The following is a 110,959-nucleotide window of genomic DNA, read 5'->3' as shown; positions in this document are numbered from 1 at the left end:
AGTCTTGGAATTGCATGTAAGTGTGGGATCTAAAAATGACCATGCAAGCTGAAACCATTCAAAGTCATCTTAATAGTCAATGGGAACAATTACATTTGTTTTGGAATCTCTCAAAATTGTCAAAATGTTAAAAAAAAAAAAACTCTCTTACTGTCAGTTATAAGTGTACAGGGAAATGAAAAATGGTAGAACTAGTATCTGTTTAGTGCACTGTCATTGAAAATATTAGAAACTTGAGAAAGTGTTTTCTTTGTAAAAAAAATTAATCAAGAATAGTTTGAGCAGCCCTTGCGCTTGCTTTCGTCTCATGGTGTAACTTGTAGAGCAGGTGTCTTTCTTACGCCTTTTACCAAATTGTTCTATTCCTTTCTAAAAGTCTGGATCAACTTCCAGCATTTTATCCTTTGCACTTTCAATTTTGTAAAGTATCTCCCAGAGTTCCCTTAACATGAAGTGTTTTTGCCAGTGGCGCTTCTTCTGGGGCAGCTTTGTACTTTGTGTCACAACCACTTTGCTCACTTGTGTTGCTAAGTTCACCTTTACTAAATTCCTCTTTTGCTCATCAAAAGTCTGTTAAACAGCGTTGCTGTCAGTGTTCTCACAGTCAGCTCTTTCTTCTGTGATTCCATCTAAAGTCAACTCTCACTTTCAGTGTTACCACTTACTGTTTCTTTGCTCCACGTTCATCTTTGTTGGCCAATTCCCTCTTTCAGTTATCTATTTTTGTAAGACGTCGGTGTGGTTTTATCACTAGGAAACTAGTGATCACTAGGAGGTAATTAAAACAAATATGCTCTGCCGTCTGTACAGAGACTGAGTAAGAGCTCTGCAGTGACCAGTCACCAGCAAACTTTGAAAGAGGTGACATGATTGATCACTGATCATGATGTGCATGTGTTATTTATGGAGCGACTGGTGGGCTGAAGAGCTGACTGTGGCTTGCACTTTTATGTAATTATGAGTAATATTCCTTGGTAACTGAAATTAGAACTGTGTTGATGGGGGAGTGATGTTAATTAACTGAACTATCATAACTGAAATTTGTATATCTTGGAACCATGTAAAATTACAACTGCCTGTACTCTAAAATGACAGAAGTTTCAGATGTGAGGGAAGATGGACAGGGAGAACAGAATCCCATTCTACATCAAATAAGGTCTCTGTCTGGGTACCTGTTTGTCTATGTGACTCTGTGTGTCAGCCTCAAACTCAGCATTACAATGATCTCATGCACTTAGTTTAAAAGTACAGTTAAAAGGTATTTATGATATGTGCTTTCTTGGTAAATATATATTACTCATTGATTTGGATTTCTGGTTCAAGATTACTTCCAATAGGTTAGCATATTCATTTACTTCTTTGCTCAGCTGTACACAGCACACAATTGGAGCTCAGTAAAAAACTGTTGAATGAACAAATGCTGACTTCCACTATCCAAAAATGGAAAGTTTGAAAGGAAATAACTTCACAGATTCATTTTGAGAAACACATCTATCTATGTACTCTTAGATCATTTTTAAAAATCCCAAGTTCCGAAGTGTTTCTGAAAATTATCTTGAATATCTTTCTTTCGGACCTAGGGGAGATCAAAGAAGCTTTTATTTTCCCTGAATTCTTTAGCTAAAAAACAATTGTGCAGAATCATTTCAGTTCCCAGAGGTGGGGTTGTGTTTTTTTTTTTAATTTAAAAAATATATTCTTGTATGATTGTCCAGTGTTCTTTTTGAAATATTTTTATTGTTAAATATAACATATTAGAGAAAATTTCATAAACTATGAACACGTAGTTTAATAATTATAAAGTGAGTACCCATTGTAACCACAATAAAGATCAAGAAATAGAACATTGCTGACATCCCACAACCTCCCCTTTTGTCCTTTCTAATCATGCCCTCCTTGCTTTTCAGAGAAAATCACTACACTAATTTTTGTCATCATCATCCCCTTGCTCTTGAAAAATAGTTTTAGCATTATGTACACATCCCTAAACAATATAGTTGCTTCTCTTTAAAATCTATGTAGATAGAATCATACTATATATTTCTTTGTGTCTTGCTGCTTTTATTCAATATTCTATTTCTTAGAGCCATCCACATTGCATGTAACTAGTCATTCATTTTCCTCGCTGTGTGAATACAGAATTTATCCATTCTAATGTTGATTGAAATTTGCATTGTTTGCAGTCTAGGGTAATTGTGAACAAGACTATTAATAAATAGTCTTTTTGCTGCTATGATCTGACTTTGTTCATGCATCCTAATACATGTCATTATTCACAGATTAATGATTGTGAACAAAAAGTCCAAAAGAATCTATAGATAAGTTATTATAACTAATAAGACAGTGTAGCAATGTTGTTAAATACAAAATCATTATATAAAAATCAATTTTATTTCTATGCTTTAGCAACAAAACAAAAAATGAAATGTAAAAAGATGCCATTAAGTATTTAAAAAATAGCAGATCTCTAAAAATAAAATTTAGTGAAAGATAAGGAGAGCCTTGGGGAAAATTATAAAACAATATGTTCTTTTAGATTTTCTATATAAATATCATATCATCTGCACGACAGTTTCATTTCTTCTATTGTAACCCCTTTTGTTTTCTTTTTATTTCTTGCCTTATCGCTAACTGCACTACTGTGTAGATTAGAAGTGACGATAGTGGGCTCTTGTCTTGGATGGAAAACTTTCAGCATCACCATTAAAAATGATATTTGCTCTAGACTTTTGTAAACATATTTGATCAGATTATATCTATCATCTCTTCCTAATATATTAAGATTGTTTCTTTATCAGGCATAAATGTTGAGTTTTTCTCCATTTTTGATCATATGATTTTTTAACGTGATGAATTACAGTGACGGTCTCTAAAGCCATGTCAACCTTATGTTCTTGAGATAAACCCAAGTTGGTCATGATGTGTTATTCTTTTTATAATATTGCTGTTTTTCAATTTGCTTATACTTTCTTTAGGATTTTTACATCTCAATTCATAAATGAGACTGTCCTATAATTTTTTATTGTAATACTTTTATCTGATTTTGGTATCAAAGGTTATGCTAAACTAGTAAAAATTAAATGAGTCTTGTGCCCTCTCCTATTTTCTGAAAGAATTTGTTGAAGATTGAAATTCTTGATCTTTGAGAGTAGCATGAAACTCATCAGTGGAATCACGTAGCCCTACAGATACTTTTGGGGAACATATTTGACTACCAATTAAATGTTTTCAGTGGTTAGAGACTATTTAGGTATTTTAATCTTCTTTTTGATTTAGTATTGGTTAAATATCTTTTTTCTAGCAATTTGTCCATTTTATTAAACTTACTGGTATAAAGCTGTTCATTATGTCCTCTTGTAACCCTTTCCATGTTTGGGCGTCTGTAACGGTGTTCCCGTCTCACTGCTGATGCTTGTTCTGTGTTCCCATTTGTTCTCCTTTCCAAAATCTGAGCCCTGGGGATAAGTGTAAGTAGGCAGTAAACAAAGAAGGCAAGGGTGTCAGAGGTAGAGAAGACAGCATGAGCAAATGCACTGAAATGAATGGTATATTTGGTTTTGTTTCACTGAAAAGCTTGAAGTGAGGAATGGGTCTTGAATGGGTCCTGAAAGGGGAAAATGTGGTTATATTTTCATTTTTAAGAATTACTATGCACCATATATATGTAAATTTAAAAACGTGTGCAGTTATAAAAAAAAGAAATGAGCTATCAAGCCATGAAAGACGTGGAAGAAACTTAAAAGACATATTAGTAAATGAAAGAAGCCAGTCTGAAAAGGCGACAAACTGTACGGTTTCAACCAAATGACATTCTGGGAAGGGGACAGTTACAGAAACAATAAAAAGATCATGGTTTCCAGGGATTTGGGGAGAGGGAGGGAGGGAGGAATAAATAAATGTAGCACAAGGGATTTTTAGGGCAATGAAATTATTCTGCGTGATACTATAGTGGTGGCTATATGTCATTATGCATTTGTCAAATCCATAGAATGTACAACATCAAGAGTGAACCCTAATGTAAATTATGGACTTCGGTTGATAATAATGTGCCCATGTTGGTTCATCGATTGTACCAAATATGCCACACTGATGAGGGATGTTGAGGCTAAGGGAGTATATATGTGTGGGTGGGGAGTGATACGTGGGAACTCTGTATTTTCTGCTCAGTTCTGCTGTGAACCTGAAACTGCTCTAAAAAATAAAGTCTATTAATAATAAAAAAAAAAAAAGAATTACTATGTCCCAAATAAACACTGTGCTAAGCTCTGATAAATACAGTTGACAAGACAGGTCCTCCATCCTTGGGAAGCTCACAGTACAGTGGCAGAGGCAGTCTTAGAAACAAATTACAATACAGTACAATAAATGCTAATAAAGATCAGATTCTATAAAGGCAGATAGCTTTCTTTGAGACTGAAATTTGAGTTTTTGATTAGTTCCATTCAACATCTCTAAGCATTCTCAGCCTTACATTATAGGCAAACATCTAGGTCCCTTGGGAGCTGTTGAGATGGGATAGCCTAGACTAAAAATAGACTTACCATGTGACCCAGTAATCCCGCTCCTGGGCATATATCTGGAAGGAACCCTACTTCAAAATGACACCTGCACCTCAGTATTCATAGCAGCACTATTTACAATAGCCAAGACATGGAAACAGCCTAAATGCCTATCAGCAGATGACCGGATAAAGAAGTTGTGGTATATTTATACAATGGAATACTATTCAGCCATTAAAAATGACAACATAATGCCATTTGCAGCAATATGGATGTCCCTGGAGAATGTCATTCTAAGTGAAGTAAGCCAAATATAGAAAGAAAAATACCATATGAGATCGCTTATATGTGCAACCTGAAAAAACAAAAGAAGACAAATGAACTTAAATATAAAACAGAAACAGACTCATAGATATAGAGACATACAGACTTGTGGTTGCCAGTGGGGAGGCGGGTGGGAAGGAATAGACTGGGAGTTTGAGATTTGTAGATACTGAAAGGTATATATAGAATAGATAAACAAGTTTATGCTGTATAGCATAGGGAAATATATTAAAGATCTTGTAGCTCACGGTGAAAAAGAATATGAAAATGAATATATGTATATTCATGTATGACAAAAATTGTGCTGTCCACCAGAAATTGACACAACATTGTAAACTGACTATAACTCAATAAAAAAAAAGAAAGAAAAGTGGGGGGGGGGATGGAATAGCCTAGAGAAGCTTGCATTAGTACCTAGAGAAGCTTTCTAGACTTAGTCACCTAGACCTGTGTTCATTGTTTCAACAGAGTATATAATGTAATTCAGGTTTATGAAAGCCAGCGATTTCTCTTTTCTACCCTGTAGGTGTAGAGAATATCCAGGTGTGGCTACAATTCCACATCTGGTGGGCTGCCATGTATCATGGGCAAACTACTGGCAAAGGGCCCTCTCATTGCGTGCAGATTTACCAGCAACCTCCAAGGCTTCTCATCGTGCACATCACTCTCCCATCCTGGGCTGACGTCTGTTCCAACCTCTGTGAGGCTCTGCAGAACTTCTTCTCACTGGCCTGCAGCTTGGTAGGCCCCAGCCGCATGTCCCTCTTCAGCTTATACATGGTACAAAATCAGCATGAGTGCATCCTCCCCTTTGTGGTGAGTATATCTGTATTTGTTCATATTCTCCTGAAAGCAGACATGAGGTTTCTGGAGCAGCAGTTTCTTGAGAGATTTCTTACAGCAATAACTGTGCCCGTTCCCCATCTCCAATACCCCACAGGCACCACAATGAGAGCCTGATGTCATCCTATATATTGGGGGGGGATTACTGCAGAAGAGGAACCCCAAAATTACTAATACGGGAGTTTGAATCGGCCACATATTATCCCCTCCACTCCTGAGAGTGGAAGAAACCTTGGCATTTACAGTCTTTTGGAATGTAAGGAACTGACCTCTTCCGTCCCCCTTTGAAATGCAAACACAGGGAAATAAATCTCTTAAATTTCTTCAGAGGTCTCTGGCTATTTAATCACCCTTTAATTTCCAAGACTTGTCCTTTAACCCAGTTTGAGATTTTTTTTTCTCTCAGAAAGCCCTAACTGTGCAGCAACATTAAAATATTTTTTCTACAGTTGCACGCAGGACTCAAGTGAAACTCCTCGTAGGGTTTCAGAAAGCAAAGGCTGGGCCGGGGCCCAATGCTTTTGCAAAGCTCCCTCACATGTAGACAGCTGTTGCTTTTCTTCCTCAAACTAATGTAAATCTTCACTCTCCCCCTTTACCACGTTCAGAGTCACAGAGATGGGAAAGACTTCAGAGGTCCTGGTACATCCTCTTCCTGAAGCAGCCTTGCTGCTGGGATAGTCAGAAAGGACTTACAGAGAGCCAGACCTTTGATTCCTACCTAGTGTGCACGTGACCTCCTCCCTCATAGTGTCCATGGAAGCTGTGCGGAGGCCTGGACTCCCCGCATCCCATCCAACATAACAAGGTATCTCTCACCCCCACCTCCTTTTTAAGGTAATGTCGGAGGAGGCAGAGTGGAGGCCATGTGGGGAGTGGCAGTGAGGTAGGCACCTTTTTACCTCCAAGGCAGGGTGATGTCAGTGAAGTTCTAGTGAAAAGCTAGGACTGTTAGGACTTTTTTCCTACTGGAAATCCTGGTGGTAATAAAGCTTCCCTACTCCCAGGGTGTCAATGGGCCCCATATGAAAAACTTGAACTTCCATCCCCACCCAGAAGTAACAGCATACCCTCCCTCCTGGGATATAATCAGAAGTCAAATAGAGGCACACCCCGACCTGGGCATAATTATGTGGAAACCTTACTTCCCCCTCTGGCACAGTGTTAAACTAGGCCTGCTAAAGCGTAAGATTTAAACAAGATCCAGAGTCTTATAGCATAATACCCAAAATGTCTAGAATACAATTTAAAAAAAAACACTTATGATTATTAAGAACCAGGAAAATCTCAACTTGAATGAAAAGACAACACAGACACAGATGTTAGAATTACCTGAAAAGGATTTTGAAGCAGCCATCATAAAAATGCTCCAGCAAACAGTTATAAACATGCTTAGAACAAATGGAAAAATATAAGGTCTCATCAAAGAAATAGAAGTGTAAAGAAAAACAAAATAGAAATTTTAGAACTGAAAAATTAAAAACAAAAATCTTCCATGGATAGAATCAACTGCACAATGAAATTGACACCTTCTATAGTGGGCAACTTGGTGACAGTATCAAAATTTACACACCCTTTAACCTAGCAAGTCTGCTTTTAGAAATTTATCCTACAGATATGTTTTCATATGTGCAAAAATGATTTAAGGTTATTTGTTTCAGCATTGTTTGCAGTAGCAAAAGATTGGAAGTAACCTGCTATCAATCAAAAGGGAATTGGTTAAATAAACTTACGTTCCATCTCTTCATGGAATACTATGTAGCCATAAAAACCAATGCTTTTTATCTATTGAGTGAAATAATTGCCCAATATACTATGCAAAAAATCAAGAAGAGAGTATCATAATCTCTTCTATTTTGGTAAGAAGAAAGATAAAGTTTACTATTTATGTTTTCTTTCACATAAAGAAATACCTCTGGAAAGATACCTAAGAAACTAGTAATATCGATTGCCTCTAGGAACCTACCAGTTAGCTGAAGAATTAGAATAGAAAGGTGACTTTTTCTACATAACATGTAACCTCTGAATTTTGAATTCTGAATGCTTGCTGAATAAGAGGAGAAAAAATCAGAATGAAAGTTTGAGCAGGGAGGGTATAGCTCAAGTGGTAGAGCACATGCTTAGCATGCACAGGGTCTTGGGTTCAATCCCCAGTACCCCCTCTAAAAATAAGTAAATAAACTGAATTACCTCCCCCCACCAAAAAAATAAATAAAAATAAATTTTTTTTTTAAAAAATGAAATTTTGGAAGCTATAATACAGGTGAAAAGTAATCATTGATTTAACAGTCCCAAGAATGCTAAATCTCAAGTCAATACTGGGGAAACCCAAGGAAGAAAGCAGTTTAAACCACCTGGTTCTCAAAAGGCTTAGGATTGGCAAAATCAACTTGTAGAGGTAAGAATGAAGGACGAGCTAAAAGTAGAATGATGTTGAACTTCTGTTTAAAAAGAAACTTGACCTCTAGATCTCTCTTTTCTACTCCAAAAGCAACAGACTTATTCATCACCTTAGATGGAATATCTGAATATGCCCCATACCAATGGACCCCTAGAAATTTCACTGAAGTAGAAGGCTCCTGAATTTTAGTCCAGTTGGTTTCCTACCCTCTGGCATGCAAATGTCTTGCCAGTAAGTCTAAAGTAGTTGCTAAAGTAGTTTGCCCACTAGGTCCAATCACCATGTCATTAATGTAATAGACCAGTGTGATAGCGTATGGAAGGGAGCGGCAATCAAACTCCCTGTGAACTGAATTATGGAGAACTGGTATGCCCCTGAGGTAGGACAGTGAGGGTGTATTGCTGGCCTTGAAGCTGAAAGCAAACTGCTTCTGTGGGGTGCTATAGACAGGAATGGAGAAGCATTTTCCAGATCCACAACTGCATACCAGGTACTGGGAGATGTGTTAATTTGCTCAAGCAATGAAGCCACATCTGGTACAGCAACTGCAGTTGGAGTCACCACCTAGTGTAATAATCCACTGTCAGTCTCCAAGATCCTTCTGTCTTCTGCACAGGCCAGATAGGTGAGTTAAAGGGGGGTGTGGTAGAAATCACCACACCTGCATCTCTCAAGTCCTTGATGGTGGTACTGATTTCTGCAATTCCTCCAGGAAGGCACTGTTACTTTTATTATTTTCCCAAGTGGAGGCAGTTCTAGGAGCTTCCACTTGGCCTTTCCCACCGTAATTGCCCTCACTCCACGGGTCAGGAAACCAGTGTGGGGATTCTGCTAGCTGTTAGGTATGTCTATTCCAATTTTGCATTCTAAAACTGAGGAAATGGCCACAGGGTGCATTTGGGGAACAACTGGACCTGATCTAAACCTTCGTTGATTAGATCAGGGGTCTAAATCTGACCTCCATTAGCCCCCTACCCTGACTAGTGGGCAATAATGTTTGGGATCTCCTGGAATTAGTGTCAGTTCAGAGCCAGTGTCCCATAGACCCTGCAAGGTCTGATCATTCCCTTTTCCTCGATATATAGTTACCCTGGTAAAAGGCTGTAGGTCCCTTTGGGGAAGGCTGGGAGAAAGACTAACAGCGTAAATTTTTGGTAATGTACTGGGGTCCTTCCCCAAGGGAGCCCCACATCCCCTTCATTCAAGGTTTTCTGGGTCTGTAAGTTGGCTGAAGTCTGGGAACTGATTTAGGTCAACCAGAGCTTTCTAAAATGGGGAACTAATTAAACAAATATTAGATCTCACTTTTTCCTCCGTTTCTCTTAACATGTTTGTTTGTATTTTCTGTATCTTTGGCTCTCTGGGCTGTGTTCTATGGTACTTTTTTAGTTTTATTCCCCAGTTCAATAATTGTCTTTTTAGTGGTGTTTAATCTATCAGTTAACCCATTGAAGTTTTTTTAATTGCTATATTTTAATTTCTAGAAATTCTCTTTGATCATTTTCAAATCTTTCTGGTCCTTTTTTGATAGCTTTTTAATTCTTTGTTCATGGTTTTGATACCCTCTTTTATTTCTTTAAACATCTTAAAGATATATATATATGTAATATACATATGTTATTCAAATAATGTCAGAAATTTTAACTCGACACTTATTCAAAATACATATATGCTTAGGAAATGTAACATTGATCTAGAGTCTAATTAAATCAGATTACTTACTGAAAACAAGTTTTTGTGGAGGAGGGTGAGGAGAACCAGGAGGTTTACATGTTGTTTCCTTGACCTGACTGCAGACTAAGCCAAGCATCTCTTCTTTACTGGAGTGACTGATCCTGAGGTGTAGATTAGGTTGGACCTTATCAGTTCTAAAACGATTAACCATTTCTGGCAAAACATCACTCTTGAATAGAGAAGCTCCCAGTGCCTAGACTGACTAAGAAATGAAGATAATGTTTAAGAGCAATGCTGCTAGGGCTCCAATTTGCCTAAACTACCCCAAAGTAAAATTAAGCAGTCACAACTAAATGGAGTGGGGGAGGGTATAGCTCAGTGGTAGAGTGCATGCCTAACATACGTAAGGCCCTGGGTTCAATCCCCAGTACCTCTATCAAAGATAAATAAATAAGACCTAATTACCCCCCCCAAAAAATACAAAAAAAAATTTTTAATTGTGTTCAAAAAATGTCCCTCTCTAACTTTTGTAATATTCCTTGTTCTTAAGTTTACATTGTCTGATATTAATATAGTGACTCCAGCTTGCTTTTTGTTTGTATTTGCACAGGATATATTTCCCTATTCTTCCACTTTTAACCTGTGTCTTTAAATTAAAAATGAGTTATCCAATTTGAAAAAAACAAAAACTAACAGTCACAACTGAACGTTCCTTTGGGTGAGTAAATATGTAAAACACGTTCTTTCCTTTTTCTAGTAACTCCACATAATCAAAGCCTTTGACTGCAAATTTTCCTTCCTCTGGTCTAGTGCCTAAAACATAATAGGCATTCTGTAGATCTTGGTCAAATAAACAGATTTTCAGGGAGGCAAAAGTACTCCTGAGGAGTAATTGATCATGAAGTTAGACAGTTAATCTGAAACCTAGGTCACTAAAGATTTGCATCTTTGGTTGGTATTTTCTCTGCAGCAAGTGAAAGGGAACTTTGCGAGGCTGCAGGCCTGCATCTCAGAACTCCGCTTATTGCAAAGAGAAGGTTGTTTCAGACCACAAGGCATTTCTCTGCAGCTGGCAGTAGAGGATGGGCTCCAGCAGCTCAAACAGTACAGCAGACACGTGACCACGGGTGCAGCTCTGACCTACACTTCCCTGGAGGTAAGAGATGCTGCCCTCAGGACTCTAAGCCGTCTTCCCATCAGTCCATCTAGATCCTTCATTGTTAGTCATCCTTATCCTGTTCTCTGTTTGATACACATTGAAGGTCATGACAGATACTCCATTGGGTGCATGACTGACTCTGAGTTCTGATAACATCAGGCATCAAACAAATGAGTTTAAAGAATTATGCTTTCATTTGCATCCTTCTTCATCAATTAGAAGTGTCTAAGTACAAAAGAGAATTGCTTATATTTAATACTTGCCTTCCGGAGTTTCGAGTTCAACCTGGATCCTGGTTGAGCAAGGAGAGAAATCTACATGGAGGCACCACCGTGAGAAAACAGCATATAGGATCTCTGATACTTAGTGAGTGGAATTTAAGGACTCTATTTCCTTTGTTTCCTAGTGAAATCAAAGCACTTTAAGCAGGAGAAATACTGCAAGTGATTCATTCAACCCTAAAAATACTAAAATACACTGATGGCCTCTCACTGGTAACTTTCTGGGGTAGGCTCAGCCTGTTTGGAAGGGTCCTGTGATGGTCTGCCCACCAGACCTCTCCCACCAGAATCTGTCAAATGAAATTTGATTTGCAAGTTACGATCAAATCCTCTTCTTTGCCGTAAAGACAATAGCCACTACCACAGATTTCTGCAGGGTTTCTGTCCTTCACTCTGTACATCAGGAAAAGTAGCCATGTGATTCTTTGATTTATTTCCAGATTACTGTTCTGACTTCACAGCCTGGAAAAGAGGTGGTCAAACAATTGGAGGAAGGACTGAAAGATACAGACCTAGTCAGGGTCAGGAGGCTTCAGGTGGTTGAGATCACAAAGGGAGTCCTTGGCTGTATGGACTCAGCATCCCCTGTTGAAGAGCCCAGCAGCGATGGTAAGAATTAAAGGAAAAGGTAAAAAGAATGGCAGAGGTTTTAATGAGCAGTCTTTTACAGGTTAGGAAGATTATTTTCCATGGCATTTTTATGTCATGAAATGAAATGAAGCCAACATACTTCACTGTGGTTCAGACAGGTGTTTCTAGGTGTGAAGTGTTGAATTTTTTAATCATATTTTTAATTTCAGAAACAATGTATGTTCATGTAATATTATAGATATAAAAAAGTAAAAATTCCTTCCTCCTCTAATCACTTTTTTTTATTTAAATATAGTCAGTTGACAATGTTGTGTCAATTTCTGGTGGACAGCACAATGCTTCAGTCATACATGAATACACATGTATTCATTTTCATATTCTTTTTTACCTTAAGCTACTACAAGATATTGAATATAGTTCCCTGTGCTATAGAGTATAAACTTGTTTATCTGTTTAATGTATACCAGTCAGTGTCTGCAAATCTCGAACTCCCAATTTATCCCCTCCCACTCCCTTCTCCCCTGGTAACCATAATTTTGTTTTCTATCTCTGTGAGTCTGTTTGTGTTTTATATATAAGTTCATCTGTGTTTTTTTAATCGCTTTTAAGATATTGGGGTATCCCTCTTAATGTCCCATTAGACACAGAGACATTGAGAGAGCGATAAAGAGATAGAAGTATTTTAACAAGATCATGACATACATAATATTCTATAATCCTCTTTGTATGTTGGACAGCTGTCTGTGTTAGTATCTATAGACCTGTCTCATTTTCTGCTGGCTGCATGATCTTTTTTACTGTGTGGTTGGACCAGTTTCTTTATTTAATTGCTTATTGATGAACAGTTTGGTTTATTACATTTTCTAGTAAAACCAATGCTGTATGAACAGACTTCTCTGTAGGGCTGTCTTCACGGGCTTATGACCAGTGCAGTCACACGGGGCCTTGTATTCAGAAAGGCCCTATACTTAGGATTGAATGCTCTTTGGTTACTTTCTCGGAGTTCTTAATAATTTTATCTTTGAATTTGTGTTTTGTAAGGGAAGTTTGATGGAACAATGGAGCATGTGCCAGAGGATTATAGATTTGGTTTACATGTGCCCCGCCTCCTGTATCTTCCCCACTTCCTCAGAATAGGTTCTCAATCACCAGCTTCCCGGCCCTGAGGTCCCAAGCCTGCCTACCCCCACCCAGTGATCACTGGCACCCAAGTCCCTGCCAATAAATCCTACGTAAGTCATCAATAATCCTACACCTTCTAGAAGAGAAAATACTCAAACTGAGTCTTGAAGAACAAATAGGAACTAACCAACTGGAGGAAGAGGAAAAGGGCACTCAAAAAGGAGACCCAGAGGCATGAGAAAGCCAGATAAATCAACTTTCAGAGACATGCCCATGGTTCCCTATGACAGGAGCCTAGCAGCAAAAGTGAGGCTATAAAGGCAGGCAAGGGTTAGATCAAGAAAGGCCATCTATGCCCTAGTTCTAAGACATTTGGGTTGCATTCTAAAGCAATGGGAATTTATGAAAAGATTTTCATCACGAAGTCAAGTAGACATTCCCAAATTATGGAGTTTTAAAGGTTTCTTATCACTTAGATGTGACATCTAAAAGAAATGATACAAATGAACTTATTTACAAAACAGAAATAGACTCAGACATAGAAAACAAACTTACAGTCACCAATGGAGAAAAGGGAGAGGGGTAAATTTGGAATTTGGGATTAACAGATACACACTACTATATATAAAATAGACAAACTGTATAGCACAGGGAACTATATTCAATGTCTTGTAATAACCTATAATGGAAAAGAATCTGAAAAAGAATACATATGCATAACTGAATCACTTTGCTGCACACCTGAAATGTGAATCAACTATACTTCAATTTTTTTAAACTTTTTAAATAAACTCCTTAAAAATGTAATCAATAAAATAAAGGTTTTAATTTGTCCAACATTCAAGTTACAGATCACTCTCCAGCAGTTCCTTCTGGCCACATTGGCCTTCTCCAAGGTTCTGTACACGTGGAGGTGCCCACTATTCTTATACTATTGAAAACCTCACTCTTCCCTTCACCCCCTAATGATGTCAGGGGTTGGTAACCAACAATGTATTTCCCATCAGATTCTGACATGTGGATTGTTCCAGCATCATGGACCACTGACATTTTTCTGATGGGGGGGGGGGAGGGTCACCAGCCTTGCTGTTTGGTGTATGAGCTCTGTCACCTACTACATACACACTGCTTTCCTCAAATCAGTCTCCTCACTGACTATCCTTTTGTCTCTGTTCCTCCACTTGTACTCTTTTCCCCTGAATTCCCTCTTCTTTCCTTTGAATTCCTTCCGCTATCCTCTTCCAGCCAAACCCTCCCCATCCTTTAAGCCCTAATTCAGGTTTGTGACTACTGTATTGATTTTCCTCTCCTTAGAACAACCACATCGCTTGTGATCTGCGCTGCACAATTTAGTGCTTAATTATATACCATATAGAATTGTTCACCATTGCTTTACTGTGTAATCATTTTGTCTTCTCACCTAAACTGTAAGCTACTTGATATCTTTTCTATCTGCATTGAACATTTGGCACTAAGCCCTGGGATTACGAATTTGTCTTACTCACTTCTGTGTCCCACTGTATCCTAGATTTTCAATAGATATTTGTTGAATGAATTGATGACAGTGATACCTGTAGAGTCTGTTCCTGATCTGTCCAGCATCCCCTTTCTCTAGTAACACCTCTACTTTCCTGGTCCCAGCATGGTCCATAACCCAGGTGAAGCAGTCATAGCTCTCCAGGCCACCAATCAGAGTCCTTCCCAGTGGGTTCTCAAACTGAATCTGTGAGAGAGAGGCTCTTTTTATTTCTCTTTGGCCATGGATAAATCTGGCTGGACTATGTCCTTTTCTCCCTTCAGTGACTGTACCCAGAAAGTACTGTATCTTTAATGGCACAGAGCTCAGAGTACTTTGAGGGTACCTGCTGTCTTTATTTAAAATACTCAGAGGCTAGCACTGTTTATTATTGTATTATTTATTTTTATCTTGGTGGGGGGTTGTAATTAGATTTATTTATTTTTAGAGGAGGTACTGGGGATTGAACCCAGGACCTCGTGTATGCATGTGCTCTACCACTAGAGCTATACCCTTCCCCTCTGAGGCTAGCACTGTTTAGAAGAGCTTTACAATGCAGGAAACCAGCTTTCTATCTTGTGTCCCTGCTAATGATTCTTCCAGGAACTTCCTGTTTGCTTATAAATAATACATTATCCCATAAGTTGCTTGTAGTTCCTCTTTGTGGGTAAAGTGTGTGTATGGTTCATAGTTTGAAATCTTCCCAATTTGCCTCTGCTTTCCTCATGGTTAATTCCTTTATTCCATTAATGTTTTACTTTATCTGGTGTCCTTATCAAGAGATTAGCAAGAGCAACTTTTCTCATTCTCAGAAGGTTGAGGGCTCTGGAAGTTGGTTGCCTGAGCCTAAATCCCATTTCTATTACTTCCTACCTATGTCATTTCAGAGAAGGTACTTAGCCTGTCTAAGCCGTCTAAGCCTTAGTGATTAATTCCTGCCCCATGCAGTAGTTGTGGGGATTAAATGAGATCATGTATGTTAATTACTTAGTGTATAATAAATGCTTAGTGAAAGTTAGCTATCCTTAGTATTGATTTTTTTTTAATTTTTGTGTATGGATGGCTTAATATTTCTGAGATTTGTCATTAATGGCCAGGCCCCAAGTGGACTGTGAGTCACCTGAGGATAAGACTTTTACATCTTTGTGTCACCAGGATATATCATTCTGCTTGGCACATAGTAGATTCTTGAAAGAGTAAATAAATGAATGATTGGAAAAAATCAAATGATTTGTGAGAGATGGTGGTCACTCTCTCTAACATCAACTCAGATAGTTAGGGACATATCTCAAACACCTATAGCTTCCCTTCGTAGCCCATGGATATCATGAATTGATTCAAACACTTCTTGAATCTATTTTTAACTTTTTAACTATGGTGAGATGATCATCAATTAAATAAAAATTGTCTACATGCCACTTTTCAAAGAAGGAAACAGATTACAAGGAAATGTTGATATTACAGATCAGTTTAAAAAGGAATTATGAGAATATGTCCAGCTGGTCTAAATTCTGCCTTCTTTCGTTCAGCCCTGCACAGTGAGAACTAGTTATAAAGATGACTCGGAGACTGCCAGATCCAGAATTGCTGAAGAAAAAGTGAACTTAAAAATTAAGAAGGTAGACTTATCTTTTAGAAAGTTCTTGAACAAGGTCTAAAATGAAAGGATTAACTTTGTTTTTCAATTTTTTAATTGAAGTATAGTCAGTTACAGTGTGTCAATTTCTAGTGTACAGCGTAACATCCCAGTCATACACATATATACATACATTTGTTTTCATATTCTTTTTTCATTAAAGGTTATTACAAGATATTGAATATAGTTCCCTGTGCTCTACAGAAGAAATTTGTTTTTTTATCTATTTTTATATATAGTGGCTAACATTTGCAAATCTCAAACTCCCAAGTTTATCCCTTCCCACCCTCTTTCCCCCAGTAGCAAAAAGGTTGTTTACTAAGTCTGCCAAGTCTGTTTCTGTTCTGTAGATGAGTTCATTAGTGTCCTCTTTTTTTCTTTTTCTTTTTTTTTAGATTCCACACATGAATATCATATGATATTTTTCTTTCTCTTTCTGGCTTACTTCACATAGAATGATGATCTCCAGGTCCATCCATGTTGCTGCAAATGGCATTATTTTATTCTTTTTTATCTCTGAGTAGTACTCCATTGTGTAAATATACCGCAACTTCTTTATCCGATCAATCCTAGATGGTTTTACAGTCAAATTCTGTCAAACTTTCAAGGAACAGATCATGCCAGTCTTATACAAACTCTTCTAGACGTTAAAAAAGAAAAAAAAAGAAAAAGAAAACAACCCCCTCAAGTCATGGTAGAAAACCAGGCAAAAACAATGTAAGGAAAGAAAATGGCAGGCCTGTCCACTCATGAAAATAGATAAAACAATCTAAAATAATCTAGTCATATATAAAAAGAGAATACAGAATTGACCAAATTGGATTTACCTCAGGAATGCGAGGTGATTTTTGCATTAGAAATATATAAACTTAACCATGGAGGTGAAAAAAAAGCCCATACTCTGAAAACTATGAGAAAATATGAGGGAAATTAAGGATGATACAAATAAATGGAAAGATACCCTGTGTTCATGGATTGGAAGAATTAATATTGTTAAAATGTCCCTACTATCCAAAGCAATCTACAGATTTAATGCAACCCCTAAAAGTACCCATGACATTTTTCACAGAACTAGAACAAATAATTTTAAAATTTGTATGGAACTACAAAGACCCTAAATGGCCAAGGCAATCTTGAGAAAAAAGAAAAAAGCTTCAGGTATCTTGCTCCCTAACTTCGGACTATATTATGAAGGTACAGTAATTTAAAAAAAAAAAGTATGGTACTGGCACAAAAACAGATACATAAATCAGTGGAACAGAATAGAGAACCCAGAAATAAACCTATGCACTTAAAGTCAATTAATCTATGATAAAGGAAACAAAAATACACAATGGAGAAAAGACAGTCTCTTCAATAGTGGTGTTGGGAAAACAGCACAGCCATGTATAAAAGAATGAAATTAAAACATTTTTCTCACACTGTATACAAAAATAAACTCAAAATGGATTAACAACTTAATTGTAAGACCAAAAGCCATAAAACTCCTGGAAGAAAATACAGGCAGAACACCTTTTGACATAAATCATAGCAACATTTTTTTTAGATCTGTCTCCTAAGGCAATGAAAACAAAAGCAAAAATAAACAAACAAGACTTAATTAAACTTAAAAGCTATTGCACAGTGAAAGAAATCATCAGCAAAACAAAAAGACAACCTACTGAATGGGAGAAGATATTTGCAAATGATATGTCTAATAAGGGATCATTATCCAAAATATATAAAGGGCTCACACAACTCAATATCAAAAAAACAAATAATTCTATTAAAAAAGTGGACAGACGACCTGAGTAGACATTTTCCCAAAGAAGACATACAGATGGCCAACAGGCACATAAAAAGATGTTTAACATCACTAATCATCAGGGAAATGCAAATCAAAACCACAGTGAGATTGCACCTCACACCTGTCAGAATGGCTATCATCAAAAAGACAACAAGTAATAAATGTCGGTGAGGATGTGGAGAAAAGGAAACTCTAGTACACTGTTGGTGGGAATATAAATTGGTTCAGCCATTATGGAAACAGGATGGAAGTTCCTAAAAAAATTGAAAATAGACCTACCATATGATCCAGTAGTTCCACTCCTGAGTATATATCTGAAGAAAACGAAGACACTATAATTTGAAAAGATAGTGCACCCCAATGTTAGTAACAGCATTATTTACAACAGCCAAGATATGGAAGCAACTTAAGTGTCCATCAATAGATGAGTAGATAAAGGCGATGTAGTGTATGAAAATACAATGGAATATTACTCAGCCATAAAAAAGAATGAAATTTTGCCATTTGCACATAAGGCATGGACCTGAAGGGTATTATGCTTAGTGGAGTAAGTCAGACAAAGACAAATCCTGTATGTTATCATTTATGAGGAGAATCTAAAAAATAAAATGAATGAATATAATAAAACAGAAATAGACTCACAGATGCAAAGAACAAACTAGTGGTTATCAGTGGGTAGAGGGCTTGGGGGAGGGGCAAGATAGGGGAAAGGAAAGTTTGTAAAAGTTACAAACGACTATGTATAAAATAAATAAGATAAGCACAGGGAATATAACCAATATTTTATAATAAAGTTAAATGGCATATAATCTATAAAAATACTGAATCACTATATTGTGCACCTGAAACTAATGTAACATCATAAATCAACTATAATAAAAAAAAGAGATGTATAACTTACCACATCATCAGATCAAAAGATAAAAATCATATTACCTTAATAAATACAGAAAAACACGATAAAATGAACATCCATTCATATTTAAAAGAAAAATCTTAGTAAGCTAGGAATAGAAAATAACTTCCATAACTTGGCAAAATGTTTCAACCAAAAATCTACAATACGATTTTTACTGGTGGAATGTTAGAAAGATTGCCTTCAAAAGTCAGGAATAAGACACGTATATCCCATCACCACTTTGGTTCAACATAGTTGTTCTAGTCTAATAGTTAAGAAAAATACTTAAGGGTATGAAGATTGGAAAGAAAGAAGCAAGACTGTCTTTATTTGAAACATATTTGATTGGCTACATTAATAACCAAAAGAGTCTATGGAAAAATGATTTCAATTAGTAAGAATTTAACAAGGTGGCTGGATATAAGATCAAGATACAAAAGTCAATAGCATTTCTATAATTAGAAAGAAACTCTTAGAAAATTCAATTTTTAAAGAAATACCTTTTACATACCCTCCTCCAAAAAAAAAAAAAAAGAAAAACATTTAGGGAGGGAGGGTATAGCTCAGCTATAGGGTGTGTGCTTAACATGCACGAGGTCCTGGGTTCAATTCCCCAGTACCTCCATTTAAATAAATAAGCCTAATTACCACCCCCCCAAAAAACCAAAGAAATACCTTTTATAATAACAAAAAGTAGAGCATTTAGAAATAAATCTTAACAAAAGATGCATAGAATAGTTATTGGGAAAAGTTTAAAATTTTACTGATGTACTTTAAAGAAGATATAATTAAATGGAGCATGTTAATGGAGAGAAACATTCAAAATCAGAAAGAGTCCATTCTTCCCAAAATGATCTATCAAATGCAATTTCAATCAAAATGCTATCAGAGTTTTTTTGATGAACTTGACAAGCTGATCCTAATGTATATAATAGAGGCTAAGATATATATTAAGGCTAAGGTTTGCCCTATCAGATATTAAGGTGATTATAAGGCTATTCTAATTAAGATAGTATTATATTGACACAGAGGTAGATTGTCCAGTCTAGGACAGCTGAGAGAGACCAGGGACAAACAGACATGTTACATGAAAACTTGATGTGCGGCTGAGCCAACATGGCAGAGCAGTGGGAAAGGATGGATCTAGTCAGTAACTCATACTGGAACTACCAGTATTCCACGTGAGAAAAATGATATTTGATCCCTGCTGCATGCCATTTACAAAAATACATTTTAAATGGTTTAAGGACTTAAATATAAAAGCTAAAACTTTAAAACTTTTACAAGAAAATATAGGAGAAAATTTTTATCACCAAAGGTAGAGAGGAGAAGGAATAAAGTTTGCTAAGCATAAAACAAAAGATTGATAAGTATGAATACTTTAAAATTAAGAATTTCTGGGGCAGTCTACCCAAGCAATAGAAATAAAAGCAAGAATAAACAAATGGGACCTAATTAAACTTACAAGCTTCCTCACAGCAAAGGAAACCATAAGTAAAACAAAACAACAACCTACGGAATGGGAGAAAATTTTTGCAAATGAAACTGACAAAGGCTTGATCTCCAGAATATATAAGCAGCTCATACAACTTAATAAAAAGAAAACAAACAACCCAATCCCAAAATGGGCAGAAGACCTAAACAAGCAATTCTCCAAGGAAAAAATACAAATGATCGATAGGCACATGAAAAAAATGCTCAATATCACTAATTATCAGAGAAATGCAAATCAAAACTACAATGAGGTATCACCTCACACCAGTCAGAATGGCCACCATTCAAAAGTCCACAAATGACAAATTCTGGAGAGGCTGTGGAGAAAAGGGAACCCTCCTTCACTGCTGGTGGGAATGCAGTTTGGTGCAGCCACTGTGGAAAACAGTATGGAGATTCCTCAAAAGACTATGAATAGACTTACTATATGACCCAGAAGGAATACTACTTCAAAAAGATACCTGCACCCCAATTTTCATAGCAGCACTATTTACAATAGCCAAGACATGGAAACAGCCTAAATGTCCATCAACAGATGACTGGATAAAGAAGTTTTGGTATATTTATACAATGGAATACTATTCAGCCATAAAAAAGACAACATAACCCCATTTGCAGCAACTTGGATGTCCCTGGAGAATGTCATTCTAAGTGAAGTAAGCCAGAAAGAGAAAGAAAAATACCATATGAGATCGCTCATATAAGGAATCTAAAAAACAAAACAAAACATAAATACAAAACAAACAGACTCATAGACATAGAATACAAACTTGTGGTTGTCAAGGGGGAGGGGAGTGGGAAGGGATAGAGTTCAAAATTTGTCGATACTGACAGGCATATGTAGAATAGATAAACAAGATTATACTGTATAGCACAGGGAAATATATACGAGATCTTGTGGTAGATCACAGCGAAAAAAAATGGGACAATGGATATATGTATGTTCATGTATAACTGAAAAATTGTGCTCTACACTAGAATTTGACACAACAGTGTAAATTGACTGTAACTCAATAAAAAATGTTTTAAAAAAAGAATTTCTGTTCATCAAAAGACACCATAAAGAAAGTGATAAGACAAATCATAACTGTATTTACAACTTGTATGACCAATAAAAAGAATGAGTTGGTGTCCAGAATAAGGAATATAGGAATGCCTGAAACTCAGTTTTTTTTAAAAAGACGACCTAATTTTGAAATCAATGAAAGATCTGAACAGGCATTTCACAGAAGAGGAACTCTTATGGCAAATAAACAGAAGAAAAATTCTCATTCTTATTAATAATCAGGGAAATGCAAATTAAAACAGTGATAGCCCATTTTTATGCCCACTAGTTTGCAAAAAATTAAGAAGTCTCACTATAGTGTTGGCAGTAGCAGAGCATGGAAATTCTTATACAGTGTCAGAAAGAATGTAAATTGGTTCACAACTTATCATTTTGTTGTAAAGTAACATTCACAATACAGTACAATTCAGCAATTCCATTCCTAGGAGAATGTCGCCAGAAAAATTTTTCAAATGTGCACCTGGAGACATACAAGAATTTGAATATTGACATGATTCAAAAAGCCAAAAATTAGATGGAGAGCTCAAATATCCATTGAATGACATATGAATAAATATTATAAGTTATATTCACAAAGTGGAATATCATAGTTATAAAAATGAATGAACCAGAGCTATATATACAATGTAGATGAATCTTCAGTAATAAGAAAAAAGCAGATAACAAGGATATTCACAAGATACCTCTTTATAAAGCTCAAGCAAAACTAAAATAGTAAAGTGTTTGTTTAAAATAATAAAACTGCTTTTAAAAGGAATGATTTCTAAAAATTTAGTGTGGCAAGATTTCCCTTAGAGAAGGTCAGGGCAGAGCATACACATATCTTAGTAGCATTGATGATCTGTTTCTTAAGTTGAGTAAAGGATTCATGAGAGTTCATTCTGCTCTTAAGCTTCATGGCTTACATATATGTTGCATGTAATTTATTTGCATATAATAAAAATTTTATAATAGCATTCCAAAGAATGGCTAAGTAATAAATATGCCAAAACTAAAACGGCCACTGTGATCAATGCACTTTGGCTTCCAGAGGACATATGTCCAGGTTGACAGCAGGCTGCACTCACTGGGTATGTAAGTCTTTCAACCAGTTACAAATCATCCTAATGATGCTGTCAACCAGGCTCCATTTCTCAGCCTTGTACACAGGGATATCAGGTTCCCTTTCTAAGTGCTCACAAACCATCTGTTTAATATTTCCTCCTAGTCATTGTCAGGGATCGATGTCAAGCTCTTTTGGAAAGGTATTTTATCCATATGTGTTCTCAGGAAACACCAAATGTTAACAACTCAAACACAGAAGATAAAGATTCATTGTCTCCCAAAGGATTCCAGGAAAAGAAGAAAAAAGAAAAAAAAAACAAAAAACAAAACAACCTTTTCTATGATTCATGCTTGTCAGACTCCACATATTGATTTTTCCCCTTTCAGTGTCTTCGAAAGTGACCAGGAAATGCAGCTATTCATTGAGTTTGTCTTTGAAAACTGCATTAAAGTCCTACCCCTGTGGCATTAAGACTAAATTAGAACCCCTACTGTATTTACTATCTAAAGACTTTTAACACAGAGAGACATTTGTTTAGTTCATTAACAGAAGCCATGGTCTCAGAAAAATGACAACTCTTCCCTTTTTAAAAATTGAACTAAAGAATTTTTTTAGACTATAGTAGAAAATCGATTTGAAAATCAGATTTAAAAATTTTTTTCCTCACCAACTCTTTTGAGGAATAATTTGCCTATTGTAAGTTGCATCCAAAGTGTACAATTCAATGAGTTTTGACAGTTGTGTATGCCCACAAATCATCACCACAGTCGAGATACACAACCCTTCCACCAACCCTAAAAGATTCCTCTAGCCCCTTCACACCCCACGCCTCCCTCCGTCCTTGGTATATGCCACCTATCTGCTTTGCCCGTAGATTAGTTAGCATTTTATATAAAAGGGATCGTATAAATTGTATGTACTTCTTTTGTATCTGACTTTCTTCATTCAAATTTAAGATTCATCCATGTTGTTTATATCAGTAAATAATTGTTAGTTTCTTTTTATGCCATATATTATTTGACCATTCTCCTGTTAATGGACATTTCAGTTGTTCCCAGTGTTTGACTGTTGTGACTAAAGCTGTACAAACATCTGTACACAAATCTTTGTATGGACATATGTTTTTATTTCTCATGGGTCTTACTGTGTTTATCATTAATCCTTTCCCATTTACTTTCAACCTATTTGTGTCTTTATGCTTAAAGTGTATCTCTTACAGACAGCATGTAATTGGGTCTTGCTTTTTATCCATTCGGTTCATCTCTGCCCCTTATGGAGCATTAACATTTATCAGAAGTATTGCTGTGGTTGGATTTAGGTCATTCTGTTTTTTGTTTGTGCTCATCTTTTCCCTGCTTGCCTGATTTCTTTTAGATTATTAAACATTTTCTGAATTCTATTTCAATTTATCAATTGTCATTTAGCTACATTTCTTTGCATTGTTTTTTAGTGGCTTCTCTAGGGATTACATTAACCAGTCTTAACTTACATTTAGAGTCAATATAGTACACTTCACATAAAATGTAGAAACCTCAGGACTACAGTTCTTTACATAAAATATAGAAATCTTGAAGGGATTAAAATATATTTTTAAACTTTGTTGCAGCCTACTTAGAATTAGTATAGAACCATGTCATGTAAAATACAGAAACTTTGCACTAGGTCCATTTATCCCCCACCCCACCACACACAACATTGTCTTTTTTTTTGTAGTTGTCATGTGTATTACATCTTAACAAGACAGTGTTATAAATTTTTGCTTTAAACAATCATGTGTATGTTTTAAAAACTAAGAGAAAAATAGACTTTTATATTTATTATTTCCAGTGTTCTTCGTTCATTCCTAAAGATCCAGCCAACTTTCCTTTGGGTATCATTTCCTTCAGCTCAGAGAATTTAGTACTTCTTGTAGCATGGTTCTTGTAATGACAAATGCTCTTAGCCATTATTTATCTGAAAATGTATATTTCACTTTCACTCTTGAAGGATGTTTTTCTTGTATGTAGATGTATGGGTTGACAGGATTCTTTCTTCTTTCAGCACATGAAATGTGTTGCTCCACTGTCTTCCAGCCTTCCATGGTTGCTCAATAAAAGTCACAGTCCTTAAATCACTTTCCCCTTTATGTAAAGGATCATTTTTCTGGATGCTTTCAAGAATTTTCTCTTTATGTTTGTTTTTCAGCAGTTTTACAATAATGTGACTAAGCACAGATTTCTTGTTTGGGCTTCACTGAGCTTCTTTAATCTGTACATTTATATCCATAACCCAGTTTGGGAAATTTGCTGCCATTATATCCTCAAATATTTTTTTCTGTCTTTTCACTCTCTGGGACTCCAATTACCTACATGTTAAACTTTTTTAAATAGTTCCACAGTTCCCCAAGGCTCTGTGGTTTTCTGCTTGTTTGTTTGGTTTTGTCCAAACTTTTTTCTTTTTATTCTTCAGATTAGATGATCTCTGTTGATCTACCTTTAAATTCACTGACTCTCACCTCTCATCTCCATTATGCTTTTAAGCTCATGTGGTGAATTTTTTGTTCAGATGTTGTATTTTTCAGTTCTAAAATTTCCATTTGGTACTTTTTTATATTTTCTATTTCTCTGTTGATATTTCTTATCTTTTCATTTATTGTGAACATATTTTCCATTCCTTATTGAGCATAATTTTAATTATGCTGCTTTGAAGTCCTTGTCTGGTGACTCTAACATCTATCTTTGTTATCTTAGGGTCTTTGCATCTATTGATCATATTTTCGTTTGAAACTGAGTCATATTTTCTGACTCTTTGTATGCCAAAAGCTTTTGCATTGTATTTTGTGAATATTATGTTGTATAGACCCTGGATTCTATTATATTGCTCTGTAAAGTGTTTTGTTTTAGCAGACAATTAACTTTGTTAGACTCAACCTGCAACATTGTGTAGGCCCCTCACTCAAATCTCAATTCCATTCTTGAAGCCTAAACTATGAGCTGCTTTCAGTTTGTCCCACCCAGGGTCAGCTAGGTGCCTGGACTGTTTAAACACATAATTTAAGGCTCTCTGGCTTTGGCTTTTTCCAGGGGCTCTGGTTGCCCTAGGCTTCTTCCCCTGGTAATGCCAGTGAAAGACAGAGGCCTGACTGTTGAAATTGTAGCTGTCCCTGCACTCCTGTGATGGAGGCCACCCTCAAAGCCAAGGTGCAAAAAATGGGGAACTTATTCCTTGCTGGTGACTAACTTCAAATTTTAGCTTTTCTCGCAAATCTTTGTTCAGTCTCCAGAGCCCTTGGGTAGTTGTTTTGTTTTGTTTTTTACTACTATCCTGAGTTTCTAGCTATGATTTACAGGAAGATCAGTCTGTTAGGCAGTGGGACCTAACCAGATTGGAAGGCCCTTATTTACTCTTGATCAGTTTACTGCTTTCTTTTTGCCTCCTCTTCCGTCTTCTGTTCAGGTCAATAGGCTCAAGTTCTTCATCATTTCCCTCTGTGTCTTTAGGAGATTATGACTTAAAAGTTCTTCTTATTAAATCTCAATTTTTCTTTCCTCCTCTTCTGTCCCCCTCATCTACTGTTCTTGGGTCTTGCACAGTTGTTTCTGAGCAAGCTTTGTCTGCTCTGACTATTTGGGCTAGTTGTTAACATCCTGTATTCACAGGCCTAATAGTACTGATTGTAGACTGGCCCAGGGAGGCTAAGATACGATTTCATAGTTTCCATAGTGGTTCTTGACATTTTGAGAATCTGATAAAAACTAAGGGCCTATCCCCTCCCCCCCACACACACACCAAAATATGCCTATACACACACAGATGAAATTATATACAATTTCAGGGGTTCCCAGAACCCCTGAAGCCCATCCATGACACCCAAAGACAGGTGACATGATGGTCATTTGGAAAGAAATAGGTCTGGACTATAGGTGAAGACTGTGGAACTGGGGAGGATGTGCAGGACCGGCCAGGAGCACCATCTTCCTGGGCCTCTCCTTTAGACAATATATGTCAAGAGAGAAATACAGCCATTGTATATGTGTGTGTGAGAGTCAAATTCTCCCATATTAAGTACACTTCAATTTTGTAGCCATGTTTTAGGGTTGACCTCTGAGACGGGCTGCTTTAGGCATGACCTTATTTTCAATCATTTGGCTTTCTTAGTCTTTTCCATTATTGTGGCCCTTCCAGAAAAGCTTAAAAAGAGCTCGGTGAAGGGTATCACTGCTTGTGGCCACAGGGGGGCAGGGTAGGCCTGAAGTCTGAATGTGATTGCTGGCAGCCAGCTAGACTGCAACAGACTAGGCCTTCCTCACTTGTCACGAACGCTCAGATACTCAGAGCCAGCTGCACCTCCACGCCAGTAGCCAGTAACCTTTCTAGTTGGTACCCTCAGGGTAACCAGTCTCACTGACTGCCCTGCTCACCAGTCAGTGTGCGAGCTGTTCTTCAAACACTGGAAAAGTGAGAAGTCCCCGCCCCTCCCCCCTAGTTTAGCACATTCCGTTGTATTTGTGAGGAACACAGTACTAGGTGTTGGTGCTCTTATATATGTTGATGGCGAGGGAGGAAGTCACCAAGATAAGTAATCGGAAGAAAATGAGTTCCAAAAAAGGAAAGCACATTCTTTTCCTTTAAGAGCAAATCGTTTTGTTGATGACAGAAACGGAAGAAAATGCCATTTGTTGGACAACATGCCATTCATAGCGAATTAGCTCACGTCTTATGCTTCCTACAACTATGAAATAGGTTGTACCATCTCCACTCTGCCCCAAGTCACATAGCTAACAACTTTCAAGCCGCAATTCAATCCCTGGTCTTTCCACTTCATTCCACCACCCTTCATAAACTCACGACAAGATAAGAAAGCCCTTCAGAAGAAACAAAGTAACAAGTGTCATTTGAATTGCCCACATAGAGGGCACAGATACCCAGGGGGTGCTGATTAAAGCCAAAGAAGGGGGTAGGGATGTAATTAAGCATAACTTCTTGGACAGAGTCAGTTCTGAGTTGAATTCTGGAGGAGCTGAGGCCGTGGATTGACAAGGGTAATAAAAGCACTGAGGAAGGAAGGAAGTCACATGGCAAGGAGGCTAACTTGGTTGAAGCAGAAGAGTTACAGGAAAAAGTAATGAGAGCTGAGGAGCAGGGAGCAGCTGTTTAACTCAACAGGCATTTGCTGAGCTTCAGCACTGCTGAGCTGGGGGCCTGGGGTGGGAGCATAGGCTCTCAGCAGGTGGAGATGGGGGGAAAGGTCTGAGCCACCACGGAACGAGGGGAAATGGGGGGTTTTGAGGAATAAGGAGTAGCAAGTGGTACAGGATGAGTGAAGGGAAGAAAGAAGATGACAGTAGGAAGGCGGTGTGTGCACTTTAGCAAAGGAAGGATCTGACAAAGCCATGTTTCAGAGAAACTGACTGGTAAGAAGGATCGGAGGGGAAGAAATGGCATTTGATGGAATAGCCAAGAGGCCACTGCCATAACTCAGGCACAAGGAAATGAAGGCCTGGACCAGGGACAAAGAAAACACAAAAGAAGTTCTCTGTCAAGAGTGTTTTGGCTTACACATTAGTCCTTAGCTTGTATACTGTGACTGTCCCTGAGAAGGTCCCTGCAAAAGTGAGGACTCAAATCTGAAGCACCTGCATGGCAATTCCCTGAGAATTTTTTCAAAGGAAGAAGCTCTGTTCTGTGGCTCTTCCAAGAACCTGTAGGTTAAGAAGTTGGAAAGAACTCCACACCATATACAAAAATAAACTCAAAATGGATTAAAGACTTAAATGCAAGACATGAAACTGTAAACCTTCTAGAAGAAAGCATAGGCAGTAAGCTCTTTGATACCAGTCTTGGCAATATTTTTTTGGATATGTCGCCTCAGGCAAGGGAAAGAGATGCAAAACTAAATGGGACTACATCTGAAAAGCTTTTGCACGGTGAAGGGAACTACCAACAAAATGAAAAGGCCACCACACCCTGAATGGGAGAAGATACCTGCAAATGACATATCTGATAAGCAGTTAAATCCAAAATATACCAAGAACCTATAAAAACTCATCATCAAAAACCAAACAACCTGAGTTTAAAAACAGGGCCTAAGTGGACATTTTTCTAAAGAAGACACACAGAGGGTCAACAGGCACATGAAAAGATGCTCAGCCTCACTAATCATCAAGGAGATGCAAATCAAAACCACAGTCAACTCACACCTGTCTGGACAGTCAGCTCACACCTGTCGGGACAGCTATTATCAAAAAGGCAGTCGCAAGTATTGGCAAGGACGTGGAGAAAAAGGAACCCATGGGAATGTAAATAGGTGCAGCCACTCTGGAAAACAGTATAGAGGGTCCTCCAAAAATTAAAACAGAGCTACCATATGATCCAGCAATTCCACTCCTGGGCGTTTATCTGAAGAAAACAAAAACACTAATGTGAAAAGATACATGAACCCTTATGTTCATTGTAGCATTATTTACAGTAGCCAGGATATGGAAGCAAGTGCCCATCAATAGATGAGTGGATAAAGAAGATGTGGTGTATATATATATACAACAGAATACTACACTGCCATAGAAAAAAAGAATGAAATCTTGCCCTTTGCAGCAACATGGATGGATCTAGAAGTTTTAGTCTAAGTGAAATAAGTCAGACAGAGAAAGACAAGTAATGTTAGATTTCACTTATATGTGGAATCTAAAAAAAACAAAACACACAAACTAACTGAACAGAAACAGAGTCACAGAGAACAAACAGGTGGTTGCCACAGAGGAGGAAAGTAGGGCGAGGAGAGACGTAGGTGAGGTAAAGCAAGAGGTACAAGCTTTCAGTTACAAAATAAATGGGCCACAGGTATGAAATGTACAGTGTGGGGAAACTAGTCAATAATCATGTAGTATCTTTGGTGCCGGATGATAACTAGTCTTATCATGATGTTCATTTTGAGAGGTATAGAAATATTAAATCACTGCAGCGTGTGCCAGGAACTAACATTTAGTTATACTGCACTAAATAGCAACAGGTCATTACACTTCAAAAGCAAATTCACAGAAAAGAGATCAGATTTGTGGTTACCAGAAGTGGGGGCGTGAGGGGGAATTGAAGGAAGGTAGTCCAAAGGTACAAACTTCCAGTTATACGATAAATAACTACTAGTAAATATATTAGTAATATATAGTAAACGTATATAGTCCATAACTATTTACTGTAAGATAAATAACTACATACTAATGCACAGCATGATAAATATAATTAACACTGCTGTACATTACATATAAAAGTTGTTATAGAGTAAATCCTGAGTTCTTACCACAAAGAAAAATTGTCTTCTATTTCTTTAACTTTGTGTCTATATGAGATGATGGATGTTCACTAACTTATTGTGGTAATCATTTCATGCTGTATGTAAGTCATATCATTATGCTGTACATCTTAAACTTATGTGCTATATGTTAACTATATCTCAATAAAACTGAAAGGAAAAAAAGAAGTTGACAAGAACTTTAGCAACAGTGGTGGAGTGTCTGCGGGAAAGATTGGCAGTTTCCTTCACAGAGGCACTGTGTTTCAGGCTTGGTTCTTCAGCTTTGCAGGATGAAAAAGCTGATTTTGTAAGCATCACCTTCTCAAGCTCAAGACTGAAGCATAAGCCAGAATATTTTAGAAGGAGAACCATACATAGCCACTGTCATCACCAAGAAGACCAGAAACCTGACAAACACACCCTGCCGTGGGGACGCATGGAGCCAGCACGCCCTCCCCTCTGAGCCCCTCTTGGATGGCACTGCCAGCGTGTGCTGCTGTGGCTCCCTTCCTCTGGGCTCCATTTCTGGCCAATCCTCCTCCCTTCTAATGCTCACATTCATTCTTTGGATAAGCCAGGACCATCCACAGGCTCCAGCCAAATCTTGCTCTGGTCAGTAAGCCATCCTCCTTTCTTACTGTGACTGTGTTTCATTGGCCTTATCACTCTGTATTAATTTTATCATTTGACCATCTGAGGAAAACCCTCTTTTTCTCATTTCCAGATTCTTAATGGGAGATAACTTTGCTATTGTCCTCATATAATGCCTATGGTAGGAGTCTCTAATTGTCTACCCTTTCCCTGGGGAGAAAAAAAGAAACAATTATTTCTCTTCAAAATTCTGCTTGGACTCAAAGCAGTATTAACCTCTCTGCGTTTTGAGATCCTTTGCTCAGTTTCATTTCTTTAGTTCTGTGTCTGCGTCCTTATGCTTTAATGACTATCTTGCCTCCCTGAGAAGCAGCTGTCCAGTCAGTCCCATACTTGTTACTCAGGGTTGAACTCCAGGCTCAGAAAAATTACTTCTTGTTTTGCCTGTGACAAAAGATGATTCACACTATTAAGAAGAACATTTCTCTCCACTTACGAGGAATGTTCCTTTGACAATGACCTCATGTTTATCACTGTAGTGCTTGAAAACTTGGTGGGGCAGATGAAAGTTTAAGGAGGAATGGTCAAGAAAAACGTTGCTTGGGGGAGGGTATAGCTCAAGTAGTAGAGCACATGCTTAGCATGCACAGGGTCTTGGGTTCAATCCTCAGGACTGCCTAAAAATAAATAAATAGATAAACCCAATACCCCCCAAAAAATTTTTTTTAAATAATAATGTTGTTTTATAAACTCTGTAAGTGCAAAGAGTATCATATATTTTTGTACAGTATTTCATCTTCTGTGTGATACATAATTACTATTAGTCCGTGTTGGAATAAGTGAAATGACTAGTTACCTAATAAATTCTTGTGACTATTCACAAAAGATGGTAGAGTTTTAGTAATACTAGTCGAAGAGAAAGGCATTTGGTGCCCCTTATCAGCCACAGAATAAGTCGTGAAATGTGACATGAAGTCATCTAAGTCTCGCCACACCTCCCCTGTGTGGGTGCCAACACTTTGGACTGAAGCCCTTTGTCCCTTGTGGAGAGCATGCCACCTCTGCAGACTTGTCCTCAGGAATGTCGTTCTAGAAATAAACCAGCTTTCTCCCCAGGATCCGTGAGTCATACATAGAAGTTAATTCATTGGAGCAACTGACTTTTCTTAGGCCCTTTGTAGAAGTATTTCAGAGAGTCCCTCATGGTGAGGCAAAAAAAAAGTCGGGTTCCTCCTCGGTTTCCTTCCAGATCTTGTCTCATTTCCTGTCTCTCACCTTATATTTGGCTTTTACTGACAAACTTTACCTTCACACCCAGACTCCAATTCCTGAGCTAGTGTTGCCCGAGGAAGGAAGTAGGCTAGCAAAGGCTACCTACCTACCTAGTTTCATTCATTCAGGTTTGGAGTCAAATCGCACTCCACCAGGCCACCCCTGTCTTCTTGGCTGCTGACCACACTTGTGCAATTTAGTAAGTCAGCGGCAAACTTGTATCGTCTGTATCAGAAGGTGGAGCTCGGGAATTCATCTTTTTCTTTTTCTATGAGTCTTTTTAAAATTTAATTTTTATAACAGCAGTAATAGTTGAATACATTTTCACTGTGAAACAACAACATAAAACTGAAGGCCCCCTTGTTAATTGTCTTTAATTTGCATTGCTATATTATTTGGGGGCTGTTTTTGTACTCTAAAGTGGGTTTTTTTGCTAATATTTTTTAAATTTATTGAGCTATATAGTCAGTTTACAATTTTGCATCAATTTCTGGTGTACAGCACAATTCTTCAGTCATACATGAACACACATATATTCATTTTCATATTCTTTTTCACCATGAGCTACTACAAGATATTGAATATATTTCTGTGTGCTATACAGTATAAACTTATCTATTTTATATATACCAGTCAGTATCTACAAATCTCAAACTCCCAGTTTATCCCTTCCCAGCCTCCTCTCCACTGGCAACCACAAGTCTGTATTCTATGTCTGAGTCTGTTTCTGTAAAATGTTTTTTACATGTTTTCTGTAGAATGTCTTACTCCTGTCCGCTATTAACACTTTGATGGTAGCCTTCCAGAGCTTTGTAAAAGGCATTTCCATACATATGTATGTACTCAGGCCAATAGTTTTATTTTTCTATAAATAGGCTCATACTATACATCTTGTTCTAGAACTTTCTTTATTCACATACTATCTCCTGACTCTCCACGTCAGTACATTTAGCTTTACTTTGTTTGTTAACGATAGCTTAATACTCCATCATTTGTGCCATAATTTATTTCAACATTCCCCTAATGATGGGCATTTGATTTGCTTCCTGTTTGGAGTTTTGATTATCTGTTATTATTACAATGCTGTACCGGACGCCTTCGCATGAGTCTGTGTGTGTGCTATCCAAGAATGTCTCTAGGCTGGATATCTAGAGGTGAAAGTTGATGGGTACAAAAGATGGGTGCATTTAAATTTTTATATTTTTCAAAATTTACAATTAAACAATCAAACACTTTAACCACTGTGTCCCTTTCTTCTGCAGAGAATTCTGTCTTGGGAACTGACATTGACCTTCAGACTGTAGACAATGATGTTGTCAGCATGGAGATGTTCTTCAAAGCCTGGCTACATAACAGTGGAACAGACCAAGAACACGTCCACCTTCTTCTTCCTTCACGGTGTCTCAGCAACATTTCCAGAGCCAGAGATAATCCAAGTACACACCCCCACAAAAGACGTATTACATAGATTATGGTTATCCCGGTCTACAATTAGGGCTCTAGATTGGTAGATCCCCAGAATACAGAGTAGTTGAAGTTTAGGGGTTGGAGGAGGATTGGATGAGGCTGTCCAGTGTCGGCATTGAGGAGTAAGAAGAGTATTTCTAAAAAGTGACCACAGTTACAAGACTGAACTTAATTAAGCCCAGACAGCAAGGGCTAGTTAGTTTCAGCGTAAAGACTGAAATACCCCAATAACAGGGCATCAGCTACACTGCATGAGCATGCAATGAGTCCTATATTTTCTCAGTCTTTCACTTTTGATGCAGCAGACATTATCGACATTATAATTAGAGGTAAGGTGGTACCTCGGCAATATCAACAGGGCCCGTGAGGAGAGGAAAAGAACCAAAGGTAAATGGAGATTAAATCGAGGACTTTTCAACAGGGAGACACCAAACTGAGGGGAACCGAAGCACCTGCAGAGGCAAAGCCCGAGGCCAGCGAGGTCCTGGCTGTTGCTCTGGCTGGCAGTGATGCTTAGTTCAGGTCCCACTAGACCATAGGACAAAGCCATTTCTAGAGTTCACCCCCTTTCGTGGTCGGCTTAGGACCTGAGTGTCCAGGCCTGCAAATGGGCCCATCAGTATAGTCAGCCACACTGAGCCTGGAAAAGTTGATGCCTTAGGGCCCAAGCTCCAAAGAGAAGACTTAAATTGTGTCTTCCCCTTTAGGAGGGGGCGCTCAATGAGAAAAAGGGGTATAGACTTCCACCCCCAAAGGAAAGACATATCTTGGTGCTTGCTTTCTGGGGATAGCCTTCTGGCTCTTTCTCTCCCTCCCTCCCCACCCCCACCCTTCACCCCACCCCACCGTTGCCCCACTTTCAATCTAGGGCCCCGGATGCATTTAGCAACTTAACCTTGATTTTACTGTCTTCAAGGCCAATAGTACCAATTGCTCCTAGTCGCATCCTCTGGAATTCACTTATCTATTTTCTTCCAGCCACTGTGTTAATTCCTTTCCCTGCATTATCCCATTTAAGCTTCATAACAACATGAGACAGGTACTGTAATCATATGTCATTGAATCTAAGATGCTATTAAGTAAAAGATACACCATTATTTTATGTACCACTAAGAAAGAAAAACACTGCCAATTAAATGTGACACAGTGCTTTTTTATCACTTATAAATACATTTTATCCTTACTGAGTGAGTAGAGTAGTAAGGTAAAGATTATCTGCCCGGTCAATGGTGATTAAGAGACACATACAGAGATGTTAGTTAGAAAAAGGAAGTCTTAAAAACCAATAAATGTAATATTACCCCAGTTTTACAGAGAAAATTGAAACTTAGAGAAATTAAACATTTCCCCCAGGGCTGCACAGAAAATTAATAGCCAAGCCAGAATTCAAAGCCAGTCAACTCCAGAACCCATTCTTAACCCCTAGGACTAGAAATCTATATTTTGTGCATTTGACTACTCTTCAGTCCAGAGGACATTCATCAAACTCAGGTCGGTCACCTCCAGAGCCTGGGTCCTTACCAGCTACACAGCCTGCCTCGTGCTGGACAATTTTGAACCAAGAGTCTGCCTCCTGCTGGGCACTTATCTCATTAGGAGAGCTGGGGCCATCAACAGCCAGGAACTCCTGCAGCTAGCCACCTTCCACTGTTGCATGGCATTTGCCCATGGTACTGTTGAGAATTTCTTTGCTTTGCCCTCTCTTTTTCCATGGCTTTCAGCACCAGCCAGAGCCAGAATGTTTATCTGCAGTCATTTTTCAGAAATCCACAGGTCTTCAGGGTGGGTGGTAGAACTTAGATCTGGACTTTTCTGCCCAGGAGGTCTTCACTGGAATCCAGATGCTCAGGCACAGGTGGAATGAGGTCCAGGGAAGCAGGCCTCCTCTGGGGTGCGTGGACCCACCCGTGAGTTTATACGAGCACAATAAAGACCATACTATAGCCATCCATTGTTCAAAAAAACTGATGCACAATGGATTTCTAGAAATGTGACTCCCCACAGGAAAAACATAACAAAATACAACAAAAACCCTGGAGTCTCCTACTTTAGAATCTTTTGAGGACTGCTCCTCAGATGTTCACTTTGACTTCTCCTTACAAGGGTCTCCATCCAACACTACCTGCTTCTGTAGCTGCCTCAGGCCCTTCACCTGCTCTCTAGGGACTTCCCTCAGAGGCCTCTTTCTGACAGAGTGCACAGTCTGCCCCACATGAGCGTCTTGTGTTACCTCTTTGAGTTTGGGACCTGCCACCTCTGCACATGGGTTCTGGGTGGTGAGAAGCATACATGGTTCTAGACTCATGCCCTGCCTGCTAAAACATCTTTCCCAGCTTTGGGGACACTGCTGAGATTAGAGTTCCAGGAGTTCTCAGCCCTAGCTGCAGGAAGAATCACATGAGGAACTTCTAAAAACACCAAAATCAGCTCCAGCCCCAGAGATCCCTGTTTCGTTGTTGTGAGTAGGGCCCAGACCTCAGTACCTTTGACAAGCCCACTAGGTGATTCTTACTGCAAGCAGAGTTGAGAACCTCAGCCAGATGAACACAGCTGTCTGGTTCTAAAGCCCAGGGACCCAACAACCGAGAAGTCAGGCACAGAGGAAATGAGGGGCAGCTGGAGTCCTAGGCAGAGCCCCTCCTGCTGACTGCCACACCAAGAGCCAAGAGCTGTCTCACCCCGAATTCATGTCTAGGTCTGATTGCTGCTCCCAGGAGGGCCAGCAAGAGCTGACATCTATTCTGACATCCTATTTTTTCCCCTACATTATTTCTACTTCTGTTTTTACTTCATGTTGCACTTACTACAGTCATTTCATAAATCACTGACATCAACCTCTAGCCTTCTCGCAAGTACTCAACTTTCATACATTCCTAGTTTGTTAATAGTATTCAAACCTGATACATATTTTATTAAAGACCTTCGTAGTATCAAGGATTCAAGCCTAGCACAACAGACCATCATACACAGTGATGTGAGTACACCTGTTGGAGCTGAAGCTTAATACAAGAGTATAAATCCTCCGTGAATAACCCACACATAGTTGAAGCCCCCCCAGAACTACTTACTGTCTGTTGCCACGGTGATGCTCCAAGGCCTAGAAGTTTCCATTCATTTGGGGAATTAAACCTAAGCTATTTCAGGAACTTAACCCTCCCTTCCCCCTCCCTCCGAATGTCCCTAGAAGTGCTCACGCAGAAACAGTAGCTATCAGCTGACCGCCTGACTTCTGCTTCTCTGCTCTTCCTTCGTCTAACCTGAAGTCTTGCCAAAGCTGAGCCACAGGGAAGCAGCAGAGGCAAAATTTCCTTCTGTGATTACCAGAAGGCCCTGCCAGTTGCAGTGTTAGCTGCCTCTACCGCGGAGGACACGTGTTCCTCCCAGACTCCATCACAAGCCAGATCTTTCACCATGAGCTGCTCAGCCAGCCCAGAAGTAAAACACATAAGAATCATGTCGGACCCAGAAAATAAGTCTCCTATTGTGTAGAGCAATACTGTTCCAGACCTGCTCTGCCTTCCCAAACCAGTTGTACTTTCCTCTCTCCCCTCCCAGTCGCTACTTGCCTGGTGAGGGCAGAATGTGTGGCAGGTGTTCTCTCTTAACCGTATATATAGCCTGAGGTTACCTGGGACAGTCTCTCCCCCAGTACTGCTTTTCATTGCAGTGTGCCTGAAATGTGATCTCCAAGAGCGACTTCTCAGCCCGTCCCTGCTCCCTGGCACAGCTGGCGGCTCCCTGCGAATGGATGACCCAAAAGGAGACTTCAGCACACTCTACCAGATGGCTTCCCAGTCATCAGCGTCTCGTTACAAGCTCCAGGTGATCAAGTATGTTCCAGTCCGTGCAAATGCTTATTCTTATGGGTTCCAGAGCTAGGAAGTCCAGAGATAGAGGGCATCCCCAGGTGGCGGGCAACAGGAAGTCAGTTCCGAAGCAGCAACAGCGGGTATGGGTATGAAGGAGCAAGGTCAGTCTGCTCAGTGTGTGGAGTTGAATGAGGAGATGGTGGGAGATGTGCCTCAGTAGGACATTCTGAGGTCTGGATGAGGACTGAAAATCCAGAAAGTCTCTGAATGCAGAGAAAAACAAGATCAGCAGAAAGATGTTTATCCATTGAGTAAGTGCTATTGAGCACCTGCTTTGTTTGGACATCAGGACAGAGGTCTGACCCTCAAGGAGCAAGTGGTACATGAGAGCTACCCCACCTTCCCATTTCTTTAAGGACTAGAATTCCTGCTTCCAAGAGAATAAATGCCAGGGCGGAATTAGCAAGGATGGCAAAGACCGCTTTCACTGTTTCCTAGATCCTATCACATGCCCATGTACAGGTATCTGAGTAAGCCTGACCATGAATGCTGCTGGGGAACCTTCTTAAATGCATCCTTTTCTGACATGCATCTTCTGTCAGCATTTTGCCACAAAAGAGCCAGGTCTGGGACGCAGATGGTTAACATACTGCTGTGTAATACGGTTGCTGCAGCAGGAGTGAATGGAACAGAATGAGCTCAGGAGAGGCAGCACCCGTCAGAGCCACCTCATGATGGCTGCGCCATTTAACAGGCTCAGAGACCCTGCTGTGGGCCAGAGACCTTGCCAGGTGCTGTCCATACTAAGCTGAGTAATTCACAGGCCCCAACCTAAAGGACTTCACAATAGGGTCTTAGACTTAAGCTGAATTTAAGTGGATCTGGGTCAAGGTTCTGGATATCACTGAGGAGACTTTCACTGCCATTGTCTTTTCCCAGGGCTCTGAAATCCAGTGGGGTCTGCGAATCACTGACATACGGACTCCCATTCATCCTCAGACCCACCAGCTGTTGGCAGCTGGACTGGGATGAGCTGGAGACAAACCAGCAGCATTTCCATGCTCTGTGTCACAGCCTGCTGGTGAGTACCCATGTCACCAGGTGAGGAAGAGGGCGAGTGTTAAAGCACCACAGAAAAGCAGCTAACTCAAGCCTGCCCTGATCCCAAACCTGCCCCAGTCCACAAGAGGACAGGAAAACTGGACGTCCTCTGAAACGTGGACTAAATATGAGTTGCCTTTGTTGGTTTCACGCTACCGTGAATAATTCCTGAATTCAGTTATATGACACTAAACTTGAAAATCCCTAATTTTGTATATTTAAATGGCAACCAAAAATTTTCCATGAGTAACTATATTTTAAACCCTATTTTCTTCCTATCATCGTGCTGGACATTATGGTTTATTTCAGTGACGGGCACTTGGGCCAGACGTTGTGCCAAGCCCTAGATAGTCAGTCTCTTACGATACACATTATCTACGGTCTCAAGAAATTTACTCTCTAATGGGAGAGGTGGGATTAAACATGTATATTCTTAATCGTGAGAAGTTTATGAAGGAAAAGAAGAGGCTGCTATAAAAAAGTGAAGGTGACATTGAAACTGAGATCTGCCAGGTGAAATGGGAATTAGAAAGGTGAAGGGTGGCAAGAAGAGCATCCCAGATGCCGAGAAGGGCATGTGCAAAGACCCCGAGTCTGGAAAGAGCTGGTCCTCGAATCTAGAATGGGGAGGGCTGCTTGACGCTCGTGTCTGACTTCGGCCCTGGATGGTAGAGTTTCTTGCTGATCTTGACCTTGTATCCGAGTCAGCTCTTCCCTCGGTACATGTTTAATACCCTGTGCTTATCTTTGACTTAAACCCCTGTTTACATGTGGCTCTCACTTGTAGCGTCTGAGGTGAGAACAAGTTTGTGAAAGAGAAATCCGTTGGCTTGATGCGAATCCGGGAGACCCCGAGTCTCTAGATCTGTGCAGGGTATTAACATGTAAGAGCCGCCGATTCCAGGATTTCTCTAGAAGCTGCAGGAGTCCTGAAACATTGTCATTTCTGTCTCGCCGGCCTGACGGGCTTGGGAAGGTCCGAGCCTTACGACCCACTTTCCTTTCTTACCCGATGTTTTCCCGCCAGGACGCTGAGGGTTGTTACTTGCCTTGAGTTGGAAAACAGTTTACATTCACACATGTAAATTTATTCATCCTGTTAATTTATGTAAGGTTTTTGTATGCAATTCTCAATTCTTTAAGAGATGACAAACAGATTTTGGTTTTCTATTGTCATGTGAGAACATGAGGCCTCAGCAACATGTCATTATGAGGAAATAAGAGTGCTGCAGTAAATAGATCGGGGAAAAAAAAAGAATGGGGAGGATTCTGGGGAGGGTATGGCTCAAGTGACAGAGCACACGCTTAACATGCATGACATTCTGTATTCGATCCCCAGTACTTCCCCTAAGAATAAATAAATAAATAAGTGAACCTAATTACCTCCCCCCACCAAAAAAAAATTTCTAAAAAAAATAATAAAAAATTAAAAAAGAACGGAAGGACCATTGTGACTGAAACAAAAAAAAAGCCAGGAAAGAGAGCCAAAGATGGGGAGCCAAAAGTGAGCAGGGGTCGAATCACACAAAGCTTTGTAGGCCACGTTAAGGACTATTGGACATTAAGTACAGAAAGAAATCGTTAGAAAGGACATCATCCATTTAAGTTTTGAAGCTAGTAATTGTGCCAGTATTTGGAAACGAACTTTCAGACGCAAGAATGAAAACAAGAAAAATGAGGTAGGAGGGCACTTACAGGAGTCTAGGCAAGAGATGGTTGTGGCTTGGACTTGGATGTGGGAAGTCAAGATGAGAAAAGTAAAACACACATTTTAGAGAAAGAACTTGATGAAGGATTGGATGGTAGGGAGTGAGGAAGAGGAACGTATCAAATAATGGCCTGATTTCTGATTTAGCATTTCCTGAAATGGAAAAACTAAAAAAGCTTATACATGAAACAGAAAATTTACACTCCATCTAGCAGTGTATTAAAACACAAATGTTTATTAAAAATTTTTTTAATTAAAAAATATAAAAATTAAAAATAAAAAATAAATAAAGCACAAATGTTTAAATGCAAAATAAAACACCTGCAAATACAGTCCAAAGACTGTATGAGTGCTAACTGGGTGTGGAATAACAGTTTGACCCGGTAGGATATGGGAGATCAGGACAGCACGGTAATGCATCTCTTTCACTATCAGAAACAGACTTCTTTTTTCCTGTTTCAAAGCCCACACTCCCTTTTAGCCCACAGTCCGCCCACTGAGTTCCTGTTTCCTATCTGAAGAACACGCATCTGTCTTTGCAGAGCAGAGACCATAGATACCTCCTCACTGCTAAAGCCCAGCAGCTCCATTTCCTATGCCCAATTCTGCCTAATTCCTCAGGGTCTTGGGGAGCCCCTCGGGAGAAATTTCTCTCAGGGGACTTCAGTACATTTTTAATTTATTTTTTCATTGAAGTATAGTCAGTTTGCAATGTTGTGTCAAAAAATATGGAACGCTTCACGAATCTGCCTGTCATCCTTGCTCAGGGGCCATGCTAATCTTCTCTGTGTCATTTCCATTTTAGTGCACGCACTGCTGAAGTAAGCACCAGTACATTCTTATAGTACGTGATATTTTAAACACATGCATTTTAATACACTGCTAGATGGAGTGTAAATTTTCTGGAAAATGGCACCCTTCAACACTTCAATTCCAATGTTGGGAATATAACAGCCCAAGAAAACCATCAGAAACGGGAGCAAAGGTCTATGTACCAGCATGCTTATCTCAGTGTTATTTACAATGGTAAAAAAAAAAAAAAAAATTGGAGGGTATGGTTAAATAGAGAAGTGGTGAAATTGAAATAGGGGAAAGGTAAAGGGAACAATAATTCAGCCAAACAATGAATACTGTGTAGCCATAATAGTTCACACTAAGGATGGGCAAGAGTATTCTCTTCCGTCTGGCTTATGTTAGGTAAGATCAGAGTCTCTCTGCCTCTGAACTCGGGGTCTGAGAATCTAGTTATTTATTCAACAAGTATTTACTGAGCACTGTGTGCCAGGTACTGTGCTAGGGGCCAGAGAGACCTCTTCTTGATCACTCCTCTCGTGTGGAAACTCACAAGCTGTAGCTGAGCCATCACTAATAGATAACCCATTTTTTGTAGCACTTACTAAGCGCTAGTCACTCAACCAAGCTCTTTGAGTACTTTACCTCATTTAATCCTCAAGATAATTATGTGAGATAGAGATGGTTGTCCCCATTTTTACAGATGAAGAAGACTGAAGTCTGGAGAAATCAAGTAACTTACAAAAGGTTACACAGCCACTGAAGTGGGCAAGTCAGAATTTGAGTGCAATTCAGTTGACTGTATTAATTCGTGCTTTGAACTCCTTGGCTAAATGCCCTTCTCCAGGTGTAGCCAGGTAAACACAGGCCACCACAGTGAGGGTCATTCTCCCTCCACGTACCACCCCATGCGTCTGTACTTCCCTGGGCTCGAATTCACTTAAACTGATACTAGGTACTTGCTTCTTACCCATCTTGTGCTACTGTCCTCTCTACTCTGTGTTTGTTCCACCTCATTCAGATCCAAGACCAACACTCCTTTTCTGGGAAAGGGAGAAGCAAAATGGTGTTTGAATGGCTCTTCCTTCTTGCTTCTCGCATGACATCTCCAAGCACCAACATTATGGAGGGAAGCATTCTTCACAAGCTTCTGCTCATTCATTCAACAACAAATATTTTTGGAGTCCTTACTATGGGACAAGACTTATTTAGAGACCTTCTTGGTCCTGTTACTACAAGTTTTCAGCACTTCCTTAACTCCCTCCTTGGTTTTGTACTCTTTCCTACACCTTTGTCATATGTCATCAGCTCCCCGCTTGAATCTCTTGACTTCTGTTCCTCTTCATGATGGTGTGATGTTCCCCTGCAGCTAAGTTCTCATTCTGACTTCTGTCTTTCTGTTAATAGCAGCACCGCCATTGTCTGCTCACCCAGGCTTGAAACCTCAGTGACTTTCAGCCTCCTTGGCCTTTACACCCACTTCATCACTAAGTCATATCAGTTTGTTTCTTATGATGTGAGTTGTAACTGTCCTTTCCTTCCCATCCCCACTGCTTGTTCTCACCAAGACTTCTTCAGTAAACTCCTAACTGGCTTCCCTATCTCTGATCGCTCCCTCTTCTGACTTGCACTGCGCATTAGACCAGATTAACCCTGCTGGAGCATCCCCCATCACATACTGTTCTGTGACGCCAGAACTCCATGACTCAAGGCTTGCCTGCTCTAACCCCATAGCATCTATTGTGTATGTTTTGCCCTCTTCATTTTTATTATCACTCTCCTAGTTCAAGCCCCTTTTTACCTCTTTCCTTTAATACTGCGATAATCTCGTAATTTGTCTTAGTCTCTTTAGTGTTTCCCCTTCCCAATCCACTTTCCATACTGCCACCGGACTAATCCTCTTGAAACACAGCACTGAACCTGCCACTCTTCAGCTTAAACCTATTTTGTGACTTACTATTAATTATACTTTGAAGTCTATATTCCTTACTCAGGTATTCAAACTCCAGCCTTATCTCCCATTATTTCCCTCCCTGTAACATACAGTCCATCCAAATTAACATACAAACTTTAAATCGCCCTGTCTTTGAACTTACATTCAACTTGGCCTTTGTCCTATCTCCATCTGTTCAAATCCCACCCTGTTCTGAAAGACTCAGCTCAGATGGGGCTTCTGCAATGAGGCCTTCCTGGATGCCTATATTTATCATTAGACCTTTGTATGTTCTATTTCTTTTGAGAGAAAAGCATATTTTAATTAGTTTTTTAAATATGTATCCTATGATTTGAGTTAAAGTCTATGATATGAATTTGACTACCCAGATTCCGGGATAACCTGGTTGCCTTTTCCTAGAGTTTCTACCATGTCTCCATTTTACCAGCTAATTCCTCCACCTTAGTCAAATTTAGGTTTAGAGTAGAAATTCTCCCTTTGTTATCTCTCTTTTTGGGGAGTCAAGGCAAGGCAGTTTTCTAATCTGTCTTGATAAAGTATAATTTGTATTGTTCATGAAAAGCATCAGCTTCAGGCTTAGATGGCCCTAGGTCCTGACAGCTTCACTATTTCCCAATTGTGTGAACTTTAGGCAACATACCTAACCTCTCTAAGCATCAGTGTATTTATCTATTTGTAACCCTAACAAATCTAGTGGCTCCATGTGGTTTAGTCTCTGCATAAATAATGTATACAGAAGCACTACCTAAATGACAAAAAGTAATTTTTAGCACATGAAAAAATGCTCAATATCACTAATTATCAGAGAAATGCAAATCAAAACTACAATGAGGTATCATCTCACACCAGTCAGAATGGCCATCATTCAAAAGTCCACAAGTGACAAATGCTGGAGAGGCTGTGGAGAAAAGGGAGCCCTCCTACACTGCTGGTGGGAATGCAGGTTGGTGCAGCCACTGTGGAAAACAGCTTGGAGATTCCTCAAAAGACTAGGAATAGACTTACCGTGTGACCTAGGAATCCCGCTCCTGGGCATATATCCAGAAGGAACCCTACTTCAGAATGACACCTGCACCCCAGTGTTCATAGCAGCACTATTTACAATAGCCAAGACATGGAAACAGCCTAAATGTCCATCGACAGATGACTGGATAAAGAAAATGTGGTATATTTATACAATGGAATACTACTCAGCCATAAAAACCGACAACATAACGCTGTCTGCAGCAACATGGATGCTCCTGGAGAATGTCATTCTAAGTGAAGTAAGCCAGAAAGAGAAAGAAAAATACCATATGAGATCGCTCATATGTGGAATCTAAAACAAAACAAAACAAAACAAAACATAAATATAAAACAGAAACAGACTCATAGACATAGAATACAAACTTGTGGTTGCCAAGGGGGCGGGGGTGGGAAGGGACAGACTGGGATTTCAAAACATAGAATAGATAAACAAGATTATACTGCATAGCACAGGGAAATATACACAAGATCTTGTGGTAGCTCACAGAGAAAAAAATGTGACAATGAATACATGTATGTTCATGTATAACTGAAAAATTGTGCTCTATGCTGGAATTTGACACAACATTGTAAAATGACTATAAAAAATATTTTTTAAAAAGTAATTTTTAAATTAACTTATTTGTGCTTTCAAAGAACACCAAAGAGGAAGTGGTCTTCACCCACAATGATAGATCTCAAATTTTCTTTCTCCCCTCCTCAATTATATCTAACCTGAGATGTTCCAAGAGCCTTTCGCACACACACGCACACAGAAACTAAAACTCTTTCTACATCCCCACTCCAGGGACACCTCTGTCCTCTTCTCTCTCATAGACTGACTGAGCCTCTCTGACACAGTCCCCTCCCTCTGAAGTCCTGTCTCTCTCTGCCTGTATAAAGTATCCAAGAACAGAACCACAAAGCTTCTCCTTTCATGAGTAGACGTGGAGTGGGAGGGAAAGCAAAAAGGGAGATGTGTGACACACACGTATTAGTGACCCTTGTCCCTCTCACGTGTGAAATAGAGACGGTAAAATATACCTCGTGTGGTTTTTAAAATGATTAAGTACTATTGCGTGCGTAAAGCACCTAGCGTATGTCTGGCATGTGATTTGGACATAGTGGTTGGTTAGTAGGTCTGCAAATTCCATCTGTTGCTTTTTTATGGGTTCTAATTCTCTGGAGAAATTCTCCATATTTTCATCTATTTTCTTGAACAAATTAATCATAGTTATTTTAAGGTACTTACCTGCTAACCGCAACACCTGGATCGCCTGTGGCCTTGTGTCTATTCTTTTTCTTCATTTGGTTTTCAGACATGTTGGTCCTGTCTTTTGGTGCACCTGGTAATATTTTAATGAAAGATGCTGATTGTGCCTAAATGAATTGTAGAGGCTCCAGTTGGTGTTGGCTTCCTCTGGAGAGGGTTCATCCTGCCCTGCATGAAGCAGATAGAATGTTGGCAGATCACCCTTTTCCACCCAGGAGCTGTGCTGAGCCAAGACTGGACTGCAGTCCTGCTAAGGCTCAGTCTGCCCCTGGGTTGCTCCTGGCCCTGTGCATTGTGAGCGTCCCCTTCCCTTGAACGATCCCAACTCTAACCACTCTGTCCCAAGTCTGCTAGAACACTCCACTCCCAGAGGCTTTCTCTTTGGGTGTTTTTGTCCCCCTGCTCGATGCAGCCCCAGTATTTGGCAAATGTGCTGAGTGAGAAATCGGCCTGAGCACCCACCCCAGCCCTGCCAAGTCTCCACCAAAAGATTTGCTAGTTTTTTCTGTCCCCTTGCAAGTGCCTTAGCAGGTGCAAATCCTAGATTCTCAGTTCCCACCCCGACTCCCTCCAACTCAGAATCCACATACGCCCTCAGGACAAAAGAGGTTTCATTAACTCTCTCATCTCTCTGAGACTCAGCTACCTCTCCTTTTCATCGTCTCAGCACCTGCTCCCTGCATTCAGACAAATGGTGTCTATATTATTCAGTGTTTCTGGTTGTTCTAGGCAGGAGAACCAGTCTTCCTCTGGCCATTCCAACCCACTCAGATGTAGAAGTAGATGCTCGTTAAATGTTCATTTATTTATTCCCCCTTTGCATCCTTTATCTGACCAGACAGCCTATAGTACATTTTCTGGTTCACCCTCAGTTAGTTGGCTTGGCTCCACCACGTTCTCATTTTCAGGTTCCTGCATCTCCCTACAAGTATAAGCATAGCTCAGCTCATTCAGTGCTATCTCTTCCTCCACCCTCCTTTCAGAGCGGTTCTTCTGAACAGAGTGCACACTGCCGTAATTAAATTCAAAGCGACAGCCCCACCAGACCTCATCAGCTCTAAATGTCTTGTGCCCTCTCAAAATGCACTTTAAGAAACTGCAGCCTTAAATGTCATTCCATTCTCTGGTTTTTCACTTGAAAATTGAAAGTTGGATTTTTATGTCCTCCTCACAGATTATTTTGTTTTATATAAGTATTTTATATTTCAATTCCCTTTCCTCAGAAGAGTATCACTTTATCAGATAGGCAAGGCTCTTGATAATCCCATTTTCCTAGTCTTTTCCTGAAAAATATGTGGTATCTACCCATTTCTATAAATTTCACTTTTAGTTCAATCCAGATCACAAGAGAGCCATGTATTTTAACTGCATTCTTCAAATTTTCATAGACATTTATGTAAGAATAATTAAATGATTTCAAATTTAACAAACATTATCTAATAATTATTAAATTTTAAAAGTTAACACTTCATGGTGCTTACTGTGTGCCTGGAACAGTTCTAAACACTTCATGAACGTTAATTTATATTATCTCCATAACCATCCTATAAGGTAGGAATTATCTCTATTTTACAGATGAGGTGGTTGAGGCCCAGAGAGGTTAAGTACTTTCCCAAGATCACACAGCTAGTAATGGTAGAGCCAGGATTTAACCCAGAAAGATTGGCTGTAGGACCCAACTCTTAACTACTCTATAGCCATAAGAAATTCATGATCGTATTGACTGCAGGAGCTCTCTGAGATACATTCACTGCTCAGTAAGGACCCACAAGATAGCTTTTTCCAGACTTTATGTCTGGAAAAGCGGTGGGACTCCCTTCCAGGAAAAGTGGGTGGCTTACATTTTTATGATCTTGTCTAATCTTGGCTCTATTATTGCCCTACCCTTATTTTTCCTTTGCCTGGATCACCTAAGCCCCCTAATTATTTTATATTTTTTTGTTGTTGCATTTTTCTAAACTTGGATAACTACTTTCTGGAATGTGGTAAGGAATTATATGTATATGTAATTTTTCCAAGTATGTATTAGATGAATTTATTCATCACCAGGAAAACATCATTTCAATTACCAAATCATCCTGCATGGTCTCAGTTATGTAGCGAGTGACTCACTTTCCACATCCTCATTTCTCCTACAAAGTCATGTCTGTGTGAACTAGAAAAAGAAATGAAAATACCACCTAGGTCTTTCAATTTCCTACTTAAAATGTCAGAGTCTCTGGACACACATTCCAGAGATTTACGGGCCATGTCTGCCCTAATTGGCCACAGAACTGACAGAATTCAAGCCAAGATGTGTCCAGCAGGAGTCTGAGTATACAGGCAATGACCTGGTTGGGCTGTAAATGGGTGGGGAAATGGAAAGTCCTTGGTTATATTAGGCAAATATTCAAGAGCAAGAATCCAAGCTGAGAGTGGGGTGATGGCAGGTCAGGAGACTTTAAAAAAATGATCAGAATGAAGTTAGAATGTACAGCCTGCAGGGCATATAGACAGTGGTTAGGAAAGCAGGAGGGCAGCGGGCTTCCTGTAAGCTAGCCTTGTCTGTTTCCCTTGCTGCATCTCTCACCACGCCCCTTCCATCCTCCACTCCAGCCACACTAATAAATTAGTAAATGTTTCCCAAATATGTTAAACTGTTTCATACTTCCACACTTTGTTTCATGCTGTTCTCTTCGCCTTCCCTCTATCCACCTGACTAATTTCCAGTTTTTCCAGATTCTGCTTAAATACCTTCACTATGAAGTTTTTCCTGCTTCCATCACAGCCTGCCTGCCCCTACTCATCATTTTTGACCCTTCCCCACCCATGTACCTATTGCCGTATTTATTTTGACCTTCACAGAACTGATAAGCGGTATGAGTATGCACCTAGCTCTGTAAGAAATGTCACATCGTTATATTTTTCTAAACCAAATTTTTAAAATATTAGTCCCCAAGCACTAGGATGGTGAAACACTCAGTATCTTTATGAGTGCCTCTCTAGGGTCATACTCAGAATCCTAGTGGGGCTAACAGTCCAAAAAATGTGGCAAATGGCCCTTTGGTCTTCAGTACACCTCCAGTCCATCACTGAGTAGAAGTAACAGGGGCAGACATCTTTGTCTTGCTCCTAATCTTAGGGAGAAATCACCCAGTCTTTGACCACTACCTGTAGGCTTTTTTAGAGGCCTTTGTTAGGTTCGGGAAGTTCCACTCTAATCCTAGTTTTTTGTAACGTTTTTAACCATGAATTTTATCAAATGCTTTTTCTGCATCTATTGAGATGATTATATAGTTTTGTCCTTTATTCTATTAATGCAGTGTATCACATTGCTCGATTTTTGGATATTAAACCAACCTTGTATTCCTAGGATAAATCCCACTTGTAGTGTGTAATTCTTTTTATACATTGCTGGATTTGGTTGGCTGGTATGTTGCTGAGAATTTTTACATCTATATTCATAAGGGGTATTGGTCTGTAATTTTCTTTTCTTGTGATGTCTTTGTCTGGTTTAATATCAGGGTAATACTGGCCTCATAGATGAGTTGCAAAGTTTTCCTTCATCTTCTATTTTTTGGGAAGAATTTGTTAAAGATTAATGTTATTTTTTTTTAAAGGTTTGATAGAATTCTACAGTGAAACTATCTGGGCCTTGACTTTTTTGGTGGAAAATTTTCTGATTGCTAATTCTATATCTTTACTTGTGCAAAAAAAAGTTAATATAGCAACCCTGAGATTCCTTTCCTTAGAAATTCCTGCTTGCAAGATGGACCCTTGGCTGGCATCTGGAAATTTGGATTTAGGGAGTGTTCCCCACCATTCCCTAAATAATGAGTGCCTAAACTGTGCAAAAATATGTGCTGACAACTGCTTTTCTTCTAGGAGTCTAGAATTTTGGTATGTACTAGTTACAGGGTGCCTACATGACCAGCCCTCCCAAAATGTTGGGCACTGAGTCTGTAATGACTTCTCCTGGGAGGCAGCATTTTACAGATGCTGTCACAATTCAATGCTAGAGGAATTAAGTACATTCTGTGTGACTCATAGGTAGAGGACTCTTAGAAGCTCGCACCTTGTTTCCTATGCTGATTTTCCCTTGTACCCTTTTGCTGTAATTAGTCATATTTACGAGTATGACTATATGTTGAGTCCTGCTATTCCTCTCAGTGAATCACTGAACCTGGGAGTGGTTGTGGGGACCCCTGACACAGAATTATCCAGACTTTCTATTTTCTTTTGAATCAGTCTCAGCAGTTTGTGCCTTTCTAGGAATATGTCCATTTCATCTAAGTTACCTAATTTGTTATCACATAATTGTTTATAATATTCCCTTATAATCCTTTTAATTTCTGTTAGGTGAGTAGTGATGCCCCCTCTTTTATTTTGATTTTAGTAACTTGGGTATTTTCTCTTTTTGCTTTGATCAGTCTAGCTAAAAGTTTGTTGATTTAATTGATCTTTTCAAAGAATCAACTTTTGGTTCCACTGATTTTCTCTATTATCTTTCTATTGTATATTTCACTTCTTTCTAATCCAGTATTTATTTTTTAATGGTGGTACTGGGGATTGAACCCAGGACCTTGTGCATGCTAAGCACTCACTCTACCACTGAGCTATACCCTCCCTCCTGATCCAGTATTTTTTTTTTTCTTTCTTCTGTTTGCTTTAGGTTTAGTTTGGTCTTCTTTTTCTAGCTTCTTAAGATGGAAGGTTAACTTATTGATTTGAGATCTTTCTTCTTTTTATTTTAACAGAGGCACTATCAGCTATAAATTTCCCTCTGAGCACTGCTTTAGTTGTATTTCATAAGTTTTGGTATATTGTGTTTTTACTTACCCTCATCTCAAATTATTTTCTTATTTTCCTGGTGATGTCTTCTTTGATCTCTTGATTATTTAGGAATTTATTATTTAATTTTCACATACTTATTAATTTCCCAAACGTCCTTTCCTTCTTGATTTCTAATTTCATTCCACTATGGTCAGAGAAGATACTTTGGAAGATTTTAATCTTTCTAAATGTATTGTAGCTTGTCTTATGGCCTATCACATGGTCTATTCTGGAGACCGTCCATGTTCACTTGGGAAGAATGTAATATAATCTGATGTTTTGGAGTTTGAAATCTCTTTTACCACCTCCCCTTTGTCTCCTTCATGGAAGCCGGTGTGAGAGTAGTGGAGAAGAGGATATTGCTGCTGCTTTTTCTTGCCCTGCCTTCTGGAGTGAGAGTATGAGCAAATAGTGCCAAGTTAACCTGATTTATTCCTGATGCCCTTCCAGTTTCCAAGACCCTCAGATACGCTTGGCTTTTCCATAACTAGCTGTGATTTCTCTTCCTAGATGCTTATGGCAATGAAATGTGTTTCTTCCCACAAGCGAAGCAAAGTGAGAGCTCTTGCTCTTCCCTACTCTGAGTGGTCCCCTCAGGAGCACTCCCACTTAGGAGCCGGTCAGAGCTTCTTTAATGGCTGAATTTGGTCCCAAGCCATCATACTGATGACAACCCAAAGGAGTGCTGGTTTGGTGAGATTAGAGCTTCTACCTGCTATAATAAATTCCCACTTGCCTTTCTGGCAAGGCCTACACCAACATCATTAAAGTTGTCCTTTCTACTCCTGTTTCCCCATATACCCGGAAGTGAGTTACCACATCCTCTTCCTTCTTTTTGAAATCTGTAAAGGATTCATTTGGCTGCAGCTAACAGAAAGCCATCCCAACCGTACATTGAGTAATTAAGAGTTTATGTTCCTCATGTAGCAAAGACTGTGGGGACAGACAGTTCTGGGGCTGGTGCAGTTGATCACTGATCCGCCCCAGGACCCAGGCTCTTTGTATTTTCCCACTGCAGCATCCATAGCAAGTGTATTTCATTCTTACGCCTGCAGCCACATGGTCACAAGGTGGCTGCAGCACCTTAAGACCAAGTCTTGAACTAGGGAGAAATGGTAGGGAGCAGAGCCAAGCTAGCATATTACAAAGTTTTTCCAGAAGCCCCACCCAGCAACTTCCACTGATGTCTCATTATTTAAGCTTACATCACATATCACCCCAGGCCAACCACTGAAAGACTGAGAAAAGGGTAGAAAAAAGGGAGAAATGTAGGGGAGAGAGGGAGCAGTGGCCAGTCAACCAGCAGTGTTAAAGTGGTAAGTGGTAAAGCCTTAAAAATTAGAAGTAAGGGCAGGGGTAGGGGAGGATGACTTTAGTCAGACTGAGCTTGAAGTATGGCATGCCATTCAATTCTGTCCCTGTCACACCTGTTCTAGTAAGAGTCAACCCCTGCCTTCTAAAATCTAACCTCCCTGGCACCTTCTGTACCAAAGTCACTAGCCACAATGTAAGTATAGACACCTTTCCACCTGCCTTCTGCTGAATTCAGCATCCAACTCATGCTCCTTTCTTTAGAATTAGCAGAAGCATATTCTAAAGTACTTAGCTGTCATCTCCAGTCATTAAACACTGTTCAATTTGAGGACCCCAAAGGTTAGTCTTCTGAGACATCCCCATGCCACTGCCTTTTCTCAGCCTCAGATACCTGCTTTGTCATTTACCCATTTCCATTGAGTACATTTTCCTCTCTTCCTTCCAGAGCCTTCTGCCAACCTCTCTGTAAATCAGCCCAGAAGTTTTAAAGCATTCTGTAAAAGCCTTTCAACTCAGTCTCATCCTAGCCCTCTGACAGGTCCCACATCAGGAGTTACCTTTGAGAGACCACACCCCTTTCTGCGTACCTGTTCTCTAACAGAATCTTAGCTATTTTCTCAAAATCAATAGACTCAAACTCCAGGGAATCATAATTTTTCTGTGTGTCACATTCAGAGTTTCTTAGTAATCCCAGGATGTAGCAGTTGTGAATTTGTCCCAAAACTCTGAAGTACAGGAAATGTCACATTGCCATAGTCTCAGCCCCCAGGGAGTTGCCACAGTGGCAAGATCCTCTGTTCTCTACTTTGTCTTAGGAAAGTGACCAACCGCCCCCGTTCGCCCAGGACTGAGGGGTTTTGGGGGATGCAGGACTTTCAGTGCTAAAAGTGGGCAAATTGGAACCACTGGTCATCCTAAGTCTTGGACAAACATTAGTTTACAAGCCTTCTGCTTATTATATAGTATAAGCTCTAAGAGGGCAAGGAACATGTCTAATGAATTTCTTTACATTCATGCCTAGTGTTTGGGACATAATAGGCATTCAATCAATTTTTAATAAATAAACAATTTACAAACAAATGCATGAACCAGGATAAAAGTAGAAGATTAAAATAATAATAAAAATCCAAAGCCTGTGCCACATCAGAAGTTACCTGTGTCAACTGAAATGGAGGGAGCTGCAACTTCCTAATACCTCTTCCAGAGGCTTAAAGAGGCCACGTCCTTAGAGCAGGGGCAAATTCTCCCCACGCACACATACCCCAAGACTTCTCTATCATTTATTTCCGGTTTGATGTGTTTGAGAAGCATCAGGTAGCTCTCTCATACGTTTTGGATCTGTTCTTCGGAAATCAGCGAATCTCCAAATATAAGCCACAATGTTAAGAAAGCATGAATTTCTGAAAGTATCTACCCCCTGCCTGGCTTACCAGACCTTCTCAGAGTTCTGTGCAGCCCAGAATGATGACACTGCTCTAATTAAAGTATCCAGACTCTTCCCCACCACCACCACCCCAGCACATGCGCTCTGGGGTATAATTCTGATGCCACAGCAGGTTTTTTCTGCTTCACTGTGTCGCTTTCCACTTGTCTTCCGCAAGACACTGATACTTACTCTATCCCCTGAAGATTTCTTTCTCCTTTTTGCCTTTCCTCCTGTGTTATTTCTTCCAACTTTTCACGTAAGTCAGAGTGGGCAGAGCGAGTGTGCTTTCTTTCACCTTATGTAGCAAAGACGCTGTTACGTACCAGCTGTAACTGATGACCACCTCAAGCAAAAGGTCACAATTTAAAGATCATTGTAACAGTTCTGACCCGATAGCTCCTGGAGTTTTGAGATGTTCCTTGAAAAACTACCACAGAAAATTGCCTCATTCCTATGCCTGGCTTAAAAGGGGTGCAAAGTGTCACCCCTCTGTTCTGCAGCACCCTTCACCCAGAGTCGCTACCCCCCCCCCGAATTCTAACCCCTTTTTTCCTTCATCCTGTGACTGGCTGAGTTGATCTCAAGGGCCCTGTCCGTATCCACCTCCCTGTTGTACCAAAGCTTTCCTCTCCCTTCTGTCTCCTCCTGTCTTCACAGGTGACTTTGACCACCTTCTTCATAAGCCCTCTCTGGGCATTCCAGGGACATTCAGCAGTCAGCCCACTCTAACCCCAGCTGTGCAACACAACCGGCCTTCATCACCAGCAAAATAAGACCTGAATTTTCACAACACTCCACAAAATTCTCTGTTACAAGACTCTGCTTTTAAGAATTACAGTTCTTAAAACTCTGTATTTACCATTGAGTAATGCCTTAGTGCCCTCTGGAGTGAACACCTGCTTCATTTCATCCCTGCATTGTTAACCCTTTTGTGTATATCCCTGGGAGTTAAGAGCTGGACCTCGGGGCACTGATGATTCAGAGACAAAGTCCCCCCCCCACCAACCCGGGCCAGGGGGAAATGGGCCAGCCCTTCCCACCGCCCCTAGAGGGACTCTGGGAGCCTTGACTGGGGCTGATCTTCACACGTGCCAAAGACCAAAGATGAACCTGAGTTTACGTACGTCTGTTTCAGAAAAGAGAGTGGCTGCTGTTGGCCAAAGGGGAGCCCCCGAGCCGAGGCCACAGCCTGAGGGAGGCCGCCAGCACCTTCTACGTGATCCTGCCGTCCTGCTCTGCCACTCTGCTGGTGAGGGCGGTGGCCACCCGGGAGCTGCTGCTGCCCAGCCCTTTCCCCTTGCTGCCTGAGGACCTGCCCGCTGACAGCCTCAGGACTGTGGAGGCAAGTGGGCCCAGATCTCATGGCTTAGAGGGGGAGAGAAGAGACAGGAGTTTGAGAAACAGATGAGGGAGAGGAGTGAGCCAGTGAGGGAAAGCACAGGGGAGCAGAGAGAAAAGTGGTTCCCCAGGGGAAGAGGGGCAGAGAAGAAAGCAAGGGTAGGAACTGAGGCCAGATGGAGGGAGGCAAGTGTGTTCTCATGGGTCTTTCTCTGCAATACGTGTACACGTGTGTGAGTGCCTTTGTTTGTGTGCATCTATTTCTGTTTTGTAAAGAGGAAAAGGCAGCCAGTGCAGGTGCCAAGAATAGGAAGGGCTTTAAAATGAGACTCCGATGTAAAGGAGGGAACAGCTCTGAAGGCCATTTTCTCCTCCTCCTCTTTCATATTGGATCTGGATTCTGGATTTCCTCTGCCAGACTCCCCAGGCTGAGGATGGGTCGGGGGGTGCTCTGGGCAGGAAGAACTGGAACCAGGTCGTCGCTTCTGGGCTGCTGGCTTACGGGCAGAGAGGACAGAGCCTGGGATTGTGCTGTTGGCTTGGCGGCCGCAGGATGCAGAGAGAGGTGGGCACGAGTAGCTATGGCTCACTCGGCGTCTCACTTCAGGGCCAGTGGTTCCTGGCACAGGATGTTGTGGCCGGAAAACCTGACGGCTCAGGAATGCTGTGCTCGCGTGTCCTCCAGTTACGCTCACCTCGCAGGCCGAGGACTCCGTGTACTTGCTCTGCAGATGTGAGCACCGGCACACCCTCCCTCACAGCCTTGCACACTGGTCCCTCGTAGGGTCCCGTGACACAGTTCCTGGGGCCAGAGTGTTCAGTGCGCCTAGCCACCTGGAGTTGCTCCTGTTTCTTGTACCCTGCCTGACACTTACCGCACAAGCACTCAGACCTGGGGGCCAGAACACCCAGCAGGACACGCATCTATTTTATAACCTTCAGTGAAGCCCTGGGTCATCACACCTCCCCTGGCTTCCCACACTCAGGGGTCTCCGCCGGGCATCTTGTTTTCTGTGACCTCAAGTTCCCCAGTGAGGCTCCTCCTCTCTCTTCCTCAGAGCGTGCTGGACGACCTGGAGCTAGAACCCACCTACAACCCCTTGCAGGTTTGGAGCCACCTCTACCCACACCTGAGCAGCACGTTTGCCAAGCCTCAGGGCCAGCTCCACCCAAGCTGGGAGAGCCGGGGCCTGAGAAAGGTACTTCCCTCTCCCCTCTTTATGCCCAGAATCCCAGAGAGTCCTCCTCCCCTGTCTCCAAACCCTCCCTCCCCATCCCAGGGAGCATCTCCCTGGATCTCCTCCTGCAGAGGGGAGAAGAACGAGGCCTGCAGGGAGGAGGAAAGAGCAGCGCTCTAACCTAGGCAAAGAAATTTACACCCCCACCTGGTAAAGGGGCTTCCTCTTGCTTGGATATTTACATATGGTAATGTTTAGGTGTCTTAATTGCAGTGTTTATGATATCTCATTAGTCATTCAACAGACCATCCATTGTTCCACTAAGCAAACTGGCTGCACTGGAACTAAAACCACAGGTCTCTGCTGAAAGAAGAGTGTAGGGAAGGTGGGGAAAGAAATGCCTGAGGAAAAGGAAATTAGCATTTGCTGAGCCCAGTCATTTGCCAGGTTTTATGGCATGTGCCCTCACATGTATTTTTCTCATTTAATCCTCACAGCATCCCTGCAAGGTAAGTGTTATGATCATTTTATCGATGAGGAAAGAGAAGCTGCCCAAGGTTCGTAGCTTGGAGATAGGGCTCTACTGACAAGGGATGAAGAGAGAGAAATGGAAGGAGGAATTTATTTTCCTGAAATCCGTGTTCTAAAATGTTTGGGCTTCCTTCTGCACCCTTATTAATCTTTTCCTTGTTTCTCAGTAACAGAGCCTATAGAAAAACTCCCGCTTTGTCTTAGCTGAAGTTACAAGAGAAAAATGTCTCCAAACTGCAGTCGATTTAGCAATGGGAACAGAGCTTACCACAAGTTAGCTGGTGGGCAAGCAAAGAGAGGGGGACACTCAGCCCGGAGACAGGCACTGGAGAGGCTGGAGCCCAGGGGACTCCACTGCCCTGGGCCTTTAAGCTGTCACTCTGGGGATGGGACACATGAAGGAGTTAGGAAAGGAGGCCCGGCAGGGAGGGGGACGGGAGGTCAGAAACTCTGTCTGGTCCGCAGACAAAGCTCTGCTTGCTTTCTCTGCAGGCTGGGCAGTTGCAGATAAATCGAGTTCGAGCCAGAGTCGCCCCCCTGCCTATGACTCCAGCCCCTGGCAGAGCCCCCAAGATGCCAGCAGCCAGCAAAGCTTCCTCAGGAGTCTTCTTCCCGCCTTCCACGGAGGAGGAGGAGGAAATGGAGGAGGAGGAGTGTCCCTCAGGGCCCTAAGCCACCAGCAATAGAGCCCAGCTGCTCTGCTCAACCATATCCATGCCAAGGCTCACATAATGGCTTTCTGCGGCTTCTTACCCACCTGGGCCTGTGAGCTCCAGGTGACTGGGAAACAGAGCGTTCCTCTCCTCTGTCCTCAGTGCCGCCGCCACCCCGCTCCTCAGACCAGGAAGCTCCCCCCCACCATGAGCTTTTTCTTTCTCCAAGCAAGGATTCATTTTCTTTTGGATCATTTGATACCATTAACAACAAACGAAGATTAAATACCCTGTAAGCCTCCACCATTGTTAGGAGCGTTCCCGGCCCGAATTTCTCCTTGTATTCTGTGTGAGCAGGTGGATAAAATCAGGTCACCTTTAGGAAGCTGGAGCTCAGGAGACAAGGATAACGTTTTCAGAGCTCATGAAAAAGTAAGATTGAAAGCAAAGCTTCATTCCAAAGTCCATGCCCCTCCCAGTATACCCACCACGCTGCAGTTCCCTTCAGCCTCCAAACAAAAGGCGCTAGTCTTCGATCCCTACAGGCCAAGTCTGTGTGTGTGGTCAGGTGCTGAGGGGAGTGGGGGACATCCTATAGCTGAGAACAGGGGAGAGGATGGTGTGAAAAAGACCTCTCCCCTTCCAAGCCCCCTCTGCTCACACCTGCCCAGTAGCGCTTCTCCATCCACAGAATAACTATCACTTATTTATAAAAAGCATACTCTGCACTTCAAATTGCATTAAGTACTCGAGAAATTTAATTCCTCTCATACAAACAACCCTGTGAGGTAAAACCAGTAATTAAATGTTCCCATTTTACAGAGGGGCAGTGGGGGAAACTGAGGGTTACGGATGTTACTCCCAGGGTCGCAGAGACAGGGTGGGCCTGACTGGACCACCCACGCTCTGACAGATCACACTGCTTGGCTCCCCTCCCAAGGGGCCCTTTCTTTCTTCAATGGCCCCCAACGCATTCCTGGTTCTCCTCCTGATCCCCTCCACAGCCACTCAGCATATCCTGCCACTCTGTTCCCTCTGTGACTATTCACACACGTAGACCTCTTAAGCCCAAACTGACTTTAATGAGAATAAAACTTTTTAAAAAATATGTATCTGGCAAAGAACAGTGCAGGGGGAAGGATCCAGTCACAGCCCAGTGTCTCCCTATAGCCTCTATTCAGGCCCTTTAAACTGCACCTTTTCTGACCAAACACCTCTTTCCATAGGCTGGCCCAGCAGCTATCCCTTCCTTCGGCGGGGATGACTTAGGGGTGCTGGCCTCCCCCAGATCTCATCACTGAGCCTCTGCCAACTGTGCCCCTTCCGTAACTTCTTGGACAGATCACCCTTCCCTTGACTCCCCTTGTTTCCTGGTCTCACGCAGGCCCTTCCGGTTACTGCTGGTTCTAATAGGTTTCTTTGTCCCCCAGTGCCACCTCCCCATGGTCCTCCAGTCAGCAACCCCAGTCTTGCCCCTACGTCTCATGTGGAGCCCTCGGACTTGACCCCAGTCCTGTCAGTCGCTGCTCTAGAGAGCCCAGAGTCTCAGCTCCCTGAGGCCCCACTCTTCTGGACCTGGCTGTACAGGGCAGTGTCTGAGCTATCTTTGCTGCCATTGCCAGCTGCAGCACCAGATTCAGAGAAGGCCGGGCCCTGGGGCTTGGGGGCTGGGAAGGGCTTTGTGCTCCGAGGGGGTGGCACAGCATAGTCATCAGTGGCAGGGTTGTAGGGGAGCTCGTAGCCTTCCTCCTTCACCCGAGCCTGGCGCCACCATGCATCCTTGGGCTCCTGAGGCAGATCATAAAGGCCCCTGAGAGCAGCCGAGGCCAGACCCTCAGGTTCATCATAGATGGGGTCTTCTTTGGGGTCTGTTAGCTTGGCTTTCAGCAACTGCTGCTGCACATGCTCATACAAGTCCCAATAGAGCGGTTTCTTTAACTGTACCCCGTCCTCTGCCTGAGCAGCAGTGCTGTCCAGGGGGTCTGAGTACAGGGAATCCTGGGAAGGGCCCGGAGGAACACGCAGGGAGTCTAAGGGTTCAGCATACAGCACTGGAGGGTTGCCTGGGAGCTCCTGGGGGCCAGGGTGGGAAGCCACCTTCCCCTCTGCCACTTCTTCATGGGAATCAGTTCTGAGAACACCCTGCCCCTGGCCAGCCTTTCCTTGGGCCTTCTGCCGGTGGATAGCAGTCTCAACCGCCTGAAAGATGTCATTTCCCTGTGCTGTCTGGAAGGTGAAGGTTCCAGGGCCGGAGGGGCAGCGGCGGCCAGCCTCAAAAGAGAACATGACCTAAAGAGGGTGTGGAGGGAAACACATTTACCAGGAGCCACCAGAGGTGAGTCACGGGGCCTCAACCAGTTAGGGGGATCTACAAAGACAAGACCACCTGGGGAGGGAGGTTGGGGTCATGGGCTGGCAAGAAAGGGTTATCCAGAGGGCAGATCTTCCTACCTTCCTGTCCTGCCCAACCCATCCCACAGCTGCCCAACCAAGGGAGCCTGCCCTCCCTGACAACACCGCACCTTGTCACGGCCATAGCGTCGCAACAGAGTGTAGGGCCAGGAAAGGAGCGGCTCCAGTATCTGACTCTGGGCCCCCACAGTCAGGAGAGTCAGCCTCTCAGCCTCCACTCTCAGCACAAAGGAGCCATGCAAGCCACAGCGCTCGGCGGCTTCAGTCCTCTGCACGGTCACCCAGAACTGGGATCCTGGAAGGAATACACTATCAGACTGGCACCTAGCCTGGTCTGGGGTGGGGAAAGGGAGCAGGTTGTCCGAGCACACGCTTGAAAGCCAGTGCTCAGGAACTTCCTACTTCCCCTTGTAGCTATCACCGCCTTCCCGAGGACACCGTTCCCTACCCCCCTCCCTGCTGGGGCTTCTCGGGCATCTACCTTCCCACGTGGGGCTATACAGCGAGTTCTCCAGCATCTCCAGGGCGGAAAGATTGGGTGGGTTCTCGGCGGGCGCCAGAGCCCAGCTGCCTTTCTGGTGTAAAGAGAGAGAGTATGGAGGAGACTGTCATTCCCTCAACGCTGTTCCCGGGGTCTGAGCCATCCCAGTTCCTCTGCTGCTGTAACAGCTCCCACCCCACACATCTCCTCTTGGGCCCAGTGCGGCACGCCCCAGCCCCTCGCCAGCAGTCCCGGGCCCCCTCACCGGAAAGGCGTTTCTGCACAGCGTTTGCACCCAGGCGGCGCTGGACGGCGCGTCGGCCGCCAGCAGGTGGGAGCGCTGGGCGGTGTCCAGGCGGAAGGCTGCGGCGCCAGGCTCCGGGGGACTCTCCACCGACACGGGGGCCACGCTCACGCACTCCGCCAGGCGGATCACCTTACAATCCAGGCGGCGCGAGCCCCCTCGACCCCCTCCGGGGCTCGACCCCTTGTGGTCAAAGAACTCCAGCCGCGCGACGCCGTGGGGGCTGGCCGGGTAGAGCACCGCCCAGGTCTTCCTCCACCGCTGAGGAGAGAGAGCGAAGAGACTCGGGAGGGAGCGGGCAATCACCGGCGGCCCGGGCCCCGACGGGGAAGGAGAGACCGGCGCGGGCCGATTTCAGGTTGAGGCCTCCCAACATTGGGCGAAGTTTCCCAAGGCGGATGCCGCTCAGCTTCCCTGGACCAGAAAGGGAGCACCCGGAGGCCGGCAGACGCTTCTCCGGAGTGTGAGCGAACGAGCTCGGCGGGAACGTCACGGGGCGCTCCAGCCCCGGGCGACGCGCTCCAACCCGCTGCCCGCCCCCTCCCTCCTTCTGGGCTCTACCGCCCACCCGTAGCTCTGATGGGGTTCGGCAACCCCTGCCCAGAGTACCTTGGTACCGAAACGGTGACTCTGTAAGAAGAGCGGCCCTTCCATCACGGCCCCGTCCATGGCCCCCGGCGGTTCCTTCCGCGCTTCCTGGCCCGGCGGGCCCGAGGCGGGGCGGGGCCGGGAGGAGGCGTTCCGGTCCCTCCCCGACCCCCACCCCTCCAACCCCGACCGCGAAAAGAGTGGAAAGAGAGTAGTGAGAAGGAAGAGGGGGGCGGTACCCAGATAAGCTGGGTGGTGCACCACCTTCAGGCCCCCACGCCCAGCCCTGTGGCTCCACCAAGAGAAATCTCGTGGTTTCAGTCAGAGAACTCAGGCTCCCGGGCTTGGGGCTGCGTGCGACATCAGATGCTCAACGTGACTTCAGAGTGAAGGCCGTGACGTCACCTCAAAAATGCTGATGGGCACCCTCGGGCCCCGGAGGGACCACGTGGCCCTCGTGGCCTCAGTTCCCCTGACCAGACCCGCCCCCAGCCGGGCCTGAGTTGGGCTGTTTACGATCCGCGGAGCCGGGGACGAGGGGGAAGGGCTGGGGGCTGGGGACTGGAAGCCTTCCCGGGGCCCAGAGTCTAGCTGCCACACGGGCCTCAGCCCGGTACGGTGTGCGGCCCCGGGGCCTCTTGCGTGCTGGGCTCTTTGGCCGCAGCTGCCCGGCATCCAAGCCGCGGGAAAAGAAAGCTTTATTAAGCAGGCTGGGAGGGGCGGGGAGAGGGGTGGGAGGAAGGTGGAGCGGCGGCCGCGGCCAGCTCCGAGCAGGAGGGGAGGAGAAAAGGAGGGAACTGGCCTGGGAGGGATCGAGGGAGAAGGCGGAATGTGGGAGGGCTCAAAGGGACGTGGGAGGAACGAAAGGAGAGGGGGGAGGGAGGTGGGGGTCCAGTCTCTGTTGGCCGAGCACTTTTTTTGGAAGTCCTAGGACTGATCTCCAGGACCAGAACTCTTCTCCCAGCCCCTAGGGCCCCACTCAGCCAAAGGTAGGGAGGGGGGTGGGGCGGTGGTCACGCTGCCGGGAGCGAGAGGAAGGGGAGTTATGGATGGAGAGGATGGTGGAGGGACCAGGGAAAAGGGATGATGTGGGATAGGGTCAAAGGGAAGCCAACCTACTGAGGGTTTTATTATTGTCAAAGAAGAGTGAGACATGAGAACGGTAGAGAAAGGAAGCAGATATTGGGGGTTGGGGGCTGCAGGGTATTACAAATCGGGCAGCTGAGAAGGCCCTGAGGCTGAGGGCTCCTCTGTGAGGCCGTACCCCTGGGTCCCCAAGCCAAAATGTTCCCAGAACAAAGCTGTTCTGTTGGTTTGTTTGTCTGAGTTGGGGGAAGCATGTTGGGGGTGGGGTAGCTCACTGTAGAGGGGCTGTTCTCCGCCCCAGACAGTGGGAAGGCCTAGGCTGAGGAGCTGATTGGTGCCCTGGCCTCCGGTAGCTCCGTGACAGTGATGGCGGTGTCGGCAGGAGGCTTGGACAGCCCCCCTTCCCCACTTGAAGCCCGGCCCTCCTGGGCCCCTTGACCCTACAGGGCATGTAGGCTGTGCAGCGAGCTCCCCAGTGCATTCCAGTCTCTACCTTCTTTGCCTGGAATCTACCCACAAAGGACTCTTGGCTTAGCTCCCATTAAGAAGAACCAAGATCCGAGGGTCTCCCTAAGTCCCTCCTTGCCTGCTTCTCTCCACAATCAGTAGCTATCTTTCCCCTTACTGGCTGAATGGGGTCATCTGGGTCCCTCCTGCCTCTGCCCCCTGGCTCCTGTCAGCCCCTCTCCTCCTCACCTATTGCCTGCCTGTCTCAGTTGCTCCCCAATTCTGTGTGCAGGCTCTCTCCTGATCCCTTTCTATCCATCTTCAAATTGTCTCTCTCTCCACTGTCTCTGTGTGGTCCCTTTCATTCCCACAGTTTCCCTTCCTCTCACATCCTGTCTGTCTGGGTCTTCCTCTCCTTACCTCTTGCTCAGTCTCTATCTCTTTATCTTAACCATTGTCTGACTCTTGGTCTCTAATCCCTGTCTTTTGATCACTGGGTCTCCTAGACTGGTGAGTAGGGGTTTGGTGGGGATGATGGCAGAACTAGGGGAGGACACTGTGAGGCATAACAGCTAATAATCTGAGTTTTATTCTTGGCAAAAGGGAGGGAGAGCCTCTCTATCTCTGTCTCTGTCTCCTCTTCCCCCCTCCCTAATCTGGGTCTCTCAGGCTGTGCCTCTTTGATTCTGTATTTCTGCTCTTATTTAGTGTGTGTTTCTTTCTCACTGTGTCTCTTAGTCCCTGGGTCCCTCTCTTTTTCCTCTGGTCTTAACCACTGTCCTTTTTCCTCTTGTGACCTCTCTCTCTCTCTCTCAGACCTGGGCCTGGCTCGATTTCAGCATCCCTCACATACTCTCTCTCTCTGGGGCACCCAGCCCGTCCCTGCCATGCGGCCTGTCAGTGTCTGGCAGTGGAGCCCGTGGGGGCTGCTGCTCTTCCTGCTGTACAGCTTTTGTGTGGGATCTCCATCCCCATCCACGGCCCCCGAGAAGAAGGACGGGAGCCAGGGGCTGCGGTTCCGGCTGGCCGGCTTCCCCAGGAAGCCCTTCGAGGGCCGCGTGGAGATACAGCGAGCTGGCGAATGGGGCACCATCTGCGATGATGACTTCACGCTACAGGCTGCCCATGTCCTGTGCCGGGAGCTGGGCTTCACCGAGGCCACAGGCTGGACCCACAGCGCCAAATATGGCCCTGGAACAGGTGAGCGATGCTCCAGGCACAGCCTAGGTATTGCCGAATCGTAGCGAGAGGGGACACCAGGATAGCACAGCCACAGGGACACAGAACGCCAAGATCAGCCAGTGTCAAGTACACCCACGGAGGACAAGCCAACCAGCAGTCACTTCTCAGAGCGGTATGAACTGAGGCTGTTCGGTGCCTTCTTCTGGACCTCAGATGCCCCACGTAGAAAATGACTAGATGATCTCTAAGTTCCTTTCTGCTGCAACAGCATGGCTCCATAAAGTCACATGTAAGGACAGCCCTGACCCAGGTGAACCCTGTATGATTAAAGTACAGCTGGTTTCATGGGCAGCTGAAAGGGGGTAAATGATGTCTGGATGTCCCAAAGCCAGAACGGATCACAGACACTGCAACCAACAAAAATCAGATTACAAGCCAGGGCTGCAACCTCAGGCTGGAACTTATGAAAGGCAAGTACAAACTCTAGAACAAATATGAATGTCAGAGAAGGAAAGGTGTAGCTCAGTGGTAGAGTGCATGCCTAGCATGCACAAGGTCCTGGGTTCAGTCCCCAGTACTTCTGTTTAAATAAATAAACCTAATTACCTGCCACCCTCCCCAAAAAAAACAAATATGAATGTCAGTAGCAGGGGCATGGGGCAATTCTAACTGAGATTTCAGGGTGCTTGCACTATATGAGCTCACAGTGGGACTGAAGGACAGAAGCTGGTGCAGTATGCAGATGATCCTCCAAACCCACTGTCTAGGCCACTTCTACAATGAAGTTTAGATGCCAGATTTTAAAAGAGACAGTAGAAAATGGAAAAACACTTTCAGAAGAGAGCTGCCCAGATGTGAAAGGTTGGAAACCAAGTTTCAGGGAGGAATAGCTGGAAAAACCTGGGATATTTGGCATGAAAAGAAAAAGCTCTGGATAACAAGTACATGTTAGTTGTCTTCAAATGTGAGGACAGTCATTCGACTGAGGGATTTTTCTGCATGGCATCAAAAGACTGAATCAGACCTGGTGGGGGAAAGTCATAGAGTCACAAGGACTTTGCAATGGTTCCAGCAGCCTGGTGGGGCAGGAGTAGGTGTCCCAGCAGATGCTGGATAAGTTCTGTCAGGATGTGCATGAAGGGTCCCTGCACGTTGGCTGGGACCAGCATTTGAGGGGCAACGTGGTGGCACAGACAGGGCAGGCACATGGGAGAATGTGAGGCTGAGGTGAAAGGATCTTAGATTTCCAAATCTCACAAATGGCTCAAACCCCTAAGACCCCATGTATTGGCTGTGTGGTCTTAGGCAAGTTACTTAACTTCTCTGAACCCCAATTTCTTTATACAAAATGGTGATAATACCTTCTGACAGTTCTGTTCTAAGGATGATCATGTATGGGTAGACGCTGGCAGAGCACCTAACACACAATAGGTACTCAATTAATTGCAGCTATCATTTAATGGGTATGGACTGATCATAACTTCAGTGTTGACTCTTGGCTTTTTATTCACCCTATCAAATTCTTGAGTATCCCCCAATCACTACCAACCCTCCCTCAATCCTTATGCTCCCTTTCCTATTCCTTTCTAGGGTCCCCTGTCCCTTCTCCACCCATTATCTTACCAGAAAAAAATGGGATCATCATGGCCAGGTGTGAGGCCTCGGTACTCACGGTCACCAACATCCATATGACTTCCCTCATGCTACCTCCCCAAGCCTCTATCCCCTCATCTGCCCCCTCCACAGGCCGCATCTGGCTGGACAACCTGAGCTGCAGTGGGACTGAGCGGAGTGTGACTGAATGTGCCTCCCGGGGCTGGGGGAACAGTGACTGTACCCACGATGAGGACGCCGGGGTCATTTGCAAGGACGAGCGCCTCCCCGGCTTCTCGGATTCCAATGTCATTGAGGTCTGTAACTCACAAACACACACGCCACCCAGGGTGGTGAGACAGAGAGGGCTGTGGGGTGGTTATATGTGGTATGTGGTTAGATGAGATAGTAGAAGGTAGGGGGTCATCACATACGCCCAGTGGGGTCATTTGAGTCGATGGGATGCTTGCAGGGGCAAAATGATGGAGCTCCAAGACACCGTAAAGCTCAGTTCTGTTTCAGCATTAGTGTTCAAGCTGCAAGGCCTGGCATAGGCCTCTGCAACTTCATCTCTGGTCTCCAGGGCATCCTGTGCCCTCCCTCACCTCAGATGTTCCTGCTCTCCTGGAACATCTCCCTTCTTACTTTTCCCCCTGCCTTCAATGCCACTTCCTCTGTGAAGTGCTCCCTCAGGCTCCCAGGCAGAATTAGATGCTCCTTGCTCAGCTTCTTCAGGACCCTTAGTTATTTCTCAGAGCACAGCATGTCCTTCCACTCTCCTGACTGCAGGAGAGTTCACACACCCACACACCCCAGTCAATACCTCTTAGAGGGCAGGCATGCCTCTCAGCCCCCTCTCAGCCGGGACCGCTGGCTTTACAGCAAGCATACTCAATCAGGGTTCTTTAAGGGTGGCAGGGTATATGAAAGGTGCTACTGGGGATTCCTTCCTTTGCTTGTGGTCCCATCCCCAGGTAGAGCATCACCTGCAAGTGGAGGAGGTGCGACTTCGACCAGCGGTAGGGCGGGGCAGACGGCCCCTGCCCGTGACTGAGGGACTGGTCGAAGTCAGGCTTCCAGACGGCTGGTCGCAAGTGTGTGACAAAGGCTGGAGTGCCCACAACAGCCACGTGGTCTGCGGGATGCTGGGCTTCCCTAACGAAAAGAGAGTCAACGTGGCCTTCTACAGGTGAAGGACACGGGCGCTGAGTGGAGCGGACTGGGGTTGAAGGGTGCTTATTAAGGAATGGGGTTGAGAGACCTCCGAGAGGATTTGGGGCACTGGGAGAACCCGGGGCTGTGGAATAATGGGAAGATACGGAGGCCTCTGCGAAACTGGAAAGTTGAGAAACCTTGTAGGACCATGAAGAGGTCCCCGAGGCAGGTCTAACACGGGACCAGTAAAGCTCTTGTGGCCGGAGCCAGGGCGGGGCGAGCGGCGGCTGGTGGCGCGCCAGTGTCCTAGACGCCAACGATCGGCAGGCGGCGTCTCGGGCGAGCGCGGGTCCTTGCCAGGCCACGCCCGGCCTCTCCAGGCCCCGCCCAGCCCCGCCAGGCCGCGCCCGGTAGCTGGCCGGCTGGAGATTGAGGTTGAGGTTGCGGCCCCGGCGCAGCCCGGGAGCCTGTGGGTTGGAGTTGGGGGAGGTCCGGGCGCGGCTGGGCTCCGGGAGTCCGACAGTGACAGGCTGGGGGCGCACGCGGGGCGGCGTGTCCCCGCCGGAGCGCCAAACCCTGAAGGCCGGAGGGCGCCGGGAGAGGCCGCGCCCCGCCTTGGGTTCAGGCCGCCCAGAGGCGCGTGTGTGAGTGCGCGAGCCCTCAGGACTCCTAGGATGCTTCGGCCCAGGCCCTCTCCACCTGCCCTGGAGCCCTGGTGTACGCGCCGGCTTCGGCTTCGGGGGAAGGAATCACACTGCTGAACGGCCCTGTGCTTACAGCGTCTTGCTTCCCTGGAGAATCTAACTTGGTCATTTTGAGAAAATCGGAAATCTCTCTGTAATCTAAACACTTATTTTCTTCAGCTCTTCCTTTAATCAGTTCTGCAGAAAGACCTCTTGACATCTGGGTAGCCTTCCACTGGGCACACTACTTCAGATGCGGTCTGATCAGGACAGGGTACAGCGAAAACACTCATCTTTAATGACAGCATGTCTAGACTTTGCATTGCCTTTCTGTTGAGGCAGCAGCCCACTCATGTTGACCTTGTGACCACTTAAATCCAGGTCTTTCCTCATTCTTGATGCTGATGGAGCAGCCTGTCTGAACCTAAATCTGTTGAGTTTAACCTATTAAATTTGTTTGATATATCATTTAAAAGCCACTAAAACGCCATGATGATCCCATGAGATTATCTTGAATCTTGACCTCGTTTTTACATTTTGTTATCCCTCCCGGCCTCCTCTGTTCAATAGATGTGATAGCTATGCCTTCTGATCCAAAGGACTATTAAAATTTTTGAAATGTTTGGAACCAAAGTCCAACTCTTTCTAAGAATCCTGCAGATTTACAGCAAACCTTTAAGCATTAGTTGTGAAATTTTTTTTTCCAACCAGTTGGGAACAAACTGAACACTACAATGAGGTAGCCAACATTTCACATTTCACCATCTTATCTATAATTATGTATAGAAATCATGGGAGCTTTTGTTAGTCTTTGCCAAAATCCATTTACACTATGTTCACAGCCATTCTGCCACCTTCCAATTCAGTAATCTTATCAAAAAAGGAAATCATGGTGGTATGACTGAGCTAATTTTTACTGAAATGCTTTAGATTTCTAAGGATCACCATATTTTTTTCCTTCAATGCTCACAAACTTTCTACTTAATAACTTATTCTAGAATTAGTAATTATCTGTAGATTGAGAAATCCTCTTCCTTCTTTTTCGAAGTCAGTATATTATCCAACCTCCAGTCTTCTCCATACTTGCTTACATTTTCCTTGCTTTATCTCTGAGACACACGTGAAAGTTCTTTGAGTCCCAAGGAACATACTTTATCTGGTATAGAGACTAAAACGGTTTTTAAATATCTCTGTGCTCTGTTCCTTTACTGTTATCTATCTTGGGGCCATATTTCTTCCCCTGTCTGTGTTCTTTACCTTTTCTAATCCAGACACCAGGTTCTGAAAGATGAGTACGATTTAAATAGAAGGCATTTCAAGTGAAAAGGGTAGCATGAACAAAAGTGTGGAGATTCACTTATTCTCTGTTTATTTACTGAGTGCCTACTGTGTGCCAGGGATTGTTGTAGACACTAGGGATTCAACAATGAACAAAGCAAACGAAAAGCCCTGATCTCATGGACTAGAGAAGAATCAAAATAAGTTCAAAATCACAAAATGTAAAGATGGCAAAGAGTTTAATAGACAGAAATAAAGCAGGAAGGGGACGGGAAGTGGGGCCAGCATTACACAGGTTTAAATAGGTCAGAGGAGGCTGCTTTGAGAAGGCATCATTTGAGAAAAGATTTAAGGAGGTGAGGGGCACAAGCTTTGCAAAAACCTAGAGGAGCATTTCTAGGAAGAGGCACCAGAAATGAGAAGCCCCTGAAGAGTGTGGGGGGTGTGTGTGTGTGTGTGTGTATCAGGGCAGTGGGGTGGGGAGGTGGGGAGGGAGGATTTTTATCATGCTCCAGGAGGCCACTGGGGCTGGAGCTGAGTGAATAAGGGAAAAAATGACAGGAGATGTGATGTAGGAGGAGACAGGAAAAGAATGGGGAGCCAGATCCTGTAGGGCCACTTGAGAGACTGGTTTTTCACTCTGTGCTAAATAAGGTTTTGAGCAGAGGTGTGACATCTGACTTCCCCTTTTTTAAAGTATTATTTGGGCTGGTTTGTTAAGAATAGCTTCAAGGGATGCCATATAATCAAGGAGGCAGGGAGATAGTGAGGAGGTTACTGTCTCCTGAAGGCCAAGTAAAGAAAGTTAGAGGTGATGGTGACCAGTGAAAGTGGTGAAAAATGATCCAATTCTGTGTCAAAGGTAGAGTTAAAGGTAGCGTCAGCAGGACTTGCTGATGGATTCAGTGTGGTGTGATGGAAGAAGAGGAGTTAAGGATCATTCCAAGGGTTTGGGCCTGAGCTAGGTACAGAGGTGGCTTCATTTGATAAGGAAGACAGCGAGCGGGGAGGGTGTAGCTCAAGTGGTAGGTTGCATGCTTAGCATGCTCAAGGTCCTGGGTTCAATCCCTACTACCTATTCCAAAAATTAATAAACCTAATTACCTCCCCTCACCAAAAAAAAAAAAAAATAATAAGATAAAAAAGATAAGGAAGACAGTGAGTGGAGCATGTTTTGTGTGGGGATGGGAGAGTGGGGGTTAAATTTGAGGCTCTTTACAACATTGAAATGGTGAGGCTGAGTAGGCAGTTGGGTATATGACTCTAGAATTCAATTGAATACAAGTATTTAAAGCTCAGAAACTGGACAACATCACCAACGGAGTGAGTGTAAATAGGAAAAAAGAGGTCCAGGCACTGGACCTTGGGGAGCTTAAATATTATGAGGTCAGGAAGATAAGGCAAAATGCAAACAGTGAGGTGAAGTAGAAAGAAGAGTGTGGCGGCCTGGAAGCCAAGTAAAGTGCTTCATGGAGGAGAGGGCTGACCTGAGTCAGCACCGCTGATCGGTCTAAACACATGAGGACTGAGAAACCAGCACTGGATGTAGCAACATGGAAGTCATTTTTGACCCCGACAGAGATGAAAATGGATGTATTTGAAAGACAGGCGACTAGAGTAGGTTTGTGCTGAGGAATAATGGAAGATCTGAATGGATAAAGTAAGGCTACAAAATGGGACAATTTTAATGCCAGATTGGAGAGTTTTACCTTTATTTTGTGGAAAATTTAAAAAATCAAAATATTTGTATGGGACAGTGATAAAATAAGGCCAGCGTTTTCTAAAGTCTTCCTGATGGTAGTGAATTAGAAGAGGTGCTAGATGCAGTGAGACTACTTAGGAATTATCAAAATGAAGCCGATTAGGAGGGTGACAACAAGGAGAGAGGGAAATGAAGAGATGCAGGATGACTGATGGAATATAGGAAATAAGAGAAGCGATAACTCAAATGATTCTGAAGGGAGAGGGGAGGATGGTGCCATCAGGCATTTCTGGGCTTCAAGTTCATAAGAATTAGCTTTAGAATTGGGCCATCCCTGGGTATTCTGAGATCCAGGAATTGTCCCTAAGTATGCACAGCTTTGAGTAATTTTCAGGAATCAGGAACATTTCTGTACATACTGGAATCTCCTACTGAGTCTGGGATATGAAGGCTGGAGAAGGGGATAAACTAAATCCACAGGTCGTTCTTAGTGGGAAGGAGATTACAGGAGTCCTGGGAGATTCTGTGATGAGGAATGACATAGAGACTCTTTCACAGGTCAGGTCAGACAGGGAGAATCCTCACAGCTAATACAGTGATAAAGGCTAGGCAGGATCGTTAAAAACAGCTCCATATGCCTTAGAGAAAGAAGACGCATGTGCTAGCTTTTAGAGAAGTCGATAGGATTTGGGGAATAAGGAAATCGGAATATGATATATTTACCATTTTTAAACTTGGATTGGTAGTTCCACCCTAGAATATGTGAAAGTTGTAGAATTTTACAAGAGGAAAAGAATGTGTAGATAATTGAACCATTTACTGCCCTTTTGCTGGCAAAGAAATTGGGGTTTGAGGAGCTTAAGGGCTGTTTAAGACGTCACTCTTCTAGTCCATTTCCGTTTGACAGATACTTATCGAACTCACTATTTGCCAAGCACTGTGCAAGGTGCTGAGAATACAGAGGTGATAAGAGAGGTAACTAGGCACCAGATCATAGAAGACCTTATAGGCTATGGTAAGGATCTAGATCTTTATGATACAAGAAATTGGAAATCATTTAGGTGTTTTTATGAGAGGACATGACCAGGCTTGTAGCTCCAAGAGATCACTTTGTCTGCATTTCTGATAATGGTTTAAAGGAGAGCAAGAGTGAATGGATTAGAGAGACATTTAGGAAGTAACACTGACAGGACTTGGTTATGGATTGACTTTGGGAGCCAAAGAAGAGAGAAGTGTCAAGGTTGACTCCTTGGTTTCTAGAGTAGATTTTGCTGAAAGAATTATGAGGTTTTTTTTTTTTTTTGGATCCACATTACAGTTTAGATAACTTTAAGATATCTAAGTAGAAACATCAAGAAGCAATGGAATATACAAGGTTAGTTGTGAATGAAAACATATAGACAGGATATGCAATGAGAAGAGAAGAACGCCTTAGACAGAGGTCCCAAAATTTAAATGACTAGACAGTGGAGGAGCCTGCAAAGAAAACCAAGAAAGAACAACCAGAATTAGAAATCAAACCAGGCTAGTAGGGTTGTGACAGCCCAGGAAGGAGAGAGAGAGAACAAGAGTGTCAGATGCCACCAAGAATCAATAGGATGAGGTGGGGAGGGTACAGGTCAAGTGGTAGAGCACATGCTTAGCGTGCACGAGGTCCTGGGTTCAATCCCCAGTACTTCCATTGAAAAACCAAATAAATAAATAAACCTAATTATCTCCCCTCTGCGGAAAAAAAGAAAAAAAAAAAGAATCAATAGAATGAAGACTAAAAAAGTGCCTATCTGATGTATTGTTGCAGAGTGAAGGGTGGGGAAAACCAGAAAGGAGAGGGTTAAGGAATGAGTGGGGAGAGAAGGTATTGAAATGATGAGTGTAGACAGCCACTGAAAAGTTTCTCTATGAAGAGGAAGAAAGATATATTGTGTGTGCAAAAGAGAGAGGGAGATTTGAACTTGTTTAAAAGTATTCAGTTGAGTAGGAGGGGTTATGTGCGACTTCTCGATTGAGGAGAGAAAGGATCATAGCGGAAGGAATTCAGAAGTGTTTGGGGGCTGTGGCCTTGGAGAAGAAAATGTGGAGATGTAGGCAGGTTTTTATGTTTGATAGTTGAAGGAATAAATGATAGGGAAAACAAACACATCTGTGAATGAAGAAATGTGAGTCAAGACAAACATAAGTACTGGTCCTAGGTAAGTACCAGGTCCTTAATATAACCTATATTATACCTTATAATATATATATAATTATACATACCATATAATACATAATATAAAGACATTATAAGATCCTTAAATAACTAGAGGAGTACCACTTCTAAGTTTTGAGATCACACTGCACTTTTCTGAGTACTACTCTGCAGATCAAGATGACCTCTCTGGGTTACTGGTGGAAGAAAGTTCCAAGTATATTTCATTTTAGACATGTTCGAGAAAAAGACGTTTGGAGAAAAAGTTTCACACTATGCTTATGGTGAGAGGGTCTAAAGTCTCAGTAGTGCCTCAGGAAAGGGACCTGAGAGCTATGTAGACTCTTTACTGGGAATGCTGGCATATTGAATGTTTTTGCGAAAAACCAACTAAGCACATCGTCAGGAAGAAGCCAGGGCGGGAAATGCCAAGCAGCTTCAGCCCTGTTTAAAGTCTATATGTTAAAATCCTAGCACATCTGCATGTAGTATACTCAGTCCAAAGGTGACTCTTCAAGAGAAACAGCAGAGCAGGGAAGTGTTCAAAGAAAGGATAACTCAGAGAATAACAAGGAATTCCCTAAGTTTATGAGGACAGACAGGCAAGACCTGCATTCATCCATACATAGTTGAACAGGGAAACTAGGGAGCAAAATTGAAGCCTTTGAAATCAAAGGGAGGGGGAGGGTGTAGCTCAAGTGGTAGAGCGCATGTTTAGCATGCACAAGGTCCTGGGTTCAATCCCCAGTCCCTCCTCCAAAAATAAATAAACCTAATTACCTCCCCTCCCCCACCAAAAAAAGTTAATAATGCAATAATACATACATAAAATATTTTTAAAAATAAAAAAAATATGAAATCAAAGGGAGAATGAGAGGAGAAACAGACCCAGGTTCCATACATTAGACTTAAGGCAACCTCTTGAGGAATAAAATAAGTCAAATATTAAGGCCAATTAAAAATAAATAAGGCTTAGAATTTATTTCCCCGGAAGTAAGTTGGGGAGATGAGCTCAGCTTAGAATGACTAAAGCATATGGGGTTTAACTTAGGCAAGAAGGGTGCTGTCATCCTGAGCAGGCTGGCCTCATGCTCCCCAGCCAGGCCAAGTTAGCGTCCCTTGGTCTTGGTTCCCTGGCCCCAGGCCTGGACATGCCAGAAGCCGGAGAACATCCAAGAGAAAAAGACACAGTCAGCCTGCCTGGGCGTTACCAGGCCAGTTCTCTTTCCTCGCCTGGTCAGTCTGGTGATCCCAACACCCTTCTGCTACGCCCTTCCCCCTGCCCTCCCCTTGGGTTTAGATCAGCCCTGATATCACACCACGAGCCCTTATTCCCCATCTGCCTTGGCCTGATTTCTGTGGGTCCTGATACAGGGTCTTTATCGGTCTGAGGCCACGTTCTTCACTGCTGCTCACCCGGCTGGCTGTGTGCTTATAAGGCCAAACAGCTGTGCAGGGTGGAGCCTTGGGTGGATCTCGTGTTATCCTGCCACAAGGAACCCTTCTGACCGTTTGAAAAGAAATCTTGCCCCTGGTCCCAGTGGCACCAGTTCCTTCCACTTGGTTCTAGACTGACCCTGTCTCTGCTATTGTCTTATCCTCACAGAAAGTTGAGGAAGCGAGCGGCCAAAGCCTCGGCCAGACGCTCCAAGCCCCTTGGAAGGTAATGGGGCAAGAGCCCCGGGACCTCCTGCTCACCACGGTGGCCCCAGGAGGTGGATGGATGGATGGAAGGCAGCCTATCCATGTCCATCCCAGAACCCAAGCCGATGAATTAGGGCTACGACTGGGAAATGGCCATTCCAGCGGGGAGGGGAGGGGAGGCAGGCATGGGGATGGGTAAGCTTTGATCTTGGGAAGCGCAAGGAGGAAATAATGTCGGAATGTCTGAGGAGGAGCCCCTGCATCTTTATACTTCCCCCAGATGGCTTGGACTCCAGCCTCAGCCACCTGCGTGCTTCCTCCTTCGCCCGCCTACTCCTGACCTCCCTTGATTCACCTACGTTCCCACTCTCTCTCCTCCCTCTACTATTTCTCTATCTCCTTTCCCCTCATCACCTGGATTGACATACTAGACTTCTCATCACTGTTGCTAAATCCAGAGAGCGGCACAAGTTCCCAAAATACACTGAAGTGGTATGCAGCCTCAATGTCTGCGGACACCCTGACCGCCTTCGCTTTACCGCTTCCCATGCTCTGCATGAAGGGGCCTTCCTAGAAACGGAGAAAAAGAAAGAAAGAACCCTCTACCTTTCCTGGGTAGTGTAACTGACTGCTGCCTCCACTAACTTCTTTCTCCTTTTTTCAGACAAGTCACCAAGCTTAAAGTCAAACCCAAACCCCGAGTGGGCAGGGGGCCAGTCAAGAGGTAAACAAAGTTCAGGCTGGGTGGAGAGGAGAGGGGTGCCACGTGGTGAGTCGGGGGCATCGGGCTGTGGTGAGGAAGGGGTCCAGAGAGGCCTCTGCCAAGAGGCGGGGGAGCAGCAGGAAGGATTACAAGCCACCTTCCAGATGGTTCCCTGAGATGTAAAGTAAAGCTGGCCCTTAGGTCATTCTCTGAGGAGTTAAGCTTGTCACGGGATTTTTTTAAATCTCAACAGAAGCTCATCCACTGACTGCCCTTGTTGCACGTGCTTATTTATCTTTCCCGCATGGATTTTAGCAGATACTCTGGCCCTTTGGTCTTTCACATGCCATGCTTGCCTCTCCCCTAAGAAGTCACGTTTGCCTAAGGGACCAGTGTTCCCTTCCTACATTTGTTTGATTAATTTTTTTTTAAATAAGTGCTACCGACTTGGAAGTAAGACTCGGGATCCCCTCTGGAACCTTTACCACGGATGGAGTCAGATGACAGCCTGTCTCTCTGGCCCAGTTTCCACAATGAGGCTCCCAGTTCCATAATTTTCCTCCTGGGTGACTTCAGAACCCCAGGGAGTGGAAAGCTTCCAGTCCCAGTGATTATGTCTCACTTGGCTTCCAAAGGCAGTTTGAACATGAAAATCTCCCTGATAGCTTCTTCAGCCGTGGCTGAGATGTAGAGAACCCATCCCTTTCTCTTGTCTCCTCCTCCCTGCAGAGCATCCCAGGATCACTCAGTGGTCCCCCAGTACCCCTCATTCCCCAGCTCCTCCTTCTATGGCTTCAAAGGGACTTGGAATTTGGGGGTATTCTTGTCCTGCCCTTTTAGCCTAAGATCATCTTGTCCAACGTGGCCATACTCTGGCCTTCCCTAACCCCTACACTAAAGTGCACAGTGTCGTTTCTACTTTGTTAGTTGGGGGGAAGGGCTTTGTTAGTTGCAGGGAAGGAGAGGAGGGAGTTTAGAAGACAGATGCCTTTTTCCTAGCATGGCCTCTTTGATTTTATTTTCAGCCAGACAGGGCTTTGGGAGACACAACCTGGGCTCTTTGAGCTTCAGAATCCACTTATTGTGAGCTTCTAAAGGTATTCTGTAGTCTCCAGGCTTCCTTTGTCTGTTTTGTTGATAACCTTTCCATCTCTCTGTGTCTTACCAGCCAATGACTTCAAATCGTCATATTCCCTCCTTCCTCTGACATTAAGTCGTGGAGCACTTTACTGCAATAGCTCACCACCAAACCAGCCTCCCAGGCCAACTCTGCCAACACCAGGCCTCCTCTGGTTCCTTCCCAGCTGTTCTGGGAAGAAAGTACTTCTCTCATGCCAGGCTTCACTGCAATATCTCATTCTGTTGGTGTCGATAAACAAGTCCCCTCGTTCTTCCTAGCGTCTCTCTGCAGTGTTTCCAGGTCTTAAAACCTCTAGTTTAGTCCCGTTTTCCTGCTCCATGGCTACAGAACATTCTCTCTGTTACGTTTGAGTTGCAGAAGCGTGGACTACTTCATTAAAGATGCATACAGTTCAGCTCAGGTCTGGGGCTACGTCTACCCTTCTGTGTTCATATTCGCTCTCCTTCTCTGGTCATGTGGGCCCTGTAACTTTTGGCTGTCTTGCATTTATACATTTTCATTCCTCCATATGCCATCTCCAGACTTTCCTGTGTCCACCACCCGGTCTGTTCTTCGCATAACTGCCCAGCATCCTCTGGCCTCTAAGAAGCCACGTAGACCCAGACTTACTCCTTTGCATCCGGACTCATTCAGTCATTTCAGTCTCAGTGTAACAGAAGGATCTGCTCGCTCTGGCTACTTAGGCTTCCTATTTGTGTCAGCTGCTCCTTCCCGCCTGTCTCCTCCAGCTGGGCAGCCCTGGCTTCCTTTTCTTTTTACACAGCAGCCTCAGCCTCCATTAGGGCCAGCATCCTGAAACCATGTGGGACAAGGTTTTGTCTGGCCAGTCAAGACCCATAGGGTCCTTCTGCTGCACAAGGGCCCCAGCGAATCCCACCCGCCCCCATCCCTGCTGCCCGGTTAACCTAGGCTCTTTCAGCCTGGAACTACTCACTGTTACCTTTGTCTCTTTGCAGAGAAGAGGGGAAGAGGGGCCAATGTGGCCACGAAGGGTCAGGGGGTGGTGGAGGCGATGGAGTGGGAGGAGGGATGTGGGCGAAGAGGCAGGAGCATTGTTTTACCATACTGCACCCTACTCCTGTCCCCCCAGGCTGCTGGCCCAGCGGCAGCAACACTCCTTTGGTCTGCATGGGGTGGACTGCGTGGGCACGGAAGCCCACCTCTCCCTCTGCTCCTTGGAGTTCTACCGTGCCAATGACACCGCCAGGTGCCCCGGGGGGTCCCCTGCGGTGGTGAGCTGTGTGCCAAGCCCTCTCTATGCAGCAGCATCCAGTGGCCAGAAGAAGCAACAGTCGAAGCCTCAGGGGGAGGTGTGTGAGACAGTGACTCTGACCTTCCCCATCCCAGGTGGAGAACCCCCTAGCCTGGCCACACCCTGTCTAAGCACAGCCCTGACCTTTGAGGACAGAGAGGAACCTTCCAGGGGGTGGGCCACAGACCTGAGACTGCCCCCTCCCTCCCAGCAGAATCTCATTTATCTCCCAGGTCTGTTAGCCCTCTCTGTGCTGAGGTCCCCATTCACGGCTGGTGGGTACCTCTCTCTCCTCTACAGGCCCGAGTGCGTCTAAAGGGCGGAGCCCACCCAGGAGAGGGCCGGGTAGAAGTCCTGAAGGCTGGCACGTGGGGTACAGTCTGTGACCGCAAGTGGGACCTGCAGGCAGCCAGCGTGGTGTGTCGGGAGCTGGGCTTCGGGAGCGCCCGAGAGGCTCTGAGTGGTGCCCGCATGGGGCAGGGTAAGGGGTGCAGGTGGGAGGGGGAAGGAGGAGGTATACACTTCTGGTGGGTACATTCCTTGGGAAGGAGACCCCTGGGCAGACAACGAAGGTCTAGCTACAACCTCCTGATCTTTGACCTGTAACCTTAGGCATGGGTGCCATCCACTTGAGTGAAGTTCGATGCTCTGGACAGGAACCCTCCCTCTGGAACTGCCCCCACAAGAACATCACAGCTGAGGACTGTTCCCATAGCCGGGATGCTGGAGTCCGATGTAACCTGCCCTACACTGGGGTAGAGACCAAGGTCAGTCCCTCTTTGCACCTTGGTTCAGGTGTTTCACGTCCTATCCAGTCTTGGTCATGATCCACCAGTCTGACGGCCCTGCTGCCCACTGCCCCACTATCCAGCAGCTCTCACCTGATGCCACCACTTGCTGGCCCTTTAAGTGCCTCTGGCTCGCTGTTCAGCCCAGGTCTGCTGCAGGCTCCCTCCACTCCACCCCAAAAGCTTCCCCAGCACTTCTGTTGTGTCACTACAGATCCGACTCAGTGGGGGCCGCAGCCGACATGAGGGACGAGTCGAGGTGCAAATAGGGGGACCTGGGTCCGTTCGCTGGGGCCTCATCTGTGGGGATGACTGGGGGACACTGGAGGCCATGGTGGCCTGTAGGCAGCTTGGACTGGGCTATGCCAGCCATGGCCTGCAGGTGAGTGCGAAGGAGAGGGGAACCAAGGCCCTTGCCTCCCAGGGCTGTTTGGGGCAGATGACTGTGGAAATGAGTCCCTTGGTCCGGGAGGCTAATGGGGGGACCTCACAGAAATACCTTGGTATGTCCCCAGGAGACCTGGTACTGGGACTCAGGGAATGTAACAGAGGTGGTGATGAGTGGAGTGCGCTGTGCAGGGACTGAACTGTCCCTGGACCAGTGTGCTCATCATGGCACCCATGTCACCTGCAAGAGGACAGGAACCCGCTTCACTGCTGGAGTCATTTGTTCTGAGAGTGAGTGAAGGGTAGGGTGATGCAAGCCTGGGAAGGGAGGCTCTGGGCCACCCTTTTGCAGGGAAAGAGGGCTATCATCTGCAGGGGTATGAAAACCAGAACTCTGTGGAAGGTGGGTGGCAGCGGTCCTGTCTGGCCCCGCCCCTCAGCTGTAACTAACACTCTCTGTTCTTTCTGGGGCGCAGCCGCGTCAGACCTGCTGCTGCACTCAGCGCTGGTGCAGGAGACGGCCTACATCGAGGACCGGCCCCTGCACATGCTGTACTGCGCTGCCGAGGAGAACTGCCTGGCCAGCTCGGCCCGCTCAGCCAACTGGCCTTATGGCCACCGGCGTCTGCTCAGATTCTCCTCCCAGATCCACAACCTGGGACGTGCTGACTTCAGGCCCAAGGCGGGGCGCCACTCCTGGGTGTGGCATGAGTGTCATGGGTGAGAGGGGCAAGTAGAAGGGCAAGGCCACCGGGGATAGGGCAGGCTTGCTGGGGGCAGGGAAGGAAACAGGTTCCTTTATCCCCACAGGCATTACCACAGCATGGACATCTTCACTCACTACGATATCCTGACCCCCAACGGCACCAAGGTGGCTGAGGGCCACAAAGCTAGTTTCTGTCTAGAAGACACAGAGTGTCAGGAGGGTGAGTTGGGGCTTAGATGACAGTATCCCCATCCCGCAGACTTGCCTCACACTGACATATGCTGATCTCTTCAGATGTCTCCAAGAGGTATGAGTGTGCCAACTTTGGAGAGCAGGGCATCACCGTGGGTTGCTGGGATCTCTACCGGCATGACATTGACTGTCAGTGGATTGACATCACAGATGTGAAGCCAGGAAACTACATTCTACAGGTGCCTGGGATCTGAGATTTCCAGCTGTCAAGTGGGAGGAGCTTTTATTAAAGCACCTTTGATCTGATTTGAAGGCTGCAGCTGGCTGACTTCCTTCCACTCACAGGTGGTCATCAACCCTAACTTTGAAGTGGCAGAGAGTGACTTCACCAACAACGCAATGAAATGTAACTGCAAATATGATGGACATCGCATCTGGGTGCACAACTGTCACATTGGTATTTGGTGGGAAGAGTAGCCAGAAAGACTGGGGGATGGGAGGAAGAAGAATGAATTCTCTGCTCCCTAAGTTGTTCCTCTGGATCTCCCAGTCTCTCCACTTCTACCTGCCCTTCCCCACAGTGGGTCTGTTTTCCTGCCCAAACCACCCATTCACCTTGCAGGTGATGCCTTCAGTGAAGAGGCCAACCAGAGGTTTGAACGCTACCCTGGCCAGACCAGCAACCAGATCATCTAAGGTGCCACCACCCTCCTCTGCACACCACCACTGGCCCCCAATGGCAGGGGTCTGAGGCTGCCATTACCTCAGGAGCTTACCAAGGAAGAATCCCTGACGTCAGCAGGCCCACGGCACTCATCCAGTGTGTGCTGTGGGTGTGGAACTGTCACGCAGAAGTGATCACCCTCCTTAGGCCAGCTGTCCGGATCTATGGCCACACAGGGGGCATTTTTGCTCCCAGGCCCAGCACCAAGCCAAGTACACCACAAAGAGGAGCATCTGATTAACTGCCCAGAACAAAAGACAGCCAGCAGCTCGTTTTCTTCAAGAGGGAGGTCAGGATGGTCAACTCCAGTATCTCCCCTCAGTTCAAGGAGATACAGCTTTACCTCTAACCTTTTTGTGGGGGGACAGAGCAGTGTGCTACCCTCCCCCTCGTTTTTGAGTATAACATGTTGCTAGGTATAATTTTATTTTATATAAAAAGTGTTTTTGTGATTCGTTAGAGCTCAGGCATTGGTGCTGGTGGTTGGAGGGACCTGCCTCCAACTGGTTCATTTAATCCTCTGTCCAGGTGCCCTCAGAGCCTAAGCCAGGAAAGCCAGGTGGAAATCAGAGCAGAAAGAAGCCTCCTACTCTTGCTGATCCATTCATTCTGTGACTTCAGGGGTCACATACAAGGTCAATGTTTCCGGTCCCCGCCGGATCCGCACTGCCAGCTGGGACTGGGTTCGAACAGCTTCATAAATATCCTCAGCATTTTGTACCAGCTGCTCCCCAATGGCCACGATTACATCACCCGGCCGTAGACCACCCCTATGGCAAAAGATAGACAGAGTTAAAGGAGGCAACAGACAGCTCAGTTCAAGGGCACATGCACACCTCACTGGTCTCCACCTCCCAGGGCAGTCTCTCCCTCACCGGTGTGCAGGGGAGTCCAGGATGACTTTATGGATGAGCACACCATGCTGAACATCAGGAAAGCTTGGTTCTCGAAGCTGTAGTTCAGCAAGGATGCTGAAAGGACACAGGTCACCCTCTTAACACACCAAGGCACTCTCCCCATTTTGGGTTCACCTCAAATCTCTCATCAACACAGACAACTGTATGAACAGGGCATGCAGTAAGAACTCCTGATACATACCAATTCACTTTCTGCTTTCTAGCAATTAGGAAGTGGGACATGAATAGAAAGGGTGAGTAATGCCAAATGACACACAGTGTTAGATCAATAGCACTAATGTCATTCTAGAATCCTAAGGGAAGCTTTATGGAGGAAATATAACTTAAGCTGAACCTCGAAGGATGGGTCTGATATTTAACTATATAAAGTAAGAACAACATAAATAAAAATATGATACTAGGAAATGAGAATATACAGAATGTACTCATGTAAGGAAGCCAGGTCTGGGGGGTTGAGCTGTATATGATGGCCCCTAAACACCAGGTTAACGGACTGAAGTTTTACTCAAAGCAATAATGGGGTGAAAAATCTGGTGGGAGATGTACAAAATGGAGGGGGGTGGGTGGGGGGTGAGAAAATCAAGAATGACGAGAGGGGACAGCTCTTCCGATGGCACCAAGCATAAAGCAACTCATCTGAGATTCAGACAGAATTGAGAACAAAGCTCAACAGAAGTGCCAGTTGCCCACCACTGATTACCCTGACGGTCCTACATGTCACTACCCCTAAAGCTCGTACCTGGGAGTTAGGGTCAGCATCATCACCCCAATGTAGCGGCGCTGGGACCCGCTGATTCCAGAGCAGGAATCTGTAATGGAGGGACAAATGAGCCCAACTCAGCTACATCCTTCCCCTCCTTCTCCTCCCGGCAGACCCCTCTCCAGCAAGGTCCAATGAATGCCCCTCCCACAACTTAAAGGAACCCCTATCCCTCCAAACCAGGCTTACTCTTCTTTTCCCCACGATGCAGAAACTCTCGAAGGCGATCAGAAGGGATGGCAAAGGAGATTCCAGCTGTGACCTTCATGGTATTCACCCCAATCACCTCCCCATCCTGCAGGGACAGAGCCCACTATTCTCCAGCCCAAACAAACAGTAGGAGATAGGGGTACCTGAGCAAGAGTAGTAGGAAGTGTTGGGGAGCTGGGGAGACCCGGTGGGATTCTGAGAAATAGCCAACAAGAAACTGCTCAGAAATTTGACCAACCTAATTGTTGAATTAGGGAAAACCCATCCCTTCCAACACTGACCTGGGGCAGCGATTCTTGGAAAGAAGGATGTCCCACTCACCAGGTTAACCAGGGGACCTCCAGAGTTTCCAAACTGCAAAACAAGGAGAAAATATGGAAAAGACCCAGGGACTCTACTCCTGGGGCCATAACCAGGATGTAGGCACTTTCTCCAAATTCTCTCCTTTCCCAGCCCATGATCAAGTGGTCACATTTTTGCAGCCCATCCACTACCTATCATAGTTGGTGCCTGCACCACACAGCCTCTACCCGCTCCCCCACCTAGTCTGTCATTTCTCTCATATCAGGACTCACATCGATAGCTGCATCGGTCTGGATGTATTCCACATTGGTTTGGGGGAGGCCCAGGTCTCTGGCGGGACGCTGAGCAGAGCTGACAATGCCGGATGTGATCGTGTTCTGCAGTGCAAAGGGGCTTCCCATGGCAACAACAAACTCCCCTTGCCGGACATCGGCTGAGCGTCCCAGGGGCAACGTGGGGAGAGGCTCCTAAGGGAGAATGGGTACAAGAGACCTGTCATCTGGAGACGTGAGCAAATTCACAACCCCAACCAGACATGGCCTGCCCCGACCCCCACCTTGGTCTGAATCCTCAGCGTGGCGATGTCTGCCACGGGATCCACAGCTGTGACCACAGCCTCATACGTGTCACCGCTAGGCAGCCTCACACGGACTCGGCGCCGATCAGCCACCACATGGGCGTTGGTAACGATGAGCCCGTCAGCAGCTACCACGAATCCTGAGCCATTCGAGATAGGTACTTCGCGGCCCGAGAAAGGGTGCCTGGGATGAGGGAGAAAGTAAGGATATGAGGAGGCTCGGACCCCTCCTTCTCGCCCGCCCTCCTAGCCCGTGGCTTCGGTGCCTCGGGGTGTACCCCACTGTTACCGGCCCAAGATCTCGATATAAACCACGGCAGGGGCCGTCTTCTCCACCACGTCCGCGATGAAGTTGTACTGGCGCCGGGGAGAGGTGGGTGGCGACCCAAGGACCGAGGCGAGGACGGCCGGGGGACCCCGCCCCCCGCCCCACAACAACAATAGCACTGCCCCCCCAGCGCCCAGCGCCACCGCCAGCCACACACGCGGACGGGTTCCAGAGGTCCCTGAGTCTTCCCGGGCCCGGGGATCTGGGGTCCCCGCAATCAGCCGTGCTCGGGGATCCAAAGTCTCCGACTTCAGACACGTCCGTGGTTCAGGGACCCTCAGAGACAGCCGGGCCCGGGACTGGGGACTGGGGGTCCCATAAGTCACTCCAGCCTGAGGGTCAGGAGCTCCTGACGTCAACAGGGCCCGGAAGTCAGGACTCAACAGTGATCCCTTACCCCAGCGAACCCCCCGCCAAGCCCGCCATCCCCAGAGGCTCCAGCCTGCACCCCGCCCCGCCCTCAGTGCAGCCATCAGCTCCGCCTTGGCTGCCTCCTCGCCCGCCCTACACAGAGGAGGCGCTCTGGACGCGAGCGGGAGGACTGCGGGACGCGGGGCACGCCGGTACCTGAAGTCTCCAGAAGTGCACGCCGGGACCCAGGATTCCGGGAGGCCGACTCCGCCCCCGCCCTGCGAATGCCGGGAATTGTGGTCCCCGCGGGACGCGAGTTCTGAGGTGGCCCAAGGGCCCGCAAGGCATGCTGGGACCGCTAGCCCTTCCGGGGCGCAGCAGGGTTTCGGCTCCCGGCACCCTGGGCGGATGCCCAGAGACTCCGCCTTCCCAGGAGGCCCTGCGACGGGGAGCGAAGATGGCGGCGGAGGCTGCAGCCCGACAGCCCTAAAGCAGCAGTTATGGAGCCTCCCCCGGTGCCGGGGCCGGAGCGGCTCTTTGATTCGCACCGGTAAGAGCCCCGGCGGGAAGAGACCAGTTCCCGCGTCCGCTTGGCCTTCTGCGCGCGATCACCCCGCCTCTCGCCCGCAGGCTCCCGGGTGACGGCTTCCTACTCTTCGCGCTGCTGCTCTACGCTCCAGTAGGGTTCTGCCTTCTCGTCCTGCGCCTCTTTCTTGGGATCCACGTCTTCCTGGTCAGCTGCGCGCTACCGGACAGCGTTCTTCGCAGGTTCCGACCCGGGCGCTAGAGGAGGGTCAGGGCTGGACCCGGCCCGAGGCCGCGCAGTCACCGCTGCCTGCATCCCTAGGTTCGTGGTGCGGACCATGTGTGCAGTGCTGGGACTCGTGGCCCGGCAGGAGGACTCTGGACTCCGGGATCACCGCGTCAGGGTCCTCATTTCCAACCACGTGACACCTTTCGACCACAACATAGTCAATCTGCTCACCAGCTGTAGCACCGTGAGTTGGGGACGAAGTCGAGAGCGCCGCGGGGTGGTTCCCGGGGCACAGCTCAAGGCTCCCTTCTCCACGTCCAGGTTTCCTCTGGGGACTCAAGATACCGACCCTTACCCCAGACCCCGCCTTTCTACAACATATGTCAATTTTTCTCCCTTCACAACATTCTTTTCTTCTTTCTCTCCTCCCCCATCCCAGCCTCTACTCAATAGTCCCCCCAGCTTCGTGTGCTGGTCTCGGGGCTTCATGGAGATGGATGGGCGGGAGGAGTTGGTGGAGTCACTCAAGAGATTCTGTGCTTCCACGAGGCTTCCCCCTACCCCTCTGCTGCTGTTCCCCGAAGAAGAGGCCACCAATGGCCGGGAGGGGCTCCTGCGCTTCAGGTGGGTGAGCACAGGTATCTGTCTCCAAACTGGGTAGGTGGTCAGGCTTGGGGGCCCTTGGGTTTTCACAGCCTTTTTCCACCCTGCTCCTTCCATTCCTAGCTCATGACCTTTTTAGTTCTTTTCCTTGAATCCCTATATTCCCCACTTTTCTACGGTCCAGTTTGACAGTGTTCTGTTTAAAGTCAGGTATGAGCTGCTGACTAGGCTGGCTGAAATCCCATACTCTCTCTTCCCCTTTCTAGTTCCTGGCCATTTTCTATCCAGGATGTGGTACAGCCTCTTACCCTGCGAGTCCAGAGACCCCTAGTCTCTGTGGTGAGTGTGTGCTGGACAGAGAATCTCTGGGCTTGGAGGGGACATTTCCCAGTCCTGGCCCTGACTTAGACCTCACTCATGCCCTCCCTTCAGACGGTGTCAGATGCCTCCTGGGTCTCAGAACTGCTGTGGTCACTTTTCGTCCCTTTCACGATGTATCACGTAAGGTATTAACTGTCCTCACTTTTTGGTGGCTGGGAGAAACTCACCTCAAGGTCAAGGAAGTAGCTGTCTCTGCCCTGTCCATTTGCAGATCTTTTAATGTCAAGTTCCCACCACAGAGGCAATATGAAGTATTTAGTATCTCCCCACTGTCACCACAACTGTTCCAAGAAAAGAGGTATCAGAGTGGAGAGAGGGTACCCCCAACATGGTCCTGGATTGTTTTTGCAGGTGGCTCCGTCCTGTTCATCGCCAGCTGGGGGAAGGGAATGAGGAGTTTGCCCTCCGTGTACAACAGGTGACAGGGGACCCATGCAGGATGGAGGCGGGGGTCTTCCCTCAGGGGGAAGGAGACGAAGGCTTGAGAACCTTCCAATCTTCCAATTCTCCCTAGTTGGTGGCCAAAGAATTGGGCCAGACAGGGACACGACTCACTCCAGCAGACAAAGCAGAGCACATGAAGCGACAGAGACACCCCAGGTTGCGTCCCCAGTCAGGTGTGTAGTCCCTGTACACAAAGCTTCAGAGCCATTTTTTCAGCCTGTCGTGGTTTCCTCCCTGTTCCTGTACTAGACAGCCTCTTCTTCCACCTAGTTCTCCACTCACCATATTTCGGATTTCTTTTTTGCAGCCCAGTCTTCTTTCCCTCCCTCCCCCGGCCCTTCTCCTGATGTGCAGCTGGCAGCTCTGGCTCAGAGAGTCAAGGAGGTTTTACCCCACGTGCCACTGGGCGTCATCCAGAGAGACCTGGGTATGGGGAAGGGTGGCCTCACGCAAGGAGACAGGCACAGGGAAGAAAAGTGGGTGGTGAAGGGAGAAGGTGAACAAAGAAACAGACTCTCCTCTCCTCTCCTCTCTTCCCTTCTCCCCAGCCAGGACTGGCTGTGTAGACTTGACCATCACTAATTTGCTTGAGGGGGCCGTAGCTTTCATGCCTGAAGACGTCACTGAGGAGACCCAGTCCCTTCCCACAGCCTCCACCCCCAAGGTGAGACCCCAGAAATGGTCAGGTCCAAGACTTGGGGTGGGATGGGGCAGTCTGCACGTTCTCTGTCCCTGACATCTCTTTTTTTGATCCTGAGACCCTAGCATAGTGCCTCTCTTGCAAAGTAGGCATTCGATGGGTGTTTAATGATGACTTCGCAAGCCCTCTGACATTGTGATCACCTCAGTTCCCCAGCTCTGGCCCAGCGACCCCTCAGCCCACAGCCCTAACATTTGCCAAGTCCTCCTGGGCCCGGCAGGAGAGTCTACAAGAGCGCAAGCAGGCGCTGTATGAGTACGCGAGAAGGTGAGGGGTTTGGAGAATGATGGGTAGAAAGGGACAGGTTGGAGAAGGGAGCTCTTCGTGGAGATAATACAGCAAAGCCCGTTCAATGTCTTCTCCTTATGTCCTACAGGAGATTCACAGAGAGACAGGCCCAGGAGGCTGACTGAGTACAGGATGGCACCCAGAGCCGCAGGACGGAGACTGGGGGCAGCCCTCACCCAACTCACAACAGGCCGGATGGGTGGGTGGTAAAAAGGGAGGCATGGGGCTCCCCCCAATATCACATTAAATTCAGGGTTTTCATTCAAGGTCTCTGCTGCCTCTCTGGGTCTCAAAAGCCCCCTAGCAGTTTCCTTTTCCCCTGGTTGTGGGGCTCAGGGATCAGGGCCTCCTTGTGGATTTGTGGGATTGGTCAGAATGGAACTGTCTGCAGTCACCTCCTCATGCCAAGAGATGAGCAATATGGAAGGTGTAACTGAACTGAAGACCCAGCAGCAACTGGATCCTAGCTAGGGTGTTCAGCCAAGGTATGTGAAGAAACAGCTGCAAAACTACAAGTCCCAGGATGCCTTTCGGTAATGAGTACAGTCCACAGAGTTCACACGTGTTGGGTGTGGTGGCTGGAGCCTATAACCCGGAGCAAATGGCCCCACCCCCAAACCAGTCTATAGAGTTTGTGTTTGAGCCAAGCCCCAGGGTGGAACCGGAATTTACCTTTGTACTTGACACTGGTCAGGGTTAGTGGTGACTGGCTCGGTGGGTCTGGAACTGGCTGCCATCCTGACAACATCTCAGAGCTGCAAGCAGGTTTGAATCCAGGATTCTTGTGGCCCTGCCCCTGGATTCCTGCCCCCGCTCCTCCTCTTAATCTTTATTCTTTTCCCCTGGAAACCTTCCCACAGGTTACCAGGTCTCATACAAATTCTGCTGCCCCTGAGGGCCCCTGTGTCAGTCACAGGATTTTTACTACCTGACTACAGGGTAATAGTCCGCTTTTGATAGTCCCTTACTTGGAGACTCAACTACTGTTTCCCGGCAGACAAGAAATACTGGGAAGAAGGGACCCCAGGGCATTATCACCTGAGGGTACAGGTTAGGGATTGGGAAGATGGTGTCAGTCACCAAATATGAAGCCTTGATGGCGGCCCTGCCTTCTATAGGTCCTGCTGGATAGCCACCATGGCCTCTCAGCTTCTCGGGCTGGAAGAAGAGTCTGGCCCAAACCCTGGGGAGTCTGAACTGGCTGTGAACCCCTTTGACGGGCTCCCCTTCTCTTCCCGCTACTACGAGCTGCTTGAGCAGCGCAGAGCTTTGCCTATCTGGGCTGCTCGCTTTATCTTCTTGGAGCAGTTGGAGAGTAGCCCCAGTGGAGTGGTGCTGGTGTCTGGAGAGCCTGGCTCTGGCAAGAGCACCCAGGTGGGGAGAGATTCTGGGAGTGAACAAAGGGAGGGGCTGGGGAACTGGCTCTTCCCTGGACGAGTTGGGGGGGGGAGGGGTGCTCCATGAAGTAATAGGAAATGTGGGCAAAGGGAGATTGGTTAGGCTGGCCCCAGGGTAGCTGGTGAAGGACCAGGAGACTCCCCAAATAGAGATTAAATTGGCTGCAGCTTCCCCTATGTCTCACTGACTGGTTTTCCTTCCTTACCCCTACCCCAGATCCCACAGTGGTGTGCAGAGTTTGCACTGGCCAGGGGGTTCCGGAAGGGCTGGGTAACTGTGACTCAGCCCTACCCTCTGGCAGCCCTGAGCTTGGCCCTGAGAGTTGCTGATGAGATGGACTTGACCCTGGGTCATGAGGTTGGATACAGCATCCCCCAGGAGGACTGCTCTGGGCCTGACACCCTGCTCAGGTGTGGTCTCCTGCAGGCCTGACCCAAATCTAACTCCCCTCACTGGGTAGAAATAAGCCCAGTCTTCTGACATCTCACCATACCCTCCCTCAGCCCAGCTCACTCTTTAAATTAGGAATACTGAAACTGCTGAATTAAGCCCTTTAACCCCAGCTGGGGACATTCAGACGTTCAGCCTCCCCACCCCCATCACAAAAAGTCTCACTCTCCTAACTGCAGTACAGCTTGTGGACAGTGTCATCAGTGGGGTTGTGGGTCCATGGGCTCAGAAGTCAGTCACAGGGTCTTTTACTGAACTTCACTATTAAAATCTAAGCCCTGGGGAGAATTCTGGACTTCTGGGGCTGGGCAGTGTCCACACGGACTCCTCTGCCCACTGCCAATGTCAACAGGTTCTGCTGGGACAGGCTGCTCCTGCAGGAGTTGGCCTCCACCCGGGGCACTGGAGTCTGGGGCGTGCTGGTGCTGGATGAGGCTCAGGAGCGGTCAGTGGCCTCAGATCTGCTCCAGGGGCTTCTGCGAGATGCCAGGCTTGGAAACCTTCCAGGGGACCCCAGACTGGTTGTAGTTACTGACCCAGCCCTTGAACCTAAGCTCCAAGCTTTCTGGGGCAACCCTCCCATTGTGCACGTGCCCAGAGAGCCTGGCAGGTGTCCCACTCCCGTCTACAGGGACACTGTCCCTACTGACCGAGTGGAAGCTGCCTGCCAAGCTGTGCTTGAATTGTGTCGGAAGGAGGCTCCGGGAGATGTGCTAGTGTACCTGCCCAGTGAGGAGGTAAAAAATGGGATGCAAAAGGAGGTATTCCGGGGGGAATTGGAGCGATGCTTGGTAGGGACATTGGAGTTGTGGTATTTACTCTCCTTAGGGGTCCTGAGGAAAAACTCCAGGTTTTCATGGTAAAGAGGTCTACCAATCTGTTTTTGATTCCATACAATACAGAGGTTTGTGGTTCAACGAACTCCTGAAATTATAGCACCCCGACTATGAGTATGTGCATTTTTTCAGAGTGAAGGGCCATAGCTTTCGTCAGGTTTTCAAAGGGGTCTGTGACCCCAAAAGGTGAGAACTGCTAATGCCCCACCCGTCTCCCCAGGAAATTTCCCTGTGCTGTGAGTCATTGTCCAGGGAGGTGGGGCCCTTGGTTCCCCAAGGGCCCCCACTACGGGTGCTGCCCCTTCACCCAGGCCGTGGACAAGCTGTGCAGGCGGTGTACCAGGACACAGACTTGGGTGCCCGGAAGGTGGTAGTCACTCACTGGCTGGCTGACTTCTCCTTCTCCCTCCCTTCCATCCGACATGTCATTGACTCAGGACTGGAGCTTCGAAGTGTGAGTGAAAGAGAAATGAAGGGATATGGGGGCTAAAGACAGAAATAGCCCACTCTCGGTGGGGAGGGTATAGCTCAAATGGTAGAGTGCATGCTTAGCATGCAGAAGGTCTTAGGTTTGATCCCCAGCAAATCGATCCATTTTAAAAAATAATAAATAAATCTAATCACCCCACCACTACCCCTCCAAAAAAAGAAATAGCCCACTCTCATGTCTTGTCCTTGGTTGTGGGGCGGTGGCAGGTTTACAATCCTCAGATCCGAGCAGAATCTCAAGTGTTGAGACCAATCAGCAAGTGTCAGGCAGAGGCAAGACGACTGCGGGCAGGAGGGGTCCCACCAGGTAAGAGCCTTTGCCCTCAGTGAGATCCAACATGACAAGAGTCTCCAGCACGTGAGCCCTGAGGAATCTACAGTGGTCTTCTTCCCCAGGTCTTTCTCCCCTCAGGATCCTGTCTCTGCCTGTATCCTAAGTCCTTCCTAGAACTAGAGGCTCCCCCACTGCCCCAACCCAGGGTGTGTGAGGAGAATCTGAGCCCCCTGGTCTTACTACTCAAGAGGAGACAGATTGCAGAGCCAGGGGAGTGTCACTTCCTGGACCGGCCTGGTGAGCAGTCCTCCTGCCCAAGTCCTACTGTCCGACCACCAGGCTCTGAGAACCCCTGCCCTGTAAGCCTTGTGCCATCCCCAGCTCCAGAGGCGCTGATGCAGGCCTTGGAAGACTTAGACTATCTGGCAGCACTGGATGATGATGGGGACCTGTCAGACCTGGGAGTCATCCTGTCAGAGTTCCCTCTGGCCCCTGAGCTTGCCAAAGCCCTGCTGGCCTCGTGCGAATTCGACTGTGTGGACGAGATGCTCACCCTGGCTGCCATGCTCACTGGTAAAATCACTTCTCTCTCTGACTCTTATGGCCACTTCAGCCCTTCCGTTTGGTGTTCTTGTGCCCCTGAAGCTCGCCCATTCCCCCATGCTCCAGCTGTACCCTGTGTAAAGAACGAGGCTTCATCATTTAGCCCTCTCCTGTCTCTCTGTTGGGTCTTGTCCCTTAACATGCTTAAATATCTTCTACTTGTTATTACTAAAACTTTACAGCCCTCTTCCTCAACCCTGTACTCAGCTGTACAGAATACTCTCTATCCTGTTCAATCCAGGGTATTCCTGGCCCACTGCATTCCAGCGTCAGGCCCACCACAACCCTGACGCAGCCTTCTGCTCGCCAGTGACCTCCTAGAGACCTAATCCAGTGAATGCTTGTGAGCCCTTATTCGTGACTTTCTTTTGACACTTGAGAATGCCCACCGCTCTCATCTTGAAACTGCCCCCTCGCTTAGCTTCTGTGACCCGCCCCTCGTGGTTTACATCCTACCTCTCTGTCCGTTCCCTCATATCTTGCTTGAGCTGCTCTTCCTCTGCTTTGTCCTCTGCTCGTTCACTGTAAGTTGGACTTCAGGATTCTATCCTTGCCCCTTTCATCTTCTCACTCCCCGAACTCTAAGCAAGTTCGTTCACACCCACGGTCTGAACTGGCACACCACCATCCTCCTGAATCTTAGACTTACCCACCTGACTCCTGAGGGATGTTTCCTCGGAATGGTCCACAGGGCTTCAATGCTCCCCATCACGGCTCAGGTGGATTCCCTTTGTGGCCTAACTAGTCATGTGAACTTTTTCCAAACACGTGGACTCTCTTACTTAAAAAACTCTTCTTTACCAGCTATTCTTTACCTTTCAAGCAGAATGTAAACTCATTTGTACATCACATCCGGTCTCTCTTAACCTGGCCCATACCTACCTCTCCGGCTTTACCTCCTGCCACCCTACCACACCCACTGTTCCCCCCACTCATAATCCTAGGTGCTTGCAGTTCTCAAAATATGCCATCCCCATAGTCTAGAATACTCCTCCCGCCCCTTTTCCACTGCACTGATTTCTACTCAAAGTTCAAACATTGGCCCCCACACCTACTGAGTTTATCAAGTTTGCTTATTTGGTGGTCTCTCCCACCAGACTCTGTGCTTCTTGAGAGCAGAGACTTTTACACTGATTCATCTTCAATGCCTAATGAAGGGCATAGTGTCTAGAAGTCGTTTGAATAAAGTTCCCAAAGTGACAGTCCTATCTTTTCAGTATACCGCTATCCTTTCTCATTCTCCAAAACAAACTTCCTCTCTTCTGCCTCCAGCTGCCCCTGGGTTTACTCGTCCTCCCGTCTGCGCAGAAGAAGCTGCCCTGCGTCGGGCCTTAGAACACGTGGATGGTGATCACAGCTCTCTGATCCAGGTGTATGAAGCCTTTATACAGAGTGAGTGGCCCACTCAGCATCCTCTTACAGAATCCCAGATTTGCCAGAGGGATGCGGTGTGCAACCAGCTGACAGATCTCTGTTCTGAAGAAGAGAAGGCCCTTCAGCCAAGGGTTGGGTTCTCTTGGGGGATTCAAGGACTTTAGGTGCAGATGGTCCCTTTCCTCTCCTAGGTGGAGCAGACAAGGCTTGGTGCCAGGCTCGGGGTCTAAATTGGGCAGCATTGTGCCAAGCCCGTAAACTTCGGGGAGAACTCCTAGAACTCATGCAACGGATTGAACTTCCCTTATCCCAGCCAGCCTTTGGCTCTGAGCAGAATCGCAGAGACCTCCAGAAAGCACTGGTGTCGGGATGCTTCCTTAAGGTTAGGGGAAGGAGTTGGGGTGAGGGTCATACAAGGAGCAGAAGGTAGAGGGAGCAAAGATTGGTATGTGTCACGTCTGAAATTGGGGTCCAGGTGACCATTCAAAGGATTCTTTAGAACCAGGAGAAACTTCTCCTTTGAGGAATGCGTGGCTGTGGAAATGCCATACTGTATGGCCGTAAGGTAGGGCTATGACAGTCTGCTAATTCTCATCACCCTTGCTAATTCTTTCTCAACCCCCTTTTCTTTCTTCTACTGACCCTTCACTCTCACTTATTCCTTCAATATCTTTGCCTTTCTATGAGGTGGCCCGAGACACAGATGGGACTGGAAATTACCTGCTCCTGACCCATAAGCATGTGGCCCAGCTCTCCCCAAACTGCTGCTACAGAAGCCGCAGGGCTCCCGCCAGACCGCCACCATGGGTGCTTTACCATAATTTCTCCATTTCCAAAGACAACTGCCTCTCCATTGTTTCTGAGATTCAACCACAAATGTGAGTTCCCTGACACCACACCCCAAACAACACTGCCCATTCCTCTTCCTGGGGTCAAAATTACAGCTGGGGAGTTAGAGAGCCTTACAAAGAGAAAGGGATCTTACTGTTTGTAGTAACATATGATTTGAGGAGACAGGGTTTGTAGAAGGGGCAGTGAGAAATTTAACAACCTGCATTATAAGAGAAGATACAGAAAAATCATCTAATGATGACTCTCTCTGTCAGGCTGGTGGAATTGGCCCCTCCATACTTCCTGAGTAACTTGCCCCCTAGTGAGAGCAGAGACCTCCTGAACCAGCTGAGGGAAGAAATGGCAGATTCTTCAACAGGGCATGAATCTTCCTCCACCCAAGAACTTGGAGATGCCTGTGTCCTGCAGTGACCTGTCTACGGAGTGAAGCTGAGTTCATCTCATCACACTAGATCCTCCCTTAGGCTAGTACCTAGGCAGCCAGTCAGATTTAAAAGCCCAGAGTTAAGGGTCAGATGTAAATACTGGAACCTGAGTCCCAAGAAATGGTAGGCCAGGAGTAGAGAGAATTGGGTAAGCCACAGTCTGTACAGGGTCCTTAGCCTTCTTCTATTTATTTGAGAGGAACTGATATGCCTCCATATCCCCAACTTATGCCAAACCCATCCTATGCTCCCTTTTGGTCTATAAAAGTTCTTTTTCTATGGTGCCCAACTTGAGTTTGGTTTTGCAGCAGCATTTATAATATCTATGAGTTAGAGATGACACAGTACAAAAGACTTAGGGTCAACTGCAACAGGGATGTCCTCTTGCCTGGTTCCCATCTCTGGTCAAGCCTTTGTGCTATGACTGACCTAGCTGTCATTAACATGGAACATGAGTAGTTTGACTACAGTTGGCCTCTGACCCTGCCTAAAGCTCACTCCCCTCTATCATACTGCTCTTGCCTCCAGGGGAAGCAGACAAAATCTTCCCTCTTGTCTTCATACAACTTCAGTCCTTCTCCTTCCTAAACCTCAGGGCTATGGCAACTATACCCAACCTCTCAACTTTCCAACAACAGGCTTCCCGGCAGCGCCTGGCCCACCGACCAGCTCAAGTTTTTCTAACAACTCCAGGGACATCATGCTTTTCTCTTTCCAGCTGGGTTATTCCTTTCCCTTTTCTTCCCTTGGACTAGTAACTTTGATATCCTCAATCATCTTGCATGTTGTAAATGTGTTTATAGAAATTGGTGGAAAGAAACATTTAATCCTTAGAACTCTGCTTTTTTTTCTCAGAATTTCCTCCCTTAGACATTCTGTCTGTTCTCATCATTCCATCTAACTATGCCTCTATGTGGATGTCGGCATTTTTCCAGAATTTACTCTCTAGGTCTAACATTTAGTTTTGCCTGCAGAGTTCATCTTGATCCTATCTTCCCAATTTCCCCTTCATCATACACAACATCTTTGATTTCTTGATCCTTTACATTTCCAACCTTGTAATTATCTTTGATTATTTTTAGGCCTGTCACTTCCTAATTACTTGCCGAATTCGGCTCACCCTAACACCACTGGGCCCATTAACTTTGTCCATTGCTTTCCGCCCCGCCTTCCCTCTGTCTCCGAGGGACACCAGAGCCAGATTAGTGTTCCTAGATTTTCTCTTCATTGGGTGTGTAAGTATCCGTCTTGCCTGCCACCCAGGCGCACTGTTAGGCCCAAGTGGGACGACATAGTCAGCAGGTTAAACACACATGGACAACATGAGGCTCAAAGTCCAGAAGTAATCCTTAGCGATTATTTAACAGTTGATGGATGAGATGCCCAGCGTGGATAACCCTCTGGTTTCTGTCAGTCAGTCATACTGTCGGTCTCCAGCACCTCCTCCATTACTCTGCTGTCATTGGCGTCTTCCTTCCTTCACGATCTGGTGCAGACCCAGCCCGTGAGGGCTGCAGCCGCCCCATCCCAGCGGTGCGTGTAACCTGCTCCAGCCCTCCGAACTCCAGCTCCGACCCACCCACAGAAGGAGCCGGAGTCCCTCTAGAAAGCAGCCATTGGCCAGCCTACCCCACCTCCCCGCACCTCATTGGCTGCCGTACTGCAGGTCCCGCCCCCTCAGCGGGTTCCAGCAGCCGGGCCAACAGTCGAAGTGAAAAATGGCGGGAAAGGCCGCGTTTCTGCGCTCCAGGTAACGGCTCAATGCTGGCCTGGGAGCCCGCGGTGGCCGAGGAGCCCTCGACGATAGCCTCAAGGCCAGCTCCTCCTCACACGCTCCACTGCTGCGGGACCGCCACGTGGGCGGCCGTGCGCTCCAAGGCCCTGGGCCCGGCGCTCCACGCCGCGCCTCGGTCCGGAAAAGAGCGCTCGGCCGGTCAGGCAGGCGTCGCTCACACCACCGAGGCGAGCCCGGACACGGAAGCCACCTTGTTGTCCTCGGCCCAGGGCTGCAGGTTCTGCAGCGCGAAGAGCGACGAGTTGTGCAGGCAGAGCGGGTCCGGGGGCAGCGGCGGCCGCAGCGGTCGCGGTAGCGCGTCCTGCTGCAGGTGCAGAAGCAGCCGGCCCGCGCGGTGCCGCTCCGCCTCGCGCTCCTCGGCCGTCTGGCGCCTGGGCGGGCGGAGACGCGGGGTCAGCGAGGCCGGCCCTCGCCCGCCCCGCCCCGCCCCGCCCCGCGCCTCGCCTCGCCTCGCCTCGCCTCGCCTCGCCTCGCCTCGCCTCGCCTCGCCTCGCCTCGCCGCCACTTGGCCCGGCCCGGTCCCTCGCCCACCCCGCGCCTCACCGCCACTTGGTGCGCCGGTTCTGGAACCACGTCTTGACCTGCGCGTCAGTCATGCGCAGGGCCTTGGCCAGCGCCGCCCTCTCGGCCGAGGCCAGGTACTTCTGGCGCAGGAAGCGCCGCTCCAGCTCCAGCACCTGCGAGCGGGAGAAGGACGTGCGCGGCTTCTTCCGCTTCGGGGGCGTCCGGTTTTGGTAGGGGTGACCTATACGGCGCGTCCCGGAGAAGGGCGAAAGCGCGGCTACAGGGAGGAAGAAAGAGCAAGGCAGGGTTTTCGGGGCGGCCCGAGGTGTCACTGAGACGAGAGCATGGCTGCGCAGGCCGCAGAGTTCCCGCACCGCGTCCCTACCCCTGCCCCAAGCTCGGCCCCCCTAATCAGTAGAGGCTTCCAGACGAGAAAGGGCCTCGGAAACGCCCCCCACCTTGGGTGAGGGAGAGACGTCCCGGTAACTTCACCCTGCCCTCCCGGCGGTGTGGACAGCGGACTGCAGAGGAGGGCGCGGGTGTCGACGGCAGCTACCTCCCCAGCGCCTCTCAGCAGTGGGACCAAGAGATACAAGTTGAGGGAAGATCCCCTGGGATGAGGAGCGGAGGGTATGAAAGGGGACCTTGAGTTGGAGCAGAAGGATCAAAGATGAGGAAACCAGGTCAGTGTGGGCAGGATGCTGGAGGGATCGGGCAACCTTACCCGTGAGCCGGTCCTTGGCATAGCGGCGGCCGCTGTCCATCCAAGGGAAGGTGAGTCCCGCTAGGCCCCCGGCGCCGCCCAAGCCCGAGGGTCCAGGAACCGCAGGCGCGCCTCCCGCGGGCGGCTGCACTGGCAGCGGGCGGTGCGCTGGGACGCGGATCACACCTCCCGGGCCCACACCAGAGCTGCCTGGTAGCGGAGCCAGCGAGCCCGCGGGGCCGTAGCTTGAGGCTCCGTGAAATCCACCCGAGAACGCCGCACTCTCCCCATGGCCCTGGCCGGCGCGACCCAGGCCTAGGCCGCTCCCGGGGGGTTCCGGGCAGCTCAGGATCTGATCGATGCCGAAGCTGATTGGCTCGTGGTGCGGGAGGTTGTGCGATGCCAGCACCGCCGGCTCCATGGGTCCAGGTCAAGGAGGACCGCAAGAGGTTTGGCGGTTGGGGACTGCGCCCAAACAGCTCTGGAGCCCAGCAGCGGAGCTCTCCGAGCGGTGGCCTCAGGGGCCCGCGGGGCTGGCCGCGGAGAGGCGCCGGGGCCCCCAGGACATCTTCATCCCTGTGTGCTGGGAGTTACCGCGCCCGTGCCGGCCTCTGCCGGGCGTCGGCTCAGGAACTCGCATCCCGGGGGAGCGCGACTGACCGGGGCCCCAGGAGCGCCCTTCCTAGCTTTGAAGTGCAGGTGGATGCTGGGCTGCCGGGGCCTCTGCCCGAGTCCGAGGTGGAGAGGGTTAGCCGGCTCCGGCTGGGGCTGTGACTGACAGATCAGCCTTGGGTGGGCAGTCGGGGCTGGGGGTAGGGCAGGGGCGGGGCCGGTCCCGTTAAAGGGGAAGAGACGCCTGTTTGCGCCCAGCGCTGGGAAGACTGGCCCGCGGGAACGGTGGGAGTGTTGGGGGGGGGGGGTGGCGATGGTGTTTTGAACCAGGCTATGCACGGGAGGGGCCCGAGCTTGGGCCATTGAGCGCTGAGTCAGCCGAGATGCGCAAGGCAACTCCATCCTCGCTGGCCTCTGTCTTTGGGTTTCCTCGGCCTCACCGACTTCTGCAGGTGCCTCGTCCCACAGCCCCCACTCTTCGCCTCCCGATGGGTCCTGCCTGACGACTCTCAGATTCGTTGTGGCCCCCGCCTAAACGCTCTTGGAGACTAAATCTCGTTGTGACTTTCTGGCTGCGATGGAAAGCGGCTAGGGAACGGCACCGGCGAGTTGGAGGCCCGGGAAGAGGACAAGTGTGGGAAGGCGGTGGCAGGGCGTCTGGTGGGCTAGGGCGGGGAACAACTACTCTGAGCCAGTGACCATGGTGCACATCCTGGCCTCTCCCGTAGCGCCCCTAGCTCCTTACGGGAGCGTCAGTAATGGGTGCCCAGTGTTTCTTAGAATTTTGATTTTCTGAAATCGGTGTAAAAAGGACCAGTGGCTGAACCTGGGTCAACTCATGTCGGTGAGGACTTGGGGCTGGCGTTCAGCCCTCGAATGGGGACGACCAACGCAAGACTCTGCCCCTGTGCCTAGGAAGTCTATTCTCACACACTCTGGCCCCTCCAAAGACAGGAGGATGAAATCGCCACAGGCGACATGTGGGACCTCACCGAAGTCTTCAGAGGATCCCAACCGCCTCATTTGGCATAGATGCTTCACCCCACCCAAGCCCAGGAAACCGTGCCTGGAGCGTGTCAGAGAAAGGAGGTGGGGAAAGACGAAGCCGCTCGGTGACCTTGTGACCTCTGGCTGCGGACCCAGGAGCTAAGAGTGTGTGAACTCTGCATCCTTCCCCGGAATGGGACCCCGGGCCGGCCGGGCCCCTGCGCCTTAGACCCGCCCCTGCCGCCACCCGGCCCGGTGCAGGCCGCCATAATCGGGTTAGCTGGGTCGGAATTACATTACCTTCCCCGGCCCGCCCCGGCCCTGGGATGGGGGGTTGGGGGGGCTGGCGCCTCCGAGCCGGTGAGACTGGGCGCCTGGAGGGGGATGTTCCTACCATCCCTTGAAGGGTGGGCACCGAGGAGCAGCTTGGCCTGCGTCGGACACGTGGTAGCCAAAGGACCCCCGCCCTTGTGCCAGCCCTAGCCCCTCGACCCCAACCCACTCTGGTGCCGTGGTCCAGGCTGCCCGATACCCTTGTGAGCCGAAATGCCTTCTGAGGCTAGTGGATAGGTCTCCCTGGGAGCACGGATCTTCCAGTTCATTCTCCAGGATTTCCCAGGAAAAACTCTGCCCCTCCTTTCTCCCCAGCAGATGGGCTGGCAGCCTGGCGCCTAGGGCAGTGTAAGGGGTCTTTTCTCTCCAGGGAACCAGGAATGATATTTGGGCATCTGGGCAGGAAGAAAGAGAAGAGAAAGAAGGCAGTGGGGTTTCTCCCCACACAAAGCCAGCAGTCCCTCAGTGTTCTCAGAAGCTTCAGTTTGAAGGGGGTGAATGATGGGGGAGGGAGGGGTGAACATTAATAATATGTGACATCCTCCTCCAACCTTGTCCACCTCCATCATCCAGTTTCTCCAGCCCTTTCCCCTTCCTACCAACAGCCACCTTCTAAAAGGGGTGGGGGGGGGGGTCCTACCACTTTAGCAGCTGTTTTTGGTGAAGAAGATGACTCCTCCCCTAAGCCTTTACAGAACTCCAAGCACCTTTTCTTGGCAGCAGTGGAGGGGCTGAGGCTACTAGGGAGCATGAGTCCTCTGCCGCTCAGGTAAACACTTCGGAGGTATCATGGGCTAGATTCCCCCAGATGAGACCAGAGAGCCTAGGGAGACAGTGAAGTAAATAAAGTATCCGAAGAGTGGCTGGCCTGCATGTTAGGAGTTTGCCATTCCCTTTTCCCACTCTAGCGGTGGGCCTCTGGTTAGACAGATTGGAGGCACTCATGTGTCTCTAATCAAGCTGAATATATCCTTCTCGAATGAATCAGTGACTGAATCAATGAAGGTGAAAAAGGCAGCATCGTGCAGACCTGTATGTCTGCTTACTGTACATCCTACCTTTTGAGGTCAGCACAGATGGCACTGCCACACAGAGATTGCCCAAATGATTGATTCCTGGAGGAGAATGGTCACAAACCCAGTAATATACATCTTCTGAGGAATATATATATATATACAGTGCTCCACTTCAAGGCCAAAGGCATCCAGTTCTGTCAACCACAGTCCTAGGAATTTCTCTGCTTGCCTCTTGCCGATTTCCTGATTCTCTGAAAAGGATGGTTCCCACTAGTTTATGTTGAAGATGGAGGCTCTGGGGTCAGCACCTCCACCTCCCATACACACTGCCTTGGATCCATCTCACCACATCCTTCCTACATGCACATGGCCACTCAACTCATCAAGTTTTCATGCCTTCAAACCGCAGCTTCACAAGGAGAGGCCATGTTCCCAGCCTGTGCTCCCGCGTCTTCTCTTCCTTTCTGCTCCTGATCTGGTGTCTTTCCCTCGAGATGGTCCCAATTCTTGTATCATCATTTCTCTCATCAACTTAGTCCTTCCTACCCACAACTGTTTTAGGTCTCTATTATCTGAACGAAGTCTTTGCCTAACTCTTCAAGAGAAATTATGTTTTTTCTTTTTCCCTTTTACTGCCCATACCCACGGCCTCCCTTTCCTCATTATTTATTCTTTTCACCCACTGCAAGCTGGCTTCACTACGTGGACCCTTTCTCAGAGAGCTCCAGTGTCCGGTGTCTATTATCCGGAACTTCTCTGAAACAGTTTTTGGTGTTGTTGACCATCAACTATTTCTTAAAATGTCCCTTCTTTTAGCTTCTGTAATATTGGTCTTATTCTACATCTTTAGACATTTACAGTCAATGCTTATGTTTTCCCTCCACTGACTTTTCTTCTTCCACTGAAGACTGTGAACATTCTTCAGAGCTCAGACTTCAGCTTTACCCATCTCTACATCAGTTCAGGTTTCACCCACTCCAATAGTTCCATCTATTACATTTACCAAGAAAACTCTCAGACCTCTGTCCCTGGTTCTGACATTTGCTGTACTCCACCCCACCATTCTAGTTTTCAGGTCAGCTCCATCTGCTTTTGCTGTAGCCACCTTAAGTGCAAAAGGCTGGAGGACATGCTTCCCCTCAAGCTCCTTATTCACTTCCTCTTATTATTCTTTCCTTTGAAATGTTTCATCTATATCCCTTCCTTTCCATTTCCACAGATAAAAAGGCTAATGTAGGCCATCATCACCACCATCACCTACATGCATGTATTCATCCAGAAAATTTTGATTGAACACCTACTATGTGCCTGACACTGGAGATACAGCTGTAAATACAACAACAACAATCACTGCCATTGAGCAGTTTACATTCTAGTGGGGAAGGCAGGTGAAAAACAAGAAAATATATAAAACATGCTTAATAATAAAAATGCTAATAAAAAAATAAAGCAAGGAAGGGGAAGAAGAAGTGTAAGAGTGGGGAATTATGATTTATCTAGACTGATCACAGAAGGCCTCATGCAGTAAAAACCAAAAGGAAGAAAATGACCATTTGGATATCTGAGCATTTCAAGTTGGAGACACAGTGGGAATATATCCTAGTGTATCTGTGGGACAAACAGTGAGGGATCCAGTGTGGCTGGAGAGACGCAGTGACTGCAAGAGACCATGAAAGGCCTTGACCGCTGTAAGGAGTTGGGTTTTTATTCTAATTGAAAAGGGAAGCTATTGCAAGGTTTTAAACAGAAGAGTAAGGCAACTTATTTTCAAATTTTATTTTAAACAGCTTCCTTAAGGTAAAATACATACAATAATCTATATATATTTAAAGTGTACAGTTTGATAAGTTGACATGTTTACACCCATGAAGTCATCAACATAATCAAGATAATAAATATCCATCAACTCAAAAGCTTTCCTTGTATCCTTTTTTGTATGTTTTTACCAGAATCACTCTGAACTGCTACGTTGAGTATAAGCTAAAGAGGGGTAAAGAAAGGAGGCAAGATGCCACTGTAATTATCCAGAAGAGAGGTGATAGCATCTCGGACCAGGGAGATAAGCAGTGGCTGTAGTGAGAAGTAGCTGATTAAAAACTCACTAAACTCATAACTTCCTGCTGCTTATCCACTCTAATTCACTCTGAAGACAAATGAACAAATATGTTTCTTTCATAGGATAACTCCCTCCCTACAAAAACGTATTTTAGTTACCTAGTGCCCTCAGGCTATAGTCCCAATTCCATAAGGCCCTGCTGCTTCGATCCCTACTCTCAAATCTACATCTTGGCCTCCTTATAATTCCCGCTCCTTTCATTCCCCTCCACTTTGCCTTTCTTTTCTATTCCCACCACACTTCTCACCCCTACCCGCACCCCTAGTCTCTAAATTTTACCCACACAAATCCCACTTCCTCCTGAAAGTCTTTCAGGGTCTCTACTGGGATCTCTCCTTTCTTGAGTCTCCAATTGCACTTGATGTTAATACTTCATAGTAATCTTATCTTTTTTTTTTTTTTTTTTGACTCATAGTAATCTTATCCTTGTTTTGTTTTGTCTCGTTTTCTAATCTCTGTTTTGCCCAGGGACATCGATGTACCAGCTCTAGGGCCCCGACGTCCTCCCCAAGTACAAGACTGGGCCTATGCTACTGCAGAAGCTCTCTGCCTCAGCGTGTCTGTGTGCGGTAGTGTCCTAGCCGCCCTCCCCTCCTCCTTGGGCATCTGCTCTGCATTAGTCTGTCCCAGGCCTCCGCAGGCGCCGGTGATTGAATCATCATCATTAACCAGGGCCTGCCCCCCCTGCCCCAATTCTCGGCGGCAGCGGGGAAGAAGGGGCGGGGGTAAGATCACTACCAAGTCCCTGGAGGTCCCTCCCTCCCCGCCACCCTCTCCGAGATTTCGCATAGCCCCAAGAAACTCCCGCTGTGGAGCCGGGAGAAGGCCCGCCATCGGTATGAAGCTCCGTAACGCGGACGCGTCAGCCGAGGAGGGCTGCACTAGAAGTAGAAGGCCCGGAGGGGCTTCTTTAGCGGGGATGTCGTCACAGGAGATCGACGACCGTGAGCGGTGGCGGGCGAAGACCGCCGGGCCTGTCGGGGTAGAAGGTGGGGGTCTTTTGCAGGCTCCAAAAGTTAGTCCCGAGGTCGTGTAGGGTCTATTATGATGATTACTACAACAGGTCAATGAGATAGGACCCCTTCCTACGCGCCCCCTACTCCCTAATTACAGATTGAGGAGGGGGAGGGGCCAGTGAGGCTCAGGTGAGCGCACGGGGAGAAAGGGACGTGGGCGGGGCATTACAGAGGGTCAGCGAATCCGAAAAGACTTAAGCCTTCGTTGCGAAGCGACAAGTCCCGCCCCGCAGGCGGCACCGGAAGTGGCAGGCCTGGATCAGCCTTTAAGATGGCGTCTCCTCAGGGGGGCCAGATTGCGATCGCGATGAGGCTTCGGAACCAGCTCCAGTCAGTGTACAAGATGGACCCGCTACGAAACGAGGTGCAGGGGCGGCAGGGTTATCACTGTGGTCGGCTAGCGGTGCGAACTGGGGCCGGCTAGAGGACGGGCGGTGGCTGGCCGAGCGCCCAGTGCGCCTGCGCAGAGGCAGGGTGCCCAATGCGCCTGCGCGATTGCGGTTGGGTTGCCAAACTCCGGGCTAGGACGCCTGCGCATTGTGCTGCCTACGTCTTGTAGTCTCCCCTGGGAAAGGAAAGTCGGGAGAGTCCACGTAAACCGAACCCCAGCTGTGCACGGAGCCCTCTGCCGGGCAGAAGGGGAGTGCCAGCCCTCGGGAGCTAATTCTCAGCTAACCGCGCAGGGTGCGGGGCTTGGCCTTGGGATACAATGAGAGGTGACTTCTAAGTTGTGAAGGCACACGGGTTGGGGTTGGGGTTGGGGTTGGGGTTGGGGGAGTGATCGTTGACCGAGGTTGTGTTTGCAGGAGGAGGTCCGAGTAAAGATCAAAGACTTAAATGAGCACATCGTCTGCTGCTTGTGCGCAGGCTACTTCGTGGACGCCACCACCATCACAGAGTGTCTTCATACGTGTGAGTGCTCTGGACTCTGGCTGGTTCTTCCAGGCCCTACTCCCCGCCAAACTGGCTGCCAAACCGGCTGCCAAACCTCTAGGCTGCTTCCCCAACCACCCAGGCACCCCGACTCAGCCCATGAACTCGATTTCCAGAGGGCCTGAGAATCTACTTTTCTCTTCGTGCAGTCTGCAAGAGCTGTATTGTGAAGTACCTCCAAACCAGCAAGTACTGCCCCATGTGCAACATCAAGATCCACGAGACACAGCCACTGCTCAACCTCAAGCTGGACCGGGTCATGCAGGACATCGTGTACAAGCTAGTGCCTGGTTTGCAAGACAGTGAGTGACCAGCCTGACTTTGAGGGGTCTCTAGAGGGCTGATGCGGGGTGGCAGGTTATGGTGACAAGGGCTTTGGTGGGAATCATGGAGGTAAAGAGGCTGACAGCTAAAAGGACAAAGAGTGCAGGAGGGCCTCTACTTCCCACACTCCACTCCCTTCTAGGTGAAGAGAAACGGATCCGAGAATTCTACCAGTCCCGAGGCTTGGACCGAGTTACCCAACCCAGCGGGGAAGGTATGTCCCTTGGTGGCAGGAGGGTAAGGTAAAGCCCCAGAGCATTCCTCCTGCCCAGTTTTGCTCCCTGGGGAAGAAGGAGTATGGAACATGTGCCACCCTCCTCACTACTCCGTCTTTCTCAGAGCCAGCCCTGAGCAACCTCGGCCTCCCCTTCAGCAGCTTCGACCACTCCAAAGCCCACTACTATCGCTATGATGAGCAGCTGAGCCTATGTCTGGAGCGGCTGAGGTGAGGGGCAGGTCATGGACCATCTGAAGTGACAGTGACAATGACCCAGAGCCAGAGAGGGGCACAGGGTGGGACCGAGCAGTGAAGGAGTGTCTATTTCCCTTGAAGAGAGTATATCTTGGCTCTGGGTGGGGGGCAGGGGAAAGATAGGGCTCCCTAACCTGTGTCTGTTTCCCCTCAGTTCTGGCAAAGACAAGAGTAAAAGCATCCTGCAGGTGAGAGGGGCTGAAGGGAGGGGCTCTCTAAGGAGACTTACCTCCCCATGGCCCTTCCCTCACACACCTTGTCCTCTTCCTTTCCCTTCTGACCCCCCAGAACAAATATGTCCGATGTTCTGTTAGAGCTGAGGTTCGCCATCTCCGGAGGGTCTTATGTCACCGCTTGATGCTGAATCCCCAGCATGTGAGTATTCCCACAGCAGGGTTTTCTGGGGCAGGGAAGAAGGGACTAAAAAAGGAGGAACACAGTCTGGGGTAGACCAGGGTAGTTCTTGACCTACACAGGAGGAGAGTTCCTAAAACTGTGCCCCCATCTCCCGCCTAGGTGCAGCTCCTTTTTGACAATGAAGTTCTCCCTGATCACATGACCATGAAGCAGATATGGCTCTCCCGCTGGTTCGGCAAGGTGAGCCAGTGCCAAGGCAGTCCCCAGGGCAGGGGTGGGCTGAGGCGGCCTTTTGGGTAGGAACGTTCCTGCTGACTACCTCCTCCCCTTGTTCTCTCCTTAGCCATCCCCTTTGCTTTTACAATACAGTGTAAAAGAGAAGAGGAGGTAGGGCCAAGCCCCCACCCCACCCCTCCCCTTTCCCTCCCAGATATTTATGTGAAATTAACCTCGGCTTTATTTTTTGAAATAAAAACTTTTAAAAAGCATCTCTCTTTTCCCTTTTTGTTCTGCCACACGCATGCTTTGTCCTGTGACCTGCTTCCCTCTTGAGAAATCCTCTGGAGTTTCATCAAGAAGGAGGGCCTCTCTTTGTCGGTGGTCCCTCAGTGAATTGCCAAAGGAGAGTGGTAGAGGACCCTACGTATGTAAAACTCAGAAGGTGAGCTAAGTGAAACCAGGTCATGCAAATCAGCTTCTTTTTGGTGAAGGGAAGGGGAGCACTCACTGTCCTTGAATGTTGCCACATATGATGCAGGCCTGAGTGGAGGTATCCTAATTCAAGAGTGGGGCTAGGGTTGGACAGTGGCCACTGCAGGGCTGAGGAAGTGATATTTTAAAGAAAATACAAAGAATTGCACTATGTGGGGAGGAGTCCTTGAAAAACTGGGACGCAAGACCACACCAGGGATAGTCACAGTTGGAAACCTGGCAATCCATACAAGATTTGGTGGGTCTTCAGAAACCTGGGCTGGGCGAAGCCAGGGAGTTGAGGAGGAGAGGAAGCTGGTGCTCAGGAGAGGCAGCTTTAAGGAACAAGAGGGAAGCAGCAAGTTTTCCTTGTCTGTATGAGCCAGACAGTAACAGGAGAGGCTGGAGGCCAATGCAAGGCATTCCTGAAGGAACCTAATGGGCTGCTGTGGAATCTGAGACAAACAGGATGGCGCAGGTGGCATAAATGTGGCCAGAACCTGATTTTAAAGCCTAAATCTCACACTGCCCGAAGTCTGACCCCATTAATTCAAGGGGGTCGTTGGAAATAGCTGGTGAGGGCTGAAGGCACCTGAATTTCCCCAGATGGAGATTGAAGATCAGAGATTATGTGGCAGAGAACTCGGGACGGGAATAGTAAAGGCAGCCTGAACTGGCTGAGAGAGACAGTGACTTGGGAGGTAAACACCTGGGCTGTCTCCCAGAGCACAGTACGCCTGGGATGATGCTCGTAGGCCAAGAGAATGGCACCTGTGGTTAGACTGCAGACAGCAAGGAAGAGCCCTTCGTGTGCACTGGGCAGGCAGTGGGGACTGGGATGGGGACACTGCAGAGCCACTGGCCCAGGCCCGATTCCTTCCTGACACCACTCCAAGATTCCTAAAGCTTCCCATGTCTCCGGCCTCATGCCTGGAATGTCTCCCCTGCCATACTGAGCTGTCCTTGGAAGGCCTAAGTGTCACCTCCTCCAGGATGCCCTCCCTTAGTTAGAATCAGGGCTTCTTCCACTGTCTGCGGCCTGCCTCCCCACCAGCATACATCTTGAGGTTTGGGATGAATTCTGTCTATCTCAGGATTTCCTGCTCTCTTCTCCTCTGGGGACTCCCAAGACCACTGCGCTCTGGTTGTTCTCAAGACATTTGTGTGTAAAAGGGTATTTCCAAGGAGTGACTCCAGAGGAAGAAATGCGGGCTGGAGGGGGATGGGATGAAGGTAAGGCGAATAGAAATGCCCCTGGGTATTTAACAGGGGCCCCAGGAACTTGGGCGTAGTCAGATGGGGTTTGGCGGCAGATTGGCGCCTAGCACGTCCAGTCAGAAGATAAGGCTGCCCGAGGCCCGCCTGAGGACCAAGCCTGGGGATGAGGCCTGGCTTGTGGCCAAGAAGCAGCGGAAGGCGATCTGGGATGAAGCGGCTGTCCGCCTCGCCACCAGCTCAGCAGAGCCTTCTTTTTGTCTGTCAGCGGCCAGCGGTGGGGTCGCAGCTGCCGGGCGTCTCCCGAGGTGGCTGATGCAGGCCGGCTGCAGGCACCGTGCTGCTCTCCCTCCATCCATGGGCTCATTACTCTCCTGCCTGGCTTGTCCCACGCAGACCTTGTCCCTCGGGGTCACCCGGGTCTTGATCTGCGCCAGGGCGGGCGAATCAAGCCCAAGATTCTCCTGTGCGCGGCATTCAAAGCGAAGCCGCCCCGGTGCGCGGCCCTCCCTTTCCTGGGCGCCCAGGACCGAGGCTTCAGGGTGGAGGCATTAGTCCTCACCTGCAGGGCCAAGCCTGCCTGGCCCCTGCCCTTCCTCACCTAGCCGTTTCCGCGGTCCACACTTACCTGGGGAAGGGGGCACCGAGATTTGCTCCTGCCTTTGGCGCAGAGGGGGACCAGTCCCTCTCATCCTGGCCGGTCTCTCCCAGGACTTGGGTGTGGGAAGGGATGAGGAGCTGGGGAAAAGGGGCTTTCCTGGAACAGTGAGTCTCAAGGTGCACACCCCTGTGAGCGGGTGGGGAGCGTCTGAGCATCCTCGCTTCCCTACCCAAGCCCGCACACCCGCGGGTTTCCCGCGGCGGTTGCGCAGAGCTTTTTGTGAGCCGGCGTAAAGGGCCGAAAAGAACTCACAAACCTTAGGCCCTAGAAGTAAGAAAAAAAATTGTGTCTGAATCAGCTCCGTCTGCATTAACGACTTCTGAAAGAGAAACCATCCCAGAAGTGTGCGAGATGGACGGACGCCCCGCCCCACTTTCCTCTGCCTGGAGTTTCCTCCCTAAATTGCCGCTTCTCTCTTACTCTAGTTAATGGATTTTCCCCAAGGGGAGGGGAGGACAGGACATGCACATCTCTTGAGACTGTCCTTCTCAGCTATTCACTGCCCCAAGGAGGTAATTCTGACGATTCCCAAACACACCCCCCACGCACACTCGCAAAATTGAGAGAAATGGATGGATGGGAAATCCGGGAGACTGAAGGCCATTTATTGAGCAGATAGGGATGCCAAGGCGGGGGGGGTGGGGTACATCTAGGGCAGGCCTGAGTAAAGGAACCTGCAAGATGAGAGGCTGAGGTGGGTATGGCGGATAAGAGGTACGGTGTCAGGGAATGAGAAGTAAGATGGGGGTGGTGAGGAAAGGGAATTCTAGAGGACAAGGCAGAGAGGGTTGGACCACAGGGGTGGGAGGAATGGCGGGAAGAGGTACACTGGAGGGCAGCAACACTCCCAAAGTGTGTGTGTGGTGGGGGGAGCCTATGAGACAGCTGAGCGCCCCGCCACCCCCGCCTCAGGCAGCCCAGAACCCAGGTTTAATCTCTTAATCTCCCTCATTAATCATTCACCCTCCTCCCAACCCACTCGGAGGATCTGGTTTCTCCCCAGCTCAGGTTCCAGGGGCTTTGCTGGGAAAAGTCCCCTCCTGTGGCCCCACAATTGTCTGGACAAGTCCCTGGCCGCTGGGATGTCTTTAGCTGGGCTCTGCTGCCAGCAGCTCCTCCCTTGAGTAGTCCTCCATCTCTCTCCGCCCCCAAACCCACATCTGGAGATTGCCACACCCCACTGTCCGACCCCATTCCTGAGCCTGGTTGCTCGGGGGAGAAGGTTGGAGAGACGGAAGGGGAGGAAAGCAAAGGCCCTTCAGGAGAGCCCCAACTGATACACAACAGTAATTGAGAGCAGAAGAGATAACATAAAGGCCACATAGAGGGTGCACGGGTGAGGGTCGTAGTGTCTGGTGACAGGCCTGGGATATAAGCTAGGCAGTTCCTGCAGCCTCCTGGGATTCCCTTTAATTGCAGATTAAATGAAACCACCAGGATGGGTCAGAGGGCTGCATCCTCTAACTAGGAGGCTTTCTCCTGGCCCTCCTCCACCCTCCACCATTAATAACCAATAAACAAGATCCTGAGGCATCTCAGCTTTTCACGCTCTGGTCTCTGACCCAACAGTGGCCCACTGGGCTGTGTTGCTCAGGCTGCCATGAGGGTATTATGTGAGTGTCTGGATGTGTCTTAGGGGATGGAGGGGTGTCATGGGAGGGAGCTTTTTACCAAGAAGACCCTGTGTTTCTTCACCTTTGTTGGGTGTGAGCTAGGTCAGTGCCTCAGGTCACACGAGGTTCCCTGACCCCCATTACCAAAGTCCCTTCCTGTCCTTATCAAAGGGTCTCTGACCCAGGTGCCTTGGATTTCCCAAGCTCAGGTTTAGGCACCCCAACTGCAGGCTCCACTTGCCCCAGGGAATAGACAGGGGGACCCAGAGGATCACTGCACAAATGGTGGGAGGTACAGAAGTCTACAGAGAAGGTGACATGATGGACAGTCCAGGAGGGACCGGCCCACATTTTCATGGCACTGTTCAAAAACTTCTGTGGAAATCCATAGCAGTTTCTTAGGGGTGGTGAGTTGCTCAGAGGTGGTGGGGCTTCTCTGCCTCTGGGCTGTGAACTCCCTGGCTCATTGGGAGGTGATTTGTGAACAAAACCCTTTCTCCATGAGGCCTCCACTGGTGAGCAGTGCTGACCCAGAGCTGCTTTCTTCCTACTAAGAAGGGCTGTGGTGTGAGCCCAGGACAATAGGTGTGGGAGAGAAGAGGGAAAGATAGGACACAGATAAAAGAGCAATGACTACCCCACGTCTTAGAATTTGTCCCTGGATAGGCAGGGGTTTCTGTCCCAGGATTTGGATGGGCAAATAAATTCTGCCCTTCAAGTCACTCTTCTATAGGGAGTGACCATAATTTTTCTCAGCAGTGACCAAGTGGCCCTTCCTACCGCTGCTGATGCTAGGTGGTTTCTGGGCCTCCCAGGCTGAGGGACCCCTACTCCAATTACAGGAGCTTAATAAAGAAACAAAGACAGATGGACTGGTAGACCTAAAGAGTAAGCAGGAGGCCCTCGGTGAAGCCAGCCTTCATTGGCGAGGACCCCTCCTGGGCAGTAACCCTAGCTCGGGTTTGCTGTGTCCTCTCTCCTGAGGCCCAGGTCTCTGGCCCCTTCTCCGTGTGCTCTGGCTTCCTCAGGACCTCTGAGACGCGGCAGGACAGCCGTGGGTCCAGCCAGAGAGCCGGCAGAGTCCACTCAACCTGCGTGCTTCATTCCCCACCGCATCCCCACTATTCCCCGATTGCAGTCGCTCTGCCAGGCCAGGTCCTTCCAAGTCTTGAGTCCCCCAGCCCCCAGCGCCGCGCTAATAATTTCCAGCCGCACTGGACCTCTTTAAGAGCGTTCCACAGGGGTGGGGCGGGACGAGGGGGCCAGGTCAGGAGACAGAGGTCCTTACTAGGTTGGGACTAGGGGGGTCCCAGCACTGTCAGCTCTACTCTCTCTCCTCGGAATTTTGCAAATCCCCAGCCGCTGGGGCCAGGGAAAGCGATTTTATTGCCTACGAGTTTATGAGCCAGAGCTGCGGCTAGGCGGGGAGTCTGTGGTACACAGAATCTGGGGGCCGCCCAGGAAGGGTCCAGCCCGAGTGTGCACGGGGCCGTGTCTGGCCTACGGCCGGGTCTGGCGGGATTGTTCCGCCGGTTTCTCTCCATACCTTCCCACCCTGTAGAAATACCGCTGCCTGGACTTCTACCAGCTCCAGACCCACCGCGGCCCCGGGTTGGGGGGTGGGGGCGCAGGAGGAGGGGCACACGAGGCTCGGGCCCAGCGCGGGGGGCGGGTCCGAGTCGGGGGGCCCAGATCGGGAGCCGCGCTGGGGCCCAGGCAGCTGCGGAGCCCAGCGCAGCGGGCGGCGGGACTGCCACAGCCCGGCTGGCCATGAGTTCGGGATCCGAGCCCCGGCCACCTTGGACACCCTTCAGCATCGCAGACATCCTAGGCCCACGCATGGTTCCCCGAGGACCCTCTGCGTCGCAGCTTCCAGAGTCGAGCCCAGGTCCCACGTCGCCGCTGTGCGCGCTGGAGGAGCTGACTAGTAAAACTTTCTGCGGACTTGATGGGCACGCTCCACAACCCTCTGAAGGTATAGCGCCTGCAAGGTCGTGCACTGTGACTTGGCCTTCTCCCCATTTCTCTCCTCCAGGTTACCGATCCTTCGTTCACCCTGGCCGCTACCCAAATTCGAGCCCTGCCCTCAGCCCATGTGCTGGGGCCGGTATTTCCCTCTGCCCCCCTCCCCTCCTCTAGTTCCCAGGCTCCGCGGCCGCTCCTGGAGGCCGCCAGCGCCGAGGGGAAGGGCCAGTCTGTCGAGAACTGAGCGACCCGTCGGTCCGTTCGCTGTAGGCGGGGCAATCGCGACAGAGAAAGGTCGGAGAGGAGACAAAAGGCCTGAGCTGGAGGCTGTGAACGAGTGAGCTAGGACAGGGGCGGCGCAGAAAGTGCTGGGAGACGAGGCTCAGGCCTCTCCGAGTGACCGAGCTCCGCTCCAAGCCGCTCTCTTCTCGAGAGGGCGCAAGGAACAGAAGGTCCTTGGAACGGCCAGGGCTGCGGGACTCCGCACTCCGCCTTTCCTCGCCCTTTGTACCCTACTCTCTTCCTTTCGGGCTCGATGAGGGGGAGCCTGTGTCACCAAAAAAAAGTAAGCCGAGAGTGCCCGACACGACCCACGAGTCTAACGAGGGGCACGATCCGGGTCCTGTTACACTCACCGTGCCGGTTGGCTGCCGCTACTATGACCGTGGTCAGCCCCCGCCTCTGGTTCCCTGGTTCCGGCCCGGATCTGCAAGCCCGCTCCGTCAGGGGCTCCGGAAGGCCTCAGAGGCCCCGCCCTAGACCTTCAGACAGTGCACGACGTCTCCTCTGGCTTGTCCCATCCTCCTCCCACTCCCCCGTCCCCGCAAGATGCCCTCGGCCTGCAGCGTACCCCAGCTGCCGATTCCACTTTGTGCGCCCCTCCTCGGGGTCACCTCCCGGCCCCGCCTCACAGTTCGGGAAGGGACAGCGTTTCTGGCTCCTGTCCGCTTCCTGGTTCCGCACCAAGCCCGCCTCGCTGGCTTGACCCCTATCCCTGCTTTTCCTCCCGGGCCCGACGCCTGATTCCCGCAGGCTAGAGACTGACGCGCGCCCTATCCCCGCAGGCCGCGCAGCCCCAGGCGCGCTGGGCCCCGGCCCGGCCGGCCGCAGACGGCGGAAGTCACGCACGGCGTTCACCGCGCAGCAGGTGCTGGAGCTGGAGCGGCGCTTCGTCTTCCAGAAGTACCTGGCGCCTTCCGAGCGCGACGGGCTGGCGGCGAGGCTCGGCTTGGCCAACGCGCAGGTGGTCACGTGGTTCCAGAACCGGCGCGCCAAGCTCAAGCGCGACGTGGAGGAGATGCGCGCCGACGTGGCCTCACTGCGCGCGCTGTCCCCCGAGATCCAGTGCCGCCTGGCGCTGCCTGACGGCGCCCCGGGCCTCGGCCCCGGCCCTGCCTGGCCTGACTCTGGGCTCCACCTGGCAGACGAGGAGATAGAGGTGGACGATTGAAGCGAAAGCCGCCGCCCGGGCTCCGGGGCGCTGGACTCCGCGCCTCCGCGTCCAGTCGGGGTTCCGGGGTGGAGGGAGGGTGTCGACCCAGGCCTCACAGCCCAGACGCCCACATTTCCCAACTGCTGAGAATAAAGTTGAGACTCCGCCACAGCATGCCTCAGTCCTGGCGCCCAGAGCAGTAAGAGCGGACTCTACTGATTATCGCGAAGATTCTGTTTGGCACTGTGCCCGGCGCTTTATATGCGGTGTTTCCGTTAACCTGCATAGCGACCCTGTAAGGTAGGTGATATAACTACGCCCATTTTACAAAGGACGAACCCCCAGGTCAGGATTTGGGCCAGGCATCCAGTCAGCCTTCAGAGCTGGTGCTGGTTAGCTTTCTGCTCCGGATGAGGGGAAGGGCATGGGATTCTGG

At 47.1% G+C, this 110,959-nt stretch overlaps 9 protein-coding genes and 1 non-coding gene across 24 annotated transcripts; 6 read left to right on the top strand and 4 right to left on the bottom strand.

Annotated features, from left to right (window-relative positions):
* The first annotated feature begins 4,600 nt into the window (after positions 1-4,600).
* M1AP (meiosis 1 associated protein) lies at positions 4,601-56,792 on the top strand. The gene is made up of 9 exons (XM_074341417.1): positions 4,601-5,639; positions 10,712-10,897; positions 11,622-11,790; positions 32,731-32,904; positions 36,603-36,765; positions 37,684-37,825; positions 53,265-53,471; positions 54,526-54,666; positions 55,669-56,792. Exons 1-9 carry the CDS (start codon positions 5,400-5,402, stop codon positions 55,846-55,848), a joined length of 1,602 nt encoding a protein of 533 aa, XP_074197518.1. The 5' UTR covers positions 4,601-5,399; the 3' UTR covers positions 55,849-56,792.
* Positions 40,276-40,382, bottom strand: LOC123611761 (U6 spliceosomal RNA). The gene has a single exon (XR_006718854.1). It is a non-coding gene; the product is annotated as a U6 spliceosomal RNA (small nuclear RNA).
* DOK1 (docking protein 1) lies at positions 56,565-60,322 on the bottom strand. Of its 3 annotated transcripts, XM_074341404.1 has the most exons (5): positions 59,636-60,321; positions 58,988-59,287; positions 58,723-58,816; positions 58,352-58,536; positions 56,565-58,118 (listed from the first exon to the last, which is right to left on the bottom strand). In XM_074341404.1, the coding sequence occupies exons 1-5, from the start codon at positions 59,693-59,695 to the stop codon at positions 57,375-57,377; spliced, it is 1,383 nt and encodes a 460-aa protein (XP_074197505.1). In that variant the 5' UTR covers positions 59,696-60,321; the 3' UTR covers positions 56,565-57,374. The 3 variants fall into 3 exon arrangements, with proteins under 3 accessions (XP_074197505.1, XP_074197506.1, XP_074197507.1); XM_074341406.1 differs by lacking the exon at positions 58,352-58,536 and having other exon boundaries at positions 57,954-58,118; positions 59,636-60,322; XM_074341405.1 differs by lacking the exons at positions 58,352-58,536; positions 59,636-60,321 and having other exon boundaries at positions 58,988-59,002.
* A 140-nt stretch (positions 60,323-60,462) lies between these two features.
* LOXL3 (lysyl oxidase like 3) lies at positions 60,463-78,914 on the top strand. Of its 5 annotated transcripts, none has more exons than XM_074341386.1 (16): positions 60,463-60,603; positions 62,023-62,347; positions 64,076-64,239; positions 64,897-65,111; positions 72,532-72,588; positions 73,234-73,293; positions 75,504-75,723; positions 75,966-76,146; positions 76,278-76,432; positions 76,668-76,835; positions 76,969-77,131; positions 77,317-77,560; positions 77,651-77,766; positions 77,841-77,977; positions 78,084-78,195; positions 78,361-78,914. In XM_074341386.1, exons 2-16 carry the CDS (start codon positions 62,035-62,037, stop codon positions 78,432-78,434), a joined length of 2,379 nt encoding a protein of 792 aa, XP_074197487.1. In that variant the 5' UTR covers positions 60,463-60,603; positions 62,023-62,034; the 3' UTR covers positions 78,435-78,914. The 5 variants fall into 5 exon arrangements, with proteins under 5 accessions (XP_074197487.1, XP_074197488.1, XP_074197486.1 ...); XM_074341387.1 differs by having other exon boundaries at positions 60,465-60,603; positions 61,964-62,347; XM_074341385.1 differs by lacking the exon at positions 60,463-60,603 and having other exon boundaries at positions 60,630-62,347.
* On the bottom strand, positions 78,870-82,118 carry HTRA2 (HtrA serine peptidase 2). 2 transcript variants are annotated; one of them, XM_010966573.3, is made up of 8 exons: positions 81,519-82,118; positions 81,209-81,413; positions 80,925-81,119; positions 80,671-80,703; positions 80,329-80,434; positions 80,119-80,188; positions 79,338-79,433; positions 78,870-79,232 (listed from the first exon to the last, which is right to left on the bottom strand). In XM_010966573.3, the coding sequence occupies exons 1-8, from the start codon at positions 82,028-82,030 to the stop codon at positions 79,067-79,069; spliced, it is 1,383 nt and encodes a 460-aa protein (XP_010964875.1). In that variant the 5' UTR covers positions 82,031-82,118; the 3' UTR covers positions 78,870-79,066. The 2 variants fall into 2 exon arrangements, with proteins under 2 accessions (XP_010964875.1, XP_010964876.1); XM_010966574.3 differs by lacking the exon at positions 79,338-79,433.
* A 181-nt stretch (positions 82,119-82,299) lies between these two features.
* AUP1 (AUP1 lipid droplet regulating VLDL assembly factor) lies at positions 82,300-85,344 on the top strand. 4 transcript variants are annotated; one of them, XM_010966571.3, is made up of 12 exons: positions 82,300-82,458; positions 82,539-82,676; positions 82,756-82,906; positions 83,102-83,286; positions 83,532-83,604; positions 83,698-83,771; positions 83,998-84,064; positions 84,161-84,263; positions 84,398-84,517; positions 84,639-84,754; positions 84,939-85,057; positions 85,167-85,344. In XM_010966571.3, the coding sequence occupies exons 1-12, from the start codon at positions 82,409-82,411 to the stop codon at positions 85,201-85,203; spliced, it is 1,233 nt and encodes a 410-aa protein (XP_010964873.1). In that variant the 5' UTR covers positions 82,300-82,408; the 3' UTR covers positions 85,204-85,344. The 4 variants fall into 4 exon arrangements, with proteins under 4 accessions (XP_010964873.1, XP_010964871.1, XP_045359971.1 ...); XM_010966569.3 differs by having other exon boundaries at positions 82,756-83,286; XM_045504015.2 differs by lacking the exon at positions 85,167-85,344 and having other exon boundaries at positions 84,880-85,016.
* Positions 85,345-85,426: 82 nt separating this feature from the next.
* On the top strand, positions 85,427-92,068 carry DQX1 (DEAQ-box RNA dependent ATPase 1). 3 transcript variants are annotated; one of them, XM_074341395.1, is made up of 12 exons: positions 85,499-85,843; positions 86,197-86,452; positions 86,693-86,886; positions 87,279-87,663; positions 87,983-88,216; positions 88,459-88,558; positions 88,664-88,822; positions 88,907-89,098; positions 90,401-90,520; positions 90,694-90,884; positions 91,190-91,380; positions 91,609-92,068. In XM_074341395.1, the coding sequence occupies exons 2-12, from the start codon at positions 86,216-86,218 to the stop codon at positions 91,763-91,765; spliced, it is 2,160 nt and encodes a 719-aa protein (XP_074197496.1). In that variant the 5' UTR covers positions 85,499-85,843; positions 86,197-86,215; the 3' UTR covers positions 91,766-92,068. The 3 variants fall into 3 exon arrangements, with proteins under 3 accessions (XP_045359970.2, XP_074197496.1, XP_074197495.1); XM_045504014.2 differs by having other exon boundaries at positions 85,427-85,563; positions 88,664-89,098; XM_074341394.1 differs by having other exon boundaries at positions 88,664-89,098.
* A 913-nt stretch (positions 92,069-92,981) lies between these two features.
* On the bottom strand, positions 92,982-97,710 carry TLX2 (T cell leukemia homeobox 2). The gene is made up of 3 exons (XM_074341410.1): positions 94,803-97,710; positions 94,118-94,355; positions 92,982-93,945 (listed from the first exon to the last, which is right to left on the bottom strand). Exons 1-3 carry the CDS (start codon positions 95,200-95,202, stop codon positions 93,729-93,731), a joined length of 855 nt encoding a protein of 284 aa, XP_074197511.1. The 5' UTR covers positions 95,203-97,710; the 3' UTR covers positions 92,982-93,728.
* Positions 97,711-101,070: 3,360 nt separating this feature from the next.
* PCGF1 (polycomb group ring finger 1) lies at positions 101,071-106,272 on the top strand. 3 transcript variants are annotated; one of them, XM_045504031.2, is made up of 9 exons: positions 101,071-101,225; positions 101,668-101,773; positions 101,944-102,096; positions 102,261-102,332; positions 102,458-102,563; positions 102,745-102,778; positions 102,879-102,965; positions 103,107-103,187; positions 103,501-106,272. In XM_045504031.2, the coding sequence occupies exons 1-9, from the start codon at positions 101,133-101,135 to the stop codon at positions 103,615-103,617; spliced, it is 849 nt and encodes a 282-aa protein (XP_045359987.1). In that variant the 5' UTR covers positions 101,071-101,132; the 3' UTR covers positions 103,618-106,272. The 3 variants fall into 3 exon arrangements, with proteins under 3 accessions (XP_045359987.1, XP_074197513.1, XP_074197512.1); XM_074341412.1 differs by lacking the exon at positions 103,501-106,272 and adding an exon at positions 103,291-103,435; XM_074341411.1 differs by lacking the exon at positions 103,501-106,272 and having other exon boundaries at positions 103,107-103,435.
* Positions 106,273-108,130: 1,858 nt separating this feature from the next.
* Positions 108,131-110,692, top strand: LBX2 (ladybird homeobox 2). The gene is made up of 2 exons (XM_010966580.3): positions 108,131-109,101; positions 110,156-110,692. Exons 1-2 carry the CDS (start codon positions 108,897-108,899, stop codon positions 110,539-110,541), a joined length of 591 nt encoding a protein of 196 aa, XP_010964882.1. The 5' UTR covers positions 108,131-108,896; the 3' UTR covers positions 110,542-110,692.
* The last annotated feature ends 267 nt before the right edge of the window (positions 110,693-110,959 follow it).

The sequence above is a fragment of the Camelus bactrianus genome, chromosome 15 (assembly GCF_048773025.1).
Source record: "Camelus bactrianus isolate YW-2024 breed Bactrian camel chromosome 15, ASM4877302v1, whole genome shotgun sequence".
NCBI classification, from domain to species: domain Eukaryota; kingdom Metazoa; phylum Chordata; class Mammalia; order Artiodactyla; family Camelidae; genus Camelus; species Camelus bactrianus.
Note: the sequence above shows the minus strand (reverse complement) of the source record. Positions and strands in the feature narration are given on the sequence as shown.

What these genes read in the sequence shown, in the direction of transcription:
- M1AP (XM_074341417.1), top strand. Translation starts at nt 5,400, where the DNA reads ATGTATCATGGGCAAACTACTGGCAAAGGGCCCTCTCATTGCGTGCAG. An exon ending in CAGAGCCAGAGATAATCCAA is followed by an intron (nt 32,905 to 36,602) that starts GTACACACCCCC and finishes TTTTCATTGCAG; the next exon opens with TGTGCCTGAAATGTGATCTC. An exon ending in AGAGCCGGGGCCTGAGAAAG is followed by an intron (nt 54,667 to 55,668) that starts GTACTTCCCTCT and finishes CTTTCTCTGCAG; the next exon opens with GCTGGGCAGTTGCAGATAAA.
- DOK1 (XM_074341404.1), bottom strand. Translation starts at nt 59,695, where the DNA reads ATGGACGGGGCCGTGATGGAAGGGCCGCTCTTCTTACAGAGTCACCGT. An exon ending in GTATAGCCCCACGTGGGAAG is followed by an intron (nt 58,537 to 58,722) that starts GTAGATGCCCGA and finishes TATTCCTTCCAG; the next exon opens with GATCCCAGTTCTGGGTGACC. An exon ending in GACGCTATGGCCGTGACAAG is followed by an intron (nt 58,119 to 58,351) that starts GTGCGGTGTTGT and finishes CACCCTCTTTAG; the next exon opens with GTCATGTTCTCTTTTGAGGC.
- LOXL3 (XM_074341386.1), top strand. Translation starts at nt 62,035, where the DNA reads ATGCGGCCTGTCAGTGTCTGGCAGTGGAGCCCGTGGGGGCTGCTGCTC. An exon ending in CGGATTCCAATGTCATTGAG is followed by an intron (nt 64,240 to 64,896) that starts GTCTGTAACTCA and finishes TCCCATCCCCAG; the next exon opens with GTAGAGCATCACCTGCAAGT. An exon ending in TGGTGCCCGCATGGGGCAGG is followed by an intron (nt 76,147 to 76,277) that starts GTAAGGGGTGCA and finishes CTGTAACCTTAG; the next exon opens with GCATGGGTGCCATCCACTTG.
- HTRA2 (XM_010966573.3), bottom strand. Translation starts at nt 82,030, where the DNA reads ATGGCTGCACTGAGGGCGGGGCGGGGTGCAGGCTGGAGCCTCTGGGGA. An exon ending in AGACCGATGCAGCTATCGAT is followed by an intron (nt 80,704 to 80,924) that starts GTGAGTCCTGAT and finishes CTTGTTTTGCAG; the next exon opens with TTTGGAAACTCTGGAGGTCC. An exon ending in GAGGTCCCCTGGTTAACCTG is followed by an intron (nt 80,435 to 80,670) that starts GTGAGTGGGACA and finishes CTGTCCCTGCAG; the next exon opens with GATGGGGAGGTGATTGGGGT.
- AUP1 (XM_010966569.3), top strand. Translation starts at nt 82,409, where the DNA reads ATGGAGCCTCCCCCGGTGCCGGGGCCGGAGCGGCTCTTTGATTCGCAC. An exon ending in CGGCTCTTTGATTCGCACCG is followed by an intron (nt 82,459 to 82,538) that starts GTAAGAGCCCCG and finishes TCTCGCCCGCAG; the next exon opens with GCTCCCGGGTGACGGCTTCC. An exon ending in AGAGACCCCTAGTCTCTGTG is followed by an intron (nt 83,605 to 83,697) that starts GTGAGTGTGTGC and finishes CCCTCCCTTCAG; the next exon opens with ACGGTGTCAGATGCCTCCTG.
- DQX1 (XM_045504014.2), top strand. Translation starts at nt 86,216, where the DNA reads ATGGCCTCTCAGCTTCTCGGGCTGGAAGAAGAGTCTGGCCCAAACCCT. An exon ending in GTATGAAGCCTTTATACAGA is followed by an intron (nt 90,521 to 90,693) that starts GTGAGTGGCCCA and finishes TTCCTCTCCTAG; the next exon opens with GTGGAGCAGACAAGGCTTGG. An exon ending in TCTGAGATTCAACCACAAAT is followed by an intron (nt 91,381 to 91,608) that starts GTGAGTTCCCTG and finishes TCTCTCTGTCAG; the next exon opens with GCTGGTGGAATTGGCCCCTC.
- TLX2 (XM_074341410.1), bottom strand. Translation starts at nt 95,202, where the DNA reads ATGGAGCCGGCGGTGCTGGCATCGCACAACCTCCCGCACCACGAGCCA. An exon ending in TGCCAAGGACCGGCTCACGG is followed by an intron (nt 94,356 to 94,802) that starts GTAAGGTTGCCC and finishes TCCTCCCTGTAG; the next exon opens with CCGCGCTTTCGCCCTTCTCC. An exon ending in AACCGGCGCACCAAGTGGCG is followed by an intron (nt 93,946 to 94,117) that starts GTGAGGCGCGGG and finishes CCGCCCGCCCAG; the next exon opens with GCGCCAGACGGCCGAGGAGC.
- PCGF1 (XM_045504031.2), top strand. Translation starts at nt 101,133, where the DNA reads ATGGCGTCTCCTCAGGGGGGCCAGATTGCGATCGCGATGAGGCTTCGG. An exon ending in TACCCAACCCAGCGGGGAAG is followed by an intron (nt 102,333 to 102,457) that starts GTATGTCCCTTG and finishes CGTCTTTCTCAG; the next exon opens with AGCCAGCCCTGAGCAACCTC. An exon ending in TCTCCCGCTGGTTCGGCAAG is followed by an intron (nt 103,188 to 103,500) that starts GTGAGCCAGTGC and finishes TTCCCTCTTGAG; the next exon opens with AAATCCTCTGGAGTTTCATC.
- LBX2 (XM_010966580.3), top strand. Translation starts at nt 108,897, where the DNA reads ATGAGTTCGGGATCCGAGCCCCGGCCACCTTGGACACCCTTCAGCATC. An exon ending in CGCTCCACAACCCTCTGAAG is followed by an intron (nt 109,102 to 110,155) that starts GTATAGCGCCTG and finishes CTATCCCCGCAG; the next exon opens with GCCGCGCAGCCCCAGGCGCG.